Below are 144179 nucleotides of genomic sequence, written 5' to 3' on the forward strand. Positions count from 1 at the left end.
AGCAGGGTGTCCAGCTCCTAGAAATAGAGAACAGTTGAAAGCCTTTTTAGGTTTCTGTGGGTTCTATAGAAAATTCGTCAAGAGGCAAGTTTTTAATAGTCCTCATTTGAACAATCTACTTAAGAAAAATAGTGCTTTTGTGTGGACTGAAGGGTGCATGACAGATTTCGAAAATTTAAAAAGTGAACTTTTGAATGACAATATTTTGCATCATCCCATACTGTCAAAACCTTTCCATATGAGTACTGACAGCAGTGCTTATGGAATTGGTATAGAAGTTTTCCAAGAAATCTGTGAGGGCAAAGAAATCGAACACAGGACTATCGCGTTTGCAAGTAGAACTCTAACAAAATACGAGAGAAACTACACTATATCGGAAAAGGAAGCTTTAGCCATTATATGGGGGCTAAAGAAATTCAGAAATTATCTGTGGGGCCATAAGCTCATCATACATACTGACCACAAAGCTTTAACTTTTCTTAAAGATTGTCGTTTACTTAATGGTAGGCTAACTCGTTGGGCTTTGTACCTGCAACAGTTTGATTACGATATTTGCTATGTTAAGGGTACTGAGAATTGTGTGGCAGATGCTTTATCTCGATTGCCTAATGGAATGAGTGAAGTGCCCAATGAAAATAATGAGAGGGTACTTTTCAGATAAGGTATATGAAAGAGGTTTCAGGAAAAAGGAAAATTGAGCAAATACGTAAAAATATGAGATACCATCAGAATGAGGATCCGACATGGAAGTCTGTAAAGGTAAATTTTGACAGTGTGCAGTATCCTCAAATTAAGAAATATTACAAAATTTTTAAAGGCATTTTATATAGGAGGAAAGATTTAGTCACTGAGGAATGGAGAGTATGTTGGCCACACCAGTTTGATACTGATGTCATAGACTATTTTCATTTAGCATTGGGGCATAGTGGGCCAAAGAAATGTTTGGATAAATTGAATAATGTAGTAGTGATTGCTGGTAGTGTCAGTAAGAAGGTAAAGGAACGAATTAAGTTGTGTGATGTCTGTCAAAAGGCCAAAGTACCGAACAGAACTAGTAGAGGTCCAATGCAAAGTACATTACCTGAAGACACCCTAGAATTATTATCTGTAGATTTGTATGGTCCCCTCCCAAAGACTTCGGGAAATTGTGCATATATTTTAGTAATTTTGGAAGTATTCTCAAAGTTTGTGAAATTATACCCCTTGAAAAAAGCAACAGCAAAAGCTGTATCTAGTAGGATGGTTGAATACTTCAGAACCATTGGGAAACCCATGGCAGTACTGTCTGACAATGGTCCCCAGTTCATATCCAAAATTTGGAAAGAAGGAATGAAGCAAAATGAAGTGGAGGTTAAATATATCGCAGCCTATCATCCTGCTAGCAACCCGGTTGAAAGGTACATGCGAGAAATCGGAAGATTGTGTAGAACGTACTGCAGTCATAACCATAGGGCATGGGGCAAGTTTATATCGGACTTTGAGACTGTCATGAACACATAACATCATGAAACTACTGGATTCCCACCGGAAGAAATTTTGTTAGGCAGCAGAAGTAAAAGTTTAATTGAGGAAAAACTGGAGTTTCCACCTTGTACCAGTTTGGGGTTGAGTCAAAAGAAAGAATTAGTCAGAAAAAGGGCAAAGCAAAAAGCTGAATCTAGATCTAAAAGACATGATAAAAATCTGTAAGTTTCAAAATTTAAAATTGGAGATTATGTTCTTTTAAAAACCTACGAAAAGTCTAGTGAACTGAACCATGAAATTTCCAAATTTAAATATATTTATAATGGACCGTATATAATACAGAACATTCCACACGATAATGCTTACTACCTGATCTACCCAAAATCCAAAAGACCTTTAGGTGTAAGAAATGTTGTGGACCTGAAACTGTATGTTCCTAGGAGTGAGTGACCTAAGTATACCCAGAGAGCAATTTGCAGTAAATGTGCTGTATCTTATGCTGAAACTAATTTATTCCAAATGTAATCAATCTTTGTAAATGTTTGTATACCGTTGACAGTGTGCTAATGTAGTTATGTGAGTTTCAGATTACCAAATGCACTGTAAATGTAAGAATGTGTGCAGAAAAGGACTGAAAAGGAAAGGGTAAATGCCGAAAACCAAAGTGGACAGTATATGAGTCATAATATGAAGGACTGCCAAACACCAATGAGGGCAGATAAATAGTCAACAGAGAATTGTAAGTGTGATACAGGAGATGTGACAATGTGAGGTGAAAAGGACTGCCCAAATCTGCATAATAGGCAGCAAATATGTGTAGTAAATTTTCTGAATATTATTGTGTGTGTGTTTTTTTTTGTCAGTAAGGAAATGGACTGCCATTCAATGCAAGCAGCCACAAATTGTCTTATAGTGTATACAGATATTTGCATTTGCTTTTGTAGTTAAATGTTTGTGTTCCAGATTTTGACATTATTTCTTTGAGAAATTCAGTAAAAATGAGTAATTTGCTATTTTAATAATGTTGTGATGGGAGGTTGGACTGTGCAAAAGGCACTTAAGTAAATGTTCTTGATATGTTAAAAAGTATAGACCTATATAATGTGAGTGAAAGGAAGTATGTGGTATAAAATTTTTTGGGACATTCACATAAAGATTCAGAACCACTGTATAAATGTAAAATTTAGTGTTCCCATTAAATTTATACTTAGTAAAATTTACTGGAAACAGGGACACGTGTAACAACAACTGTACATATAATAATGTTTTCCTCCTGATTTTCGATAAATTAGTGTAAGCAATGTTTTGATTTCTTTTCTTGTTCTTTTCATGTCGTTATGTTAAAGAAACTGTAAGCAACTTTCGATGTGAATGTTAATATTTATGTCAAATTTCAAGCAATGCTATAACAGAATTGAAGTGTAACCCATGTTGAATCTATTGTAACATGTTTAAAATTGAAATTATGCGCCTGGTCCATACGTAGGCAATGTATTAGGATATGTGGAATGTAAAACCTTTGGTGAATACCCTGTCTGTATGGAGGCAGTAAAAGGTGGATGGCAGGCGAGCGCGGGAAAATGCACACGGGCGCGGCACGGCATAACGGGCTCAGCAAGACAGTCGGAGTTGGGCATCGGTCTGAGGAACACGTTCCGGATCGAGGAGGCTATCCTGGAAAAAGTGGTTTCATTGAGCCTCGGATGTGCCGTTTCTGACGACTATACAGCATGGCTATATTCTATAGGCACTGAATAGAAAAGGATTACGACGCTAAGAAGAAGCAAAGTGCCGATACAGCAAGAGCCATAGCTGTGATTGTATGTGTGCTGTGCGCCTCGCCATCTCGCTGCCCGCCAACAGCCGCATCGACACGAACAGGTTGAATCTTTAGAATTGTATTCGTGTGGACCAGTGTTAATTTTGTTCCTGACTGTTCAATAACAACTTAACTTTTACCAGAATTGTCCTATCAATTAATTATCCTAGTCACTAACCTAGACAGGGTCCTTTCCACGTGTTGTGCAATCCGAGTGTCCCGATATGAAGATTTAAAGTTTATGTTAATAAGAATTACCTGCAGACCTATTTATGCTAGAAAGATGTTTAAGGAGCTTTATTGTTAATGAAAATATAAGCAAAGAACAAAGGTCTGACAGAGTTGGAAGATAATTTTGGAATTGGTTTAGTAATGAAGCTTAATTAATTTGAGACAAAGATAATGGTAGTTAAATGAGGAAGTAATAAGACAAAAAGAGTAGTAACTCATATATTGTAAATCTTGAGTGCTTAATACTTCCAATAGTTAACAGTTTCAACACAGCGATCATAACAGTTTCAGGGACCCCCCCTCCACTCTTTTCTTTTCTGTTCATTTAAATTCTGAAGTGTACTGAACTGATTTGACCAGCAAAGTTAAAGTCAATATAAAATCTAAATTTATCAGTGTTTTACCCTTCTTAAAATTGACATTGTATGTGTGTTTCAAAAGTGCTATTTCTAGGGTAACCTATGCCCGATTCCAGCCGGATCAATAGACAAAACGCAGTTTGTAGTAATCATTATAGTGTAATGTTGTGTATTTACAGCTTGTCCAAATTAGTGTAGAAAGGGAAAATATTAGTACAGTAGAATTTTCTGGTTCTAAAATTTACTATACAATGCAGTATTACTACGTGTTGTTATGCTTGTACGTACATCCACTTGTACAAGGAAAAAACTCACTTAATGCCTAATTAGGCTGGCAACCATATTATTAACAATTGGTAGCATCTGCTGTGTATGTTTCTTGCCCGTCCTAACGTGTAGTTGCACTTTAGATTTGCTTGACGTATCATTGTGGTTACTGAGTGGGTGTAAGTCTGATTTTGCCTCCATTCAGGTACACACGGTCAACATATTTACTAAAACCCTCTCTTATAAGGTGAAGCCCGTCAACTTACCATAGTACAGGCTTTAAAGAGTTAACATACGCCCGAGCGAGAACGTTACAAGTCCTAAGTGGAACTGAACGGACCGGAGTCGGTCACGCCACCGAGTCGCTATCCGTCACCGATAAGGATGGGGTATTATCCATATAGGTGGAGTCAGACTCTGTTGGTCCATTGACTGTAGAAGGGGAAGGCTGCACCTCAGGGGGTACCAGGAGGGCCTTGCCCTTGTTTCTATGTTTCTGCATCTTCTCTTGGGAAGGAAGAGAAGGGCAGACTTAAGCGAGGGCAGGCACGGAATTACACCGGGCAATCTTGGCACCCACCGGGCACGGATCACACTGCCGGGAAGAGGAGTCCCGAGAGGGAGCTCCAGTACCGGCGGCCGCCGAAGGAAGAGAGCACTTCTCCAGTAGGGGAGGGGGAGCAGCACCCAAAGGATGGGTATGGGTACTGTGGGGGAGGGGGAGTGGGAGAGGGGGGAGGAGCAGGTGGAAGGCATGGGGCGAATGGGGTGGGGCTGGGAAGAGGACGAGGAATGGATGTAATTGAAGCAAAAGTAGAGGTCACAGACACGGGATGGAGCCGGTCATATTTTTGACGAGCCTCAGTGTAGGTGAGGTGATCTAAGGTATTTTACTCTTGAATCCTTTCTTTCACAAACACCGGGCATGTAGGCAAGCATGGAGAATGCTGTCCATTACAATTTACACACATTGGTGGGGGAACACAGGCACTCCCCTCACGGAGGGGGCGCCCACAGTCACCACAGAGGGGATCAGTGGTGCAGTGGGAAGACGTGTCCAAACCTTAAGCATTTAAAACATCTCATCGGTGGTGGAATATAAGGTTTTACATCACATCGATACACCATTACCTTGACCTTCTCTGGTAGGACATCCCCCTCGAAGGCCAGGATAAAGGTGCCCGTAGCGACGCGACTGTTTGGAGGACCTCGTTGCACACGGTGGATAAAATGAATCCCTCGCCACTCGAGGTTAGCACGGAGCTCCTCGTCAGTTTGCAAAAGAAGATCTCGGTGGAAAACAATGCCCTGTACTGAGTTCGAAGATTGGTGGGGCGTGACAGAGACTGGGACGTCACCTAGATGGTCACAAGCACACAGGGCGTCAGATTGGGCAGCAGAAGATGTCTCGATGAACAAAGCACTGGACCGCATTTTACTCACCAATTCAACTTCGCCATACTTATCTTCAATCATCTCCACGAAAACAAAGGCTCGGTCGTGGCAAAACTACCACCATCCGTCCCGGTACAAACCAGGTACCGAGGGAAAGGTTTCAACCCAAGCCGGCGAGCTTGCTCCTCCTCCCAGGGGAAGGCCAGGGAGGGGAAGGCCAAAGGATCAGAAGGAGTGTCAAGTCTGCTACCACTCTTATAGACAGCCAAAGGAGGCCAGGATGGTGAAACTTTTGTCGCTTCATGCGCAAGGCGTCCACCTAGTACCATCTGCTCCGACCAGGAGCTCACCCCGTGGGCGCCACCCAGCCACAGCAAGGGCCGTCTTGTACGGCGGCCATTGCTGGGAGTTCTGGTGCCCCAAAACAATGAGCATAGACTCCTGGGCATACACGAGGCATTAACAGCTCAGGCACTAGTGGGGTGATCCCTGTGGTTTCAGGGGGCTCAGCCAAGTGGGTAATTAACAGCCCCACCACACGGACTGGCTACCGAGCTGGTGACCAAGCAGGAGGGTGGCCAGGGTGCAATGGGAAAGGAGAGGGGAGGAGGAGAGGAACCTGCACCATGGAAGCTAGGTAGGGAGTTCATCCCCAAATGGCTCACACTGAACAGAAAATTTTGGAAAAGGAGGTCAAACCTCAAGGGGACCAAAAACGACAAAAGGGACACTGAAACAGCAAACTAAACAATAGCACAGACCAAAACAAAGAAAGGAGGATAGTCAGGAAGACATAAAGAAGTCCACTAAGAGGGAAAAGAGGGGGCAGGGACAAAGGAGCAAGGATAGGGAGGGAGAGGAACAGGGATAGTAATGCAGCCTTCAAAGGAAAGGAGACTGCAATAGCTTGGGGCCCACAAAAGGACTGTGCCACACAGGTACCCACAAAAGGACTGTGGGTTCCCTCGGGGGTCAAATTATGTTCCAAAATGTAACATTTCATTATTAATTAAAAATATTCGTATATGGACATACACTGACAGGACTAAAGTCACGGCATAGCAATGTGCCCACATGCAGGTGGCAGTAGTATCGCACACACGAGATATAAAAGGGCAGTGCATTGGCGGAGCTGTCATTTGTACTCAGACAATTCGTGTTAAAATGTTTTCAATGCGACTACAACCACACGACTGGAATTAATAAACTTTCAACGGAGAATGGTAGTTGGGAGCTACCCGTATAGGATATTCCATTTCAGAAATCGTTGTTGTTGTTGTCGTCTTCAGTCCTGAGACTGGTTTGATGCAGCTCTCCATGCTACTCTATCCTGTGCAAGCTGCTTCATCTCCCAGTACCTACTGCAACCTACATCCTTCTGAATCTGCTTAGTGTATTCATCTCTCGGTCTCCCTCTACGATTTTTACCCTCCACGCTGCCCTCCAATACTAAATTTGTGATCCCTTGATGCCTCAAAACATGTCCTACCAACCGATTCCTTCTTCTAGTCAAGTTGTGCCACAAAATTCTCTTCTCCCCAATCCTATTCAATACCTCCTCATTAGTTACGTGATCTACCCACCTTATCTTCAGCATTCTTCTGTAGCACCACATTTTGAAAGCTTCTATTCTCTTCTTGACCAAACTAGTTATCGTCCATGTTTCACTTCCATACATGGCTACACTCCATACAAATACTTTCAGAAACGACTTCCTGACATTTAAATCTATACTCGATGTTAACAAGTTTCTCTTCTTGAGAAACGCTTTCCTTGCCATTGCCAGTCTACATTTTATATCCTCTCTGCTTCGACCATCATCGGTTATTTTACTCCCTAAATAGCAAAACTCGTTTACTACTTTAAGTGTCTCATTTCCTAATCTAATTCCCTCAGCATCCCCCGATTTAATTTGACTACATTCCATTATCCTCGTTTTGCTTTTGTTGATGTTCATCTTATATCCTCCTTTCAAGACACTCTCCATTCCGTTCAACTGCTCTTCCAAGTCCTTTGCTGTCTCTGACAGAATTACAATGTCTTCGGCGAACCTCAAAGTTTTTACATCTTCTCCATGAATTTTAATACCTACTCCGAATTTTTCTTTTGTTTCCTTTACTGCTTGCTCAATATACAGATTGAATAACATCGGGGAGAGGCTACAACCCTGTCTCACTCCTTTCCCAACCACTGCTTCCCTTTCATGACCCTCGACTCATAACTGCCATCTGCTTTCTGTACAAATTGTAAATAGCCTTTTGCTCCTTGTATTTTACCCCTGCCACCTTCAGAATTTGAAAGAGAGTATTCCAGTTAACGTTGTCAAAAGCTTACTCTAAGTCTACAAATGCTAGAAACGTAGGTTTGCCTTTTCTTAATCTTTCTTCTAAGATAAGTCGTAAGGTTAGTATTGCCTCACGTGTTCCAACATTTCTACGGAATCCAAACTGATCTTCCCCGAGGTCCGCTTCTACCAGTTTTTCCATTCGTCTGTAAAGAATTCGCGTTAGTATTTTGCAGCTGTGACTTATTAAACTGATAGTTCGGTAATTTTCACATCTGTCAACACCTGCTTTCTTTGGGATTGGAATTATTATATTCTTCTTGAAGTCTGTGGGTATTTCGCCTGTCTCATACATCTTGCTCACCAGATGGTAGAGTTTTGTCATGACTGGCTCTCCCAAGGCCATCAGTAGTTTTAATGGAATGTTGTCTACTCCCGGGGCCTTGTTTCGACTCAGGTCTTTCAGTGCTCTGTCAAACTCTTCACGCAGTATCTTATCTCCCATTTCGTCTTCATCTACATCCTCTTCCATTTCCATAATATTGTCCTCAAGTACATCGCCCTTGTATAAACCCTCTATATACTCCTTCCACCTTTCTGCTTTCCCTTCTTTGCTTATAACTGGGTTGCCATCTGAGCTCTTGATATTCATACAAGTGGTTCTCTTCTCTACAAAGGTCTCTTTAATTTTCCTGTAGGCAGTATCTATCTTACCCCTAGTGAGACAAGCCTCTACATCCTTACATTTGTCCTCTAGCCAACCCTGCTTAGCCATTTTGCACTTCCTGTCGATCTCATTTTTGAGATGTTTGTATTCCTTTTTGCCTGCTTCATTTACTGCATTTTTATTTTTTCTCCTTTCATCAATTAAATCCAATATTTCTTCTGTTACCCAAGGATTTCTATTAGCCCTCGTCTTTTTACCTACTTGATCGTCTGCTGCCTTCACTACTTCATTCCTCAGAGCTACCCATTCTTCTTCTACTGTATTTATTTCCCCCATTCCTGTCAATTGTTCCCTTATGCTCTCCCTGAAACACTCTACAACCTCTGGTTCTTTCAGTTTATCCAGGTCCCATCTCCTTAAATTCCCACCTTTTTGCAGTTTCTTCAGTTTCAATCTGCAGTTCATAACCAATAGATTGTGGTCAGAATCCACATCTGCCCCTGGAAATGTCTTACAATTTAAAACCTGGTTCCTAAATCTCTGTCTTACCATTATATAGTCTATCTGATACCTTTTAGTACCTCCAGGATTCTTCCAGGTATACAATCTTCTTTTATGATTCTTGAACCAAGTGTTAGCTATGATTAAGTTATGCTCCGTGCAAAATTCTACAAGGCGGCTTCCTCTTTCATTTCTTCCCCCCAATCCATATTCACCCACTATGTTTCCTTCTCTCCCTTTTCCTACTCTCGAATTCCAGTCACCCATTACTATTAAATTTTCGTCTCCCTTCACTACCTGAATAATTTCTTTTATCTCATCATACATTTCATCAATTTCTTCATCATCTGCAGAGCTAGTAAGCATATAAACTTGTACTACTGTAGTAGGCATGGGCTTTGTGTCTATCTTGGCCACAATAATGCGTTCACTATGCTGTTTGTAGTAGCTAACCCGCACTCCTATTTTTTTTATTCATTATTAAACCTACTCCTGCATTACCCCTATTTGATTTTGTGTTTATAACCCTGTAATCACCTGACCAAAAGTCTTGTTCCTCCTGCCACCGAACTTCACTAATTCCCACTATATCTAACTTTAACTTATCCATTTCCCTTTTTAAATTTTCTAACCTACCTGCCCGATTAAGGGATCTGACATTCCACGCTCCGATCCGTAGAACGCCAGTTTTCTTTCTCCTGATAACGATGTCCTCTTGAGTAGTCCCCGCCCGGAGATCCGAATGGGGGACTATTTTACCTCCGGAATATTTTACCCAAGAGGACGCCATCATCAGTTAACCACACAGTAAAGATGCATGCCCTCGGGAAAAATTACGGCTTTAGTTTCCCCTTGCTTTCAGCCGTTCGCAGTACCAGCACAGCAAGGCCGTTTTGGTTAATGTTACAAGGCCAGATCAGTCAAGCATCCAGACTGTTGCCCCTGCAACTACTGAAAAGGCTGCTGCCCCTCTTCAGGAACCACATGTTTGTCTGGCCTCTCAACAGATACCCCTCCATTGTGGTTGCACCTACGGTACGGCCATCTGTATCGCTGAGGCACGCAAGCCTCCCCACCAACGGCAAGGTTCACAGGGGGCAGAAATCGTTAGTGAATTCAATTTTCTGCGATCTGCACTGTCGAGAGTGCCGAGAATACTAAATTTGAGGCATTACATCTCACCACTGACAACACAGTTGCCAATGAGCTTCATTTTATAACTGAGAGCAGCGGCATTCGCGTAGAGTTGTCGGTGCAAACAGACGAGCGACACTGCGTGAAATAACTGCAGAAATTGATGTGGGACGTACGGTGAATGTATCCGTTAGGACAGTGTGATGAAATTTCATGTTAATGGGCCACAGTAGTAGACGACTCACACGAGTATCTCTGTTAGCAGCTCGACATCAGCTGCAGTGCCTCTCCTGGGCCCGTGACTCGATCGGTTGGACCCTAGATGACTGGAAAACGTAGCTCGGTTACGGAAGTCCCAATTTCAATTGGAACGAGTTTACGGTACGGTTCATGTGTGACACAGAACCGACAAAGCCACAGACCCGAGTTGCCAACAACACACACTGCAAGCTGATGGCGGCTCCATAACTGTGTGAGTTGCGTTTACACGGAATGGACTGGGTCCTTAGGCCCAAATGAACTGACCACTGACTGGGAACGGTTATGTCCACTACTTAGAGGTTTTCACGTTCCCAAATGACGAAGGGATTTTTACGGACGACAATGCTCCGAGTCATCCAGCCGCGATTGTTCGTCACGTGTTTGAAGAACATTCTGGACAATTCGAGTGAACGATCTGGCCAACCAGATTGCCCGAGTTGGATCCCGTCGAATACTTACGAGGCACAATTGCGAGGTCTGTGCAGAAACTCCTGCGCTGGCGACACTCAATATATCTGCAAGGGACTTCCAATGACTTCTCGAGTCTGTACCACGTCACACTGTTGCACTACACTGCACAAAAGGACGTCTGACTTATCGGGAGGTTTCAATGGTTTTTGTCATCTCAGAGTATAAACATAGCTTTTAAAGCTCAAAATAATGAGTCACAATATTTTGAAGATCACCAATAATAAAATCCTGAGTACACTCGTACACTGGACTTTGACTAAAATATCCCAAAGTTCGAAGTCATTTTTTTTACTTTCTGTATAGCTATGAAATCTAACGGTGTCAGTGTATTTTGAAATGGTTTCCCGTGAACATAAATCTCGGAGGTGCTGGCTGGAGCACAATGGATGAACTTATCTCGTACCACCACTGAGCACTTGTCACTCGACTGATGAACTGTTATGACTTCCAGTCTTTAGTGAAGTAACATTGTATTATTCTTCACTTTCTGTGCTGCTAAATTCAATGTCAAACTCAGTATCACTATTGTCATCATTTTTTTCAAGGCACTGCATAACATGAGAGAGGGGCTCATAACGTCACGAGTCAATTCCCAATAGTTTTACTACAGTATGCCACTTATACGGGCTTCCGTAGCTCGGAGCCATTGGCGATCGCGTACGTACCTGTGTGATCCTACACGTGACCTATCCGCACCTGCTGTCAGCCGACCGTGGGAATAGATATTGGCGTCACTGCCAGTGACAATATTTCAGCCCCTAAGACTAAATAAACAGAACTAAATATGGTTCAATTTTGTTAGGATTTTTGGAATCACTTTATGTTATTGAAAAGAAGCTGTTAATAGAGTCTCACCTTTCTAGATGGAATACTTTTAAAGATACCAAAAACTATGTAAAACTCACAAAACTGACACTGTCAAGACTAAAATCAGTTAGGTTTCATAGAAATTTGTCTTCTACTATCATTTGAAATTCCTACAGAAGCTTACAATGTGTTAGATTTTTTACACTTAAATAACGTTCAACATTTTTCATTTTCATAATAGAGGCTTCCGTAAGTCAATAGGCATTTAATAATTATTTGTTTTGTTGTGTGAGTAAACAACAGTAAATGAGAGTGTGTATGATGGACTTACAAAAAGTTTCAATATTATATTCCATGTGTAGCATACTGTAATCTTCTCACGGGGAAAGTACTGCAAACTGTATCAACGAAAGCTGTAATTCCCCTTATTTGCTGATGACGTACGTCCAAGAGTACTTGTTTTTGTAAGAAGGCAGCCAGATTACCTGTTTGTAGGATATTGATTTTCTAAAGTTATTTCAAAACTAGTTTTTCTTTCGTTTGGTTTGGTTGAACATTTTGTTAATACTTGCAGCACGAAATGACATAAATGCATCTGCGAATGTTAATTGGAGTAAAACGGTTTCAGTGCGAATATGATCTGGGAAGACTGATGTTATTGGCTGTTCGTTTTGATCAACCAATCAGAGGAAAGTCTTTCCCATGGTCTATCAAGTAGTATAGGCGCTGTCAGGAATGGCATTCAGGGCAGTCGCGGACTAGCTGTCGGACGGGAAGGTCATGTTGTACGTGTCGGAAAAAGTTATGTGTAAAACGGAGAAGATGCTAGTATTTCGCGTTCGGTTTATATTGCCGTAATAGCAGATGCATTTATGAATAGTTTTGTGAAGTATGGAAGATTTTGGAGTGTTTGTTGTAGAGAAAACAGCATGTGAAACTATCGGCCTTTGCGAAGAATTGTGCGTGGCATGTTTCAGTATTCAAGTACTGAACAATATTTATGAGCATCTTCCTGTAAGGAAATGCAGTGAAAAGGACCGAATGTGAAATTCATATTGTAGCTGATCAATGACCGTAAAATCGCGTAAGAACTCGGGTTGGACGTAGCACATTTGTGGCTGTCTTGCGTCTGTACTAAATGGCGGAACTGTGAGAGAGGAGGACAGTGACACTGACTGTTCGATTAAATGTGGGCGGCTGGTACCTGTTTAGTTTTGCCTCTCGAGGCAATAAAGAAAAATTTACCAGATTTAGGCATTTTTGTATAAAGATGAAGCAATTGCCCTCCACCTGAACTTTTGTTATAAGATATTTCAGGATATTTAGCTACCGAGTTTTTGAGGCCTCTACAATCGTAAGTATGGGCGACGGTTTTCTTCGACACTGCTTTTAACGTCGTCTACGTAGTACCTATATTGCAGAGAAGCGGGTTGGTGAACAGACGCTGTGCTGAGGTAGGTGATAAAATTGTCACTGACAGCATGCCGAACACCGACAGATAGTGAACAGTTTAGTTACACGATTCACAACACCTCATTTAACTCCTCCCGTCGCAGGCTGAAAGTACACGTTCTGTTGTCGAGTATCCAAAGCTGCACACCGTAAAGACGATATCTGGCGGCAGCCACCTTGACCGAAACACGACAGCCCAGCTACGTACGTAAGACTGGATGCTCTCTTGTGGCCAGGCACTTAACTATCGTAACTTTTGTTCTTTGGGGTCCACAGTGCAAAATATGTCTTAATGACACGGTTATTAAGAATAATAGCCAGCTGCAGTGCTCTGTAAATTGTTTTTATTTTATATAATTCACAACGCGCCATTTCGGCATCTTGCCGTTGTCAGGTGCTCTGTAAATACATATTAAGACCATCGCTTACTTATGTATTTACAGAGCACCTGATGACGGCAATACGACAAAATGGACTCGTCGTCAATGATATAAAGTAAAAACAATTTACAAGGCAGTGCAGCTGGCTTTTATACGTAATAACTATCAGTTCAGTTTAAAAAAAAAAAGCTCTCTTCTTAAGTTGCCCGCTTATACTCGGGATTTTAAGTTTCTGTCAAAATAATAAAAATGAGATAACTCAGGGTTTTACGTTAAAGGATTAATAAAACATGGGATTTCTGCTTGGACCAAGTGAGATGATATCGTAACTTGAAATGTGTCACTGAAAGCGAGAAATGTACCCACCACAAGTCTATATGGAGGTCAAAAGCATTACCATCAGAAATAATGTGGTTTTGAGGAAAAAATGTAATATAGTTTATTCATTTATCACACAAGACAACCTTTATCAATAGCCTTTAGAACAATTTTACACTTTTGTCTGAACATAAACACGTGCTCCACAAGAGTCCACCACACAACAACACCAGCGGTTGAAGCTCCTCTCGCCTGGCAAACTTCAGGACGCGACTCGGCGAGGCACCTCCGGCCCAGCTCCACGCCCCGGCTGTCAGCCGCTCTGCCCCCCGAGGTACAGGTGGCGGCACACCTGTAACAGACCACACGTGACAGCCGGACCCTGCCCCACTCTGGACGCTCCAGTTCTGTGACGATTCCTCCGCTCTAGGAAAGCACATTTATCACACGTAAGTCCACGCCAAATATGAAGAAAAAATTTGCAGGCAGAGCAATCTACTTTTTATTCAGTTTTTCTCGTTTCCCTTCAGCATCGGTCCCGCTGCAGCAGATCTGCGTCTCACTTACCGCTCGGCCCTACGGGCCTCGTACGACCTCGGCCTCCTCCGTCACCCACCCCCGTTCTTCTCTGTCCACTGCCTTCCTTCCTCAATTCCTTTGAAAACATGCTCCTCGTTTTTGAGCCACCTTTCCCCGGGTCTTTCTCTTCTCCCCCTCTGTATAAGCTCTTCCTTAACACCTCGAGTTTCCGGCCCACCTTATTCTTCCTCGGTCATTTCACTACAGTAGCCGTGTGTCCGAAAAGTGTCTGTAATTCTGCCTTTGTTCTCGTTCTCCGGCCTCCTCCCTCACACACTGTCCCAGATATCTTTCTCACGAACTTCCTTTTCCCGTCTCAATAACCTGCCTTCCTCTTTTGCAGTCGTCACCTGACCTTCTGATCCGTACATTACTATAAGTCATAATACAGTAAAATATATTTTGATTTTTTGATTCCTACTAACATTTTTGGGCTTCGATGTAATCTGAAAGGAATAACTACATCAGGGAATGTATTTGCAGCTGCAAATATGAACCACCATCAGCTGTATATTGGAATGACAGCAACGAAAATTTATGCCGCACCAGGATTCGAACGTGGATTTCCCTCTCTATGCGAGCAGTCGCTTAACCGCTTCGGCTACCTGTGTACGAATCACGACCGGACACAAACTTCCGCGTGTCACGACCTGCACTCGTGCGTTAGTGAGAACCGAGGGTATGATATCTCAGAATAAATACGAAATAGCAGTGCCCCTGTTATCGAGAAGCGCTGTGTGATATTCCTTCAGCCGTGCAAAGGAACACTGCATTGTACTTCTTAATAACGCGGGCACTGCTATTTCATAGTAACATCAGTTTTCACTTGCTATCCTAGTGTGTGTGCGAGTGCATACCCGTCCTTTTTTCCCCCTAAGGTAAGTCTTTCCGCTCCCGGGATTGGAATGACTCCTTACCCTCTCCCTTAAAACCCACATCCTTTCGTCTTTCCCTCTCCTTCCCTCTTTCCTGATGAGGCAACAGTTTGTTGCGAAAGCTTGAATTTTGTGTGTATGTTTGTGTGTCTGTCGACCTGCCAGCACTTTATATAAAACAAAGATGAGGTGACTTACCATGGAATGTTTCCCCCCTCTATATATATATATATATATATATATATATATATATATATATATATATTAAACAAGACCATTATTTATCATAAAAGAAAATATTCACAATTAAATAAATTAAACATTTTCCGGCAACATAATGAAATTACCTTAACTCTTTACTGTGGGCATTGTACTTTTTGCACAAGATAAATTTTATCTCCGACGGTTGATTACATTACAACAAGCAGTAACGAGTTGATGGTTCCCGCACAGTTCTTCACCGCCTTGTAGCTGAACAGGACAACTTTCTGGACTCCGTTGTCACGGGTGACAAAACCTGGGCATACCACTTTACACCTGAGATCAAGCAACAATCGTCCCAGTTCATAACTTTCCGAACAGCACGGTGGCGAGCTAGTATCACACGGGCAGACAAAAACTGCCAGAGCGTCTACAAAAACGCATCGACAGAAATGATGCTTATGTTGAAAAATAGCTAAATGTTCAAGCTGTAAACTGATGTAAGCCATTGTAGAAGGAAACAGGTCTATGTACTTATAAAAAAAAATAGGAGACTTTACTTTTGGGATTACCCTCTTAGTAACTCCGTTTCCAGAGATGGAAATGTTAGATTTAGGAATATAAGAAGAGGAATTATTTTAGTGTAAATGTGATGTAAGATTATTTAACTAATACAAAATTTGTGAAACATTAATTAATAATCTATATACAAATTACAACAACAGTTCACGGAAGACAATAAATTTAACATTAAACTTTGGTCGCAAGTTCCGAGGGTGTGGCCAAACAAAATAACCTTACCGGTCAGGGACACGGATCAGTGCACACAAAGAACTAAAAGGCAAAATTTCGAGAATCGTCTGAAACTGCACGAGAACGTGTGAACATAAAAAATGAAAGGAACTGCAACTGGACAAAGAACAGTGGGGCAGGAGAGGGGGACGAGACCGACGTGGAAACGAAACCGGGACTGACCAGAAGTGGAGGATAGACGAGCGTTCCCGAGAAGTTCCTCTGTCCTCCCGTTCCTTTCGGACCTGCTCCGTCACAAACTACATACTCGTAAAATGAGTACATTTCATTTACAGCCTCCCGCGGCAGTACTCACCTCGGAGACGTGTAGGTCTCCCACCGGGGGTACGGCACCGGGCGCAGGTGCGGCGTTGCGCGTTCCGCGGCCTCGCCCGTCCCCGACAGTCTGCGGGTCAGAGAGGGCGGGCGTCATCGCCAGACCCAGTCCGGGGTAGAAGAAGAATGCGAACAGCGCCAGCCCGACGCACAGGTGCACCGGCAGGGCGACGGCCCAGTAGCGCTGCGGCAGGTAGCTGCGGCAGAGACACTAAATTACGGCACCCCGACTCGACCCGAATACACCGTAGAGGTGTCACGTGCGGTACTTAATTCCCCGATAGAACCTGACCTCGAGAAAATTCTGCCTAGCCCGGCACGTGCAGCGGACTTTGAGTTTTACCCACTTCGGAATCACACTAGCAGTTACACTTCGGCACATTTCGACAGTGGACTAAATACTAGAAAATTAGCTATGAGAAAATGTGAAGCTGTTTTGGTAAGGAGTGAAATTAGAAAGTTCTACCCGACAAAAAAGTGATTAGTGCAGAATTATATAACACATTTACATCTACACGATAACTCTACAATTCACGATTAAGTGCCTGTCAGGGGTTCCATCAAACCACCTTCGAGGGGGGGAAACCGCATTAGAAGGGCCAAAAAAACTGACTTTTTATTGCACAAATTGTTAGCTCAACTCTCCAAGAATATGCTGTCAAAATTTCGAAGCGAAATTTGCGTTCGTTTAGATTTTACGAGCACAGAATTCAGTGCACATTAGGTACAGGCTCGACTCCAGGAGAATGGGGACTCGATTCCGAAACATTCGAAAAACTAAAAAGCTCGGTGGAAAAGGCAAACTCACAGAGTCGTTAGTGAAAATGCTTAGCACTTATTACGGACTACCGATTCGAAGGCATTGTCAAAATGTGCCGAATTGTAACTGTTAGTGTGACTCTGACGTGGGTAAAACTCAAAGTACGCTGCACGTGCCGGGCTAGGCACAATCTTCGAGGTCAGGTCCTACTGGGGAATTAACTGGCGTACACAATACGCAAGTACTGTACGTGACACCTCGATAATGTGCAAGACGTCAAAGAAGCAATTATGACGACATACTATCGTACAATTTCCACGGCTGAAAATCCTCGACACGAGTATTTCCCAGAGGGAGAAGGCAACTAGTGCGAGTTGCAGAAACGAACAGCCCTCGGAATGGAACACGAAGCGCTCCCTACTCCATTGCACCCCGACGTACAGAACGAAATTCTTCCAATATATGATGATTTATCAAGGGATGAGTTACTGGAGAGATGTTTAAGTGGCCACACACAAAATGTGAATGGAAGTTTTAATTTCACTATTTGGCGATTAGCTCATAAACACGTGAACTCCGGAACAAAAGTCATTGAATTGGCACTGTATTTAGCAGTGGGCTTATTCAATGAAGGAAATTCATCCCTTCTGACGGTCACGAACAAGGCAGGAATTGTAGTAGGCACGCAAAGCTTCAATTATGCAGAACAAACGGATGACCAGCACGTGAGCCAACAGAATCGACATAGTTCATTGGAATCGAAGGAAGATCGGAAAGCTCAGAAAGCACTGCTGCAAGCGCAAAACGAAACCTATGAGGAAGAAGGATTACTATACGGTACTGGAATTGCAGATTAATTGGTAAGCATTTTACATTACTGTAAACTTCCTCGAATTTCTAGTTTCCGAGATTTTATTTTTCAAACGCGTTTATCTCTAAATGCCTTTTTTCACATTTGCGTGCACTCTAACTCAAAAAGTATAGAACTGATCATTATGAAAACTTATAATATCATTCTTCATAAAAATTACAAATTATATGTGCCAACTTGTGACATGATATCATGATTTTAAGGGTATTTTTCTTTGAATAATTAGAAAAAAAATCATAAAAATCTAAGTAAATTTTTCCAACACCTACAAAATTTTTAATTTTCATTATTTTCACCTGCATTGAGGTTCATATTCTTAGAAAATAAGTTAATGTAAAATCAAAACCTTTTTGATTTCAGATGAAAATCTGAATGGCTACACAGCACATATTTGAACTATACTCTCAACCTTCAGCAGACAACACAGCGTAATTTCGTTATTTTTGGCTGAAATTATTCAAAAAAATTCACAAAAACTGTTCGAAATATGAACGAAATGATGTCAAAATTTTATTAAAAATCCCAAAAAGTCAGCGTCTAACAGCCTCCCAATGTGGCTTCCCCCCTTAAGCTACTTCTCTACCGTTCCACTCTCAAACAGCGTTCAGGAAAAACAAACACTTAAATCTCTCCTTGCGAGCTCTGGCTTCTCTTACTTTATTACAACAATTACTTCTCCCAAGGTAGGTGAGTGCTAACAAAATATTTTCACATTCTAAGAAGAAGCTCGATGGTTGAAATTTCATGAGAAGGTCCTGCCACAGCAAGAAAGGCCTCTGTTTTAATGACTGTATCCGTGGCAGTCTCTCCCTTACTTCACAAAAAAACAAAACGAGCTGCCCTTCTTTGACTTAGCTAATTTAGTTTTCCCTATAGTCCAATTTTGTGCTCGATACTGTCGTAAAAGCGATAAATGATGTAAGGCAAAGGTACGAAAAAAAGATTTTAAACATAATGGGACAGTCGTGCACCTCCTATGCTGTTTGTGAAACACATTTTGGGTGTTAAATTTGACAAACATTGTGTTTGAGCAACATGAGAAATTGTTGTTAAAGAAACAGCTTAAGTATAAAATTAGTAAGAGAACTGATACGAAGGCTATTAAAAATATGTTACCTCACATAACATTTGCAATAAACACAATTAAGGTACCAAAGCTGATCAGAATAAAATTGTTGTTGCGGATGATAAACTGTTTGGTAGAGAGTTTAATAAGGCCAACAGTTGCGTAATACAAACAGCACACGGTCCCCAATGGAATCCAACCTCCAGTTAATTTTGTTTGTTCATTATTGTTTTAGCTTTGTTTCTTACTTCAAATTTATATAATTCTCCACCTTCATTATTATAAAAATTATTCGATTCTATAATATCCTTACCACAATCGGTATGTCTACATTTTTGTTCTTTGTGATCTACACCGAAAGTCACTTATTCAGTAAAGCAAAACTTTTATTTTGATGTCAAATTCATGTTAGCATTAAAATTCTGGTGTTAGAAGGTCACTATTATGTGCTCATAAATGTGTAATTTGAGTCTTTGTGAGACTACCACTTAAAACGTTAGCTATTAACAATTTGCAAGCCAGTTCGGCTATCATTCGAGCTGTGTCTTTTAGGGTTGATTCTGGAACCTTGATTAGTATGCTTATGTCATCAGCAAACATAGTTTTTGAATTGTCCTCTAATGTCAATAGAAAATCATTTACATAGGTCACAAACACCCCACACATTATGTTCTCCCATTCTGATATTTTTGTGTCTGCGATAAGTGTCTCAATGGGAACACTGCTTTCTGTTATAGAGGTGAGATTCCACCCATGTGTGATGAATGACATTATACGTCAGTTTTATAAGCAGAATTTTGTTACCTACTAAACTGAAGGCTTTGTCAATGTCACAGAACATATGAACAGGATAATTTTTCTTGTTTAGCTCTGCTAGCGCTTCATTTGTGAGGTCTTGCACTGCTTTCTGTGTGGACAATCCTTTATAAAAGCTGAACTCCGAAGTAGTTAATATGTTCTGCACAGTTAAATGAGATGGTATCTTACCACAGGCCACTTTCTGAAACTGTTCTGCAAAGATTGGAACGAGTGATACAGGTCTGCAATTATTTGTCTGTATCTAGTTTCACATACGAGTGGTACTGCAGCATATTTAAGTCTATAGGAAACTTGCTGTGAGTCACTGAATGCTTATAAAGATAACTAACAGCAACATTATCAAGTAAGCACAACATTTTACGAGGGTCACTCCAAAAGAAATGCACACTATTTTTGTAAAAACACAGTTTTGATTCTGCATGTGTGAAAGTTTTACAGTGTGTAGATACATCCTTCCTGCTTGTTTTAAAACTTAGCTAAACCTGTTCCCGTGAGTGGCGCCGTCACAGCATGTCTTCAAGTTGGCTGCTACACTTGACGTTCGTCAGAAACAACGTGCTGTCATAGAACTCCTGTGCTGTGAAAACGAGACTGTGGGAAACATCCACAAGAGGTTGAAAAAGGTGTACGGAGATGCTGCTGTCGATCGCAGTACAGTTAGTCGGTGAGCAAGCAGGTTACATGATGAAAGCGGGCACGGCAATATTTAGGATTGTCCTCGCAGCGGCAGGCTTCGTACTGCACACACTCCAGACAGTGTGCAGAGAGTTAACGAATTGGTGACTGCAGACAGATGCATCATGGTGAACGAATTGTCACGCTATGTTGGGATAGGGGAAGGAAGTGTTTGCAGCAGAATGCTGAAACAGCAGAATGCTGAAACAGCAGAATGTTGAAACAGCAGAATGCTGAAACAGCAGAATGCTGAAAGTGTTGGCGTTAAAAAAGGTTTGTGCCAGGTGGGTTCCCAGGATGTTGACAGTGGCTCACAAAGAAACAAGAAAAATGGTATACAGCGAACTTTTGGAACAGTGCGAGAATGGTGGAGATGAATTTCTTGGAAAAATTGTGACAGGTGATGAAACATGGCTACATCATTTTTCATCACAGACAAAGAGGCAATCAATGGAGCGGCATCATGGAAATTCACCCAAGAAAAAAAAAAAATTCAAAACCACACCTTCTGCTGGAAAAGATATGGCTACGGTGTTATTCAATTCTGAAGGACTCTTGCTTGTGGACATCGTTCCAAGTGGAACCACCATAAATTCTGATGCATATGTGACAACACTGAAGAAACTTCAAGCTGGATTGATTCGTGTTCGACCACGTTGGCAAAAGCAGGATGTTTTGCTGTTGCACGACAATGCAAGGCCACATGTCAGTAAAAAACTGTGGAAGCGATCACAAAACTCGGATGGACAACACTGAAACACCCGCCTTACAGTTCTGACCTGGCTTCGTGTGGCTATCATCTCTTTGGGAAACTGAAAGACTCTTCGTGGAACAAAGTTTGAAGATGATGACTTCCTTGTGCACGCTGCCAAACAGTGGCTCCAACAGGTTGGTCCAGAATTTTACCATGCGGATATACAGGTGCCGGTTCCAAGATGGTGTAAGGCAGTTGAGAGGGATGGAAATTATGTGGAGAAATGAAAATATTGTCCCTAAAGGTGTATCTACACACTAAAACTTTCAAACATGTAGAATAAAAGATGGATTTTTAAAAAAATAGTGTGCATTTCTTTTGGAGTGACCCTGATATATTCTTTTATACATGCAGTCATAACCAGCAGAATTACCACTTTTCAGTGACCTCAGACTTCTTTGTCTAATAAACAGTGTAAATGGTAATTATTACTACCTGGTACGGACAAACACTACATAGGAAAAATTCCTAATACTATAACGCCACCAGAAAAAAAGAAGAATCTATAGTACAGCAAATAAACATAAAATGGAAGGAAAACTACTTTCTCCACTACCAAAAAAATTATTACTATTACTATCCCCTTAATCAAATAGACAACTGCTAATACAACTGTACACATTACTGTTTATATGCATGAGAGAAGTGTACCAACTACATTGGCACACTTCTCTCTCTGTTTGTTTATTAGGGTACGTCCAAACTACACGAGGCTGTCACACTACTGCAGCCGCCATCAAACTATCCCAGTCGAGCTCGGCTCAACCAAAATTACGGCACACCGTACCTGAGACCGAGCGAAGATGCCACGTCCGGCGGCACGTACGCCCACAGCAGGAAGAGTGCGGCTGACGTGACGGATGCCAGGTACAAGACGAACCCGTAGACGGCACGCGCCGGTGTCGGTGCCGGGGTGTGCTCGGGCATGGCTCTCGGCCAAATGCACGCTGGAACAGGCCGCGGCCTACACTGTGCATTTCTGAAGTGTACAGTACTTCGGGCTAGTGAAGAATATACTATCCCTGCATATTTCCCAATAAGACACCCGTCTATTCAGGAATTTGGATTTTTAGTTTGATGTTGAGGAACGGGTAAGCTGTTGTCTGCTAATAAGAGAGTTCTGCTTTATTCTGAAATTCTTTTTCATAATGTTCAACTTAATAGTACGAGGTAATAATATAACACTGAGTCACAATATCACCACCACGACACTGAATGCCACTCGGTAGCTCACAACACGGTGAGCAAAGTACGTAATTGGACCAGATACAAATGGGGAATCATTCTTGTGCAAATGGGAAAACCCACTAACATAACCAACTTTAACAAAGGGCACCTGGGGACTAGTGTTTCTGGAAAGAAAAAGTTGGCAGCTGTTCACGCACTAATTGTGAGCACCTATGAAAAATCACTGAAGAAAGGTGAAACTGTAAGGAAGTGACAAAGGTGTTTGAAACCGTGACTTGTCACAGAATGCAGAGGTCTGAGAATGGGTGTAAAAAAAAAAAGCACAGGCCTACGGATAGAGAGATGCTGACTGAATCACGTTTGGCTGTTAAGAGAGCAACGCATTAAGTCTTCAGCGATTACCGTAGCAGAATACTGTCAAATGAACTTTCACAAAACCCAAATAAATTCTGGCCATATGTAGTATCCGAGCACTTGAAAATGAGACAGGAACTGAAATTGGCGGTAGCAAAAGCTGACATGGTTAACTCCGTTTTCAAAAGTTCCTTTAAAAAAGAAAACCCTGGGAGAAGTGCCCCAGTTAAACGCTTGTAGGTTAAAGCTAGATATAGTGGGACTATTGAAGTTCGGTGGCAGGAGAAACGAGACTTCTGGTCAGGTGAATACAGGGTTATAAATACAAAATCAAAGAACAGTAATGCAGGAGTAGGTTTAATAATGAATTTAAAAATAGGAGTGCAGGTAAGCTACAACGAACAGGATAGGTAACATTATTGTAGTCCAGATAGAGACGAAGCCCACACCTGCCACAGTAGTACAAGTTTATATGCCAATTAGCTCCGCATATGACAGAGATTAAACAAATCTATGAGATAAAAGAAATTATTCAGATAGTGAAGGGAGATGAAAATTTAATAGTCATGGGGGACTGGAATTCAATAGTAGGAAAAGGAAGTCAAAGAAAAGTAGTGGGTGAATATGGAATGGGGCTAAGGAATGAAAGAGGAAGCTGCCTGGTAGTATTTTCCGCAGAGCATAACTTAATCATAGCTAACACTTGGTTTACGAATCATGAAAGAAGGTTGTATACACGGAAAAGGCCTGGAGACACTGGAAGGTTTCAGATATATTATATAATGGTAAGACAAAGATTTAGGAACCAGATTTTAAATTATAAGAAATTTCCAGGGACAGATGTGGACTCTGACAACAATCTATTGGTTATGAACTGTAGAGTAAAACTGAAGAAACTGCAAAAAGGTAGGAATTTCAAGAGATGGGACCTGGACAAACTAAAAGAACCAGAGGTTGTAGAGTGTTTCAGAGACCATTAGGGAACGATTGACAAGAATGGGAGAAAGAAGTACAGTAGAAGAAGAATGGGTAGCTTTGACAGACGAAATAGTGAAGACAGCAGAGGATCAAGTAGGTAAAAAGACGAGGGCTAGTAGAAATCCTTGGATAACGGAAGAGAGATGAATTTAATTGATGAAAGGAGAAAATATAAAAATGCAGTAGATGAAGCAGGCAAAAAGGAATACAAACATCTCAAAAATGAGATCGACTGGGTGTGCAAAATGGCTACGCAGGGATGGCTAGAGGACAAATGTAAGGATGTGGAGGCATATATCACTACGGGTAAGATAGATACTTCCTGAAGGAAAATTAAAGTTACCTCTGGAGAAAAGAGAACCAGTTGTATGAATATCAAGAGGTCAGATGGAAAACCAGTTCTAAGCAAACAGGGAAAGGCAGAAAGATGGAAGGAGTATATGTAGGGTCTATACAAGGGCAATGTACTTGGGAACAATATTATGGAAATGGAAGAAGTTGTAGATGAAAATGAAATGGGAGATACGATACTGCGTGAAGAGTTTGACAGAGCACTGAAAGACCTAAGTCGAAACAAGACCCAGGGAGTAGACAAGTAGACAACATTCCATCAGAACTACTGATAGTATTGGGAGATTCAGCCCTGACAAAACTCTTACCATCTGGTGAGCAAGATGTATGAGACAGGCGAAACACCCTCAGACTTCAAAAATAATATATTAATTCCAATCCCAAAGAAAGCTAGTATTGACAGGTAAGAAAATTACCAAACTATCAGTTTAATAAGCCACGAATGCAAAATACTAATGCAAATTCTTTACAGACGAATGGAAAAACTGGCAGAAGCCGACCTCGGGGACGACCAGTTTGGATCCTGTAGAAATGTTGGAACACATAAGGCAATACTGACCCTACAACTTATCTTAGAAGATAGATTAAGGAAAGGCAAACCTACATTTCTAGTATTTGTAGACGCAGAGAAAGCTTTTGACAATGTTGACTGGAATACTCTCTTTCAAATTCTGAAAGTGGCAGGGGTAAAATACAGGGAGCGAAAGGCTATTTAGAATTTGTACAGAAACAAGATGGCAGTTATAAGAGTCAAGGGGCGTGAAAGGGAAGCAGTGGTTGAGAAGGGAGTGAGACAGGGTTGTAGCCTCTCCCCGATGTTATTCAATCTGACTGCCTTCACACAAATCTTTTAGTAAGTCATGCGAGAAAAGTGAGAGCTGGATTTCACATGACAGATGTTTTTGGAATCCGTGTTGGCTGGCATTGAGGTCATTCTGTTCAAGATACCTCATTGCATCTGAGCTCAGAATACGTTCTAAGATTCTACAACAAATCGAAGTCAAGGATATTAGACGGTAGCTGACACAGTCATCAATTCAGTATGTAATATAACAGGGATTCCATCGCGCCCTCGAGCTTTGCTCAATTTTAATGATTTCAGCTGTTTCTTACCACCACAGACACTAATAATTATTTCCCTCATCTTTCAGTGGTTTGAGAATTAAATTGGGGCAATTCTCCTGGGTTTTCCTTTGCAGAGGAACATTTGAAAATGGAGTTAAGCAGTTCAGCATTTGCTTTGTTACCCACAATTTCAGTTCCTGTCTCATTCGCTAGGGACTGGATACTAACTTTGGTGTCACTAACAGCCTTTACACACGACCAGAATTTCCTTGGATTTTATGAAATGTTAATTGACAATATTCTGTTACAGTATTCACTGAAGGCATCACACATTGCTCTCCCAACAACCAAATGCATTTCATTCAGCATCTCTCCGTCTGTAGCCCTATGCTCTGTTTACTACCACGAGGGTTGACTGGAAGGTAATGCCTCCACATTCGCAACTCTTCAACAGTCGGCTGCATCGGTATGCGGCAGGTATTGGCTCGTTCCGCAGCCTCTCCTCTACAGCTCCTGTCGGAGGGAAACCTTAGCATCGAATGGGTGTGTTGTTACAGTGTTAAGTACGGAACCCTGCACAGACGATCGGCCAATGCGATTAAAGCAATGTGCAGTCATTGAATTCTTCACAGCAGAAGGTGTCACCCCAAAGGAGATTCATCAGAGAATGAAAGCAGTTTACGGTAGTTGTGTCGATGTGAGTACTGTGCGTCGCTGGGCGAATAAGTTTAAAGATGTTGAGGTGGGAACATCTCACCTGCGTGACAAACAAAGAGTTGGACATCCTGTGACAGCAACCACCGAGTTTCACAAGCAAAATGTTGACAGATTGATTCAGGACGATCATCGTATCACTCTGAGAGAAACTGCAGCTCTGAAACGACAGCTAATGAGGTTCTGAAAGGAAAACGTAAATGTTTTCCTGGAGCGTGACAATGTCAAACCACACACTTCGCGTGCCACCACAGCAGAACTTCAGAGACTGAATCTCACCACCGTACGGCATCCTCCGTACAGTCCAGATTCAGCACCGTCTTACTTCCATCTGTTCACGATAATGAAACACGATCTGTGGGGACACCATTACGCTTCTGTTGAAGACGTCAAGAGAACTGCAGGACAGTGGTTGCAGAAACAGAGTGTCGACTTCTTCCGCGACGGCTTCAGAAAACTTTGTCACCGTTGGCAGAAATGTATCCAATTGGCTGGTGATTATGTGGAAAAGTGAATATTGGTAATTAAAGATCACATTCTAAGGATTATTTCCGCATTTAATTTATTAAAATATTCCCATCCAAACCCAATTAACGAAGGTGGGGCATTACTTTTCATTCGACCCTTGTATTGTGCAGCAATCTCTGTTTCTTTAGAAGTTTCTTTACAGTGGCTGTGTACCACAGAGGTTCCCTCCCATTATTAACTGTTCTACTGGGTACATATCTACCCAGTGCATCATCAACTATTGTTTTACACTCGAAACAAAGTTCCTCTACATGCTCCTGACCTGTGCTGAAAGTTTCAAGTTCCCACTGAGACAGGACAATACTGACTTGCTATCTAGTTTACTCAACAAATATATCTTTCTGCTTGTTTTAGTTGTTTTCTACTTTGATGATCACTGTTACCACAACCGTCTCGTGGTCACTGGTACCAATTTTTGTAGTGGATATCCTCAGAGAGGTCAGGTCTATTTGTTGCTATTAGATCCAACATATTTCCATCATGAGCAGGGTTCCTATCTGTTCTACATAGTTTTCACATAAGACATTTAGTAAAGCTTAACAGGATGTCTAATCATGCCCACCACTAACAAGACTGTAATTTTCACAATTAATTGTCGGACGATTAAAGTGTCCACTGATGATTAAAGTATGATTAGGCAAGTTACACAGAAGTGAACTGAGGTTTTCTCTAAAGTTTTTGGTCACATCAGGAGACGCGTCTGGAGGACAATAAAAGATTCCAATTACCACTTTGTGCCCACACCTGATACTGCGCACTATTACAGGAAGTCATACTACATCCTGGCGTCAAACTGTACAGTGCATTACCAAAATGCACAAAGATGATAATGGGAAGAAACAATTTCAAATCATCTGAAAGGATTACTTTGTCAAGCACTACTCCTATACAGTAAGGCAAACCTAGAAAAACAAAAGCTGTAGCAGCAATTAAGAACGTATTTGTGAGGTGTATAGATTAATAAAATATAGTGTAACACTACTTTTTGCTAAAATGCTGTGTGTAAAATTAATTTCAAGAAATGTGTATACGAATTACGAAATCAAGTATCTATCGTACACTGTACAGTCCTAGACTCACAGGCTCAATAAATAAGTAAGATCCTTCAGGTGTGTGGAACAGGCCAAAGTATTCATTTACACAAGACAAAGACATTATAGAAACATAATCTGTATTAATGATCATGCTATCTAAATTTAATTGAGTAAATCATTAAGAAAGCTTGAAGGTGACTAAGTATAATTACTGCCGTTTGCCAGTTACTACCACAACCGTACAGTTTTCCTCAACCCAATGAATTCAGAGCTGTCCCCCACCAAAACAAATAGCTGTGACTCGATTCTCTTCTGCGGCAGTTTCTTCTTTGGTATCTGTTTAGAATTTCTGAAAAATATTTACCAAAGGCATTCAGAGACTTATTGAGCCTACGAGTGAAATGTAAAAATCTGACAACAAAATATAGACAATATTAAGAAAAGGACAGATCGCTACTCACCTTACGGGTAGCACGTCGAGTTGCAGGCAGGCACAGTGGAAAAGACTATTACACATTGAGATTTTAGCTAGAGCCTCCTTCCAAAAGGAAAAGAAAAACGTACACAGGTTCACACAAACTGAACACAACTCGTACACACACAACTGCTACCTTCGGCCGCTCCAGCTAGAATGCGAGTGTAACGTGTCGAGTGGAAGCGGCAGTCCAGAGAGGGGTGGTGAAGTGGGAAAGGGAGGGAAGGCGGGAGAGAGGGAGAGGGAGAGAGAGGAGGGGAGGGGGGGAGGGAGAGAGAGAGAGAGAGAGAGAGAGAGAGAGAGAAGGTAGGTAGGTACAGGGGGGGGGGGGGGGCGTAGTCAGCACCACTCGGTAAAGAGAGCACAGGCCGAGTGGCAGGATGAGGCCGCCACACGCAATGTCGGAAGGCTGTGGGGGAGAGAGGAGGTGGGACAAAACGGGAAATGGAAAAGGAGAACAACAGCAAAGGTGAAAAATTGGGTGGGTGTGTCGGCAGAGAGCAGAGCACGACGTGGTAAGAGGATGCGAAAGAACAGACGGGGCAGAAACTGTCGCGCACAGCTTTTTACATCGGTACGACCTCCGACCGGCCATCCACCGGGTCGAACAGCTGATAGCGAATGTGGCCGATAAAGTACATTGTCCCGTGGCATGACTTGCAGCCGAACAATCTGACGGTTACTTCACGACGTGGGCCACCCGGATCCGCCCTCCGTCTCCAGCTTTTAGGATCAGTGCTCACGGGAGTTATCCTTACGAAACATTCTCCTCTCCTGAAATCGTCCGAGTGTCGACTTGCTGCCTTCATCCGACTTTACACTTCTCTGTCCTATACCACCCAGTTCACATCCCCTCACCCCTATTGTGTGCCACTCTGCTCCTCTCCTTTTCTGTTCTCCATTTCCCCACCCCTCTACCCTCTCCCAGAGCCTCCTGACACTGCATACGGCAGCCCAGACCTGCCACCTAGTTCCCACACACTCCACCAGGCGGCACCGGCTCCTATCCTCCTATCCTGCCCACCCGTTCTCTGCTACTGCCCCCCCCCCCCCCCAACCCACTCCTCACCGCCGCTTCCGCACGACACGGTACAGTTGCATTCTAGCCGGAGATAGCAGTCTTGGGTGCGAGGTAATGCTAATGTACGCACAGTTTGTTTCTCTTTTCCCTTCCGGAGGCGGCTTTGGCCGAAAGCTCGACATGTATGTCTCTTTGTTGTGCCCGTCTGCAACTTAACATGTCATCTTCATAGTGAGTACACATTTAAAAATCGGAAAGTCACGGATGTGAGTAGTTTCAGTGTTATCCTAAGGCACTGAAATTACACATAGAGAATAAAAATGATCTGCAATTTTTTTTTTCTTTTTGTTTATCACCAACTTAGAAAATTTACACTTACAGGTGGTAGTGGCAGAAAGTAGGTTGTCAAGCTGACGACAATTTCCCACTAGTATTGATAAACAGTTCACTGTTACGCTTGTTTCTGGTACAGCAGTCTTTCTATTAAATCTCTAGAAAACCTGAAAACTGCTAAGTGTTTCTAAATTCTTTTGCATAAGATTTTTCTTTTGCGATGCAACCTGTCTCATCCATCACTAAAATTGTTCATCATTTTTATGGTGTTAATCTAGAATTCTGTGTCAGACATTAGTCAAAATTATTAATAGGTTCTCTGACTTATAAGGTAATAAGTAACCCCGATTGTTAAAAATAAATAAATAAATAAAAACAATGTTATAGCTGACTTTATTTAAGTGAAGAAAATGGAGGTCAAGGTGTGATCAAAGAAGTATCATGATCATCTCGATATCAGATGAGGTCAGGTGAAGTGAATATTCAAAAAAGTACACAGAAAGAAAGAAAACAGGAAAAATTATTCAAATGCAGGCTCTGTTACAAAAGAAGAAAGCTTTGAAAGTGAAAAGGGAGAAAGAAAGGCTAAGAAAGCAGAAATGCTGGTCGAAAAACAAAGGAGGAAACTCCACTGGAAATAGTACCTGATCTACTTCAAGTATAGGATACTATAAGATCTGCAAAGCCTGGAGAAGGGTGTAAGAAGGACAGAATCAGGGTTACCAATGAGTCCTTTAAAAAAAAGGTAATTCTGAAAAAGTACTGCACAATCACATGCCACAATTAGAAAACAAACCGAACAGCCAGAGTTTGCACGGTGTCCGCCCTGGTACCACCCACTCCAATCAGGGGCTCTCCCCACGGGCGCAACCCAGCCACAGCGAGGGCCGTCTGACACGGCGGCTATTGCCGGGAGTTCAGATGCTCCAGGATGACGAGCAACCACTCCGAGGCACGCACGAGGTGGTCACGGCCCAGGTATCAGAAGTGTGATCCCCGTGTGTTCAGGGGGCTCAACCAAAAGGGTACATAGCGACCCCACCACACGGGCTGGCTACCGTGCTGGCTATGCACCCTAGCATCAGTCAACGATGTGACAGAAAAGGTGGAAGGAACTAGGAGGGCACATGTCTGAGACACTGGGTGAGGTGCTCTTCCCCAAATGGCTCACACCACAGAATAGAAATTTAGTAATGGAGGTCAAACCCCAGAGGGGGACAAGGAAATGCCAAAAGGATGTGGTGATTACGCAACAAAACCAAATTACAAAACCAGCATAACTGGGAGGATAGCGGGACCGACATAAGCGAGGACACCGAGAGAGGGAGATGAGAGGGCGAAGGGGAAGGAACGAGGAGAGGAAAGGAGGGGAAGGGCAAGAAAATGCAGCCCCGGAAAGAAGGAAGGCTGCAACGGCTCGGAGTCCCGTGCTCGCCACGCACGTATAAACGAAAGGATTGTGAGCCCCCTGGGAGGGAATTTGCTGAAGGACGGACCGATATTTGCGGTGAAGAGCGTAGTGGCTGACTGTGTCTGGTGACACCGAAACGTGCAGAATGCAATTTCGGAACTGTACTGTCAATTCCTGACACTTCACCCGCTGTCGACCGAAATTGACTACCGGCGGCTCAGTTTTCGTAAAGTGTGTGCGAGATAGGTGCCGGGGCAACTGACGACAAAACCACATGTCTGGCCACAGCACTGACATTCCTACAGCGGTAAGCAGAGAAAGGTGACGAGTTTCTCGTCTGTGTCGTCACTGGGGATGAAATGTGGGTACCGTACGTCACACCGGAAACAGAACGACAATCCGCACATTGGCGGCGTAGTGGTTTGCCTGTGAAGATCAAATTCGAACGGACAATCTTTGTCAAAAAGTCGTGTACACAGTCTTCTGGGACTGATGTGATGTCATCCAGTGCTAGTTTTTATCACGAGGGGAGGCAAAAAATGCCGATCGGTATAGACAGACATCGACATCTAAGAATTGCAATCCAGAATGAGAGATCTGGGATGTCGACGGGAGGCATTAAGCTTTTTCATTACAATGCGAGATCTCGTACATCCGATGCCACAAAAAATGTATCGAATCCATTTGGAGGTCTTTGACCATCTACACTACAAGTGACTCATCTCTTCCACTTCGTGATGTTTTTTCTGGTAGGAAAACGTTTGCACGAAGACATTGAGGTGCAGACTGAAGTGACTGTGACTCTTGACATTGGTGGCAGACACCTGTGACACACAACTGACAATGCACCGTTACGATAAATATCTCGGCAATGGCAACTATGTTGAGAAGTAGCCAGTGAACCTACGTAAATATTCCAATATCAAACAAAGGAAAATCCAGGCTGGAATAATGACAATGTTATGAAAAGGATAGACTGCTATTCACCATATAGTGGGGATGCCGAATTACAGACAGGCGCAACAAAAAGACCGCTAAATAAGAAAGCTTTAGGCCAAAGGCCACCTCCTGAAGTAGACAGTACACACGAGCACATTCGTACAAACACAGCTCACACACACGTGACCACTGTCTCTGGCCGCCAGGTCTGGCCTCGGCAGCCACAGACCGTGTCACACGGGTCCAAGTTGCATTAGGGCATGCGGGTGTGGGTGGGTGTTGTCTCTGTCAGATGAACGCCTTTGGCTATAATCTTACTTATTTAGCAGTATTTTTGTTGTGTCTATCTGGACAGTGTCTTGAAAGGAAGGTATAAGATGAACATAAAAAAAAGCAAAACGATGATAATGGAATGTAGTCGAATTAAGTCAGGTGATGCCGAGGGAATTAGATTAGGAAATGAGACACTTAAAGTAGTAAAGGAGTTTTGCTATTTGAGGAGCAAAATAACTGACGATGGTCGAAGTAGAGAGGATATAAAATGTAGACTGGCAGTGGCAAGGAAAGCGTTTCTGAAGAAGAGAAATTTGTTAACATCGAGTATAGAGTTAAGTGTCAGGAAGTTGTTTCTGGAAGTATTTGTATGGAGTGTAGCTGTGTATGGAAGTGAAACTAGGACAATAAATAGTTTGTACAAGAAGAGAATAGAAGCTTTCGACATATGGTGCTACAGAAAAATGCTGAAGATTAGATGGGGAGATCACATAACTAATGAGGAGGTATTGAATAGAATTGGGGAGAAGAGGAGCTTGTGGCACAACTTGACTAGAAGAAGTGATCGGTTGGGAGGATATGTTCTGAGGCATCGAGGGATCACAAATTTAGCATTGGAGGGCAGCGTGGAAGGTAAAAATCATAGAGGGAGACCAAGAGATGAATACACTAAGCAGATTCAGAAGGATGTAGGTTGCAGTAGGTACTGGGAGATGAAGGAGCTTGCACAGGACAGAGCAGCATGGAGAGCTGCATAAAACCAGTCTCAGGACTGAAGACCACAACAACAACAACAACAACAACATCTGCAACTCAACATCTCCACTATATGGTCAATAGCAATCTTTCTTTTTCATAATATTGTAAATATTCCAATATATATTTTTTACTTAGCAACATTTTTGTTTTACTGATTGCTCATTGGAACGAACTTACTAGAGATGCACCTTTAATTATTGTGCAATCAGTAGGAAAACAAGGCACGAAGTCTGTAAATAACTTCAAAACAGGGAAACTCGAGGTTCACCAGAAGATGTATATGTTGCTTCCTGTTAAACAGGCATACGAAGTCTTTAAACAAGAAACAGAAATTGTCATAAAGAAGTCTCTCTTTTACAAGCTTCATCCCATGTGTGTACTGGCTGTTTCAGATAATCCACTTTTTTTTTTGTGTGTGTGTGTGTGTGTGTGTGTGTGTGTGTGTGTGTGTGTGTGTGTGTGTGTGTGTGTGTTTTTCAATATCATGCTAACTTTAATTACCTGCTAGAGGCTGTAAATAGTGTGTGGGTACAATTTCCTAGTAGGGGCTTGCTTCCTCTTGTGTCTTGCAACACAGAAAGTGCCCCAGATGTTAAGACACGGTGATATTTCTGATAACATCCCTGATCTTTATCAGTTCCTCTCAAAAGATGTTGCCAGAAACCAGTCTGTAAAATGGAAGTAGTGGAAGAGGAGAAATAAAAAGATAGTCCTTTTGAAAGAAAATGATCCTCTCCACGAAATGAGTCCTGAAATTAAAGATCAGGTTCCAGTATTCAAGAAACAATCTCTCATAATTTTCAAGATGCATAGTCTGAAAAGAAAAAGCTGAATACCAGTGCAACACAATGTCCTGCAAATGGATTTTACACGAAACTACTCAATGGTTTCCCAGGATGAAATACAGTCAGCACATTATTGTTACAAACAAGTGACTATCTTGAGTGCATGTGCTTGGACTGGAATTAGAGAGCAGTCTTTTGCAGTAGTGACCACCTTACACGTGACAAATATGTGGCAGCACCCAAATTTAAAAATAAATTTATTGTGAGCCCATCATGCTATTCAAGAGACGACTGGTGCAGAGCTCCACTGCTTCCCCCCTCCTCTCTCTCTCTCTATTTCTTTTTGCAACATCCCGCCGAGAAGAATCAACTGATGGAAACGTTAAAAGAAAGGTTCGTAATGAGTGATGTCTCACCAGTACAGTACCTAACCACAGGAATTATTTGATAGTGCAAAAGAAGAATAATAAATACCTCAATTCTTTTAATAAGTACAGAAACAGTACTAAAAAATGAACAAATGCTTTCTAAGCAGTGGCTCAGTGTCAGATGTGCCCAGAACTCAGTCCAGTCACTTTTTCAGATAATATAACTTGAATCATTTACTGGTTGAAAGAAAGGGGGGGAAAAAAATCGGGGGGGGGGGGGGGGGGGGGGGACAAGTGTGTGTAGGACTTGCACACTGAGGGTTCTGTGCAAATTTAATCATATATAGACACTTCAGCCATCTGAGGAATCAACTATGTAAAGTCCTCTATGGTAGTTCATGAGACTACATTCAACATATAAAAGGAAGTGAAGGGATCTGAAGAGACAGAAGATTTAATAAAATATTCTCCATTTACTTACTAAAACACAACTACAGCGTACATACAGCTTACATTTTATGTTTGCATACATTAATACTTTTCTATTATGCTTTTTATGGGTGCTGAATATGCTAGTTCTAATGGCAAAGAGAGAATTTTTACAAGCAATAATTACAATTTAACAATTTTTGGATCTTTTTTTTCCTTCACTTGTACAGTGAAACCTTGCTTCTCGCCAAATTTCATGTTACAAGGTCAAACGGAAGTTCCCTATAGGTTTTGACGAGGAATTCTGCGAGTGTCAAAATATATAAGTCTACCCATTCCTGAGAAAAAGGAGCGTTAACAGAAGGACAAACAGACAGACAAATAAAAAAGACAAAAATATTTTTTCATGTGGTATAATTACTGATTAACAATTTTCAGATTTTCTTCCTAGACTTGTACTGTGAAACCTTGCTTCTTGTCAAATTTTATGATTCTAGGTCAGTGAGAAATGCCCTTTAAGTTTTTACGGAAGAGTCTGCGAGTATCAAAATATGTGTCACAAATGGCCACGTCTACTGATTGCACTGAGTGAGCTTAAATTTTTTACATTATCCAGCATATGTCTTAGTATGTAATGTAGTTTTCAATTTGATACATCTACTCATTCCTGAGAAAAACAGGCCTTAACAGACAGGCAGACGAACAGACAAATAGGTAACAAATGACCTTTTTTGCGATATAACTGCAAATTGCCAATTTTCAAATTTTTATTTTTTTCCTTTACTTGTACCATGAAACCTTGCTTCTTCCTCAACTTCGTGGTTCAATGTCCATGGAACTTCCCAATAGCGAGTTAGATCGTCAAAGTATGTGACACAAATGGCTGTACCTTTGACAGCCCTGACTGACAACATTAAATATTTTACACAGCCAAGGAAGTGCAGGCTTTTGTATGTGACAAATTTGAACCTGACACACCCACCCATTCATGTGAAAAAAAGGGTTCTTAACAGACAGGATGACAACAATGGAAACCTACACAAATGGGTTTCATTTTGGAAATACGGAAGCGTCCAATCCAGCCTGTCTGCTTTGACCCATGACGTCACAAATATGGCAGAAACGACCATAAACCACGATTCCAATATGGCGCATATAAAGTCGTTACGTACACATTATGAGGACAAAAATACATTGAAAAACAAACACACACACTTTCCACAAAAAGCCTAATGACACTAACGGGACAAGTGCGGGAAACGGGGTGTTTTTTGGGTGGGGGCAAAGTAAATATAAACAAATTTAGATACCCACCCCCATACAAAACAAAAGAAAAACAAAAAAGCCATCACAAAACTCCCCAAATACCACTAAACACAGTATCATCTGGAATCGGACACTTCCCTTGACCTATATAGCTCAACAGCAGCTCCCGATCCCATAAATTAGAATCGAACACTTCCCTTGGGTATATAGCTCAAAATATCTCCCGATACCAATACCAACATACACAGCCACACATTGGGATCGAACACTTCCCTTGACCTGCGCACTGTTAATTTTATCAGTCATATCCATTCCTGAACAAAAACAACAACCGATTAATTTTACTAAAATTACCACACGACATACAGCGAACAACACTAAATTAACCTTCACACAAAATCATTAACTCACTGAAACGAATTCCGCTACAAACACACCGACACTCGAACAATTCTGAATAATGAGCAAAAGCAAACTGAGCCCATTACACCCCACAAATGAAAACCCTGAACATACCAACAGAGAGCACAACAAACCACAACTCGACGACCTCTACAAACACGCCACACTCACAAACCAAACTCCGCGCCGTCATGACGTCACACACGACAAGACCCTTATGTCATGGGTCAAAGTCGATGCGTGGGATTGGACGCTTCTGTTGACCCTTCATTTTTACCAATTGAGGTACAGAGCCCTAAAACTGAGTAAGAATATATGAAATTTACTCTTAGGATGAGTCAGACGATTATGCTGTCGCGTTCCTGAGATTCAAATTAGCACTGATACTAATGACTGGTTTACAAGCAGACACAGATGGTGCATCTGGGAAATTAGTTGCTGTGACTTATGTTGTAAAAAAATTATCCTAGTGAAGTGATTAGAGCAGTCAGAGCACAGCATTGCTCTAGGCACGTGTTCTAGGCCAGTGGAAGTGGTGTCAGTAAACAGATTGAACATACTACAGCAAAGATGCTGAAAATAATTTCTTCTCCTGTTGTACAAAACAGTAGGGGGGGAGGTTCAAGTTTGATAACTTTTACAGCAAATTTTGTGCCTCTACGGTGTAATTTAGTTTTTCAGCTGTTTTTAAGACATTACTCTTTCACTGCAGCTTTATTTCTGTTGCTACTGCCACTTTATACAGTTTTAGCCATCTGGAAAGCGTTTAATATAATTTTGGAGGGCCAATCATCAGGCACGTCCTGTCCATCACATTACCTGTCCCGTGCATAACATTTATTGTTTCAGAAATTTAAATTTATAAATGGCCCTACATTAAGATGTGCTATGTACAGTTCTTGAGGTTTCAAGTTCTTGTAGTAGTTACACTAGTTTTAATGTATACATAAATCACACGAATCTTGCCCTTTTTTTTTTTTTTTTTTTTTTTTTGCAGACAATAACAGTGAACTACTAAAATCGCCCAGTAATCTTTTTTACCAACTAATAAAAGTTTGGATTCCAGAAAGGAACCAAGGATTTAAAAATATATATAATGTCCTGCACATCCCTCATGGAAACACTGAACAATTTTCAACTGCTAGCTTTTCCTGCTGACATGAGGTATGCACTTAGGTGACAAGAAACATGTGACAGTAAGTTTCATTTTATAATGCACATATGAAAAATACATCAATGTATGTTTAACAGTGACATACAATAGTCTTGTGTACGTCTTCGAAATTTTTGCTCATAAAAAGGTGAATGTTCACCTCATCTCCTCCAGAAGATAGGTCCAAAGTTTTGCAAGTAAAAGAGCTACACAATATCAAGAAATACAGATTTGCTTTGTCCATATTACACTCAAATGTGAACAACAAAATTTCATATACATTTGTTTAATAATAAAGGAAAGTAATATTCATTCACAACATGTTCATGTTCAAAGCTTAATTAGAATAAAATTATTAATAACTAACTAAAATTGAACAAACCTAAACAAATGCTAGAGAATTTTTTTAAAATTATAAATAGGATATTTGAGGATGTTATTCCCTCTCACCTCTTCAGTGTTAATGTCGTTAACTGTTTTCTTCCCCGAATTCTTCAATTGTCTCAACTACTGAGAGGAGACTCTCGAAAAAATTCGTCATGCACACCCTTAGATTCCTTACTTCTGGCGCCCTCACTTTACTGCAAAATAAAGGCCACAGTATAAACTTCACCGTAAACGAAAAATGGTAATGATTGTCCTGCTAACTTGGAAGAAAGGGAACTCACATAGATAAAACATTTTCGTTGATAGAGAAATTCTTTTTCACTTTGCTTCTGGCAGGCTCTAGATCCACTCTTAGGACCTTGTGTGCTATTTCAGCGTGTCGTTTCGCTAGAAACGGAATATCGACTTGTCTACAGAGCATTATTTAAGGAAAAGGAACTACTTTATCATGGAAATAAATTACATTAATTCGTTCTGTAATTGCTGCACATCATTTGTGAGTTGAATGCCAACATGTAAACAAGGGATTCATTCGGCCCGATTCCGATTACCGAACAACGTAGCGCCACATAATAGCATTGGCAGGTCCAACTTTCAGTACGCGAGTTGATTACACTTCTACAACAGATCTCTATAACTTTAATCAATTAATGAGCCTTCGCTGTTGTTACAAAAGGATACAACTCATATTCATCACCTTCCACCGACATTGCGACGATACAATCACAACTCACATGGCTCACAATTCATTCGATATTCTACCGTATCGATAGTTCTCTTCCGCATTTGTTATCGATAACGTTAGTCGCACAATGCTGGCGGCCTTGACCAATCAGAGGTTTCTTCCTATGCGCAAGCGAAATCTGATTGCGTGACGTCACAGTGAGAATCAACAAGAGAAAGGCTGTGGGAGTGATAGTATTTTTTACTGGGAGAGTGACGTTTAAATGAGATTAAGTGCACCATATGAAGCCTTCATTAGTCACCGCTCGAAGCGTCAAGAAGTCATCGACATTGTTATTATGCTAACGATTCTGTGATGTACAAGCCGTTTTATAGATAGTACAACACCTTTTCGCAGACCTCATGTTTCATGGTCATTTAACTGTAACAAATGGCCTACTTTACACATAGGTTGTGGAAACTGGAGTAAATGGCAATTCCGTGTCCAACAAGTAAAGAAGGTGTTGGAATCGATAGTGCCTGCCAGCTTCATTTATGGTTAATTCATTATCATGTTAGGTTAGAAACTGTAACTTGTTAAATTTACGTAAGTTCATAGTACTTGTTTGATGTATGAGAGATACCAGTCGCCAGTGGCATTGAGTGAAAGTGAGTATTTTTATAACGGTTTACGTGGTTTTTCGTCGACGTACCATATTGCGATGGCAATAGGCTGGTGATTGTTTACCAAGTTCCATTTTTTTGTATAACACTGCGTGATAGAACAATGGGGCTGCTGTTTTCTAAAATTTGGAGCCTGTTCGGAAATGAAGGTAAGGGAAAGAGAGCCATTTGGCACACTGTTTATTTATTTTTATTCTGTGAGTAGTAGTTAGCTACATATCACCAGCTGTTAACTATTGTGGGTTACATTCAGCACTTTTTACGTCATACACTAGTAATTTATAAACATTAGCATAAGTACACGGAATGAAACACCCTTAGTTCTTCGCACAATTTTGTCAGAATGCTGTTCATGTTTTCATGTCATCACAATTGTTTGTTTTATCCATTAAGTTATTTAAATTAATAACTGCCTGAGATTTTTGTTGTCATGTTTGATCTCACAACATTGTTTATGGGATCAAAGCTAGTAGCAAGTTAGGCAATTTTGTATTACCTATTTTGTTATTATTTTATATCCGTATTTGACCAGCATTCTCAGTTTGTCATCTTTCATTTTTTTCTTCTAGTTGTAACATTCTAGATATTTAAATAATTTTTTTTTTTTCGTGCCCGAATAACAGCTGTGGTGGTTGCATGTCAGCTGTTAAATGACAGTGCATTGGGAGATGTTGCGTAAGCTCTCTGATCTTACTCTCATAATTCCTTTGTGAGATGTTAAGAGATGACAGCAAAATTGTTTCACAGTGTGTGTGTTACCTGGATTGAGCCAGTTAAAGGCAGAGGTCCTCTTTCTTCCAAGGTTTCCCATTTATGTTCCCCCAAGCGTTTTTGTTAAAATTGCATAAGGGCTATATTAGCCTGCAACAATTCTGTCAGTGCATGTGTAAATTAGTTTAATGATTTTTTTTTTCGTGTCTACTTTAAGTTATTCCAAACACAACAATAATGTAAAATTTGGTCACACTAGCATCTTGCATGCGTGGTTATCTTTTGAGATGCACTGGAATTTCCCAGAACCCTTCAAACAAACTTATCTTCCCTGAGACTGTTTTTACCTGATTCTCATTTCACACAGCTTCATGATGTTAATCCAAGATACTTTTAAAATGTGATGTGCTCAAGATGTTTCCCACTACTCTTGTAACTGGATTTTATGGGGTTCTTTATCTTTGTTATTTCTCCGTTTTTATTTGAAGGGTGATGGTTTATTTTTGTTTTTGATTTGACATGTTTCATGTTCGTTCCTGTTACAAACAGGTTGATAATATTTATAACACGTGAAGAGATATGAGACCTCTACTGTTAGATTTGTTGCCTTTTCGAGCTTGGAAAAGTTTTCCATGGAGATAGACCGGTCAGTTATCACCTTCCTGTTGTTGACACAATCACAGAAGTACTTACGTCAACTAAACAACAGGAATGTTATGTCACCACTTGCAGCTTATTCTTTGTCCAGCAGTGACCACTGGCTGATCAAAAGTGCTTAAAGTCTCTCTCTCTCTCTCTCTCTCTCTCTCTCTCTCTCTCTCTCTCTCTCTCTCTCTCTCTCACACACACACACACACACACACACACACACACACACACACAAACAAAACAAAAAATCGTTATTGCTCTTCACCCTGGTACACTGAAAAACAATGAAATCAGAGAAGCAGCAGCAGGAATTCTATGGTAAACAGTTCAAGCAATTGGTAGACTATCTTCTTTGAAGTGAGCTGTTATATTACACACATGGTGTTTCTGATGTTTTTGTTTGTATGTTTTAGTTTAGATGTTGCTGTGTGTATTGTTTACAATTGTGAAAATTGTGTGTAATCGAAAGAAAATTATACCGGCCGAATGAGACAGTGCACTTAATATTCAGACGGATGGAATTTGCACTTTTCGACCATATCGATTTGGGTTTTCTGGGGTTTCCCAAAATAATATGACAAATGCTGGCATGCTTCCCCCGAGGTCATTGCCGATCACATGTCATATCCCGTAAATATTTCCTTGTATGTTTTTATGTCTGTGCATTAGAGATGTTTATTTTCATTTTGTTATGATGACAAATATTACACAGAAAGTAAAAGGAGATGTTTTTCAACTTATTGTAGAGTGCATTCGTTTGTAAGTGTTAGACTGCCATATCAAAGGAAACTGAGATTGTGTGGCTTGTAGAACACAAGATTGTGATGGTGGGCCTGGACAATGCGGGCAAGACGACGATCCTGTACCAGTACCTGATGAACGAGGTGGTGCACACGAGTCCCACAATTGGCTCCAACGTCGAGGAGGTGGTCTGGAAGAACATCCATTTTATCATGTGGGACTTGGGTGGCCAGCAGTCCCTGCGCGCTGCCTGGAGCACCTACTATGCCAACACGGAGGTGAGCCTGCCGACCGCACTGTCAGAATACTCATTTCACAGAGACTTTACATTATACAGCTTATAAATAGCTCTAAAAATGTGTGCACCGCCTTCATAACTTATGTAATTTGTTTGTTTTGATTGCAAACAGCTAAAGGTCACTCACAGTGTAAGTGTCTGTCACATTGTGTGCCGATGTTAACTAAACGTCGATGTCGGGCCTAGCCAGTCGGGTGATAATGTACGACAGTCAGTGAAAATTGCTGAATCTAATGATTTCTTCTTGTAGAAGATACAAATTGATTACATTTATTTTCTGTGAGGTGGATGGAAGAATAACTTTCACTAATTTGATTATTTTGAATTTTAAGGTTGGGTATTGAGTACTAATTTTCGTATTTCTTTAGTGACTGGAGAAGGGGGAAAAAGAGAAATCTAGATGAGCTGACAGACTAACCTGTAGCATAGATTAGGATTTAATGTAAAATTTTGGTTGTGAGTTGGCAAAGCCAACAAATCTCAACACAAAAATACTACAGCCATGATAGACTGGTGTGTACTGTAGCCTCAGATATTGGATGTGGTAAAAAAGTAACGAGAATTTTTGTTCTTAAAGAATCGTTATTTATTCGTTGTCATCAACAGCAATCCTTCGCAGATATAATACCCCTGTGCCAGCAATTTTTGCAGTCTTGGAGGTACTTCTGGAACTCAAGTTTCATTATAGCATTCAGCTCCTTCAGTGATACTTTTTTTCTGTCATCAGGGGTGGCAAAATGACATCCTTTCACAGTATTCAGCCTTGGGAATAGAAAAAAGCCGCAGGGGGCGTATCTGGCAAATACGGTGTCTGAGGCAACATAATAGTTTGATTTTTTTGCCAAAAAAATCATGAACAAGCATTGGGTGTAAGCACGAGTGGTTTTGCCACAATTCTAGTAGTTTCCTTTGGATTGCTTCACTCGAGTGGCGCATAACTTCCCTATTGACCACATGACCTTAAGGCAGGATCTCGTAATTCACTATCCTATTGTAATTGGTGAAGAACTTTCAAATGTGATCAGACTTGTCGATTTCTTTTCAGTCTTGGCTCTTCAATTTCATGTCCAAAACTTCGAAAAAAATTGCTAGGCATGAGCCTGAGGTTATGCCAATATCATCAGCACCCTCTCCGACGGTGATTCGGCAATTTTCGTCATGGGTCAAACCAGGCGGATGGAATCAGACGCTTCTGTTAACCCGGTTCCAGGTGTTATACCCTGCAGCTGTTCAACATTGCGGGCCCTCATTTGTGAATAATTGGCAAAAAAAGTTTTCACAATAATTAAAAATGGTTTAAAAAAGAAGTATTTTCATAGTAGTGTAGTAATGGATGTGATAGAAGCTTCAAATACATGAGCTTGTGGGTTCAAATCTCATCAGGTGCTGCGAAATTTTTTATTTTTGCATGTTTATCAAAATAATTTCGATTATTAGTTTTATTCAGATAATTAGTTTAAATGGAATTTTTTTATTTCTGTTTCTTTGTCACATCATTTTAATCACCTTGTTAGGTTCTTCAGTTGCTCTCATTTGTGTCTTCCTACAATTCTTTTTCTACTTGGCGTCTTACTGAATGTGATTTTAATTATGTCCATGCACTAACATTAATTTCTTCTGTTCCATCATTGTATATTTTTGGCCATGTTACTGCATTCATTATTCGATATTACTATTTCTTATTTTGCTCAAATTTTGTTTTACTTATAATCGCTGTTTCCATTTAAATCTTCATCTACATTATTTTGTCCGTAGTGCAAGAGGAATTTATGTTTTAAACGTTTGTATCAGGAATACTGTCCAAGAAGATGTACATTGTGTAGCAAAAATTGCATTTTTGACAAAATTGCACATATAAATAGATTATTTCATCTTTCATTTTTTACCAACTAGATCAACATTTTCTGATTTTTAAATATCGTAGTAGGCAAAGAAAAATAATTATTTACATTCACATGCAATTTTCAGCTGGAAAAGAATGATGGGAAGAAGAAACGAGAGCTATCAAAAAAGTTAATACGGTGATTAAAATGACGTGACAACTGAACAGAAATTAAAACATTTAACTTAAACCCACTGCTAGAATAAAAATAATGACCAAATTATTTTGATAAAAATTAAAAATAAAAACTTACATAATACTTAGTAAGGTTTGAGCCCATATTGTCTTGCTATGAGGTTTGTACTGTAAGCATTACATTGCATAACTGCTCTATATGATATTTTTATATAAAGCTGTAGAGCATTACATTAAATTCCAAATTTTTTTTTCGTTGATTACTTGCGAACAAATGCCCACCACAGTGAATTGTTGTAGGGTGTGGTATCTGGGATTTTAACCTACAGTACTGTACAGATTAATTCAAAAAGTCAGTCCCAAACTGGGGACCTCTCCCTGTCAGACTGCTGTCTGCTTCCTGACAATATCGGTCATAAAAAAAAGAGAATGTTTTAAATTACACTCCACACGATTGCCAAAGGAGATTCTAACCTTCAATTTAGCGAGAATTTATCTGATCACGCTTTCTGCCATCATTTCAGTTGTACTGTATGCTGGCAACAGGTAGTTCTATTTGAGCTGTCAGAAAGTGCGTGTCAGCTACATACCTCGTCTCGCTTTACCGTATTTCTGTTCTCACCTTTGGACAAAAGCAGCGCCATGCCACAACACCGACACGGAAGTGACACCAAAATCTTACAATCGATTAAAGAGACGGACATTAAAATGTATCGTGGTTATACGGCTACAAATCTGTTTACTAAAATTCATGTTCTCAGATGAGGTGAGTATCTCTTCCCTGTGTTACTCTACACCTGTTAGGAAAGTGAGGTCTCGTCAAACATCAGGAGCGACTCGTGGAGTTAATCAAATTGAAATGATGTGGCTGAAGCAATTTATCGATTTAAATAAAGTCAATTAATTGTACCGCAAAGATGATACAAACTTGACCCTACAAAGTCTGAGACAATACCAGCCTTGTCAGTGCTGCTGCCACTGGTCTTTATATATGTTTCAGCAATTGCAGCACGAAAACATACACTGTTTGAATTAGATATTTTTGAAGTTTACAAGTAAAATTTAATTAGTTTTGCAAAACAGGCTACAGAATTGTCAATTCAAATGTGTTGCGATCTTTCTAAAATGATTAATGTGCCAAAATATCAAGAGTGTATTGGTGAAATGACATGAAACACCTTTATAAAATGATGTTGGATGTCATTTCCTTTGTAACTTTGTTAATGCAGATTTGATTTTGATACTAACAGGACCCGTGCAACTTCGATTAACTGAATAATAATTGCTATTAATTTACTGTGCTTGAATTTTGTAAGTACAAGTTTGGACGCTTGTTTTATCCTTATATGCCCAGTTAGTGATTAAATATCATTATATTTCATCTTAATTAAATTTCGGGTACCTCTGTGTCATTCATTGAGTCAGCTAATACCATTACAGTACGTGTTCATTTAATTAAATACCTTCCCATATATACCGGTAGGTGGTGTCGTGAACTTCAGTTGGCCACGAACCGTGCGTGTTCTTCTATCCTGCTACTTTACAAGATTTGGCGAGGATGTTAAATGACGGCAGTGATCTATACGTACAAAGGAATACATCAGATGTTGAAAATATGCTGGTGCTGCTATTGCCACTAATCTGACCTCAAAAGGCTTATACACAAATCCTGGAGAATTCTTTAAAGTTGACAGCATGTCCATTTAATCTAATATTTATCACGAACGCCAGGAATATTGTTGCAGACACTCATTTTACCTCGGACAATATAAAAACTTACAATGAAAGTGTTTGAGAGTTTGCGTTGTTATGGCTCCGTCATTAAACGTTTCAGATTAGCGTTACTTTTACTGTTTTGTTTGTCTACAAATGTCTACGTGTGTTTATTTTTCGGAAATTGCATTATGATCACTGAAAGAAACCCCCCAGGGACTCAGAATTCATTTGCCGAGTACTCGTTTGGAGACTCCGGTGTACCTGCGCCGGGGACCGCTGACTGCCGCGTGTCCTCTGTCACCGTAAGCTCCGGGCACAGCGGTGGAATGTCTAAAAAGCCCTCAATCTTACGGTGCGCAGCGCACTGAAAAGGTGCGTGGCTGACGAGGTGGAACAGTCGAGAGTGGGAACCTCCTAGGGAACTGAGCGTGCATCAGTTGTATGAGGCTTATCCGGGTATGTGGCGCTCTGTCTAGGTGGACTTCTAGTTCCCTAGCTGCTCGTGGGACTAAAATGGATCCTTCGACTTTTAATTTTACACCTGCCAGTAGGATGGGTAGACTGCCGATGGGCACCGAGGCCCGACTTAATAAGAGGGCTCGGGTAATCGGCCCTCCAGATGGAGGAGTAAAGAAGAGCAAAGCAGTAAAGAATAACAGAACATGAGGTGGCAATCTAAACGTGTTTCTATTAATAAAAAGGAAAGAAGGAAGTTTTAAGAGAGTCTCACTTTTATATGTCCATAAGGGCTGAGCAGGAGCTGCCAGGAGTCTAAAATCTGTACAGTTGCAAAATGAGACACTGTCGGTCGAAATGTCCAGTTCTGGAGAAGCTGTTAACCTACAGAAAGGTAAGTGCCCGGGGGAATATGCTACAGACACCGAGCTCCGTAGTTCCTTAAAATTCGGCAGAGGTGTTGTCGTGTGGGGATCTAGTTGAAATTCCTGTAGAAGGATTGAAGAAAGAGTGGGCCCTGGAGGGAATTGTTGATCTTCAGAAAATTATGAAAAGGGTGGACAGGGACTCGGAAAAATCGGTCCTACATTTTTATTTTCAGTACTGACAAAGCCCCAGAGCACACCGAGGTGGTCTTTCTTCACCTAAATGTACAGCTCTAAGTCCCAAACCTGACGGACTGTCTCAAATTCCAGCATTTTGGGCGTACGACCCGAGGCTGTAATGACGTGTGGCGACTGCATCGAGGTCGCCCGTGAAGGAGTCGGTTGCGCATCTCCTGTCAAATGTATAAACTGCTCCGGAACCCACCGTGTTTAGAATAGGGACTGCATAATCTTTCTAGAGGAATGCAAACTTCGAGAAATAAGATCACCGAAGCACATCCCATGTGGTGAGGCTGAAAAGATCTAAAAGCTCGTGCAGCCTCCCGCATTTGCTACATCTTCGGCATCGATCCTCGAGGAGCGTACCTCGAAAGTTGATGCCTCTACACAAATGGAGGTTCGCATGTCAGCAGTAACGCCTGCACCTGTCAGTGCACTTGCAAGGCAGCAAGTGTTTCAGAACCTGTAGCACCCCCCAGAGCAGTACAAAAAGGTGGTGGCCAACGTCGGAGAGTCCCAGGCACCTCCGAGGGCTGAGGTTGTCGAGAAGCCCGGCACGACCATCACCGCCCCTACTCGAACTCCGGCAGAGCCCTCAAAACAGAGAAAAGCTAATGTACAGCAATAACAACAAGTAAAATCGGGTAGTAAGACGTCGGACCGTGTCGACACGCTTCTACCTGGTGCTGCATTTGACTCTTCCCCAGAGCTGTCGGAGTACGGGGAGTATGTGGGGCAGTCGTCTCGCCCACAACTGAACTTTCGCCCGCCGCAGTCCCCCCACTCCGGTGGAGACACGGGGCGATAATCTCGCAGCTTTTCGGATTGCGAGACCAAAATGTTGCCACATTATTTAAGAGAGCGAGAAGAGCTCGTGGCGACAGTTCTGCTGCTTTGGAGACGGTCAGTAGAATTTCTAGGAGAGGAGGGAAGTGCCGCGTGGTTGCCGTAGTGGAGAACGGTACTCTCCAAACCACACAAGACATTGCCTGGACTGTATCGACCTAATTTGCCTGATTTACTGCAATCACCAGTAGAGATCTACACTACTGGCCATTAAAATTGCTACACCAAGAAGAAATGCAGATGATAAACTGGTATTCATTGGACAAATATATTATACTAGAACTGACACGATTACATTTTCACGCAAATCAGTACCCAGAAGAACCACCACTGGCCGTAATAACCGCCTTGATATTCCTGGGCATTGAGTCAAACAGAGCTTGGATGGCGTGTACAGGTACAGCTGGCCATGCAGCTTCAGCACGATACCACAGTTCATCGAGAGTAGTGACTGGCATATTGTGACGAGCCAGTTGCTCGGCCACCATTGCCCAGACGTTTTCAGTGGGTGAGAGATCTGGAGAATGTGCTGGCCAGGGCTGCAGTCGAACATTTTGTGTATCTACACAGGACCTGCAATACGCGGTCGTGCATTATCCTGCCGAAATGTAGCGTTTTGCAGGGATCGAATGAAGGGTAGAGCCACGGGTCGTAACACATCTGAAATGTAATGTCCATTGTTCAAAGTGCTGTCAATGCGAACAAGAGGTGACCGAGACGTGCAGCCAATGACACCCCATATCGTCATGCCGGGTGATACGCCAGTAATGGTCTTTGAGCTGATAGTCCGTGCTGCTGCAAATGTCGTAGAACTGTTCGTGCAGATGGTTGTTGTCTTGCAAAAGTCCCCATCTGTTGACTCAGGGATCGAGACGTGGCTGCACAATCCGTTACAGCCATGGGGATAAGATGTCTGTCATCTCAACTGCTAGTGAAACGAGGCCACACCGCAATAACGATAGGCTACAGTCCCACCTTTATCAAAGTCGGAAACGTGATGGTACCATTTCTCCTCCTTACACGAGGCATCACAACAACGCTTCACCAGGCAACGCCGGTCAACTGCTGTTTGTGTATGAGAAATCGGTTGGAAACTTTCCTCACGTCAGTACGTTGTAGGTGTCGCCACCGGCGCCATCCTTGTGCGAATGCTCTGAAAAGCTAATCATTTGCATATCGCAGCATCTTCTTCCTGTCAGTTTAAATTTCACGTCTTTAGCATGCCATCTTCGTGGTGTAGCAATTTTAATGGCCAGTAGTGTAGTTTTCCAGCACCAAAGGTTGCTTGCTGAGAGGAGCAATTTGGTCTTCCGATCCACCACTGATGAACATTACAGCTGCTCATTTTCCACGTGGGAGCTGGATTCTGCATTGTTTGCGGCTCGTAACACGTCTCCCGGTTAAGACAGAATCCGTTACAGTATGCTGCGGCACCTCACGAGGTGAAACGGAGATAACCACCTCGCACTTTTTAGTGCCATTTTGGTGTCGGGTCACTTTCCCGACTCGTGGCGTGAGGCAATTCCAATTCCTCTTTTAAAACCTAGGAAAGACAGCATGTGCCCGATTAGTTATTGTAGTGTCGTCCTGGCTGGCTTCATAGGAAAGACCTCGGAGGAGATAGTCAACTGCCGTCTTGTCTTGTTCTTAGAAACCGGGCAGCTCCGTGGTGGTTTCAGGAGGTATTGTCCCACTTTCGATAATCTAGCCGCCCTGGAGGTGGCTGTACAACAGGCATCTGGACCGGCATCACTTTCTGGGTATATTTTTTGACATCGAGAAGGCGTACGGTACTACTCGGAGGCGTGTTATTCTCGAGCTGCTTCACGAATGGGGATTTCGTGGATGGCTTCCCATTTTTATTCTGTCCTTTCGTTACAGTACTGTAGATACTGAGCCAGCGATGTCCTGTAGGATTGCTGCGAGTGGGATACTGCTATTCCTCGAGACAGTGTTTTAAGAGCTACTGTCTTTGCCATAGCTAATAATAGCATAGTGTCAGTAGTGAAAATTCCTGTCCGGTTTTCTCTGTTTGTCGACGACATCCTCGTGTTTTGTTGTTCTTCCAGCCTTTCGACGACAGCTCGTCAGCTGTGACTAACTCTTTGACATTTGGACAAATGGTGGAGAAGAGTGGTTTTTAGTTTTCGACCGAGAAGTCCGTGTGTGTTCTTTTTAACTGTTCTCGTTCCGTTTTAAACTTTACTGAATTGAGGCTGTGGAACACTGGTCTTAATTTTAAAGACACAATGATGTTTCTGAGCGTCATATTTGACTGTAAACTCACACGGTTCCCCCATATTGAGGACCTGAAAAAAGTCCCTCTTAAAGCTGTAAGTATTTTAAAATGTCTCAGCCACAGCACACGGGGAGCAGACAGGACTCGTCTGCTTTGGTTTCACAGAGCCTCTGTCGATCTCGGCTAGATTACGGGTGTACGGGTCTGCGAGGCCCTCTCGTTTGAAGATGTCGGGCTCGGTGCACTATGAAGGGATCCGGTCGGCCACTGGGGCGTCCGGAACGGGCCCTGTACCGAACCTCTGTGCAGAGGCTGGTGAACCGCCACTTCACGTCAGGCGACCGCTATGTACGTTGCACTAGGCTTCTAGAATACCGTTCGAATCGTACACATCTGCATACTGTTCCATTGCTCGGCCTTCATCAGAAAGGCTTTTTCGTAACAGGTAACAGTTGATGATGCCGTACGGGATTCGCGCACAGAATTGCCTTTAGGAGGTGAGGTGGTCTTAATGTTTTACAACAGGTTTGGAGCAGATTTCCACATTGGCTCCTACAGAGGCCCAGACTTATTTTAGAGTTAACCAATTTTAAGAAAGATAGTACACTGTATATTCCATTTCACTTCATGTTTTTTAACATTTTTGGTATGCATTACTGTTTCACAGTAATGTACAGTGGTGGCTCCAAACGAGGGATGCCCTCAGCTGCTCTGTAGTGCTCCTCGACCACGTCACTAGGATTCGCCATCGTGACGAGTATAGCGGTTTTTCAGCAGAGCTCTACACCACGGTGAAAAGGAGCAGATGTGACGTATTCGAGGCAAACGGTTCTGTCGTAAGAGGCGACTAAAAGGAGTCCCTCCCCCTCAAGAGGGTAGTTAGCGCCTGCGTCCAGAGACGGACGGTTTCACGACCTCTATTTGCGGTCATTTTGCTTTTTCACTTCTCGTTTCTTCCTTGCTTTGGTTAGTTCCTTTCTTTGCTCTTCTCCACCTCACTGTCTTCCTTACTCTTTCCCTTGCCTTCTTCTCATTGCCTTCTCATTGCCTTCTTCTCCTTGCCTTCTTCTCTTTGCCTTCTCATTGCCTTCTTCTCTTTGCCTTCTCATTGCCTTCTTCTCCTTGCCTTCTCTGGTCTCCGCCTCGGCGTTTGAGACAGTCTGTCCTCTCTCTCCCTCTCTCTCTTCTTTTTCCTCTTCTTCCTTCCTCCCTGTGCGCGCCTGAAGGCCGACCCACGCGTTCGCACGCGTAGCCGGTGACGGGGCAACGCGTAATTCCCCGCCCTGGGTAGACATGTAAGGCACGCACGTACCCCCTGGTAAAGGCCAGGCCCAGGGAGGGGTGATTGCCTGAGCTGATACCTTCTGACCATGCCGATTGGTCCCTCCATCTGTTTCTCGGGAGGTGTGACCTGAGGTGTAAACATTCACCTAAGGCGGGAGTGCCCTCTGAGAGGGTCCCCACAAGGAAGGAGCGCGCTATCGGAGACGCTGGCAATCATGGGGGATTCCTCCGCAATGGATTTCACTCCATCTCTCTCGACTTCTGCCCAAAAACGGAAACTTGACCAGCCACCAGTGACAAAAGTACTACCGCCTGCCCCACAGTTCCTCGTCGTTTCTCGATCTGAGGACGGAAAGGATTTTTCCTCTGTCAACCCTTTCGTTATCCAGAAGGGCATAGATGCCATAGCCGGATCTGTCAAATCTTGTACCAGGTTGCGTAACGGTACCTTATTACTAGAAACTGAGAGCGCCTTTCAGGCACAAAAACTGCTTCGGGCCACACTCCTGTACACGTTCCCTGTCCGGATGGAGGCTCACCGAACTTTGAATTCGTCTCGTGGTGTGGTCTATACTAGATCCCTCGACAGATTGACTGACGAGGAGATTCAATCTTTCCTCGCTGAGCAGGGCGTGACGGCTGTCCATAGGGTCATGAAAAAGGTCAACAATGACCTTGTACCGACCCAGACACTTTTCTTGATCTTTGATAGTGTTAAGCTGCCATCGCGCATCAAGGCGGGCTAAGAGGTTATTTCTGTTCGCCCCTATGTCCCGACACCTACGCGCTGCTACCAGTGTCAGCATTTCAATCACACTCGACAGTCTTGTTCCAATGCGGCTAAATGTGTCACTTGTGGAAGGGATGCCCATGAGGGTGACTGTCCACCTCCGTCTCCTCGTTGTGTGAACTGTCAGGGTGACCATGCCGCATCCTCCCGCGCCTGTCCTGTCTATAAGGAAGAACGCTGTATCCAAGAAATTCGGGTCAAAGAGAAAGTGTCCACCTCGGCTGCTCGCAAGCTATTGGCTAGTAGGAAGCCCACGCTGCTCCCAGCGGGGAAATACAGTACTGTCCTCGCCTCTCCTCGGACTACCAGGGAGGTGGCAACCCAGACATGCGATCTGACCTTCAGCACCACGGTCGTCCGTTCGGCCAGTGCTAAGATCGCGCAGTCGACGTCTCCTCTTCCTCCCATCACCCCACAGACACCAGCCCCTTCGTCAGCTTCTGCTAAGACGAAGACCCAGAAGTCAGATGCACGGGCCTTCAAGAAGGAACCGTCCCGTGCAGACTTCCTACGTACCTCGACCTCCCAGCCTTCGACCGGTACTTCCACCAAACGACCTTCCAAGAAGGCTCATAGGAAGCACAGTTCTCCTTCTCCGCCACGGTGCATTTCTTCTCCTGCGCCACCCAGCGGTTGCCGCCCCAGGCCGTCATCCGTTTCGCCTGGCTGCACCGCTGGTAGCCGAACATCTGGCCGTTCACCGGCGGAGGAAGCTCCCCCTCCTGGCCATCTTACCAAGATGGCCAATGAACCTATAGACCCAATGGACGATGACTGTCCGCCTACTGATAGCGTCGGCAGTGCTCGCTCGAAGCCAGGCCCTCAGCGGCCTTCGAGGTGACCCCTTCTTTCACCTTCCTTTTCTTCTTACGATGGCACTTATTCACTGGAATATTTGCAGCATTCGCTCCAACCGAGAGGACTTGAAGTTGCTGCTCCGCCTGCACCATCCGCTCGTCGTAGCCCTCCAGGAAATGAAGCTACGCCCATGCGATCAAATTGCCTTGGCACACTACACCTCTGTGCGTTTTGACCTACCCGCTGTGGTAGGTATTCCGGCTCATGGAGGGGTTATGTTGCTGGTCCGGGATGATATTTACTATGATCCCATCACATTGCACACCGGCCTGCAGGCAGTCGCCATCCGCATTACTCTCCCCACTTTTACATTTTCCATTTGTACCGTTTACACGCCATCATCATCTGCCGTTACCAGGGCAGACATGATGCAGCTTATTGCTCAGCTACCTGCCCCATTTTTGTTAATTGGAGACTTCAATGCCCACCATCCCCTTTGGGGCTCTCCAGCATCCTGCCCGAGGGGCTCCCTGTTAGCAGACCTTTTCAACCAGCTCAATCTTGTCTGCCTCAATACTGGCGCCCCTACTTTTCTTTCGGACACATCTCACACCTATTCCCATTTAGACCTCTCTATATGTACTACCCAACTTGCACGCCGGTTTGAGTGGTATGCACTTTCTGATACATATTCGAGCGACCACTTCCCGTGTCTTATCCATCTCCTGCAGCATACCCCCTCCCCGTGCTCATCTAGTTGGAACATCTCCAAAGCAGACTGGGGGCTCTTCTCTTCCAGGGCGACCTTTCAGGATCAAACCTTCACAAACTGCGATCGTCAGGTCGCACACCTCACGGAAGTCATTCTCACTGCTGCTGAATATTCCATCCCTCACCCTACTTCTTCTCCACGTCGTGTACCGGTCCCCTGGTGGACCGCAGCATGTAGAGACGGTTTACGTGCTCGTCGACTTGCTTTACGCACCTTTAAATGCCACCCTACAGTGGCGAATTGTATCACTTATAAACGATTACGTGCACAGTGTCGTCGTATTATTAAAGAAAGCAAGAAAGCCAGCTGGGCTGCTTTCACAAGCACCTTCAACAGTTTTACTCCTTCTTCTGTTGTCTGGGGTTGCCTGCGCCGGCTATCTGGCACTAAGGTCCACTCACCAGTTTCTGGCTTGACGGTCGCGAATGACGTCCTTGTGGCCCCGGAGGATGTCTCCAATGCCTTCGGCCGCTTTTTCGCAGAGGTTTCGAGCTCCGCTCATTACCACCCTGCCTTCCTCCCCCGCAAACAGGCAGAGGAGGCTAGGCCACTTAACTTCCGCTCCTCGAATCGTGAAAGTTATAATGCCCCATTCACCATGCGGGAACTCGAAAACGCACTTGCCCGGTCACGGTCCTCCGCTCCAGGGCCTGATTCTATTCATATTCAGATGCTGAAGAACCTTTCTCCTGTGGGTAAAGGTTTTCTTCTTCGTACTTACAATCGCATCTGGACTGAGGGACATGTTCCCGCATGCTGGCACGAGTCTATTGTTGTCCCGATTCCTAAACCGGGGAAGGACAAGCACTTGCCTTCCAGTTATCGACCCATCTCGTTTACCAGCTGTGTCTGTAAAGTGATGGAGCGAATTGTTAACTCTCGTTTGGTTTGGCTGCTCGAGTCTCGACGCCTACTTACCAATGTACAATGTGGATTTCGTAGGCGCCGCTCTGCTGTTGACCATCTGGTTACCTTGTCGACCTTCATTATGAATAACTTCTTGCGGAAGTGCCCGACTGTGGCTGTGTTCTTTGATTTGGAGAAGGCTTACGACACCTGTTGGAGGGCGGGCATTCTCCGCACCATGCATACATGGGGTCTTCACGGTCGCCTCCCTCTTTTTATTCGTTCCTTTTTAATGGATCGACAGTTCAGGGTACGTGTGGGTTCTGTCCTGTCAGACACCTTTCACCAGGAGAATGGGGTGCCACAGGGCTCAGTTTTGAGCGTAGCTCTCTTCGCCATAGCGATCAATCCAATAATGGATTGCCTCCCAGCTAATGTATCAGGCTCCCTTTTCGTGGACGATTTTACCATCTATTGCAGCGCGCAGCGTACACGTGTCCTGGAGCGCTGTCTTCAGCGTTCTCTTGACTGTCTTTACTCCTGGAGTGTCGCCAGTGGCATCCGTTTTTCTGCCGAGAAGACGGTCTGTATTAACTTCTGGCGCTACAAAGAGTTTCTCCCACCGTCCTTACGACTCGGTCCCGTTGCTCTCCCATTCGTGGAGACAACAAAATTTTTAGGTCTTACATTTGACAGGAAACTTAGCTGGTCTCCACATGTGTCATATTTGGCTGCCCGTTGTACCCGTTCTTTACATGTCCTCCGTGTTCTCAGTGGTATGTCGTGGGGAGCGGATCGAACCGTCCTACTTCATCTATATCGGTTGATCGTCCGCTCCAAGCTGGATTATGGGAGCTTCGTATACTCCTCTGCATGGCCATCCATCTTATGCCGCCTCAACTCCATACAACATCGGGGTTTACGACTTGCGATCGGAGCCGTTTTATACTAGTCCCGTAGAGAGTCTTCATGCTGACGCTGGCGAATTGCCACTCACCTACTGGCGCGATATACTGCTTTGTCGGTATGCCTGTCGGCTACTGTCAATGCCCGACCACCCGTCTTATCGTTCCTTTTTTGACGACTCTCTCGACCGTCAATACGGGTTGTATGTCTGTGCCCTGCTACCCCCTGGAGTTCGCTTTCGTTGCCTCCTTCAACACCTTAATTTTTCACTCCCTGCAACCTTTCGAGTGGGCTAGAGCCACACGCCACCTTGGCTCCAGGCTCAGGTTCGTGTTCACCTTGACCTCAGCTCGCTCCCAAAAGAGGTTACCCCCGGTTCGGTCTACCACTCCCGTTTTGTCGAACTTCGTTCGAAGTTCATTAATATGACCTTCATTTATACAGATGGCTCAAAGACCAATGACAAGGTCGGGTGTTCCTTTATTGTCGGGGCACAAAGTTTCAAATACCGGCTCCATGGCCATTGTTCGGTCTTCACAGCTGAGCTCTTTGCCCTCTACCAGGCTGTTCTTTACATCTGCCGCCACCGACATTCTGCTTATGTCATCTGCTCCGATTCCCTGAGCGCCATCCAGAGCCTCAGTGATCCGTACCCGGTTCACCCTTTCGTGCACCGGATCCAACGCTCTCTTCAGCAGCTGGTGGACGTCAGTTCTCCGGTTAGCTTTATGTGGGTTCCTGGCCATGTCGGTATCCCTGGGAACGAAGCTGCAGATGTCGCGGCCAAGGCTGCGGTCCTCCAGCCTCGGACAGCTTCTTGTTGTGTCCCTTCGTCGTATTGTAGCAGGGTAATTTGTCGGCGCATTTTATCGCTGTGGCATGCCGATTGGGCTGCACTTACGGACAACAAGCTTCGGGCCTTGAAACCTCTTCCCTACGACATTCTTGCTGTTTAGCTTATGTTTTAATATTGGCACTATACTTTGTTTCGTGATTCTGTGTAGGCACACATATAGCTTTCCGAATTTTGTTACTTTTAGTTTCCGTGCTGTTTTGTGCTCCTGTTTAGTGTATTTTACTGACAATTGCCTCAAACTGTTTTCGCGTAGGCACTGAAGGTTATACTGTCCTGCGCTCAGTACCAGCGTATACTCCTCCTCCTCCACCACCACCACCCAATACTGAAAGCAAAGTAGGAAGCAGGTGACAATGTCAATGAAGGTCAGACATTAAGTGAATACAGACTTTTTATTTAAACGTGTCATTACGAAACAGAGGTAGAGAGGCAATTACTCCCACCTTTAAGTCAACAAGATGATAATATGGACCAAATCATGTATTAGTGTTATGATTACACTTAACAATACCTCAGTTTCTCCCTGAGTGTTTTATGCATATTGAATTGTGTTGTTGAGTTGTATGAAAATTTAATTCTCTGGTATTCCATTTTGTAATGCTAAAGAAAGCGATCACAAATTTGGAAACAATTGGTAGATTAATCCAGTCACTACAGAACAATTGATGTAGTGACTTTACGAATAGTTTTGTAATAGCTTTTTCCTTGTATTTAGCATTTCTGTTACACTATGCTCTGATGTAAGATATTTGCTGTCAATATTTTTCTGGGTACATTTTGATTATGACAGTGCCTAACCTAAAATTGTGGGGACAGTGCTACAAGTAAACAATTTTCTAGGCTTTATTGACTTATTTACCCATGTGGCAGATCACATACCTAAAAAAAGTGCAACAGTTTATAGAAAAAGTTTCAGATTAAGTACTTTGTTATTTGCAATGCACAACTTTAAACAAACATGTAACATTCAGTAACTCAGAACCACACCTTTCGTGGACTAGCAGTTAAGTGCTATCTACCGTGACCCATTTGTTTGTCCTATTTCCTCCTTGAGCTCTGTTCGTAGGTAAGAATTGTGTGGGAACATGCCTCACTGCAAGGCGTGGGTGTATATCACTACATATTTTATGGAAATATTGTACTGTCAACATGACAGAATAAAAGTGTTGCAGACAGCGTTGTGATAAACCCTGTTAGAATACACCTGGTGAGTGAAATTGGGTTTTTTTGGGTTTTTGTCCCCCCACCCCGTCCAGATTGACAATTACTGTATTTTATGACCTATAAGATGCTATGGACTAAAAGATGCACCTTAATTTTTAAGCAAGTTTTTTTTTTTTTAATAAATAAGCCTTACCATTCTTATTATTAGATTGCAAAGCCACACTAAAAAATATTCTTCTTCTTCCTCCTACTCCTCCTCCTCCTCCTCCTCCTCTTCATTGTCCTCTTTATATATATGACAGTCTTCACTGCCATAGAGAGCATTACTTATGCCACGCTACTTGAAAGATGTAACAATAATGTCTTCTCTCATTCAAGACCATGTACTGTTTTATCCACTGACACACTTCTTAGATCGTAGGTCATTTTACATCTCCCTTTGGTGTGAATTCATGATTGATTTCATCAGTCATCCATTTCTTCCATTCCTCCATCATATACACGCCGTTTAAACGGTTTATTTATTGAGACATCGAGAGGTTGCAGTTCTGAAGTACGTCTTCCCAGAATAACAGCAAACTCTGTACTTGAGTTTTCTGTCTCAGTTTCTCTTTCACAGAATTTTTCAAATGACTTCTAAACTGATCCAACAAAAGAAGAGAACTCTTCTGGAATAAAGTAGCTTTCCTTCTCTCCGACACTTTGTTAATACGTAATTTCATACAGACCTCATCCGTTGAACCCTTGTCGTGTACGCGAACACTGCCACCTGGTTGAATTTCAGAAGATTTTGGCCTCATTTTGAGCTTGAAAATGATCATCGGATTAAGTTTAGTGCTACCAGCACGACATGAAATGACAACAGTGTAGTGCATTTTTTCATGTCCACTTGTTTTTTATAGTTACAGTTTTAGCACCTTTCATGGCAACAGTTCTGTTACTCGGTACAACAGGTGTCAGAAGTTTCATCCGTAATTCGCTGTTTGGCTTACTTCCACAATAGTTTCCTTTCAGTGTTGAATAATAAAGTGATGGAAAGATAATATTTCATCTTCATACTCTTGTGGCAGTTTCTGAGATATTTTGGTTTTGATTCGCGTGCCAAGTTCGTGATGCTTCATAAACCTGTAGCAGTAACCAACTTCACTCTTAACCTCTGTTAAGTTCCACTGTAGCTCTAACTTTAAAGAGTATGTGCTCGAATCATTTTTGTATTAACTCTAATGTCATTTTGACAGTATCCTTGAATCCATTTCAGTAAGTCGATTTGTAGTTTTGGCCATTTTGCATTCAGTCCCCTATTTACACATTTAGTGTTCCTCATTTTTTTCAGTTCTTCTTTACTTGCCTGCCAGTGACGAATTGTTTCAGCTGTTGCTGGAGGGTCAAACTGGCACTCAGCTGCTCTGTTTCCATTTTCCTCTGCATGTGGCATCACTTTCAATTTATAACCCGCATCATACGATCTTTTATTTTTTCCATTACGAAACTAGTTACTAATAAAAATATTGTACTGCCATCGATAACACAAATCACTTTCAATACGAGTTCACTGTCACCGTAGACCGCAATGACACGTCGTAGGCTGGACAGTGTGCAGGGAGGGAGACAGTGTTGGCGAGCTCGTTAATCCTCGCAACTTACGTTTGTTGCATCGCTGCACTACCGCTGCTTCCAGTGGAATCCAATGTTGCCAGATAGAGATTGATTTCCTTCTGCTTTGAATATATGGCCATTTTTAAGACTAGTGGAAATTTCAAATCAAACTATTGGGCATTTTTATATTAATTTAGAGTATGAGAAGCACCCGAATTTTGGAGGCAGTTTTTCGAAGAAATAAATGTCGTACAGTCTGTAAAATATGGTAAATAGTTTAATTTAAATCTGTATGATTAATTTATTCAAAACACTAAGCCATTTATACAAGTTCTTTATTAGTTCCTTGTTTCTTGTCCTGCCAGCACTGCATGCACGGAGAGAATCTTGTCAATTTGCCGGCTTGTTTGGTCGAAATAAAGGAATAATTTAGGAGAAAAAGAACTAAGAAATTAGTGAAGATGTATAAATTTGTGCAGCATTCCAAAAAAGGACTAAATTGTACTTTACAGTCATTACAGTTATACGTAAAGTAAGTTTATTTTCTGGAAGTGTGTTATTCAGCAAGAAAAGTTAAGACAATGTCAGTAAAATAAATTCTTGTGACAGTAAATAGTTGCCTTCAATAAATATGACGGCTCTTTTTAATATTTGTAAGGCTGACTGTGTAACATTTCTATGTTGATCAAGTTTTCATACTTACAGTTTGGCATTTTTATTCGGTCGGCATAAATTACGACCACCCCAGTCACAGCCTGACAGACTAGTGCACTTCCGGTTTCAGTTCGTGATCCTGGTGGTGGACTCGACGGACCGGGAGCGCATCGGCGTGTGCCGGCAGGAACTGTGCCGCATGCTGCAGCACGAGGAGCTGTCGAAGGCGGCGGTGCTGGTGTATGCCAACAAGCAGGACCTGCGCGGCTCCATGTCGGCGGCAGAGATCTCTCGCCTGCTTGACCTCACCTCCATCAAGCACCACCAGTGGCAGATCCAGTCCTGCTGCGCCCTCACCGGAGAAGGGTCAGTTCTCTCCTCTCCTCTTCTCGCACATTCCCGAGTCTAGGACCCCTCCCGTCTGTCGTCCGTAGGTGTCGGTGGCAGTCTCTGCGAGAGGTCGGTGCCGGGTCCCGATTAGCAGAGAGGTACATTTCTCGCCTCCCGATTGACGATTCCTCGGTACTTCGGGACGTGTCCTACTGACTGACCCCTTCCTCCGGTCTTTTCTCTGCAGTTGCATCTCTTAATTAGTTTACTCCATCTACCTGTGTAATGTTTACTGTATTTACTCGAATCTAAGCCGCACTCGAAACTAAGCCGCACCTGAAAAATGAGACTCGAGATCGAGGGAAAAAAAATTTCCCAAATCTAAGCCGCACCTGGAATTTGAGACTCGAAATTCGAGACGAGAGAAAAGTCTTACACTGCACCTCCAAATCGAAACAAAGTTGGTCAATTGTAACATGAGACACAATTTAGGTCGAATGGATGAAGATACAGCTACAGTAGTTTGATTTGAGTCGTAAGCTTAGCAGTTAAGCTTTCCCAGGTAGCCATTGCTATGCGTGAGGCGCTCCGTCCGTATTTATACGGGTACCCTTCCTTTTTCACGTGCTTCGACTGGTTTGAATCGATTGCTTATTATGCTTCGATCTGTTAAGTGCTGTTCTCTTTGTTATAGGTGTTTACGTCACTCTAAGCTGAAAATGCATTATTGTACTGTGTCGTGCATTGTTTGTCGCATTCTGATAATGAGTGTTTACGACCTGTAGCCACTCGCGGGCAGGGCTCGCTTTTGTGCGCGCTACTGCCGCTTACAATAAAAAAAAGAGCGGAATTGTCTCATTAACGAAACAGTGGCAAAAGACTGCTATTTGTTGTAACTTGCACTGCTGCTTTCTTTAATAATGGTCAACAAGAACCAAATAATAGACTGCGTACGATAGATGATGTTCGGAACGAGATTTTAGTGAAAATTTTTCTCCGTTTGAAAATCTTTGCAGACGCCTCTTTAGTACATTACATTCTGCACAAAAATTAGTCATCTCAGATTTAAAAATCTAGTCAGTTGCCGTGCTTTATTTCTGACTATCACTATTCAGCATAAGAATAATACGAATATAAACATGACACGATATGTATATTCTTGTACGTTTGCTGTTGTCTCACTCTAGTTTCATAGTTTATTAGGCAGACAGGATTTAAATGAGATAGCAGCAAACACGAAAGAATACACGGCATTATGTTTACATTCTTCTACCTTTTTTTTTAAATTTATTTGCTGACGCAGAGGATTTGGTGCCAGTATTTATCTTTGTGCCTGCAAAGCGTGCCTGTGTAGCGCTCACATATTCGACAGCAGAAGTTAGTTGTGCCGGCACCTACCAACATTTTTCAGAACTTCCGCTTACTTTGCACTCGATCCTAAGCCACAGGCGGTTTTTTGGATTACAAAAACCGGAAAAAAAGCTGCGGCTTAGATTTGAGTAAATACAGTAGCTTCCTTCTGGAGCACCACGTTTCAGAAGTGTCTTATTTCCTAATGCACTAGTGCACAGAGTGCAGAGATACAAATCAGATGAAAATATACAGTACCGGAGACCTTTTAGAGTCTCGAGCATGTACGGTGTATACGTGCAGACTGAGGGCACGAACGAACATTCGTTCTGAGGCTGGGATTTGTTGGAAGCTGAGGTAGTATTCCGGTACTGTTAGAGCGTCTTTGCAGTGCTGTCGGGGAAGGATACCGAGTGGGTCGAGGTGTGACGGAATTTGGATCGGGCAGGGAGGCGAGCTAGGGTAGTTCTGCAGAGCCACTGTGCCCGGAGGGGGCATCGGTTAGCGCACCTGCCTAGTGGGCAGGAGGCCCCATTTAGACTCCCAGCTTCAGTACAAATTTCCATTCGACACTTTAGTCTGCACAGATATGTTAGTCGTACGAATGTCAATGTGAACAGGTGTTCTGTGGACTATAAAAATGCCTTCGATTGCGTAAGCCGTAAAAGGCAGTGATTTTGAGGTTAACCAGTTTCGAGCAAAACGGTCTACGTATCGGAGTGTGCAATATTGGAATCTGACTGCAGGTGTGAAAACTGGCAGACGAACATCGGAAGCGACTACAATTAGTAAAGTTGTTTGTCAGTTCCGTGTACTACCACCTCTCTTTTATCATTTAGTTTGGAGCAATTCTCAGGAGAGTTTTGGCAGAAGGTAGCAGTGGGATCATCACAAATGGAAACATAATCGACAGTATTAGGTACGCTGGTGACTGTTGTAGTACGAGGTCTGCCTGCAGTCCGACACCTGACAGACAATTTAGTCTGGCAGTGTGGCAAGTTTGACCTGCCCGAGACCTAAGTCGTAGTCTTATCTGGGAGAAGCGTCCGGGCAACCTCGTCAGTACGGGGAAATAAGGTTCGACAGGTATTGTCCTCGAAATGCTCGGGCCCTGAGGTGGCTGAGCAGTGTGACTGCAAGAAAGAGATCGGCTCTAGAATAGAAAAAGCCAGGAGCCAATTTAGTAGCCTGAAGAAACCTTTCGTAAGGTCGGGTCTCGGTCCGCAACTGAACGTGTAAATGATTTGTCACTACTAGTTCTCGATTTTTTTCCGTCGGTGTGAAAACTGGCTTGTCGATTGTATCTGGAGGAAGAAAACGTGACACTTTGGAAATGTATCCGTATTGCTGTTTCTTATGGATGTTCTGGGTGATGAAAATTTCAAATGGAGTAGTCCTTTGTAGGATTAAAAAGCAGAAAGAACTATTGCCCACTGAAAAAAAAAAAAAAAAAAATCAATATTGAGCAGACGTTAGAAGAGCCGAAAGATACCAGCTATTAAGACTCGTAATTGAAGGGAAAATAAGAGGGAAAACATTTGTCGGAAGACGTCTGTGACAGGAGGGAGTGGCTGCCGCATCGTGGTCGAGAAGTGGGACCTAGGCAGTTCCAGATAAGTTTTACAGTCTGACAATCATTTATGGATTTGTAGTTTTAGCTCGACGATGTCCACTACAGACAAACGGTAGTTACTGTTATTCTGAAGAAGGTTGGATTATCCCAACTGAAACCTAGGTAAATTCTAGGTAAACGGTGCAACTGAGGCTGTCGATTATTAAAATAAATATCAATATTATTGATATTGGTCCACCAGGTTACTTGTGAAAACTTTCAAATTTATGATGTTTGTATGGAGAAAACATTGAACTAAGATATCTTTTTTTTCTGATTTTGATTAAATAAAGCCTATATGGTGCCCCGAGCTACCTGTGGAAACACCCGTGAAAATTTATCTTGTAGGTTTGGAGAAGTGTATTTGGGCAAACAGACCCGAGAATTTTACAGATTTATTGTTAGGACAGATATATGACTTTGGCCTATTGAGGACCACATAGAATAACTAATGTTTTGTTTCGTTTCTCCTTTTTTTCTTTCCAGTAGCTGTGTCATACGGATCCTTCCCACCAACACCAGCTTTTCTGTATTGCGCAGGGGGGAACTTTCCCTGCGAGACATCCTACGTTCCTGTAAGCCTCCTGGCCTCGACCTTCCTTAGTCACTGTCCTCACCCATCCGGCCCCCTCCCTGTTCCCATTCCAGCACTACACAGCTGTCATTTCACTGCCACACCCAGTCTTTTAATTTCTTTTTATTTCTCTCCTTTCCACTATGTACCCCCTCCCCCCTTCACCGAGCGAGGTGGCGCAGTGGTTAGCGCACTGGACTCGCATTCTGGAGGACGACGGTTCAATCCCGTCTCCGGCCATCCTGATTTAGGTTTTCCGTGATTTCCCTAAATCGTTTCAGGCAAATGCCGGGATGGTTCCTTTGAAAGGGCACGGCCGATTTCCTTCCCAATCCTTCCCTAACCCGAGCTTGCGCTCCGTCTCTAATGACCTCGTTGTCGACGGGACGTTAAACACTAACCACCACCACCACCCCTCCCCCCTTCGCACCTTCTCTTTCTCTCCTGCCCTCCGTCTAAACTGCAACACTTCACTGTCTGCCACTCCCACCATACTGTCCCTCCCCCTCCCCCTCCCCATGCCCACGCCAGTGCCCTCCTTACCCCCACCCAGTCACGACTCCCATCATGCACTGGTGCTGCTGATCGCAGTGTAGTTTCACCTCTCTGAAACTGCAGACGTGTGTGTGTGTGTGTGTGTGTGTGTGTGTGTGTGTGTGTGTGTACTGTAAAATGGTTATGTATCCACCATGCAGGTAAGATCTCAGTTAATTATCCATCTAATGCCCACAAACTTAACATTTGGAGTCTTATAAATTGAATTCCCTATTAATCAATACTTCTGGTACCTGTTAAGTCATTTTGATACATTTGTAATTGCGTATTAAGGTTTAAGGTGCTGGCCGTGAACCAGCTGTAGGCCTTTTTCATTATTCTGCTAGCTGTCTCCAGTATTGAGATCTTTGGACATTTTATCAGTACAATAATGTCATCAGTAAACATTACAGTTTTTGAAGTCGCGTGTTTCTTATAAATATTTTATGTAGACCAGGAACAGGTGTCAGCTAAATTTAGCAGCACAGCATATTAATATTTTCCCACAGTGAATTTATTCTTATTCCCATTTTATTTACTAGCTTCCATTTTCCGGTGTTAAAATATGACTGTAAGTATGTGGAGAAGACCACTAATGCCATACCACATTACTTTCGCTAGTAGCATTTTATGATCCACACAATCAAAGGCCTTTACAAGATCACAAAAAATGCCTATTAGATTTTTTTCATTTAGTTTTACAACAATATAGCTTATGAGATTATTGCATTCTCAGTAGAAAAGCCTTTACAGAAGCCAAATTGAGCTGTTACAAAGGTTATCCAGGAGACTTATTTACATTGATGGTTGCAGAATGAATAGTGTTACATATACAAATTATGTAACAGTACTAAAATTAGGAGTAATCGGATATTCAAAGAAGAAATGCAATCTAATTTATCACTCGAAGCCCACTGTGTACATCTCACTGAAGCCTTCACTGATCGTAATTACCCTCCCTTCCTCGTACATAAACAAATCTCCCGTGCCTTATCTTTCCAGCTTCCCACCACCTCCCACAGCCCGGCCACTGAGCAGCATTCCCCTCTTAACTCAGTACCGTCCGGTACTGTAACAACTGAATTACATTCTCCGCCAGGGTTTCAATTACCTGTCATCGTGCCCTGAAATGAGAAATGTCCTGCCGACTATCGTTCCCACCCCTCGTACCGTGGTATTCCTCTGTCCACCGAACTTACACAATATACTCGTCCATCCTTACACGACCCCTGCTGCCGATACCCTACCTCGTGGCTCCTACCCCTGTAATAGACCCAGATGCAAGACCTGTCCCATACATCCTCCTACCACCACCTACTCCAGTCTTGACACAAACATTACCTAGCTGTCAAAGGCAGGGCTACCTGTGAAACTAGTCACGTGGTCTACAAGCTAAGCTGCAACCACTGTGCTGCATTCTACGTAGGCACGACAACTGACAAGCTGTCTGTGCTCACGAACAGCCACCGTCAAACTGTGGCCGAGAAACAAGTGGACCACCCTGTTGCAGAACACGCTGCCAAACGTGACATCCCTCATCTCGATGACTGCTTCACAGCCTGTGCTGTACGGATCCTTCCCACCGACAGCAGCTTTTCTGAATTGCACAGGTGGGAACTTTCCCTGCAATACATCCTACGTTCCCGTAACCCTCCTGGCCTCGACCTTCCTTAGTCACGGTCCTCACCCATCCAGCCTCCTCCCTGTTCCCATTCCAGCACTACTCAGCTGTCATTTCACTGCCACACCCAGTCTCTTAATTTCTTTTATTTTTATTTCTCTCCTTTCAGCTACTTACCCCACCCCCCTCCGCCCTTTCTCTCCTGCCCTCCGTCTAACAACACTTCACTGTCCACCACTCCCACCATACTATCTCTCCCCCTCCCCGTCACAGCCTCCTCCTTTCCCCCACCCAGTCGCCACTCCCATCATGCACTGGTGCTGCTGATCCTGGTATGGTGTGTGCGTGTGTGTGTGTGTGTGTGTGTGTGTGTGTGTGTGTGTGTGTGTGTGTGTGTGTGTGTGTGTGTGTACTGCTGACAAAGGCCTTAATAGCCTAAAGCTATGATTGTGTGAATCTTTTTATTGTGCCTATCGCGACTATAATCTCCGTGGTGAGTAGCAACTTTCCTTCTCTCGTATTGTTACATTCCATCCTGGATTTTCCATTGTTTGATTCACCTCATTGTTATTTTTGGATTTATGTTAAAAAAATGATTTTCTTTTTGTTCTGTTTCTTTCTAGCCTTCCTAGATATCCATAGAATACAACTGTTCTCTTCCTCACTGTCTAATATTCATCCTACTGTTTAATTACGTCTTAATTTCCATTTTCCATTGAGCCCAAGATTTTTTCCTTTTCTTCTTTTCTATTTCAACCAAATATTTGGCTGAATTTAAACAACAGGCATTCTAAAGCACAAAGCCATTCTGGTCTAAGGAGTGTTGTAGTGCCAAGTTTAATATTTATGGATAAAGATATCTTGTTGTGCACGTTTTTTGTTAATTGAAAAGCTGCATCCATTTTCCTTGTACTTGCTAAGTTAGCTTCTTTGCCAAAAGCACTCGATTGCATTATTTCACCTATATATTCAAATTCTGTACCCTTTCTTATTCATCTGTAATCAGTGTCCACGTATTTCGGTGTCTCCTTCATGTTTGTCACATACTCTCTCTCTCTCTCTCTCTCTCTCTCTCTCTCTCTCTCTCTCTCTCTCTCTCTCTCTCTCTCTTCCAAAACATGTACTGGGTGGTTGCAATTGGTGAACAGCTACACGTGGAGATACAGTATGGGCTATAGTTATTGTATGGCAGCAAAACTTTGTAGATTTATAATGTATTAGTGCATAACTGACTTATACTGGAAAAACAGTTAGTTCCTGTTTTGGCCACCAGGTCCAAGTTTGGCACTGTACATAGTTTGTATGGGAGGATGACATCCACGCTGTCATGTGACAAGCTGTAATGCTGTCGAAAAGGGAGACCGTGCACAGTTAGTGAAATTGTTTTTGTGTACGGTTGCAATTACAGTGTGACATTCGTATGCAGTGACTCCCTGAGTGGATTGCAGGCACTTGACCAGTGTTTTTCTCGGGACCCTTTGGTGCGCAGTATTCGAGATGCTGTTTCTGCTCTCCCCGAGTGTGGTCGTTCGGCGACATTTGTGTGGACTCCGGGCCACATCGGCATTCCAGGAAACGAACGTATCGATCGGTTGGCCGAGCAGGCCACCACTTCGCAACCCCTGGAGCTCGGTCTCATGGAAACAGACTCTGGTCAGCCCTACATCACAAGGTCCGCAATGTCTGGAGCTCTGAATGGTCTGTCTCGAACACGCCAAATAAGCTCCGCACAGTCAAGTCGTCCACGGCCGTACGGAACTCACCCTTGAGGGGCATGCATAGGGACTCGGTTGTCCTCTGCCGTCTCCGAATTGGACGTGTGCGGTTGACCCACAGCTATCTCCTTCGTCTTGAGAACCCGCCCAAGTGTCACTGTTATGCAGGGCTGACAGTGGTCCATCTTCTGATGGACTGCCCCCTTTAAGCCCCCTTGCAGCAGTCCTTTAATTTACCAGCTGCATTTCCTTTAACTCTAGGTGACGATGCCTATAGCTGACTCAGTTTTACGTTTTATTCGTGCAGCTGGGTTTTATCACTCACTCTAGCGTGGGCGCTCTTGCACGATTTCTCAGGCTACACCCACTCCAGTGACTTTTAATTGTGACGTGGATACCAAAATAGTGTCTTTTCTGGTAACAAGTTGTGTTGGTACCTCTATCGACACTTTCCAGCTGGAGGTTCTTCTTCTGTAGTTGAGTGGTTGACCTTTTACCTGATCCATCGACGACTGTAGTCTGTTTTACTCAAGTCAACTATTTGCTCTGCTCCTTTTTAAGTGTTCTCTATTTTGTATTACTGCGGTGTTGATTTTAGCTCTGTACCCCTTGGTGTTCCCTCCCTCTGGGTGCAGAGGTTACGCTTCTACTGTATAGGCCTTTTACAAGTGCGTCTGTTTGGAACAGGGGACTGATGACCTCGATGTTTAGCCCCCATCAAACCCCAAAACCAACCAACAGTGTGACATTGAGAGACTGTCACCAACTGACATGTCTGAGGAAAAGCCAGATCTCAGTAAATGGTTTAAAGACGACGGTAATGAAATTAAAAAACACGAGTGAGCTCAATTCGTCACTCGGAAGAGGAGGGCACGCTATCCCGGTGGAAGTTATTGGTGATGTTGCTGTCGCTTTAACTGACTGTGCAGCACGTGCTCTGGATAGTACTAGTTCGTACCGAGTGTCACGAGAATTGTACGTCCTGTTACTGACAGTACGGAAAGGGTTGTTGTCTGTTTTACACTGGCTATAGTTGTCGTATCTGAAGGCCAATATACGGGAACACCTCCCTTGTATTCCACCGGACACGTTGCGAGCGACGAGATCCGGACAGGTTATCATCAGAAACCTCACGATCTGCAGCAACGTGTTGCATTTGCTCTTCGGTTTCTGTCAAGCGTCAAAGTTGACAGTCTGTGTCCAGGAAATATTCTGTGGGGTGACGAGGCACATTTCTCGCTACAGGGTGCAGTGAGACACAGAACTGCCAAATCGGGGATATTGTTGAAATGCATATTGTGCGCAAAGAAACATTGCACTCACAGTGTGGGGTGTATCGACGAGCGCCTTCATTCTGGGGCCATTCCTCGTTGAAGAGAATAAACCAGAGGGCCTGACAAGTGTACAGTGAAATTTGAATGTTATCATCCACCTCGTACCGCACGCGATTCCCGCTTTCGAAGAGCGCAACTGTGTGGAAACCTTTGTTTTCGTGAAAGGTGGGGCAACCCCTCGTGTCACTCGCCCAGTAATAGATCTGCTTCGTGCAGCCTTCCACAAATCTGTTATTTCCGTAGGTTTTCCAGATGTGTGGCCTGCTAGATGACCTGATCTGAATTTGTGTGACTTTTGGCTCTGGGGATATCTAAAAGGACATGTTTACTGGAGACATATTCGGTCTGTACCAGATCTGAAGGCCAATATACAGGAACACGTCACTTATATTCCACCGGAATCGTTGCGAGCAACTGTCGAATGTGTCATTTCGCGGATGCGCCGTCTCCTAGGCTACTTCGGTGCTCGTATTGAACAAATTGTGTACGCGGCACTTAATTATAAAATCAGTGTTGTGCCTTTCTCACGTGTTTGTCCTTTTCTGCCCACATCCTGTTCCCGTACGGAAACTTTTCCATATGTCTTTCTTGCATTCACAGCACCAGATTTGCACACGGTGGCCAAAATTGGAATATCGACCAAGTTTCACTGCCGTGAGATAATTACATGCCACACTGGTCCTCTGTGAGTAGCTGCACGTTAATTGTAACTGCCTGTTACATCGACCTGCCTAACCTGTTTCTTGTAGACTTATCTACATTGTTGCATTTTCTATAGTTTCAGCTGAGATGGAAAGATCTGCAAAAGGGCCAGTCTGTGGATTCAAAATATTCTAAATTCCTTCTTCTTCTGTCCTCTTTTTCCATTCCCTGAATACTTTTTCTGGTACACAGCTTGATAGCAGTAGGGACAGTCCATCACCTTGTCTTAGACCAGTTTTTATCTCAAAAACCTTGAAGGTTTCACCTAAAACTTTAATTTTTCATTTTGTATTTTTCGTGTGTATTTTATGGTTGCCAATGATTTGTTGCGAGCACCAAATTCTTTTAAGGAGTTGAACAATATTTCACTGTCTGTTGACTCATGATTTTTTGAAGACTACACATGTAATATTTTGGCTCTCATTCTTATATACCTCATAATAAATTTCATATCTGAAATTCGTTCTACATAGGGTACCCTCCTCGGTACTGTCCTAATTACCAATCTAGTTGGCTTTCCAGCAAGTTTTGTAATGTTTTTGACAGAATTTTGTAAATCGCTGGAAGAATGGAAATTTCTCTGCAGTTGTCGGTGTCAGTTTTACCTCCTTTTTATAGACTGGGGAAATTAATGCTGCCTCCCAATACTCTGATATAGCTACTGTTTCCCTGACTTTCTGGAAGACTCCATGTAGCTTCTTGACTGTTCCAGCATTTCCAATTTTCCACATTTCAGCAGTTGTTGTTGTATTTGGATGTAGTCAACTCAGGACCAGCAGATGGTTCATGACATTAATTTTTCCATCTCAACATTTCTTCATTCTTGCTTTCTATTGTTTTCTTCTTTTTTCTGTCTATGTCCCTCCTCACTTCTTTTGTTCTCTTCTGGAAACCCTTGACTTTTTGCACCTTTTTCCTCCAATTAACGTATGTTTTATGTCTTTGCCAGTTATTCCCAACTCCCGCATATCTTTCTTAACTTCTACAAACCATGAAATTTGTTTGCTTTTATTGTTGTCACAGAAGGTGAAATTTCTTTGTAAGCTTCTTGTTATCCATACTGTTTACATAGCCATAAAATAGGATCTTCCACTTTCTCATTGTTTGGCTGTGTTTATGCAAGGCATTGACAAATAGGACACCCAGTTTTAATCATCACATTGTAATGTCTCAATTTTGTATTCAGAGTTAAAGATTTTTTTATTGGTAAGTGTGATGTCATTTCCAAATTTGTGGCTCTATTTACACTACTGGCCATTAAAATTGCTACACCACGAAGATGAAGTGCTACAGACGCGAAATTTAACCGACAGGAGGAAGATGTGATATGCAAATCATTAGCTTTTCAGAGCATTCACACAAAGTTGGCACCGGTGACGACAGCTACAACGTGATGACATGTGGAAAGTTTCCAACCGATTTCTCATACACAAACAGCAGTTGACCAGTGTTGCCTTGTGATACTTTGTTGTGATGCCTCGTGTAAGGAGGAGAAATGCGTACCATCACGTTTCCAGCTTTGATAAAGGTCAGATTGTAGCCTATCGTGATTGCGGTTTATCGCATCGCGACATTGCCGCTCGCGTCGGTCGATATCCAATGACTGTTAGCAAAATATGGAATCGGTGGGTTCAGGAGGGTAATACGGAACGCCGTGCTGAATCCCGACGGCCTCGTGTCACTAGCAGTCGAGATGACAGGCATCTTATCCGCACGGCTGTAACGGATTGTGCAGCCACGTCTCGATCCCTCAGTCAACAGATGGGGACATTTGCAAGACGACAACCATCTGCACGAAGAGTTCGACAATGTTTGCAGCAGCACGGACTATCAGCTCGGAGTCCGTGGCTGCGGTTGCCCTTGACGCTGCATTACAGACAGGAGCGCCTGCGATGGTGTACTCGACGACGAACCTGTGTGCACAAATGGCAAAACGTCATTTTTTAGGATGAATCCAGGTTCTGTTTACAGCATGACGATGGTCGCATGCGTGTTTGGCGACATCGCAATGAACGCACATTGGAATCAGGCATTCGCCATCGCCATACTGGTGTATCACCCGGCGTGATGGTTTGGAGTGCCATTGGTTACACCTCTCGGTCACCTCTTGTTCGCATTGATGGCACTTTGAACAGTGGACTTTACATTTCAGATGTGTTACAACCTGTGGCTCTACCCTTTATTCGATCCCTGCGAAACCCATTTCAGCAGGATAATGCACGACCGCATGTTGCAGGTCCTGTGCAGGCATTTCTGGATACAGAAAATGTTTGACTGCTGCCCTGGCCAGCACATTATCCAGATCTCTCACCAATTGAAAAGGTCTGGTCAACGGTGGCCGAGCAACTGGCTCGTCACAATACGCCAGTCACTACTCTCGATGAACTGAGGTCTCGTGTTGAAGCTGCATGGGCAGCTGTATCCATACACGCCATCCGAGCTGTGTTTGACTCAATGCCCAGGCGTATCGAGGCCATTATTATAGCCAGTGGTGGTTGTTCTGGGCACTGATTTCTCAGAATCTATGCACCCAAATTGCGTGAAAATGAAATAACATGTCAGTTCTAGTATAATATATTTGTCCAATGAATAACTGTTTATCATCTGCGTTTCTTCATGGTGTAGCAATTTTAATGGCCAGTAGTGTATGTTGGTGGGAAACTCTTCTTTATTTATTCTTTCCATATTGTTGTTATTGTATCTTGAACTTTCTATTTCTTGTTTTTCAGTTTCTTGGTTATATCTATTTTGTTTTGCAGATCATACCGCATCCTCTCTAATTTCCTCGATCCATCGTACTTGTTGTTTCAGGTTGCACAATTTCTGTACAATACTTCTTGTTCTACAGCTACATAGATACTCTGCAAGACATTGTACAGTGTGTTGCGGAGGGTACTACTGCTACTATTAATTTCCTTTTCTGTTCCACTTGCAAATAGAACAAGGGAAAAACGACGGACTATATGCCTCCGTATAAGCCCTAATTTCTCTTAAGTTTGTGGTCCTTACGTGCAATATACGTTGCCAGCAGTAGAATCGTTGGGCAGTCAGCTTCAAATGCCGGTTCTCCAAATTTTCTCAATAATGTTTCTCGAGAAGAACATCACCTTCCGATTTGAGTTCCGGAAGCAACTTTGTAAAACTTGTGTGTTGTTCGAACCTGTCGGTAACAAATCTAGTAGCCCACCTCTGAAGTACTTCGATGTCTTTCTTTGATCTGACATGATACGGGTCCCAAATGTGCGAGCAGTACTGAAGAATAGGTTGCACCGGCATTGTATGTGCAGTCTCCATTACTGGTGAACCGTTCTTTCCCAAAATTCTCCCAATAGACCGAAGTAGACCATTCGCCTTCCCTCTACAGTTCTCACACGCTCTTTCCACCTCGTATCGCCTTGCAGTGGTGCACTCAGATATTTAAATGACTTGACTGTGCCACACAGGACACCAATAATACTATCTGAAAATCACAGGTTTGATCTTCCTACTCATCTGCATTAACTTATATTTTTCCACATTTAAGGCAAGCTGCCATTAATCACACCGACTGGAAATTTTGTCTAAGTTGTCTTATATCTTCCTATAATCACTCAATTTCAACATCTTACCGTACACCACAGCGTCATCAGCAAATGGCAGAAGATTGCTGCCCACCCTCTCAGCCAAATCATTTATGTATGTAGAGGACAACAGTGGTCCTATCACACTTCCCTGGGACACTCTTGACAACACCCTCATCTCTGATGAACATTCACTGTTAACAACGTGCCGGGCTCTACAACCTAAGAAATCTTTGACCACTCGCACATCTGTGAACCTATTCCGAATGCTTGTACCTTTGTTAACAACCTGCAATGGGGCACCGTGTCAAATGGTTTCCGAAATTCTAGAAATATGGAATGTTCGCAGTATATGTGACAAAAGGGCAAGCTGTTTCGCATGAGTGATGCTTTCTAAAGCCGTGCTGATTCGTGGACATAAGCTTCTCAGTCTCGAGAAAGTTTATTATATTCAAACTGAGAGTATGTTCAAGGATTCTGCAGCAAACCAGTCAGGAGTACCGGCACATAATTTTACGAGTCTGTTCTTTTACCCTTTTGACATACTGGAGTCACCTGGGCTTTGTACTGGGTGAGAGATTCACAATAAATGCAAGCTAGATAAGGGGCCAATGCCGTAGAGTACTCTTTGTAAATTTCGAACTGGGATTCTGTTCTGACCTATTGATGTATTTGCTTTCAAATCTTTCAGTTGTTTCTTTACGCTGTGTACACTTATTACTTATCGTCTATACAGGAGTCTGTCCGATGGACAAATGATGGTACTTTTGCACACTCCTCCTGTGTGAACGATTTCTTGATGTGAAATTTCAGTGTTGGACTTTCGTATTGCTATCTTCAACTGCCAGACCAGACTGGTCGACAAGGGACAGAATGGAAGCCTTAGATCTGCTTAGCAATTTCATGTAAGATGAGAATTTTCTCAGTTTCTCTGCCAGATCTTTTGCTAAGGTGTGATGGTGGTAGTTAATTTATGCTTCGTGCATAGATCTTTTCATAGACACTCTCTTCTCTGCTAACCGTCATTTGTGTGTTCCCTTTTCCACTGAGAGTGCAACAGCCTCTGCTTCCTCGGCATCTTCCATATTTTGTTATTACACCACAGCGTTCTTTTCCGTCATTTATCCACTCACTGGGCACATAATTCTCCAGACCACGATTTACAATCTGCTTAAACTTTGCTCGTAATTCCTCTACATCCATCTTACTGGAACTAAGTGATGCCAATTCACTGTCTAAGTGAGATGATGATAATTGCTTATCTGCTCTTGCTAGCAGAAAGACTCTCCTAGCCATCTTGACTGTTTTATAAACAGGGCACATTTTCGAGAGCTCCTGCAGTTCGACGAAGTTTATAACATGCATCTCATGAATGAAAATGTTTCGTATATGGTGCTACAGTGTAAAAATATTACGGCAGAGATCTTTTACCTCTGTATACTGTGGTAGAGGATTCCATGGCAAATAAATACCTGTGACAAGCAAGATTATGAAGATGACTGCTGCTAGTTACATTCCCAGTAATTTAAGTTGTGCTCTTAGATTCCTGTTTAACCGTATACTTGGAAATCGCTACATATTCAGAAAAAATGGTGAATTATTTCTGACAAGAAAAAATATCAAGGTCACTGTCGGTTGTTTCACTCTCAGCAATTTCATCTCCAACAATTTAATTTTTCGTATTTTAAACACACAGAAATCACGAAATCATTACTGAGTAAGTGCGCTCTTACATGTAAGTAATAACGAATATTGCAGAAAAATCTTAACTTACGAATAACAATGTCTCAGAATGTGTTGCATACATGAAGAAGAACAACATTTTTTTTTTCATCCCCCCATGCGATTCCCGTGCGCTAACCACTCCGCCACGCCAAGCAACAGACATGTAGTGTTGATTTGTTGTAGTATTGTGTAGAGGAACGTAGGCTGACTTCGTTGCCAAACGGTGCTGTGTAAGTCATAAATGCGTGATAGTTTGGAAGGTTTCCAATATCAGGCTTCACATAATTGCTTTCCATTGGTACATGAAAGTTGTAAAAACGTTTCGATAATTACTAACTAACCTATTTGTGGGAAAAAGTACACAAAGGCACTAGTAACACCAGTTCACATCGTGTAATATATGTAAGCAGAGCCGATGTCGTGATATTTAATGATGTTTAAACTCTTATTTGCATACAAATAACACGTATTTTGAGAGAATATTGACAGATTTGTGTGTGTGTGTGTGTGTGTGTGTGTGTAATCATTCACAGTAACAACCTAACCTAGCCATATTTCTAACAAAGGAAAATCGTCTATTACGAACTCACTTTCCAATTGGATGCGTCCTCTGGTGATTCTTTAGTAACGCAATCACTAAATTCAAAGCTAAAACTGCTAAATATGTTTAAAATAACAAATTATAGGTGTACATAAACCACAGCTCACTGATCGACAGGGCCAGACAGAAATCCAAAACCTCTCGGTACAATTTTCGTTAAATTGGTGGGAGGACCGTTTGGTAACAAGTCTCAGAGGCTTACTGAATAGGATATGTCGATAAAGAACCAAAAATGATGTCACTACCGAGACTAACCTACTACACTGATTGCCCATGAATGATAGAGTATAGGCCCCCGGCTCTCAGTTCCAAAAATAATTTGAGCGTTATAACTTTCCTGGAGGGCAGTAAATTTGGGAACTTTATAGTGAATACTTTGACAGCTTACCGATAAAATTTTGACAGTCGAAGTGTCTTAATTCTGGATGCCATTCGACTTCCCTCGCCGCATATCGACTGTCGAGTGTTCGACAGAACACTTTGAACTGCTGCCTAACCTTAAAACCATCGTGTTCACTCCACAAGTAGTCTCCTGTCAGAGTAGCTGCTTCGTTTGTGTCGTGCACCCCTGACCTATCTAGGAGAATTCTACAAATCCCTGCACGGTAACTTGTTAATATGGTTTCTAGTGTCCTCATTGTGTGGTCGGAGAGAGAAATCCTCTTCCTGTGTACAGTATCCGTAATAGGCTCCAGCTCCCTATGCAGCACTATCCTCCTTTGTCCTTTTTTATACACTACTGGCCATTAAAATTACTACACCAAGAAGAAATGCAGATGATAAACGGGTATTCGTTGGACAGATGTATTGTACTACAACTGACTTGTCATTGCATTTTCACGCAATTTGGGTACATAGATCCTGAGGAATCAGTACCCAGAACAACCTCCTGTGGCCGTAATAACGGCCTCGATACGCCTGGGCATTGAGTCAAGCCGAGCTTGGATGGCATGTACAGGTACAGCTGCCCATGCAGCTTCAACACAATACCACAGTTCATCGAGAGTAGTGACTGGCATATTGTGATGAACCAGTTGTTCGGCCACCATTGACCAGATGTTTTCAGTTGGTGAGAGATGTGGAGAATGTGCTGGCCAGGGCAGCAGTCGAACATTTTCTGTATTCAGAAAGGCCCGTACAGGACCTGCAACATGCGGTCGTGCGTTATCCTGCTGAAATGTAGGATTTCGCAGGGATCGAATGAAGGGTAGAGCCACAGGTTGTGACACCATCTGTTCAAAGTGCCGTCAATGCGAACAAGAGGTGACCGCGACGTGTACCCAATGGCACCCCATACCATCACGCCGGGTGACACACCAGTATGGCGGTGGCGAATACGCGCTTCCAATGTGCGTTCACCGCGATGTCGCCAAACACGGATGCCACCATCGTGATGCTGTAAACAGAACCTGGATTCATCCGGAAAAATGACGTTTTTCCATTCCTGCACCCAGGTTTGTCATAGAGTACACCATTGCAGGCGCTCCTGTCTGTGATGCAGCGTCAAGGGTAACTGCAGCCACGGTCTCTGAGATGATAGTCTGTGCTGCTGCGAACGTCGTCGAACTGTTTGTGCAAATGGTTGTTGTCTTGCAAACGTCCCCATCTGTTGACTCAGAGATCGAGACGTGGCTGCAAGATCCGTTGCAGCCGTGTGGATCAGAATTCCTGTCGTCTCGACTGCTAGTGATAAGAGGCCGTCGGAATCCAGCACGGCGTTCCGTATTACACTCTTGAACCCACCGATTCCATATTCTGCTAACATTCATTGGATCTCGACCGACGCGAGCAGCAATGTTGCGATACTATAAACAGCAATCGCGATAGGCTACGATCTGACCTTTATCGAAGTCGGAAACGTGATGGTACGCATTTCTCCTCCTTACACGAGGCATCACAGCAGCGTTTCACCAGGCAACGCCGGTCAACTGCTGTTTGTGTATGAGAAATCAGTTGGAAATTTTCCTCGTGTCAGCACGTTGTAGGTGTCGCCACCGGCGCCAACCTTGTGTGAATCCTCTGAAAAGCTAATCATTTGCATATCACAGCATCTTCTTCCTCTCTGTTAAATTTCGCGTCTGTAGCACATCTTCATGGTGTAGCAATTTTAGTGGCCAGTAGTGTACATCTAGCTGTTCTTCACTCTTCTTTTATGATTTTTTGATAGTTTTTGTGAGTGACTCTTAAGAGAGTTTCACTTGTGTACATTTTTGTCGCCGAACCACTGCCTCGTAGTATATTAATTTTGTTTTGATCGATACACTTTTTATTATGTGTGGACCGTGTGTGTTTTTGAGACTTTACCATTTTGCTAGTTATTTCTTGCCAAGCAGGTCTTTCATTTAACGGGCATTTTACAATTTCTCTTAGGTATTAAGATTGCTTCACTATTTTTACTGTTGTCATTTACTGTTATGTGGTTTATTAGTAGCGGGTCTTTTAACATAATCTCAATGTTTCCGAAGGATATCTGGAGTCCTGTTTCTCGTGCTATGTTTTGTTGGCTTATTATTTGATTTCTGTATTATTTTTTGGTAGATATTTGATAATATACATTAAAAGCAAACTCGTTAATATTTACCCGACGTGCTAAGGCTGATTGACGTCCGTGTTACAGAGAATATTCTGTAACACTACAAGATGTTACGAGTAACGAATTCTTAGTAACGGGTATGTCATTAGTCGGTAGCAGATATGTACTGTACAAAATGTAATAATTAATTTTCCAGCCGTTCCTGGAAGAGCACGACGTGTAGGCGAACGCCGTGTTGCAGGTTGTACCAGGGCCTGGAGTGGATATGCAGCCAGCTGAAGAAGAAGTGACGGCCGATGGGGGCGTAGCGCGGGCGCGGCTCCCCCTGCCGGCGGGCCCGCAGGCGGGGCGGGGCGGAGGGGAGGCGGCGGCGGCGGAGGCGGAGTCTGCCAGCCACCCGAAACATCACAGTGACTAGGGGGCCGACTGGGCAGCGTTGCGCATCCGCCTGTGCGTATTGCCGTGCGGGTGTGTGGACTGGACAAACAGGGACAGAAAGTGACTGAAATATGTGATAATTTTTCGTTTAGATTGCATTTTAATTTCTTCGGAGGAATAAATCTGAAGTCGTTCAGTGTAAGGACATCACTGTTATTGCTATTACTGTATTATAATGATTATTATCTTTTCTTTCATAAGTTCAGTATAATTAGGGTAGAACTTTAAGTCTGCCACTTAGCCCCCCCTCCCTTCCCCCACCTTCCCCAGGCCATATCATTTTGCCACAACTCGTCCTCTTCCATATTTTAAGTGAATAAAAAGGAAGTTATTCAGTTAAAAAATGAAATAAGTGCTAGCATTTTTTGTCAAGTTACGAGCAGTATTGTGATCTTTGTGCGCTGTTTGTGTTACCTTATCGTGTTTGTGTCCTCAATTTTTGTACGCGGGCTCCGTTTGGACGGGGTACGCAGAAAGTGGCAATTGCAGTCGTGTCTCCCACAGATTTGTGAGGGCTGTGATAGATTTTTATGAAATAACTGTTCCATTCCCAATAATGTGACTTCTCGTCGTGTGGAGACGTTTTACTCACTGTGAACACCAGAACTCTAAAAAATGAACACTCGGCTGCAGTATGCGGCAGGTTTTCTGCCTTGTCCAGTAAATAAGCTACAGGTCTAAATCGCATTTCAGTAACTGTAGAAATAAACAATTACTTGCAGATTTACTAGTGTCATTTGTTTTAATATTCCCAGTTACTTTGTGTGCCGAAACATTTTTTTGAAGAACGCACAATCTTACGCAGTGCGTCGCGGTAGTTTGTTCCAGTCAAGTTTTATACAATATTTCACTTGTGCAACAACTGTGTGGTACCAGTTTATTAAGAAGTATTAATTGCACGGGAAGGAATCTGCATCTCCCTTAAGTAATGCCCGTGTATACTATTTGATGTAAGGTAAAGTTAGACTACATTGGCAATGCATGTAAAGGGCTGCCTTGTTACCAGTTAAACTCATTTAGATATACTAATTTTACGGACCCATTCTCATTTTTCACAAACTGTGGCTTTCCGTGTTTACAAAATGAGAGGAACTGAAATGTCATAAATTAGTTATCACTCCTCGGGACTTCCTCGGATACCGTCTTTTCCGTTATATCGAATGGCGTCATTGTGCGTCGTGGAAATAATGAAACTCTGCCAACTCAGAGTCGGTATCATCTTCCAGCCTAACCACCGACACTGGGCCGTGCTGCATGTTAGTCTGTCACTGTAATGTACATTTCAAAAAATAATATTAATGTAAAATAAATATTTTCAGTGATTGGCTACCTTTCAGTCACTACGTCGTTAATTTGTGGGACGAAACTGAATTGCGGTATCGGTAGGTTAAATTTACTCCACTTTTATCATTTGTATTCACAGATAAGTAAATAAGTACATTTTTTTCTCCTTTCTGTATTTTGTTTTTGTGAAATACTTTTATTTATTCAAATAGACAAATGTAATGATTTGGAACCTGCTGTTCTGTCACGAGCGAGAGCCAGACTCCTTCTGACCGGTACCGACTGTCAGCTGCTACACTCGGTACTTCTGTGTCACTCATCTTCGGCATCAGTGGAAGGACTACGGAACAGAGCACTCGGGAGTTCCTCTCGGACTCTGTACAGAACCTGCTGTGATGTCAGGGTTTTGCTGACTGACACCGTCTGCCGCGCACTGCCAGGGGAGTAACTGAAACAAAAACTCTCCGTCTGCTAGAGACGAGGTCGCTGTGTTCCGTGGTGTAAGCGGGCCCGTTGCCACCTCGTACTGCTATCTGTGCCGAGAAACCGCATTCCGCCTGCTACCTGAATACTGGTTTTCCCACGCGGTCCGACTTTTCTGTATCGAATATTCCCGGAGCATTCCACGAATTGTCAGCGATGCTCGTGAGCGGATGTGCCAGTCGCTTTGAAATACTCGTCATCCGATATTAAGAAAACTATTCTGTGAAAAAAATTGATTCTTTCACATCTTACAGCCCGATATCTTTACTCGATAAAGGAATGAATTTCTTTCAGTTATTTGTCTCGGTTACTGTGTGGAAAATTTTGTGAACTACTGCTCACAATTTTAAGAGTTTTGTGGAGGTAAGAATGCATTGCGTAGATTTTATATCTGCCGGAGGGTTGCGTGCAGTGCACCCAGTGTTCTGTTTGTGCTTAATGTGAATTGTGCTTTCGTAGAAACCTCTTTTATTTCGTAAATGGCTCTAGATATGAAAAAGAAGTTTTTTGGAAATGATAGCGTGCAGACAGGTGTGTACTTCATGGTACAATTAATACTCGAAACTTTATCTGTCGAAATACTGAAGTATCTATAGTTTTTTGATGGAATGGTGTACTTCTTTTAACTGTTTTTAATATCTCTTCAAAAAAAAATTCTGTAGAAATGCACACATTAACATTTACGATATTCTGTATGGGATGCTCAGCTTTGAGACCTGTTTGCTACCTTACAAGATGCAGTCACCAAGTAACTGCACATTTTAGTTATTTCAGTTTCAGAGAGAGCTTTTGTTTATTTATAGCTAGAGGCCAGATTATTTGCAATATAAATAGCTTAAAAATGCTTTAAATATGCACAAAAAGTGTCGAAACATGCAAGATTCAATAATAAAATACGTAGTAGTTACTGCACGTGATATATCTCAAAGTTGGACCTGTTCGTATCCATTGCGAAGGAGAGCACTGGGCACCTGAAAAATAGGAACATTTGGAATGCCTTCACGATCTCTGTACTTTGTGGTAGAGATTAGGCAGGGTTATTTCTGAGATAAATTTTTAAAAATTGCAAAAAGAAATGCACATTGTGTTTCAAATAGTATTCCTTCTTTGTACTGTTGGCAGTAACGAGTGAATGCAATGCGAGTTAGTCCCCACAAAACAGTAGATATGCACATATCCGACTTAGAGGTATATTGCACACGGAAGGACACGCACGAGAATTCGCTGATATTTTATTTTGAAAATGACACAACATACAATCAGGAATTTTTTGATCAACATTAACATTAAATTAGTATTATCAGACTGACGTATTATTTACAAATTATTTTGCATTTTGTTACTATTGTAAACATAAACGATCAAGTACGGTTTCAAATGTTCGGTAGTACGATCGTGTCCTTGATCACTCAAATATCTTTTATATGTAGAAAGGACAGTTCTACACCAACTGTGGCAACTGGGCAGTAATTTGAATTTGGGTGCAATGTTGGCACTCACTGTTTCTGGCAAAGACTTTTCCTCCCGTCTGGTAAGTCTCCCCAGACCTGGGGTTCTGGCTGACTTTTCCGAACTCTACCCGTTTTCCTAAACCTCGCTAGTCCTTTTCCATCCTCTTCGACCCTTCTGCTGCGAGGGGGAGCCACAGGCTACAAAAGCTTACATACGTGCAAAACCTGTTTTGTACATGTGTTCTCCTACTGCTGCACGGTGAGTAAATTTTTTTATGTATCCAATTACATTGCATTGTCAAACATTGGTTATTTTCATTGTCGTACATAAATTTGACAGATGGCACGTGCAGCAATCTGGCCATTTGCTGACGATGCTGTGACGTACAGGAAGGTGACAAACTCGAGTGACTGTCGGGGGGATACGAGATGACTCTGACAGAATTTCTATTTGGCGTGACGAGTGGCGTCTCGGTCTAAATGTAGAAAAATGTAAGTTAATACAGACGAGTAGAAAAAAATGAGCCTGTAATGTTCGAATACAGCACTGATAGTGTGCCGCTCGACACTGTCAGACCGATTAAATGTCTCGGTGTAATGGTGGAAAATGATACAAAATTAAACGAACTCGCAAGGGTTGTAATAGGTGAGGCGAATTGTAGACTTGGCTTTATTGGGAGAATTTTGGGAAGTGTGGCTCATCTGTAAAAGAGAGAGTGTACAGAACACTAATGCGACCCATTCTCGAGTACTTCTAGGGAGTTTGGGATCACTACCACATCTGGTAAAGTGAGACATCTAAGGAATTCGTAGGTGGGCTACTAGATTTGTTGCCGGTAGATTCAGAAAACGTACAACTATTATGGTGATGTTTAAAAAATGAGACTGGAATTCCTAGAGGGAAGGTGAAGGTCTTTTCGAGGAAGACTATTGAGTAAATTTAGAAAACCGCAATTTTGAAGGTACTCTCAGCCTCACAGCATACGGCAGTTTGTGGCATGTGTACGTGTATGTAGATGTAGATGAAATAAGGAAATCCACTGATGATGTAGTATCTCTGTCAAATAATAGATTGTTACGCTTCAGCACTTAAGAACAAGCATCTCGTAAATGGCAGAGCCAGTGCCTTGTCCACGTGCTACTGTCGTCAGCCCCTACGGAAAGGAGTCGAAGCACTGCGAAACTTCGAGTAGGCGACGAGGTGTCGGACGTCCGCGTCTCGTCACAGAACGTGGACGTGTGAGGTTTGCTCACCCTGTGAAGGCACAGCCACACAGGATACGGCCTTTAGGGCAGACGGCAGATGCGTGCCGCATTTGACAGCGAGCGAGACGTCGCTGAGGTTATGAGAATCGAATCTGCTGTAGTCTCTCACATAGTTTTTCAAGAATTTTTGTTTATGCCAAACACAACTTTAGCTGTAAATCTTTTATTTGTAGGCACAAAAGGTTTCTTAGCATTTCGAGGGCATCGAGTGCAGTCCGTGCAAACTGGTAGACAAACCTCATGTACGGTAGCAAGAAAACACAGATAAAATGGAAAAAGTGTGTACGGGATGAGCATACTCACAAAATCGAGTCACGTTTGTACTGAAAAAAGAGAACTGGATGAGCCAGTGTTTATAATCGACAAATTTTCGCTAAGTAGTGGATGTCGAAACTAAAATAACGTAGAATGCTCCTGTGATACTTAGAAAAGAGGAAAACTAATTAAAAGAAATTCCTAGTAAGGGATTAAGAAGTAGAGAAAATACTAATAAATTCCACTCACCACGAGGAATAGTATCTGATAAGTCAGCAAAATCCCCGTACGTTGATAGGGTTATCAAAACAGACCACATATAAGCATGTTCGGAATAATATAAAAACTGAACAGCTAATGGCCTCCCAGTTACCTAAAATGGATTAAAAAACACATTGGTAAATAATGGTAAAAAAAATATCCAGCATGAAGCTGTTTTAAAAGTTAGCACACAATTGAGATGCAGTAAACAGTGGAACTGAATATCATCCAGTACCTCAAATCTTTTTATAAATTATGTTAATGGTTGAGAACTGTTAGGTAGTTGCTATATTGAATTCATTTTGCAGCCATTTAATATACTGCTTTTACACGGTCTACCTTTTATAATACTGGCATTCAGGAGGACGAAGGTTCAAACCCGTATCCGACTATCCTGATTTAGTTTTTCTGTGATTTCTGTAAATCGCTTCAGGCAAATGCCAGCACGGTTCCTTCGAAAGGGCACAGCCGATTTCCTTCCCTAATCCGAGCTTTACTCCGTCACTAACGACCTCCTCCACCGTACTGGCATTAAGAATAGTTTTTACAAATTTACATTTTTAAATATATTGTTTAGGATTTGTTTTGAAATGTAGATTAAAACTCAAGAATTTGCAAAAGTGTAAGACATTGCAGAAACAGGACCTGGATAAGTTGAAAGAATTAGATATTGTTGATCATTTTGGAGGGAGAATTAGGAAACATTTAACTGAACAGTGGAAAAGAATACAATAGAAGAGTAATGGGTAGCTTTAAGTGGTGAAATAAGGCAGCAGAGGATCCAACAGGTAAAGAGGATATCCTCGAATAACAGAAAATAGCACGAGTAAAATACGGGGAGTGAAAGGTTATGTACAATGTGTACAGAAACCGGACGACAATTAAGAGAGTGAGTGACACGAAACGGAAGCACTTTCTTGAAGATGAACATCAGCAAAAGCAAAACGAGGATAATGGGATGCAGTTGATTTGTAAATTGTGTGATGCAGAGGGAACTGGACTAGGAAACAACACACACACAAAGTAGTAGCTGAGTGTTGCTATTTGGGCAGCAAAGTAACAGATGATCACCAAAGTAGAGAGGGTATAAAATGTAGAGTGACAGTGGCAAGAAAAGTGTTTCTGAAGAAGAGAAAATTGTTAACACGGAATTTAGATTTAAGTGTTAAGAATTCTTTTCTGAAAGCATTTGTACGGATTGTGGCCACGTACAGAAGTGAAACGTGGACAATAAACAGTTAAGATGAGAAGAGAATAGAAGCTTTTGAAATGGGGTACTACAGAAGAGTGCTGAATATTATATGGATATATGAGGAGGTGGTATTGAATTGAATTTTGGAAGACAAGAAATTTGTATCACAACCAGACTAGAAGAAGGGATCACAAATTTATTATTGGGGGGAAGTGTGGGTGGTAAAAAACGTAAAGGGAGACCTAGATGTGAATACAGTAAGCAGATTCAGAAGGGTGTAGGTTGCAGTAGTTATTGGGAGATGAAGAGGCTTGCAGAGGGTAGAGTAGCATAGGGAGTTGCATCAAACCAGTCTTAAGACTGGAGACAACTACTACTTTGTAAGGAACTACCCAGCTATCATTGTAGTCGTCTAGTTACTCGCAGCACTCGACACGACTCTGCTCTGCCCGTGTCGGTGTCTGTCACTTGTGCCCCAACACGCTGCCTGTTCGGCACGCGGTCCCGTGTCTGCACTTGGCCTCTTGCCACCTGGCCTCGCAGTGCGTCACTTTTCATCAGTTGAGCTGTTTAGGTACGGGATGATACTCAGTTCCTTTATTTACTGCATCCCAGTTACGTGCTAAGCTTTAAAATAGCTTTATGCTGGATATTTTTGAGAAGACTCAGCATACTTTTAGCTTGAATAACAAGGTCTTAAGCAATATGGTTTTTAATCCATTTTACGCAATTGGTGACCGTTAGCTGCTCAATGTTTACATTATTCTGTAGACGATCATATGCGGGATGTGCTTCTAGCACCATTACAACATTCGGTGATTCCGCAAGCTCACCACGTACTGTTACTTATGGTGATTGGAATTTGTTAATATTTTACCTACCTCATAGTCTCCGACAAGCAATTTCTTTCTATTAATTTTCCTATATAAAACTTGATTTTTTGACTGTTCATCCTGTGTATACACTATGTGATCAGAAGTATCCGGATACCTGGCTGAAAATGACTTAAAAGTTCACGGTGCCATCCTTCGATAATGCCGGAATTCGATACGGTGTTGGCCCACCCGTAGCCTTGATGACAACTTCCATTCTCGCAGGCATACATTCGATAGAGCGCTGGAAGGTTTCTTGGGGAATGGCACCCCATTCTTCACACAGTGCTGCACTGAGGAGAAGTATTGATGTCAGTCAGTGAGGCCTGGCACCGAGTCGGCGTTCCAAAACGTCCCAAAGCTGTTCTATAGGATTCAGGTCAGGACTCTGTGCACACTAGTCCATTACAGGGATGTTATTGTCGTGTAACCACTCCGCCACAGGCCTTGCATTATGAACAGGTGATCGATCGTGTTAAAAGATGCAATCGCTGTCCCCGACTTGCTCTTCGACACTGGGAAGCGAGAAGGTGCTTAAAATAACAATGTAGACCTGTGCTGTGACAGTGCCGTGCAAAACAAGGCGTGCAAGCCCCTCCATGAAAAACACGATTACATCGTAACACCACTGCTTCCGAATTTTGCTGTTGGAACTAAGCACACTGGCAGATGACGGTCACCTGGCATTCGCCATACCCACACCCTGCCATCAGATTGCCACATTGTGTACCGTGATCATCACTCCGCATAACGTTTTTCCAATGTTCAATCATCCAATGTTTACGCTCCTTACACCGAGCGTGGCATCGTTTGGCATTTACTGGTGTGATGTATGGCTTATGAGCAGCTGCTCGACCACGAAATCCAAGTTTTCTCACCTCCCGCCTAACTGTTACAGTACTTGCAGTGAATCCTGATGCAGTTTGGAATAACTGTATGATGGTCTGGATAGATCTCTGCCTATTACACTTTACGACCGTCTTCAACTGTCGGCGGTCTCTCTGTCAACAGATGAGGTCAGCCTGTACGCTTCTGTGCTGTACGTGTCTCTTCACGTTTCCACTTCACTATCACATCAATATAATAGAAGGAAACATTCCACGTGGGAAAAATTATATATAAAAACAAAGATGAGGTGACTTACCCGAAAGCGCTGGCAGGTCGATAGACACACAAACAAACACAAACATACACACAAAATTCAAGCTTTCGCAACAAACTGTTGCCTCATCAGGAAAGAGGGAAGGAGAGGGGAAGACGAAAGGAAGTGGGTTTTAAGGGAGAGGGTAAGGAGTCATTCCAATCCCGGGAGCGGAAAGACTTACCTTAGGGGGAAAAAAGGACAGGTATTCACTCGCACACACGCACATATCCATCCACACATACAGACACAAGCAGACATATTTAAAGACCAAATATGTCTGCTTGTGTCTGTATGTGTGGATGGATATGTGCGAGTGTATACCTGTCCTTTTTTCCCCCCTAAGGTAAGTCTTTCCGCTCCTGGGATTGGAATGACTCCTTACCCTCTCCCTTAAAACCCACATCCTTTCATTTTTCCCTCTCCTTCCCTCTTTCCTGATGAGGCAAGTTTCTTGCGAAAGCTTGAATTTTGTGTGTATGTTTGTGTTTGTTTGTGTGTCTATCGACCTGCCAGCGCTTTCGTTCGGTAAGTCACCTCATCTTTGTTTTTATATATAATTTTTCTCACTATCACATCAGAAACATTGGACCTAGGGATGTTTAGGAGTGTGGAAATCTTGCATACAGACATATGACACAAGTGACACCCAATCACCTGGCCACGTTCGAAGTCCGTGAGTTCCACAGAGTGCCCCATTCTGCTCCCTCACAGTGTCTAATGATTACTGAGGTCACTGATATGGAGTACCTGGCAGTAGGTGGCGGCACAATGTACCTTTGATCTCTTAATGTATTTTTAAATTTTAGTTGTGTTTTCTTACTACCTTACATGAGTCTCTGTCTCCCACTTTGTAAAGATTGCACCTGAAGATGGGACTAAAATGCTGTGAAACCACTGTAACCTGTAAATAAAGGACTTGCAGCTAAAATGGTCTTATCTTTTCAAAATTTTTGTATATGAATGTTTTGCGAATATCGTGTTGTTGTGGCATACTACTGTTACCAATCAGATATAAACTTGTGTGTCACTGTATAGTTCTGCAGTACTCGGTACTCATCCAGTGGTATTTATATAAATCATTCCTGCCTTTCCAAATACTTGGCAGCTACAGACACAAGCAGGACTGTCACATTCTTTCCAAGTAGAATATTCTTCCATTTGCGACACAGCAAAGCAAATGTTGACTGAAATTTGGAATGTTTTGCAAAACTATATATGAAATTATATGAGCCGCGTAAACACCAGACTAGCTGAGCCTATTGTCGGTCTGGTGTCTCGTGACACAATTAAGTGTCTGACGAGCTGAGTCACATTGTCAGTAAGGGACTGCTTTGTAAGCTCCTAGCGACATCACATTTGAACAATTGAACACCTCTAAATGATAGAGAACCAAGTGACACCCTTGTTAAACTATATCGAAGATCTAATTTTTCTTTCATCTGGACATATTTCGGTAGGTTATCTCTTCAGTGGCAACGGCCTTGCTGCAGTGGCTACACCGGTTCCCGTGAGATCACCGAAGTTAAGCGCTGTCGGGCGTGGCCGGCACTCGGATGGGTGACCGTCCAGGCTGCCATGCGCTGTTGCCATTTTTCGGGGTGCACTCAGCCTCGTGATGACAACTGAGGAGCTACTCGACGGAATAGTAGCGGCTCCGGTCAAAGACGACCGTCGTAACGACCGGGAGAGCGGAATGCTGACCACACGCCCCTCCTATCTGCATCCTCACGTGACGATGACACGGCGGTCGGATGGTCCCGATGGGCCACTTGTGGCCTATAGACGGAGTGCTTTTATCTCTTCAGTGACAGAAAATGTTAAAAATACAATAAATTTTTGGAGCACTAGCAAAATTATGCCAAAGATATTTCTTACGAGATTAGAAATATTTCCTTGTACTACTGTGGAGCTGTCACACGGAATAACATCGGCTGTTAGTGTTACGAGTGATCGTGTAAGTAATTCATTTTGACATCAGAAAAACCGTATGGGGCTAGACAATTTTTGCTTCGATGAGACATATACTGTAATTGCATTACATAAAGTCTGATACTAACAAAAGTGGAGTTTCCTTCCATTTGATTTTCATTATGTTTTGTTTCCATTTTGTGTGTCTGCAGGTGGAAATAAAAACTGCATATCTTACAGGAGTACCAAGAATTTAAAAGGACTGAGGAATGGTTCAGATTCATACAGATTGTAATGAATGGTGAATCACAAAATGAAAGTATTCACGTGGTGGCCACGGGCACGATGACATCCTACCAGTTGCAGCTGCGTGCACTGGTGTTCTCCCCCGTGAAGTGGTACAGATCACTCGAGTTCATCTTTGCCTTAGCGTGGGTACCTACTTCACGAAGTGATCTGTCGCCCCGATTCTTTTCGCAGTATCGTGTACCTCGAGTATTTTCTTAAGGTCGTCTTTGCGCCAAATCTCAGTGCGGTGGTCCTGCTGTGCATTGTCACTAACTGTGCCGTAAGACTCGATTTCCAGATGTGGTGACTCGAGTACTGTAAGATGGAGCTCGTATTCTCTAGCAACTAGCTACGAAACTGTAACGAGGTTTTAAAGAACTTTTGTACAACTGACGTTTCTCGTAAACCAAAATAATGTAGTTAACGGATCTCTCGTTTACAGTCTAGATGAAGGCTAAGTCATCAAATGGCAGAAAATGTAAGAAATTACGTAATTTAGTTTCATTTGTTCTGGGGATAGACCACTGTTGCCAGACTACTTCCTGTCTGGAATCCACAGCATCCACAAACTGTGACTGCAGAATTTAAACGACGTGTCTGTCACGAGGAGTGGTATGTGCTCGTCGTCGTGTCTCGTGGATGCACTGTGCTCTCATTTCGCCTTTCTGGTAAGTGCATAAATCCAAAAATGCGTGCACGGTGTGCAGGTCTTCCTATATGACTGATTACATTCACGTTTCTCCACGAACATCTTTCTGTCATTATAGCAGGAAGAAGTAACAGAGTGTACCGGTACACCTCGCGGCAGCAAAAGTACTGTCGGGCACCCTTGCACGGTGTTGCCTGGTGGCCATTCTGCCTCTGGTACAAGGAACTCCAGAGTCCCAGACAAATGTAGCAAATGAAAAGTTACGTATGTACTTGCATTAAGCTATGTTGTTGTGTGCACTAATTAATTTCCAACACTTAATACTACACTATACGCCAATGTGTGTTGTGCAGTATACTGTGTGTGTGAAAGCAAAAATGGTTACCATTATGATCCAGTTCAGCACCTCTATCCCTCCACCTTTTGGCCTCTTTCATAATGTTCTCACGATCTGCATCACCTGTATCATGTCCGCCCCAGTAGCTGAGTGGTCAGCGTGACAGACTGTCAATCCTAAGGGTCCGGGTTCGATTCCTGGCTGGGTCGGAGATTTTCTCCACTCAGGGACTGGGTGTTGTGTTGTCCTAATCATCATAATTTCATCCCCATCGATGCGCAGGTCGCCGAAGTGGCGTCAAATCAAAAGACCTGCACCAGGCGAACGGTCTACCTGACGGGAGGCCCTAGCCACACGACATTTCCATTTTACCTGTATCATATCTCTATCTCTATCTCTATCTCTCTCTCTCTCTCTCTCTCTCTCTCTCTCTCTCTCTCTCTCTCTCTCTCTCTCGACTTCCCAAACGAAAGTGCTGGCAGGTCGATAGACACACAAACATACACACAAAATTCAAGCTTTCGCGACCAACGGTTGCTTCGTCAAGAAAGAGGGAAGGAGAGAGAAAGATGAAAGGATGTGGGTTTTAAGGGAGAGGGTAAGGAGTCATTCCAATCCCGGGAGTGGAAAGACTTACCTTAGGGGGGAAAAAGGGACAGGTATAAACTCTCCCCCCCCCCCCCTCCCTCCCCCCCCCCCCCCACACACACACACACACACACCCGTCCGCACATACGTGTGTTTGTGTGTCTATCAACCTGCCAGCACTTTCGTTTGGTAAGTCACATCATCTTTGTTTCCATTCCAGCTCACTGATACGGTGAATACATCTCCTGTTGCTACTGCTTGAGCTGTCAATGTGACACCACCGTTAAATGCACCTTCAGGTGAAAACAACTGCCGAAGCAACAGATCTACAGAGGTTGGGACAACTGACTGGTTTTAATAACCGATTGGCCAGTCAGGGTGTTTCCTCCGTCAGTTTTTCAGTCGAATGAAACGAGTGTCTGTGGGCATGTCAGCTATATGAGTTTTTCCCTCCCTCTTTGGGTTTGAACAGTTTCACTCAGTGTGAGACCACTGACTGACAAAAGTCTGACGGTTATGTCTGTTACACAATACAAACTGATATTTTTAGAAAACATACTTTTTATTCACTTCTACTCGAAATAAGATACATTATTTGTCTCTAAAAATAGTCTGAGGCCCTAGTTGCAGTTCACGCGTTAACTGAAAACGCTCAAACCCAGATACTGTTGAAAACATTCATACGAGAGTGTGCCAAAAAGTAATGTCTCCGAATTTTTTATTCTATCATTTATCAATTCTCACACATATTACTTGGTTGACTTTCCCATTTTGCTTCTACTGCCAGAGGGGTCCGAATTGTAGCATGTAATGTGCCGGCGTGTGAGAAATGGTGTGCTGTAATCTAGAGTCTAACCACAGAATAATTCGTGTACACGTGCAGCATACACTGTTTTGGTACGACAGTGTCGGACCGCACGCGAGCACTGCGACAGTCGGATGCCTCGGGCTCCCTGTTACCGATCCTCCTCCGTACAGTTCTGTCTCGGGGCCCCCTCTGATTTTCGTCTGTTCCCAAAGTTTAAATAACGCCTTTGAGTACTTCACTTTGTTTGTGATGAAGCAGTGCAAGCATTGGTGAGGTTGTGGCTCTGTCAAAGAAAAACATCCTATACTGACAGTATAAACACAAACTGGCCTTGTTGAGAAAATGTGTATGCCATCCCAGTGCTGAGAAATAAATACAAAGACACGAAGAATAAACAGGTAGAATGTTAATAAAGTTGGTTTGATTTAAAAAGCTGTAATAGTTTTCACACAAAAATTTATACTTCTGTGGCACTATCTTATGTCAATCTATTCGTGGTCTATCTATAGGAATCCTTCCTAACTACTCACAATCACGAACTTCTCACCTGCTTCAGGTTCACTGATGACATCCTCGTGATCTGGACTTAAGGTGGGGACACCCTATCCACATTCGTCCAGAATTTCGACACCTCTCCCCCTTCACTTCACACGATCTCCCGGTTCCACACTCCTCGATGTCGACTTTCGTCTCAAAGACGGCTACATAAGTACCTCCGTGCGCGTCAAACCGATCGATCACCACGAATATGTCCAGTTCGACAGTGACCACCCTTTCCGTACTGAGGAGTTCCTTCCGTACAGCCTAGCTACCTGCGATTGTCACATCTTTAGTAACGAGCTATTCTTGTAAAAATTTACCGAGGGTCTCACTGAGGCAGTCACAGACCAAAATTATCCTCCCGTCCTCGTCCAGAAACAGATCCGTGCCTTGTCTCCCCAGTTACCTTCCACGTCCCACACATCCAATCCCCCGGTAATTCGGCACCACCGTGGACTGGAACAACTGAACCACATTCTCTGCCAGGATTTAGACTACCGCTCATTGTGCCCTAAAATGAGGATTGTCGTACCCACTATTCTCTCCACTGGTATTCTGCCACCCACTGAACCTACACAGTATGCTAGTCCGTCCATACTCTGACCCTGCTCCCAACCATTTGCCCTGGCCCATACCCCTGTATTAGACCTAGATGCGAGACCTGTACCGTACATTCTCCCACCACCACCACCACCACCACCACCTACTGCAGTCCGGTCACTAACATCACCTACCCCATCGAAGGCAGGACTACTTGTGAAACCAGTCGTGTGATCTACAAGCTAAGTTGCAACCACTGTGCTACATTCTGTGTAGGCACGACAAGCAACAAGTTGTCTGCCACCAACTAACTGTGCCTGACAGAGCTGGACCGTCCGGTCGGTGAGAGTGCTGCCCGACACAACACGCTTCACGTCAGTGACTGCTTCACAGCTGGCGCCATCTGTATTCTTCCTACCGACACTAGGTTTTGTGAATTTTGCAGGTGGGAAATCTCCCTGCAATATATCATACATTTCCTGGCCTCAGCCTTCGCTAGTCCCTATCTCATCCCCCTTCCCTGCTCCCGCTCCAGCAGTACACAGCCTTCTGTTTCACGAACGCACCCGAATCTTTTTTCCCTCCTCTACTTCTGTCCTTTACATTCCCCCTCCCCCCATATCCCAACTGTACCTAACTGCCTCCCATGTCTGCAGAACTCCCTGCATGCTCCCATAAGCATTACACTTACCCTCACACCTACCCTGCTATCCTTCCCCACACCCTTCTCACATCGTGCCCCCTTCTTATCCCCCATTGCTGCTACCATAAGGCACAGCTGCCGGCTGCAGTCTGGCCAAAGTGGCCAGAGACACTGGCTTTGTGTGTGTATGTGTGTGTGTGTGTGTTTGATTTTCCTATTTTGGAACAAGGCCTTTTGGCCAAAGCTCACGTCATCTCCAATGTCTTGTAAGTAGCAGTTTGTTCTTCACACAATATTGTTAACAAATATTCCAGTAATAATGGAGCAATTTATGAAGGACCTTGGCAGAACGGATTATTTAAAATTTTAAAGAAACTGTGGATTTGAGTTATTTACTAAACTATTATAAGAAATGAAAATATTCTTTTGGGCTCCATAATCCATTGTTTCACAGTTGAGTGATGCTTATTTGCTTTGTCATTGTATTGTAATAGACTGCATATAATGGTGCAACCTACTCTTGAGTACTGCTAGACTTTTGGAATCCATACCAGGTTGGATTGAAGGAAGACATCAAAGCAAATCGAGAGACGGGCTGCTATATTTGTAAGGTTCAGACAACACAGATATGCTTCAGGAATTCAAATGGGAATCCCTGGAGTGGAGGCTACGTTCTTTTCGAGGGATGCTATTGAGAAAATTTAAGAGAACCGCTGTTCGAGGTTGACCGCCAAACGATTCTACTGCCACTAACAACGTTGTGCGTAAGGACCACGAGGATAAGATATGAGAAATTAAGGCCCATACAGAGGCATATGGACAGTCATTTTTTCCTCACTCTGTCTCTGAGTGGAACAGGAAAGGAAGCGACTACTGATGGTACTGGGTACCCTCCACCACGCACCTTATGATAGCTTGCGGAGTATCTGTGAAGGTGTAGGTGGAGATGTAATTGTTTGTTTATAAAAATGTATACTGTAATGTATTATTCATACAGATTGTGGCTGTATTCCATGTTAGTGACAGCTCAGTTCTACAGAGGGGTCCAAAAAAAAGTGTCCACTGTTTAAAAGTCCATAACTTGCAAACTAATTGACGGAGTTGTCTCATTTTTGGTGAAAGTGTAGCTTAAAGTCCAACTTAAAGATATCACTGTAGGTGTTCGAAATGGTCACCATTAACATCCACACACAAACGATGCCGCCGAACTGCAGCACGAATTACTGACTGCAACGTGTTCAGTTGGCTATTTGCACACGAATGTACGACAAATTCTCGAAGTTCGTCCAATGTGCGTGGCTTTGTTGATAAACGACGTCCTTTTGTGTTCCCCACAAGTAAAAGTTCAGAGGAGTTAGGTCGGGGGAACGTGGTGGATACTCCACAACACCTCTACGGCCTATCCATCTTCCTGGTAGATTTTCGTCGAGATATGCCCTAACATGATTTTGGTAGTGGGCTGGGGCACCATATTGTTGAAGGTAAACTCTTCCATCTCCATACAAGTCTCGGATTGCAGGTAAAATGTATGTCTGATGCTTCTGAAGGTACACCTCACTGGTAACTGTGCCGTCAAAGAAGAATGGCCCAATCGAGCCCTGGTAAGACAACCCACACCGCACACTTACTCCTGGCAAATTCACGGCTTTGTCTACACGGACGTTTGGATTTTCGGCGGCCCAGTAGGTGCAATTGTGGCGATTTACTGTACCATTGAGTTTGAACTGCGCCTCATCAGACCACACAATCATCTCTGCAAACTCCTCATCGTTGCGCACCTTGTTAGTAAACCACTCGCAGTACTCCATTCTATGATCTGGGTCATCCTCGTTCATTGCTTGTAGCAGTCATGGGATGTAGCACTTCCACTTTTCTGTCTTCAAAATTCGCCGACCACTTCAGTGACTCACTCCAGTTTCACAGGCACACTGTATCACAGACTTCTGTGGCGAGCGAGTGAATTGCAACACATGACGGCAGTTAGCTGGACTCATTACTGTTACAGATCGTTGTCTGTGTACATCTTTAACACAGCCTTTGGCTTCAAATGTGTCTCAAATGTGACAAATCGTTAAATGTGTCGGTGGCTCTGTTTGATACTCATTTTGCCATTGCCGTTGAACCTCATTAATGATTTGATACTTAAAATACCCCTTCGAAACTGACTTCCTTTCATCGAATGTAAGCCTTGCGCCAGCCATGTTTACTCGCGTAACTAGGTGCAACTAAGAACAAAACACTGACTATATGGCGACTGTCACCCGACAAAACAAAACAACGCAATACAATGCTTGTGTGGCGATTACCAGAACTACAAACTATTACACTACCAAAGATGAGACAATTCCATCAATTAGTTTGCCAGTTATGGACTTTTAAACAGTGGAACATTTTTTTGAACCCCTCTGTATTATTTTACTCTATTTTGTATGAACGAAGACACACTGTCTGTATCGTGTGTGCTGTTTACTGTATTCAGTTACTACGAAGTGAATACGGTACATAAGAGTTTTAGTGAGATCAACTGTCGGCAATTTCTTGTAAGCTAACAATGTACGGTTTGTGGCAGTCAACTGGTATCGTAAGAAATTTCACACAGGAGTAAGAAGAATGAATGAGGTCTTTTACAAAGACTTTCACGTTCAGTTGTCGTACTTATTTTTAGTAATGATGTAAAATTAAATTGAGCCCATTTGACTCATATACAGGGTACTCCGTTGATAGTGATCGGGCCAAATATCTCACGGAATAAGCATCAAACGAAAAATCTACAAACAACGAAACTTGTCTAACTTGAAGGGGGAAACCAGACAGCGCTATGGTTGGCCCACTAGATGGTGCTGCCATAGGTCAAACGGATATCAACTGCATTTTTAAAAATAGGAACCCCCATTTTTTATTACAGATTCGTGTAGTACGTAAAAAAATATGAATTTTTTAGTTGGACCCTTTTTTTCACTTTGTGATAGATAGTGCTGTAATAGTCACAAACGTATAAGTACGTGGTATCACGTAATATTCTGCCAGTGCAGATGGTATTTGCTTCGTGATACATTACCCGTACTAAAACGGACTATTTACCAATAGCGGAAAAGGTCGATATCGTGTTGATGTATGGCTATTGTGATCAAAATGCCCAACCAGCGTGTGCTATGTATGCTGTTCGGTATCCTGGACGACATCATCCAAGTGTCCAGACCGTTCGCCACATAGTTACGTTATTTGAGGAAACAGTAAGTGTTCGGCCACATGTGAAACGTCAACCACGACCTGCAACAAATGATGATGCCCAAGTAGGTGTCTTAGCTGCTGTCGCGGCTAATCTGCACATCAGTAGCAGACAAATTGCACGAGAATCGGGAATCTCAAAAATGTCGGTGTCGAGAATGCTACATCAACATCGATTGCACCCGTACCATATTTTTATGCACCAGTAATTGCATGGCGACGACTTTGAACGTCATGTACAGTTCTGCCACTGGGCACAAGAGAAATTACGGGACGATGACAGATTTTTTGCGCGTGTTCTATTTAGCGACAAAGCGTCATTCACCAACAGCGGTAATGTAAACCGGCATAATATGCACTGTTGGGCAATGGAAAATCCACGATGGCTGTGACAAGTGGAACATCAGCAACCTTGGCGGGTTAATGTATGGTGCGGCATTATGCGAGGAAGGATAATTCGCTCCCATTTTATCGATGGTAATCTAAATGGTGCAATGTATACTGATTTCCTACGTAATGTTCTACCTATGTTACTACCAGATGTTTCACTGAGTGGCAGAATGGCGATGTACTTCTAACATGATGGATGTCCGGCACATAGCTCGTGTGTGGTAGAAGCGGTATTGAATAGCATTTTTCGTGACAGGTAGATTGGTCATCGAAGCACCGTACCGTGACTCGTACGTTCACCAGATCTGATGTTCCCGGATTTCTTTCTGTGTGGAAAGGTGAAGGACATTTATCATCGTGATCCACCGACAATGCCTGAAACATGTGTCAGCGCATTGTCAATGCATGTGCGAACATTAAGGAAGGTAAACTACTCACTGTTGAGAGGAATGTCGTTACATGTATTGCCAAATGCATTGAGGTTGACAGACATCATTTTGAGCATTTATTGCATTAATGTGCTATTTACAGGTAATCACGCTGTAACAGCATGCGTTCTCAAAAATGATAAGTTTACAAAGAAACAACCGAAATAAAATGTTCAAACGTACCTACGTTCTGTATTGTAATTTAAAAAACCTACCTGTTACCAACTGTTGGTCTATAATTGTGAGCCATACGTTTGTGACTATTACAGTGCCATCTATCAGAAAGCGAAAAAAGTGGTCCAATTAAAACACTCCTATTTCTTTACGTACTACACGAATTTGTAATAAAAAATGGGGTTCCTGTTTGAAAAATGCTGTTGATATCCGTTTAACCTATGGCAGCACCATCTAGCAGGCCAACCGTAGTGCCATCTGGTTTCCACCTTCAAGCTAGACAAGTTTTGTTCTTTGTAGTTTTTTTGTTTGACGCTTATTTCGTGAGATATTTGGCCCGGTCACTGTGAATGGACCACCCTGTATACCATTTAATCATAAAGATTGTCCGTGGCAGAAAGAGGCACGATGTCTGTTGACACCTACTGAGCAGAACCTTCTCAAAGTCAACGGCTGCACACTTGCACTCCCAGGTCTACGAATTCTGCATTCCGCTCGTCCTGACTGCACAGCCGTTTGAGCAACTGGAGAAATGAGGGTTGCCTTGGTGCAGTCCTAAGATGTTAAAAGCGGATTCTGCTGGCCAGTCTGAGCACGGTTATGAGAGGTTTCCACATTCCTCTACTAGTGTTAGACCTGGGCTGCACTTTATCTCACCAACCTAAAAGAAATGCCGCTTTCAGGACACATTTTGTTCAACTTCAGTTATGGGAGTCGACATTAAATGATATAAACCACGACAGTGAAGTGTTACAATCAGCATCAAAGTTGCGTAAACATTTTTAAAAAGTTCATCTCTCATTTCTCCACCTTGAGGACCATTTATGTGGCATTTTCGTTAATATCTATCAGGATTTTTTTTCAGTCATTCTTTCTTTTTTTTCCTGTTTTGCATCATTAATTTTCAGTTTAGCCTAGTACCACAGCCAGTACGAATACTCCTAGATTATTTTTGCAAACATTTTCTCGCTTCATTTTCTCGCTTCATTTCGTAACTCATTGTCTATCCTGGATTTAATCATACGAGTATGTAATTCTGATTGTTGAATCAAAATGGTGGTAGCTACATTTGTATTTACAACATAAATAGGTGTTCTCTGCATATCCATTGAAGTATGCACCAAAATAACTTACCTTAAAAGTACTGCGTGGGTAATGTAGTCTGATCGTATGTAGTCTTTTTGCACTTACTGTCAGATTTTTGTTTCGGCATGCGACATGTTTTCAAACCCTTCGAATCAGTTGTAGTTAACGAAAACTGGCAAGTTTTGAAAGTGGCCCTTTTGAAGAAAAATCTGCAGCTTCCATTACTGTAAATGCCAACGGCGTTTTGGCAGTGGTAACACCGGTTTCCCACAGGTCACAGTAGTTAAGGGCTGTCGAGCCGGCCTAGCACTCGAATGGGTGGCTGTCCGGGTCTACTGGGCACTGTTGCCGAGCTGGGTGCAATGCCTCCGTAACCGTTCAGAGGCAAAAAATAAATATTAGTCACGAAACGGCGTCGTGTTGCAAAAGCCACAATTCAGAAAACCGTGAACCTCTGTGTGCCGCCTCCTTTTATACCCACAAAGCCACGATTCTGCAAGATATTTTGTGTTCGTTAATGTTGTAGTTCGACATAAACTGTCGTATTCTCATCGCCACTGTACAGTCTTGTTCCGTAGGAGCCAATGGAGAGAATGTTGCTTGCTGGCCGGTATCCTCTTTCTCCGACACAACTGCATACACGTATTCACAGGATTCTTTATTCACTTAAACAGAAAGCTACTTAACTTTAAGTCCATGTGTTGTGGTACAAGCTCTTCACTGATAGTCCACGTTAGCCTCACTGCTGGTGAAGTACGAGTCCCCCTAAGCGACGAATGATGGGCAACAAACTTGGGTGCGAGTTAGTGCTCCAGTGATTGTGCTAGTGACTCAGCGACTGCACTGGTGACTGAGACTGAGGCCCTTCGGCCAGCGGCAACGGTGTAAATACCTGCGGTCGAGATGGCGTTGTCGGTGTGTTGCTAGTGAGTCTGCCTTTGGCCTCCCTCCAGATAGGCACGCTCGATCCAGCACCTACTGTCGATCTTCTCGCTGCCTCTTTGTCGACCGGTGTGCCGGTGACAGCTTACACCGGCACATAAATGTTGCGGCAACGTAAACACTGTGGATCTGTGAAAAACTGAGATTCACTATGAAATTTAATATTTTGTGTATGCAGGCTTAATTTGATTTTGTATTGCGTAAGTCATTAAAACCTTGGGTATAGAGTGGTTGTAGTGAACTGTGTTGAAACCTTTGAATTTATATCCTCTTCGTGGCTTTGGAGAATATTCTAAAAAGGTAATGATAAAAAAAAATTGTGGAGTAATACTTACTTAACTGTGTACTAGTGGTACTAGTACAATGTGTGTTGATGTTAATGATAGAAATTACAAGGAATTGAAATGAGTTATATCAATTGCTTTGTTGTTCTTGTTGTTGTCGTGGTCTTCAGTCCTGAGACTGGTTTGATGCAGCTCTCCGTGCTACTCTATCCTGTGCAAGCTTCTTCATCTTCCAGTTCGTACTGCAGCCTACATACTTCTGATCTGCTTAGTGTTTTCATCTCTTGGTCTCCCTCTTCGATTTTTACCCTCCACACTGCCCTCCAATGCTAAATTTGTCATCCCTCGATGCCTCAGAACATGTCCTACCAAACAAACTCTTCTTCTAGTCAAGTTGTGCCACATATTTCTCTTCTCTCCAATTCTATTCAATACCTCCTCATTAGTTATGTGATCTACCCATCTAATCTTCAGCATTCTTCTGTAGCACCACATTTCGAAAACTTCTATTCTCTTCTTGTCCAAACTAGTTATCGTCCATGTTTCAATTCCATACATGGCTACACTCCATACAAATACTTTCAGAAACGACTTCCTGACACTTAAATCAATACTCGATGTTAACAAATTTCTCTTCTTAAGAAACACTTTCCTTGCTGTTGCCAGTCTACATTTTATATCCTCTCTACTTCGACCATCATCAGTTATTTTGCTCCCCAAATAGCAAAACTCGTTTACTACTTTAAGTGTCTCATTTCCTAATCTAATTCCCTCAGCATCACCCCACTTAATTCGACTACATTCCATTATCCTCATTTTGCTTTTGTTGATGTTCATCTTACATCCTCCTTTCAAGACACAGTCCATTCCGTTCAACTGCTCTTCCAAGTCCCTTGCTGTCTCTGACAGAATTACAATGTCATTGGCGAACCTCAACGTTTTTATTTCTTCTCCATGGACTTTAATACCTACTCCGAACTTTTCTTTTGTTTCCTTTGCTGCTTGCTCAGTATACAGATTGAATAACATTGGGGACAGGCTACAACGCTGTCTCACTCCCTTCCCAACTGCTGCTTCCCTATCATGCCCCTCGACTCTTATAGCTGCCATCTGGTTTCTGTACAAATTGTATATAGCCCTTTGCTCCCTGTATTTTACCCCTGCACCTTTGGAATTTCAAAGAGAGTATTCCAATCAACATTGTCAAAAGCTTTCTCTAAGTCCACAAATGCTAGAAATGTAGGTTTGCCTTTCCTTAATCTATTTTCTAAGATAAGTCGTAGGGTAAGTATTGCCTCACGTGTTCCAACATTTCTGCAGAATCCAAACTGATCTTTCCCGAGGTCAGCTTCTACCAGTTTTTCCATTCATCTGTAAAGAATTCGCGTTAGTATTTTGCAGCTGCGACTTATTAAACTGATAGTTCAGTAATTTTCACATATGTCAACACCTGCTTTCTTTGGGATTTGTATTATTATATTCTTCTTGAAGTCTGAGGGTATTTCGCCTGTCTCATACATCTTGCTCACCAGATGGTAGAGTTTTGTCAGGACTGGCTCTCCCAAGGCCGTCAGTAGTTCTAATGGAATGTTGTCTACTCCCGGGGCCCTGCCCCGACTCAGGTCTTTCAGTGCTCTGTCAAACTCTTCACGCAGTATCATATCTCCCATTTCATCTTCATCTACATCCTCTTCCATTTCCAGAATATTGTCCTCAAGTACATCACCCTTGTATAGACCCTCTATATACTCCTTCCACCTTCCTGCTTTCCCTTCTTTGCTTAGAACTGGGTTTCCATCTAACCTCTTGATATTCATACAAGTGGCTCTCTTTTCTCCAAAGGTCTCTTTAATTTTCCTGTGGGCAGTATCTATCTTATCCCTAGTGGGATAAACCTCTACATCCTTACATTTGTCCTCTAGCCATCCCTGCTTAGCCATTTTGCACTTCCTGTCGATCTCATTTTTGAGACGTTTGTATTCCGTTTTGCCTGCTTCATTTACTGAATTTTTATATTTTCTCCTTTCATCAATTAAATTCAATATTTCTTCTGTTAGCCAAGGATTTGTACTAACCCTCGTCTTTTTACCTACTTGATCCTCTGCTGCCTTCACTACTTCATCCCTCAGAGCTACCCATTCTTCTACTACTGTATTTCTTTACCCCATTCCTGTCAATTGTTCCCTTATGCTCTCCCTGAAACTCTGTACAACCTTTGGTTTTGTCAGTTTATCCAGGTCCCATCTCCTTAAATTCCCACCTTTTTGCAGTTTCTTCAGTTTTAATCTACAGTTCATAACCAATAGATTGTGGTCAGAGTCCACATCTGCCCCTGGAAATGTCTTACAAATTTAAAACCTGGTTCCTAAATCTTTGTCTTACCATTATATAGTCTATCTGATACCTTCTAGTATCTCCAGGCTTCTTCCATGTATGCAACCTTCTTTCATGATTCTTGAACCAAGTGTTAGCTATGATTAAGTTATGCTCTGTGCAAAATTCTACCAGACGACTTCCTCTTTCATTTCTCTCCCCCAATCCATATTCACCCACTATGTTTCCTTGTCTCCCTTTTCCTACTCTCGAATTCCAGTCACCCATTACTATTAAATTTTCGTCTCCCTTCACTACCTGAATAATTTCTTTTATCTCATCATACATTTCATCAATTTCTTCATCATCTGCAGAGCTAGTTGGCATATAAACTTGTACTACTGTAGTAGGCATGGGCTTTGTGTCTATCTTGGCCACAATAATGCGTTCACTATGCTGTTTGTAGTAGCTTACCTGCACTTCTATTTTTTTATTCATTATTAAACCTACTCCTGCTCTACCGTATCTTCCTTCGCCGTCGGCGTTGTCGTTGTTACCGTGAGACACCGTTATACCAAGAGGAAAGGCGCGTCGATCTTAGAGCATGAGATATGATGACCTTAAGCCATTGACAACGGTCACGGTAGCACCTGATTCCAGAATAGCTGCAGTAGTTAAGATCTACGAACTATCCCCTGTTGACCAGGTCCCCAAAACTTAACTCGTAACGAGATCCCTTCAAAGCAAATTGTCGTAACGATCGTGTATAAAGGCTTCGTACAACGGGAATAAATGTTACGGTTTATGGAATAATAACAGATACGACCAAACTGTCTTGTCTCTTCTGCTTTATTTAACATAACTTCGTTCACAGTTTCATTTCGCATTCACCACTCATTCACCGAAACCCTTTGATGAACAGTTTTGGTTGCTTAACACCAACAGTCAATGATAATGATACAGCTTTTCTCCTTTTTATAAAATGAAGCCCGCTCTCCGTGATATAATAAAAAAAAAACGGTCTCAATACCGCGTCCCTCGTGAGATGCGAATAGACTTATCCTGGAATTGACCGCCCTGTAGGTGTACTCAATTTAATGACCATACTTCACTGTCCGCTATTTCGCGTAACTGAATGTCCATTTGTTAGTCTGATTATACACTGTAGCTATTTAAAATTCGTCCCTATATTTTTCACAACGCACAATTAGCACTTCGTTACTGCCCCCCCCCCCCCCCCCCCCCTAAGAGTAAATGGAAAGAAAAAGACGCCGTATCATCGGCTTAGTCGATATAAAGCAAAACACCTTAATATGCCCAATTTTACCTCTTCTTATAGGATCGGCTACCTTACTCATTAATTTATTACATATTATTTCCAATAATGCTAAACAGGTATCGCCGTTATATTTTAATTGTATTCAAAAGCATGTTACTACTATTATGACCGACCAAATCATAACAAATTGCGCGGCGTACGTTTTTAACGATAACTTTACGCTATTCAAGTTCCGTTACAGCTGTCTTGACTCGTAATGTTACACGGCCCCCCAGACTGTGATGTCTTGAAGAGGGTTCCAGACAGAACAGGCTTATTTTTTTTTTTTTGTGTACTGTGACAGGAGAGGGTATTTGTTTCGGCGAATACACTCACTCTCAGATTCACTCAACAAGTCAGTACATACATTCTACAATATTTAAGTTGAGTTAATGGGCCTAGACAAAATGCCCTTAACTAAAGTCCACATTTGTTTATAGGTTGTCTTAGAAGCACTTCGCACTAATCACTTCATATTCACACCACATTTTTTTTTCTTGGATGAAGCCCTCATTTCTTCAACCGACTGTGCAAGGCAGGGATCACAGCCGGGTTCGACGATTGGCATCCTAGGCCAAAACCCTTATTAGGCCACTTGTTTAACCAGAGAGTATTTGGTCCTTTTCTTTTCCTCTTAATTCCACTTTTAAATCATCCATCCTCGCTGTTCGGTGAGAGGATAAATCGTATTTCAGCGTCGTCATTGTTGCTGACACCAAGAAGGTATCTCATGGAAATCGTCGGTACATTCTTTAATTTTCTTTGTAAGTTAGTATAAGTACGTATTTATCCATTGGTGCTTTTATTTAGTCCACTGAGTGTAGTCTTGGTATCATTCAGTGTTTCTTGAATCTATATTTTGCTCATTATTGATAATACTTCTTCAGGTCTATGTGAGGGAACAAGCCTTTAATTGCATCAGTATCACAATCTGCCAGGAGGTAGCTCCCTTCATGAGGTATTTTTCATTATTTTATATGGACTTGTATATAAATATTGCCATTTCTTATTCAGTCTTTTCCTGGTTGATGCTTTTGGGTGATTTCTCAACAAAATTTCTTCCCCTACATCATATGTGACTACTTTCTTCACATTTTTATCAAAACGGGTTTTTCTCAATTGTGCTTGATGCTTCAGGTTTTCGTAGACCTTCTTCACCATATCTTCTTTCTTGGTAATCTTTTGTTCTATTGCAGGTAATTTCTTCATCCATTCTGGCACAATACTTTCACCAAATACTATTTGGTTAGGTGAATAACCTGTCGATAAGTGTGTTAAGTCATTATACACTTTCTCAAATTCATAAATCCAATCGATCCATTTATAATGTTGTTTGGGTATGTACGTCCGTAAAAATCGGTTCAACTCTCGGAAGATTCTTTCAACCGGATTCCCACAAGGGTAAAATCTTGAGATGTAAATGTGCTGGATTCCTTGTTCTTTCATAGTGTCTCTCCATACTTTGCTTGTATAATAAGCAGCGTTGTCTGTCAAGATCATTATAGGTTTGCCAAGCTCAGTTATATAGTTGTTGACAAATTTGCGTAACATGGGTCGAACGTGGAGATTTTTCAAAGGATATAATTTCACATATTTTGAAAAGAGATCATAGAAAGCCAATACATATTTGAACCGTCCACGTGTCAAGGGACATGGCCCACAGACGTCACATGACACCAACATTAAAGGTTGTTGTGGGATGATAGGATGTAATTCTATCTTCCGACAATAGTTTATGGTTTTCGCCTTCTGACATATTTTGCACTTCTTAATAATATTTGTAGCTATATGTCCCAAATTTGGATGATAGCAGTATTGTGCTATTTTGGCTGTACATTTAGCGGCACCAAAATGACCCCAATTCAAGTGAGTGTACCATACTAGTGATTCTAAATATTTATTTGGAACACAAACTTTCCAAACATCTTCTTCATCCTTCCTCCGATACAGTATTCCGGATTTTAATTGATACTGTTCTTGAGAGTGACTTAGCGTTTTGCTTTCAACAGCATGCCTAATGGCTTTCCACAACTTATCATCTTCTTGCAGTTGCGGAAGACTTCGACATAGCTGTGAAATCTGCCTCTCACAATATTGCCTTGATAAATTCATGACTTTAAAGTCAATAGTCCATTCTTCACACTCGTCAGCATTCTTTCTTTTCGGTAATCTTGAAAGAGCATCGACTATGATGTTGTCTTTCCCTCTGATGTATTTGAGCATAATATCATATTCTTGCAGTAGCAAGGCCCACCGGGTTAAACGTGAATGGAACATCCTTCCTGTTAAAATAAAAGATAAAGCTTTGTGGTCGCAGAATACAATGATCTTCTTTCCATATACAAAATAGCGAAACTTTCTAAGTGACCAGACCACGGCCAGTACTTCCAATTCAGTAGTACAATATGCACGTTCACAGCTAGAGAGTGTTCTGCTGGCAAACCCAATTATCTTGATGGTACTGATATCTTCTGGATTGCCCATCTGGAAAAGAGTGGCACCCAATCCTGTTTCAGAAGCATCCGCAGCAATATAAAAATCTTGATCAAGTCTCGGATGATGTAACAGTGGAGCATTAGTCAAAGCATTGTGGATGTTATCAAAAGCTTGCGTGCATTCGGAATTCCACTCCCAAATGACATTTTTTCTTAACAGCCGTAACAAACAGTCTTGGCTTCCTAACTGATTGGGTAAAAATCGTCGAAAAAATGAAACTAAGCCGATAAATGACTTTAATTCCGTTCTATTCTTTGGATAAGCACATCTGTTAATCGCATCCATCTTTTTAGGATTTGGTTTTATCCCTTCAGGAGTGATTATATGTCCAAGAAATTTCAATTGGTTATGAGCAAACTTGGATTTGCTCAAATTTACAGTAACTCCGTATTCCAAAAATTTCGCAAAAACTCTTCTTAATAAGTCCAAATGTTCCTCCCAAGTTTCAGAAGCAATTAGCAAATCATCCACATATAAAGTAACTTCATTCAAAAGATCTCTGCCCAGTACGGTATCTAATGCCGATATGAAAACACCACCGCTTATTTTCAACCCAAATGGCATGACAGTAAACTGGTAACTTCGGCCCAGAAAAACGAATGCAGTATATTTTCTAGATTCTTTCGATATTCTAGTTTGCCAATATGAACTACGCATATCCAAAGAAGTTAAGAAGCGGGCACCATAAAACTTTTGTACTAACTCTTCTAGGTTCTCCGGTCGCGTTTGTACAGGTATAATGATCTTATTGATCTCTCGGGCATCCAACACCAATCTGATGTCACCATTGGGTTTAATTACCGCCACAAGAGGGTTACAATATTCAGAATCTGAGGGTTCAATAATACCCCATTCTAACATTTTATTGATTTCCTTTCTGACTACTTCTTTCTTTGTCCATGGGATAGAATAGGAAGTATGACAAAAGGGTTTATGTGCATACGTCTTTATATGGCATTCAAAGTCTTATTATACCCGGACGTTTACTAAAAATTGACTGATATGCTTCCAACAAGTAGTACAGTTCATCCCTTTGGATAACAGATAAATATTCTTATTCTAACACCTTTTCCTGCAATGACATTTTATCCATCATTTCTTCAGAACATTCAATAAGGCATATATCATACACATTTTCATCATCAATACTGACATATTTTACCATTAGATTCATACACAATTGATTTGGAATTACTCGGCCCTTTCTCAGGGTGGTTGTCAAAACATTACCATTGGAATTAAATATACATTCACCTTTCTCTAAATTAATGATTGCACCGGTCTCACATAAAAAATCCAAACCCCAGATGCATGGTACTGTCATTTTAGGAACAACCAGGAATGTACTTTCTATTTGAGCCCCCCGTATTGTAACGTCGACACGTACCTGTTTCACAACTTTTTGCATTTTTGCGCTGAACGCGCCAGACACAGAACATCCTGTGATAGGAAAAGTGGGCATTTTTACCCCTCGGCTTATCTGTTTTAAACAGTCTAATGTCATGACACTAATAGTTGCTCCAGTATCAATTAATATTTCAACATCAACATTATTTATACTTGTTGGAATTATTGCCTGTAAAATTTGTCCACATTTATTAGAAACTTCAGGTTTTTCTTCAGTTAATTCATTCCTTATATCCTGATCATTATTGTACCTTAATACTCTCACTTCAAATTGATGCCTGCCTTCCTTCTCCTTTCCAGTCATCCTAGGAAGGCATTTGGTGACTGGTATTAGTTTAATCTATCTCGTTGAGTCATCGGTGGGGGTTCATGAACTTCCACAATCCGTACAGTATGATCCGAGTTGTGGGATTCACCCCGTCGCACATTGGATTCACCCCGTCGCACATTGGAGGCTCCTTCGCCCATTGGTGTAACTCCTTGTGCTGGATGAGGACTCGAGGCATTTGTTTCATCCTGCCGATGAACATTATGCTTCGAATTATCTTCCCAAGGTCGAATGCAATTGGGTTCATCACTTGGGTACCTGTTACTCTTATTAATATCACTACTATGCACATTCGCGTCACCACATCGAGGTTTACCTCTCGTACAGTAAGTATCTCTTCTATATTTATTATAATCATTGTTTCTATTGCAACCATAGGATGAAGATTGTCCACACTCCTGTGATGCGGGTTTGACCTGGTTTTCGGTATTATTATTATCATACGTTAAATTATTATTATAATTATTCGTATTACTATGAGTGTGAGTCGACATTTGATTACTACTTATTTGTTTCGCATCTTCCATAATCATATCTATAGAGTCAATCACCGACAAGAATTGTTCTACGTCGTGCTCAGGAACATTTATTAACTTTTCACGTATATTTATGGGCAACCTTCCCTTCAAAATTCTGATCACTTCCTTGTGAGAAATTGGATCACTCCAATAACGTGTCTTATTTATGTACTTTTCAAAATATTGCCTTAAAGTACTCCTTTTACTGTTAAAATACTCAGGTTGGTAAACCTCTTTTCTTAATTTCTCTTGTTTACTAGACGACCAGTATTTAGTCAAAAAAAAGTTGTTCAAACTCAGCGCAAGTATGGCAACTTTCACTTACTTCGGCGGCTCATAATGCGGCTTCTCCGGTAATTTTGGATACTATAAATTGAAGTCGGTCGTGTTCTGACCAGCTACGCGGAAATATTCTTTTGAAATTATTGATAAAGATTTTCGGATGCAGGTTGTTCTTTTCAGTGGAGAATGTTGGGAATTGTCTACTTTTAAAAATGCTGTTCTCCACCTTTAAAGAAGACAAATATCCTCGCTGACCAAAAGAATCATCATCTTTACCAACCGAATCATCAACTTCCCAATGCAAATTTTCACAATTGTACTTCGTATTATCACATGTTCGGTTGTTTTTCGACCTATTCTCCGAACGTTCGTCCTCTGTCAACAAATTTTGTGATGACTTTCGTTCTAACTCCGCCAATTTATGATTGGTTTCCTTTTGCCATTTAGGTAACTCATCAACTATTTTGTCTTTTATTTTCTGAAATTCGCTAGTGAAGAGCTTAATTAATTCATCATTTCTACTTAGGTGCTCATTGATATTTTCATTTGGCTGGGATCCAATAGTAGTCTTAACCTTGTCTACAATTTCATTTCCTTTTATTTCTATCCATTCAGATAGATCTTCGTCAAGTCTTTTAGTTTGATCTACTAAATACTTGTCAATCCCCTTACGAGCATCAGACTCAAACTCGACTATTTGTTTTGAAAGCTCTTCTATCTGTGCGCTAGCATTGAAACAGCTGCTTTCACACTTAACCATCCTATTGGACAGGCCATCATAACTCTTCGAAACTACCTCATATTTCTTTTCTACGTCATGAAGTTTTCCCATTAAATTATTATATTGCCTTTCTAAGGTGTTAGAAAACTCTACATCTAGTTCTCCAAATTTCGCATTTAATTGAGTCTCCCAGTCCGCCTTTAATTCTTTCTTAGTATTTTCCAGTTTATAATCAAAGGTGTTCAGTTTGCTTTCCAAAGAATCCATTTTAACTTCTAATGAACCAAATTTGGCCTCAAATTTTTCATTTAACTTTTGATTGTCCTCTTTTAATTGCTTATTATCTTTTTCTAGTGAACCAAGTCTTCCATTCATTACACCCATTTGAGTATTTATTGATACCAGCATATCAAACATTTTTTGATTAATATTTCCATTTTGAGGATCAACTTGCTGATCTACATCCGAAACCTCAAGATCTTTATGTTCTCCCACGCTGCTTACCTTACTTATCATTGTATTTGAATCTCCTAACGGCTCTAAATCAATAACTGTATTATTATCTGTACATGTCTCCTGTCCCACATTGAGCTCATGGGATGCATAATCCCTTTCCTCTTCACTTTCCTCTCTCTCTCTACTCATTACTCTACTCAACTGCACATTATCATGTATTCTTTTCGTTCGTTTTGACATGATTATTCACTACCAAGACATACACTTATTTTCACTATGTATTTATATATATTTATCTATCGAAATCACAAGTCTCAAATTCCCTTTTTTTTATAATTTTGCAGTTATTTTAATCATACCTGGTAGTATCGCTCACTTTTAGCGATTACTGAAGAATACCTCTTTCATTGGACAGACTCACAGGCTGCTACAATATTTTCCAACTCTAGGGTTCGTGAATCCGGATGACACTCGACTCGATTTAGCAATCCTCCTCGATCGAGCCGCACGTTGTGGCACCACTTCTACCGTATCTTCCTTCACCGTCGGCGTTGTCGTTGTTACCGTGAGACACCGTTATACCAAGAGGAAAGGCGCGTCGATCTTAGAGCATGAGATATGATGACCTTAAGCCATTGACAACGGTCACGGTAGCACCTGATTCCAGAATAGCTGCAGTAGTTAAGATCTACGAACTATCCCCTGTTGACCAGGTCCCCAAAACTTAACTCGTAACGAGATCCCTTCAAAGCAAATTGTCGTAACGATCGTCTATAAAGGCTTCGTACAACGGGAATAAATGTTACGGTTTATGGAATAATAACAGATACGACCAAACTGTCTTGTCTCTTCTGCTTTATTTAACATAACTTCGTTCACAGTTTCATTTCGCATTCACCACTCATTCACCGAAACCCTTTGATGAACAGTTTTGGTTGCTTAACACCAACAGTCAATGATAATGATACAGCTTTTCTCCATTTTATAAAATGAAACCCGCTCTCCGTGATATAATAAAAAAAAAACGGTCTCAATACCGCGTCCCTCGTGAGATGCGAATAGACTTACCCTGGAATTGACCGCCCTGTAGGTGTACTCAATTTAATGACCACACTTCACTGTCCGCTATTTCGCGTAACTGAATGTCCATTTGTTAGTCTGATTATACACTGTAGCTATTTAAAATTCGTCCCTATATTTTTCACAACGCACAATTAGCACTTCGTTACTGTTCCCCGCCCCCCCCCCCCCCCCCAAGAGTAAATGGAAAGAAAAAGACGCCGTATCATCGGCTTAGTCGATATAAAGCAAAACACCTTAATATGCCCAATTTTACCTCTTCTTATAGGATCGGCTACCTTACTCATTAATTTATTACATATTATTTCCAATAACGCTAAACAGGTATTGCCGTTATATTTTAATTGTATTCAAAAGCATGTTACTACTATTATGACCGACCAAATCATAACAAATTGCGCGGCGTGCGTTTTTAACGATAACTTTACGCTATTCAAGTTCCGTTACAGCTGTCTTGACTCGTAATGTTACACTGCGTTACCCCTATTTGATTTTGTATTTATAACCCTGTATTCACCTGACCAAAAGTCTTGTTCCTCCTGCCACCGATCTTCACTAATTCCCACTACATCTACCTTCAACCTATCCATGTCTCTTTTTAAAGTTTCTAACCTACCTGCCCGATTAAGGGATCTGACATTCCACACTCCGATCCGTAGATCGCCAGTTTTCTTTCTCCTGATAACGATGTCCTCTTGAGTAGTCCCCGCCCGGAGATCCGAATGGGGGAATATTTTACCTCCGGAATATTTTACCCAAGAGGACTCCATCATCATTCAACCATACAGTAAAGCTGCATGCCCTCGGGAAAAATTATGGCTGTAGTTTCCCCTAGCTTTCAGCCGTTCGCAGTACCAGCACAGCAAGGCTGTTTTGGTTAAAGTTGCAAGGCCAGATCAGTCAATCATCCAGACTGTTGCGCCTGCAACTACTGAAAAGGCTGCTGCCCCTCTTCAGGAACCACACGTTTGTCTGGCCTCTCAACAGATACCCCTCCGTTGTTGTTGCACCTACGGTACGACTATCTGTATCGCTGAGGCACGCAAGCCTCCCCACCAACGGCAAGGTCCATGGTTCATGGGGGTAGGATCAATTCCTTACTTATCACAATTAAAACCATACAGACAGAAGGAAGAAAACACTGAGAAACACACTTATAAGAACAACGAGAAAATAATTCAAAGCAATTTAATAATCTCATTGAGTATGTGCATATTTCACTAATCCCATCTTCTGACAGTCTGTTGAACTGAACACTAACAGTTGCTTTTGTTAAAATATCTGCCACTTGTTCCTCAGAGCTAATGTATTGAATGTTCAGGTGCCCCTTGTTATAAAGCTGACATATGAAATTGTACTTAGTGTATTCCCACTTTTGTAACATTAGACATATGCATGACAGATCATCTTCATAAACTGTTGGAACTTTCACAGATATTTTAAATTCTTCAAGAAGATTGAACTTAAGCCACAGGATGTCAGTTTGTTGCAGCTTTTGCCAAAGCAATATAATTCTGCTTCTGTTGAAGATGGTGAAATAAATGGCTCTCTTCTTTTAGCCCAACAGACATTATTTTGAAAACCCTGGAGTATGTATCCTTTTGTAGCCTATGTCTTCTTCACTTCCCAAGTCAGAATCAACAAGCAGGGATGAGCATTTGAATTCCCTTTTTGTAATGCAAACCAGTTTCAAGTGTTCTTTTAATATACTGAAGAATTCATTCCAAACCTTTCCACTAAAATTCTGTTCATTTATTTTGATGACTACTAAAATAGTTAACTGACAAACTTGTCTGGTCTTGTAGCTGTCACTACATTCATCAGACAACTTATTAACTCTCTGTAGGGTTTATTTTCAACCGTCACCACACGTATCTTCACTGGGTTTGGTTTCCGTTGCTGTTTTATATGGTTTACAGTCTTTCGTGTCTATTCTTTTCAATGAATTTTCACACTGAACACACTGACTAAGAAACATTTTGCCATTGGTCCTCTTTAAGTTTATTCCGAGGAATAATTTTGATTCTCCTAGTTCTCAAATTTGATATATTAATTTTAATTTTTTTATAATATCAGTGATTCTCCTACTACAATTCCCAGCAATTAGAACATCACCTACATGCAGTATCAAGTAAATATTTCAATCATCAGTGCTTTTGACATAGATACATCTATTAACTCAGGATTGTTGACACCCAATTTCCTTCGTAAAATTGTCAAATGTAGAGTTACAAATTCTTGGTACCTATTCCAGTTCATGTAAAGCCATATTGAGTTTGCATACGAGCACTTCCCTAATTTTTACACCTTGAGGAACTTTCCTATAAATTTTATTAGTCAGTTCACTAAGATGCATGTTGCACATACATTTGTTCCATAAAAAAATCATGCTCATTAACCAAACTAAGAAAAATTCTCAGTGTTATGGATCAAGCAACTGGACCATATGTCTCCTCATAGTCATATCCCTTTACCTGAGCACAACCTATAACAACTAAATGTGGCTTATAGGTTACCTTTCAGTATTTCAAGATGCATCTCTTTTTACTTTGAAAATGGCTCTTTTATTTGCTGCAAGGGTTGCACAAGTCGAAGTTCCACTCAGTGACAGAAAGTCCACGTTTTCCTTTATTGTTTTTGACCATTCTTCATTGTACCCTTTCACATCTTCAAAATTCTGTGGTAATTTTTCCACAAATGCTTCTGCATTCAAGGCTACCATTGCACACTCCTCCAAGTATCTAGGTTTTCTTGTTCTTTTATTGCTTTTCCATAGAGGTTCTGCTGCTTTCACTTTTGAAGTCACAGGCTCCGAGTTATCGTCAACAGTTTGATCAGTTTCCTCAAAGTTAGTTTCATTCTGATGTCCTCAACTTCTGTTACGTTCTGTGTTACATTGCTCATCTGAACATTCTGTTCCAAGATCCAGTTATCAAATTTGGCTTCCTTCTACACCACAGCATTGCTAAAATTTCTCCCTGTAAAGCTGATGGATTACAATTAATGCTAAAAACAGCTGCCAGTGAAAGTTACATATTGCACCTCCCTTGCATTTTTCAATATGAAACAAACGTAAACTTTAGGCTTTGCTATCAGTCTATTTATTACCACAACCAGATTCTCTGCTTCACGTTCATTGGCTTCACCAACTCGTAACCAAACTATCACCTTCCAACCTTATCTAGACCTCAGTCTGCACTACAGTTTTGTCATAACCAGGGTTGGGGAGGAGTGGGCAGGAGGACCCTGCTTCTGACCAAAATTGTTTTCCAAGCTTGCATCCGAGAATCATACAACGAACCTTTATAATGATTGAACAGTTTAGTAATTCAGCCACTTCATTCTGCTGAGAGCTGTATCTTATGGTAAACTAGAACTGTACTGACGTTTCTTCAAAGAATCTCGTCATTTCATCTGAAATATATTCACAACTATTGTCACATCTAAATCTGCTGATTTTCATGTCCAGATGAGCAGTAGCCATTCCATAGTACACTTTAAAATAATGAAACACTTCATACTTTGATTTAAGAGTGTAAACTTCCGTAAAGTGAGTATAATCATCGGTGAAAGTTGTTATACATTTCTTTCCCTCAAAAGAAACAAGCTTATGCGACCAAGCACATTACTGTGTATCAGTTTTGGTGGTTGTTCGGCTCAAACACAAGACTGAATATATGGTAATTGTGTTTGTTTGCCATCTGTGAAGCCCAAAAATTTATTTACAGGTTTATAAAACTTCCTTTTGTCTATTCTCTCTGCTAGATAATGAAGTTTCTTCATATTTTGTGAGATTCAAATGTCCTACACCGTATTTGTTTGGTTGTCACTTGATACTTCCTTTGTCCTTGCTGAGAGGCAAATGCTGCCGAGAAAGGCAAATCATTTAATAAACTTTGATTACCTTAAGAATTATTACATTTTGTGTTTTTGTCTAATAGTCTATCTTTTACAAAACTCAGTTTCAATTTCTCACTTGACTAGGTTTCGAGAGCAGCAACTACAACTTCGTATTGTGGAGGCATTGTTAGTAACAAACTTCACACAGCTATCAGATTATTCAATATTAGTATACAATGCTTTCAAATCGTGTATTAACTTACCTTAGTTAAAAAATTATTTTCAATAGCATTATTGTTTGCATTAAACTTCATTGTCAACAGAGTCTTTCTTAAGAAAAGTTGATGAGCCCTTCCTTTCCACTCAAAAATTTGAGTTAACAAATTCCACATATCGTAGACAGTTTCCATTTTCTTGGCATACTCGGAGTAAATGCCTGAAATTTTGAAATTTTTTGGATTATTTGTGACTCACACTTCCCATTTTTGCTAAGTTCCCCTAGAAGAGCTTTCTTTTGCACATGCTGTTCAGTTGTGTCATCCTGTACACATTTCTGTGTAGGACTTTTCCACAAAACTCAATAATTCGGAATTTCTAGTTGTTAAAGTTCATGTCATCAGACAGTGGTGTCCTGTACACCTCCATCTCCTGTGCCATGACTGTGGATCATGTATTGAATTCAATGGCTAGCTCTGCCACCTTTATTTGTTGTGTTGTAGAACCTGACACCTGGGCCCATAACCTGTTGGTAATGTTAGAAATGTAGGTTTATTGCTTGTCACAACCACAGTACAACCATGAAGGCAAGATACTGACAGAAGCAAAAAAGCAATATAAAAAAAGAGAAAATAAGTCTAAAGCACAATTATGAAAGTATTGTTACTTCAACTTGTGTGCTACCTATTTACTGTTGAAAGGTGTTTTACATCTCTCAAAACAAATAAATGAACAACTAACATTCGTCCCATATGAAGGTGCATTGTTTACCAGGTGTACCGGTATGAAATGAGTGTTTGTTTATGAAAATGAAACACTAATTTTGAATTGAAAAGTAAAAACATTTTATTCAAAGTACTGACCATTGCTTTCTATACATTTTGACCACCTTTCTGGCAATTTGTGGACACCACACCAATAGAAATGTTCGTCTTTTGAAGCAAACCAATCAGACACCCAATTTTCGACTTCTTCGTAAGAATCGAAGTGTTCCTCAGCCTGTGTGTGTCCCATTGATGAAAATAAATGGTAGTCGGAAGGGGCCAAGTCTGGTGAATATGGCGGGTGGGGTAGCAGCTCCCAGCCAAGTGTTTTGATTGTATCCTGAACCAGTTTTGCTTTGTGTGCAGGTGCATTGTTGTGTAAAAAAATTACTTTGCCACGTCTTCTGGCCCATTCTGGTCTTTTTTCCATCAATGCATAGTTCATATTGATCATTTCTTGTCTGTAGCGATTAGTATTCACAGTTTCACCAGGTTTTAGAACCTCATGGTACACCACACCTTTCTGATCCCAGCAAACAGAGCACTGTCTTCTTGCCGAATTGATCCAGTTTTGCAGTCGATGTTGATGGTTGTCCCGGATTAACCCGTGATTTTTCCCGTTTAGGATTCTTAAAATAAATCCATTTTTCATCGCCAGTAACAAGTCGATGCAAAATTGATTTTCTTTCATGTCTTTGAAGTAAAATTTGACAAATGATTTTTCAGTTTTCCATCTGCCTTTCATTTAATTCATGTGGCACCCATTTTCCACACTTTTGGATCTTTCCCATAGCTTTCAAACGGTCAGAAATTAATTGTTGTGCAATATTTAGTATTGCTGCCATTTGATTCTGACTCAAAGTATCATCTTCATCCAATATTGCTCACAATTCGGTGTCTTCGAACTGTTTTGGTAGTCTTCCATGTTCTTCATTTCTTGCATCAAAATCATTATTTCTGAAGCATTGAAACCATCTTTTGCACGTTGCTTCTGATAGAGCACGATCACCATATGCCTCGACAAGCATTCGATGCGACTCTGCAGCACTTTTTTTCAAATGAAAACAAAAAATTAATGCTTTCCGCAAATCATCACTTTGCGGTACAAAATTTGACATTGTTAACATGATGAAAACATATGATGTTGTTTGTTCCATGACATGATGTATACTAAATATCTTTGACAGATGTCATAAAATAAAAAAAAAAGGCCGCTCGTTCACAACAAATGTTCCCTATCGACACATTTGTATCTTAACGCTCATTTCATACTGGTACACCTGGTACTGAAGGCATGACATCAGCAACACTTGAATATTTTTATGTACTTCTCACACAGCAATATATTTATAAAGATTTTATGTAGCACTTTGGGCAACAGTGGAGCTACTTATGTAGTTATGTGTTTCCTTGATAAAGTTGTGGGCTTTCACCATAGCAGTACCTATCACTGGTATACCCAGTGTTACAGTTGAGTCATCTGTAGTGCTCTTGCTGTTTTATAACTCTGTTCACTAGCAGAATCTCTAGCATTGGCTATAGAGCAAAAAACTTCTCACAGCCTGTGATCTTGTTCCTGCTTTTGGCACACAAAGCGGATAGCTTCATGTTTCAATTTAAGTGTGCAAATGTAAATACTTAGAACCTTCATGCTACAAAAGCATCTATAGCTCAAAAACTTGACATCAGATCTTTTTTTTATGGATACCTATGCACCACGAATCCGTTATCTATACATGAGTAATTGCATATCTTTAGTTTGAGATTCCAGTAATATGTAATTGGTTTCACATTGCCCTAGATAAATTGAAGTTTAATGGGATCGATGGTCTGGTCAACCGATGCATAATCTCGTATCTAACTAAAAGAATGCAGAAAGTTGTACTTAGTAATTCAACCGATATAGTCTGGGGACATAATTACAACTGGGGAGAAATCATGTATGGGGTTTCCCAACACTGAATCTTACATCCTCTATTGCCCCTTATATGTGTAAATGATGATCTGTCTAATGTACAACAAACAGACTTAGTTCTTTTTGCACATGACACTAGTATTGTGATCAGCTCAAGCATATGTACAGCAACAGAAGAAATGGTAGACAGAATATTTAAAAGTATCTGTAACTAGTTTTCTGCGAATGGTCTCGCCACCAATTTTAAAAAGGCATAACATATTCAGTTCTGCACATCTAGTAGTACTTCACCACCGATATGTGTAATACGTGGTGAGGAAATAGTAAATACAGTGGAAACATCAAAATTCTTAGGAAAGAAAGATATAGGTGTTTTTTTTTCTGCACACTGTTTGAGAGTGGAATAACAGAAAATTATTGTGAAGGTATGTCAATGAACCCTCTGCTAGGCACATGAATGTGATCTGCAGAGTATCCCTGCAGATGTAGATGTGTCCATACTGATGAGAATTTTAATTGGAAGAAACACATTTTGGAACTCATAAAACAACTCAGTTGAGCCACATTTGCCCTTAGTACGATTGCAAATCTTGGGGAGAGACACATTAGTAAGTTATTTTGAATATTTTCATTCAATAACGTCATACAGAACAATGTTCAGGTTACCTCATCTTTAAGAGACAAAGTCTTCATCGTGCAAAAATGTGCAGCAGGAATAGTATGTGGTGCTGACCTATACTAATATTGTAGGCATCTTTTTAAGGAGTTGGGCATTCTGACTACTGCTTCACAGTATATTTATTCCCTCGTTAAGCCGGCCGTGGTGGCCGAGCAGTTCTAGGCACTTCAGTCTGGAACCGTGCGACCGCTAAGGTCGCAGGTTCGAATCCTGCCTCAGGCGTGGATGCCCTTAGGTTAGTTAGGTTTAAGTAGTTCTAAGCTCTAGGGGACTGATGACATCAAATGTTAAGTCCCATAGTGCTCAGAGCCATTTTCACTCGTTAAGTTTGTTGTGAATAATCCAATACAGTTAAAAAGGGACAATCATGATCACAGTTACAATACCAGAAGTAAAAATTATTTTCATTACTCCACATTAAGGTTGTCTTTTGCACAAAAAGGTGTTTACAATGCTGCAACACAAAATTTTGATCATTTACATAGTGATATAAAATGTCTGACAGACAGCGAAGTAAAATTTGAAAATAAACTGAAAATGTTTCTCCTTGTGAACTACTCCTATTCCATAGTGTAATGTGTAAAAAGATGGTGTTTAGGAAATACTAACTCACATCTCTATATCACTTTTATCAAGATCTGCAAAACATACACCTAACTTACTGACATTTAGATTACAGAATAAGAACTAACCATCATCACACGTGGGTGGAAGAATAAGCAACCAGTAGAAACTCAAGGTTGTGATACCAACAATATAAGGAAAAGAATAAAGTGCTACTCATCATAAAGATGACACTTTGCAGACAGGCACAACAAAAAGACTCTTGTACATCTAGCTTTTGGCCAAAACCTTCTTCATAAAAGGAAATGCACACACAGTCATTCGCACAAGCAAGCACACTTCGCCTGCTGCCAGAGGTGGCATTCGTACGTGTTTGAGGTGTGCTGCTTGTGCAAATGACTGCACAAACGTTTATTTTTCTGAAGAGGGCTTTGGCCGAAACATAAAAGTGTAACAGTCTTTTTGCTGTGCCTGCCTGCAATTCAATGTGTCACCTTTATGGTGAGCAGCAATCTATGCTTTTGCTTGCATTATTGGTGGACAAATAAGGACTTGTTGATGGCAAGTGTAGTTAGAGGGGACACACACATTATGTTTGCTTTCAGATACTGCAGTTCAGTAGAAGTAAGGCACCACTCGATAGCAGATTCATTTGTAGGACAAAGGTGCTCGTGGAATCGAACCTGGTGAAGAGTGACAGGTGTCAAAAGATGTATAAGACCTGCACGATTTTATGCAGTTGTACATTATCAGCAATTCGCTATTGTGTTTGGTTGATCCCATGTGGCTCCAGTTGAAAGATCATTTAATGTGTAGTTTTTTTGTCAGTTGAAATAAAAAGCTTGCTAATCACAGACCACATATTATACCAAAGGCAGAAATTGATGACACGCAGTTTTACGGCAGCTGAAGATCGTTCTGTTTAAACATTGCTTTAGAAGCAAGAGTGAACCTCTACCAGATGCCATTAGCCTGATGTGTGTTGGCTTGCTCTAGACATAGCTGGTACAAAAGTCTGCCTCGGGATAATAATCTCCCATAGTAGTATAACCCCCCCACGAACCGTGGACCTTGCCATCGGTGGGGAAGCTTGCATGTTTCAGCGATACAGATAGCCGTACTGTAGGTGCAACCACAACGGGGGGTATCTGTTGAGAGGCCAGACAAACGTGTGGTTCCTGAAGAGGGGCAGCAGGCTCGATGATTGACTGATCTGGCCTTGCAACACTAACCAAAACAGACTTGCTGTGCTGGTACTGTGAACGGCTGAAAGCGAGGGGAAACTACAGCCGTAATTATTCCCGAGGGCATGCAGCTTTACTGTATGGTTAAATGATGATAGCGTCCTCTTGGGTAAAATATACCGGAGGTAAAATATTCCCCCATTCTGACCTCCAGGCAGGGACTACTCAAGAGGATGTCATTATCGGGAGAAAGAAAATTGGCAATTGGAGCGTGGAATGTCAGATCCCTTAATGGGGCAGGTAGGTTAGAAAATTTAAAAAGGGAAATGGATAGGTTAAAGTTAGATATAGTGGGAATTAGTGAACTTCGGTGGTAGGAGGAGCAAGACTTCTGGTCAGGTGAATACAGGGTTATAAATAGAAAATCAAATAGGAGTAATGCAGGAATAGGTTTAGTAATGAATAAAAAAATAGGAGTGCGGGTAAGCTACTACAAACAGCATAGTGAATGCATTATTGTGGCCAAGATAGATACGAAGCCCACGCCTACCACAGTAGTACAAGTTTATATGCCAACTAACTCTGCAGATGACAAAGAGGTTGATGAAATGTATGATGAGATAAAAGAAATTATTCAAGTAGTGAAGGGAGACGAAAATTTAATAGTCATGGGTGACTGGAATTCGAGAGTAGGAAAAGGGAGAGAAGGAAACATAGTAGGTGAATATGGATTGGGTGGAAGAAATAAAAGAGGAAGCCGCCTGGTAGAATTTTGCACAGAGCATAACTTAATCCTAGCTAACACTTGGTTCAAGAATCATGAAAGAGGGTTGTATACATGGAAGAAGCCTGGAGATACTAGAAGCTATCAGATAGATTATATAATGAGGAGACAGAGATTCAGGGACCAGGTTTTAAATTGTAGGACATTTCCACGGGCAGATATGGCCTCTGACCACAATCTATTGGTTATGAACTGTAGATTAAAACTGAAGAAACGGCAAAAAGGTGGGAATTTGAGATGGGACCTGGATAAACTGAAAGAACCGGAGGTTTAGAGAGCTTCAGGGAGAGCATTAGGGAATGACTGACAAGAATGGGGGAAAGAAATACAGCAGAAGAAGAATGGGTAGCTTTGAGAGACGAAATAGTGAAGGTAGCAGAGGATCAAGTAGGTAAAAAGATGAGGGCTAGTAGAAATCCTTAGGTAACAGAAAAGATATTGAATTTAATTGATGAAAGGAGAAAATATAAAAATGCAGTAAGTGAAGCAGGCAAAAAGGAATACAAACATCTCAAAAATGAGAGCAACAGGAAGTGCAAAATGGCTAAACAGGGATGACTAGAGGACAAATGTAAGGATGTAGAGAGACATATCACTAGGGGTAGGATAGATACTGCCTACAGGAAAATTAAAGAGACCTTTTGAGAAAAGAGAACTACTTGTATGAATATTAAGAGCTCAGATGGAAACCCAGTTCTAAGCAAATAAGGGAAAGCAGAAAGGTGGAAGGAGTATATAGAGGGTCTATACAAGGGCAATGACCTTGAGGACAATATTATAGAAATGGAAGAGGATGTAGATGAAGATGAAATAGGAGATATGATACTGCTTGAAGAGTTTGACAGAGCAGTGAAAGACCTGAGTCGAAACAAGGCCCCCGGAGTAGACAACATTCCATTAGAACTACTGACAGCCTTGGGAGAGCCAGGCCTAACAAAACTCTACCATCTGGTGAGCAAGATGTATGAGACAGGTGAAATACCCTCAGACTTCAATAATAATTCCAATCCTAAAGAAAGCAGGTGCTGACAGATGTGAAAATTATCGAACTATCAGTTTAATAAGCCACGGCTGCAAAATACTAATACGAATTCTTTACAGACAAATGGATAAACTGGTAGAAGCCGACCTCGGGGAAGATCGGTTTGGATTCTGTAGAAATGTTGGAACTCGTGAGGCAATACTGACCTTATGACTTATCTTAGAAGAAAATTTAAGGAAAGGCAAACCTACATTTCTAGCATTTGAAGACTTAGAGAAAGGTTTTGACAATGTTGACTGGAATACTCTCTTTCAAATTCTGAAGGTGGCAGGGGTACAATACAGGGAGCGAAAGGCTATTCACAAATTGTACAGAAACCAGATGACAGTTGTAAGAGTCGAGGGGCATGAAAGGGAAGCGGTGGTTAGGAAGGGAGTGAGACAGGCTTGTAGCTTATCCCTGATGTTATTCAATCTGCATATTGAGCGAGCAGTAAAGGAAACAAAAGAAAAATTCGTAGTAGGAATTAAAATCTGTGAAGAAGAAATAAAAACTTTGAGGTTCGCCGATGACATTGTAATTCTGTCAGTGACAGCAAAGGACCTGGAAGAGCAGCTGAACAGAATGGACAGTGTCTTAAAAGGTAGATACAAGACGAACATCAACAAAAGCAAAACGAGGATAATGGAATGTAGTCGAATTAAATCAGGTGATGCTGCGGGAATTATATGAGGAAATGAGATGCTTGTAGTAGTAAACGAGTTTTGCTATTTGGGGAGCAAAATAAGTGATGATGGTCGAAGTAGAGAGGATATAAAAAGTTGACTGGCAATGGCAAGGAAAGCAGTTCTGAAGAGGAGAAATTTGTTAACATCGAGTATAGATTTAAGTGTCAGGAAGTCGTTTCTGAAAGTATTTGTGTGGAGTGTAGCCATGTATGGAAGTGAAACGTGGACAATAAACAGTTTAGACAAGAAGAGAATAGAAGTTTTCGAAATGTGGTGCTACAGAAGAATGCTGAAGATTAGATGGGTAGATCACATAACTAATGAGGAGGTATTGAATAGAATTGGAGAGAAGAGAAATATATGGCACAACTTGACTAGAAGAAGAGTTTGTTTGGTAGGACATGTTCTGAGGCATCGAGGGATGACAAATTTAGCATTGGAGGGCAGTGTGGAGGGTAAAAATCGAAGAGGGAGACCAAGAGATGAAAACACTAAGCAGATCAGAAGTATGTAGGCTGCAGTACGAACTGGAAGATGAAGAAGCTTGCACAGGATAGAGTAGCATGGAGAGCTGCATCAAACCAGTCTCAGGACTGAAGAAGACAACAACAACAGTAGTATAAAATAAGTCTTCTCTTCCTCTCTTTGTATTAAGCTCCTGACTGAGTGACCAAAATTGATGACTACCAATGACAACACAATATGATCTACTGTTCTATGAAACATCTTGAAAGGAATGATTTAATATATTTCATGGTATTGTACATGCAAATGTGTGCTTAGAACATTTGTTCTGGTAGCACCGAAGTGTGTTACATGTGCAGTTCAACAAATTTTATGAAATATTGCCTTTGTTACCAAGATACAAAAGAAGATATCAATTTCATGCAGGTTTTTGCAAACATTTATTATTCCTCAGTGCACTGAAACCATCGTAACAGAAAAGGAGCAGCAGAAAAATATCTCATATGAAAGATATACTAAATATGCCATAGTTATTCTTTAAGAAATTGGCTGATTTGTGCCAATGTGAGTAAATGATTCCTCAGTTCTGAAAAGAGTGTTATATACAATCAATTTTTCAAAACTACATAAAGCTTATGTTTTGGTATTCATTTGTACAGGCAGTGCAATGAATAGAATTTAATTTTGATATGTCATACTTACGTACTTCTCTATGGCAGTAATATAGTTTCACATTAATAATTGTGAACTCTGCTGTTTAATGTGCAAATAAATTGCAATGTCAGGTTACACATATACTGAGGAGTGGTAGAATCATACTCTTAAATCATATACGCACATTCGTGCACAATTCCACATTTGTAACCTCCCATTATCCCCATTCATTGTTTAGTGAAACTTTAATTTGCCCAGGAGGGGGCAGCATAATGTTGCACGGGTTTGCTGTCCCCAAACCTTTGAACACAGCAGATTCACCAGTCAACATCACTGTGACACTTTACTCCATCCCAACTTTTCTTTTCTTCTAGGTGTCTATTTGGCCACCACTTCGTTTTTACGGATGAGAATGCACGAGTGCACCAAACATTACAGGTGCAGGAGCTTTCAGAATGAGAGAATATTTGGCAAATGGCCTCACCTGCCCATTCCCTCGCCTCAAATTACATTGTGCACGTGTCGGGTACAATCTCTCAAACAATAACATGCTCTGTGTACTGACCTATTGCCACAGTTTCAGTGATTCAGCAGTTCTGAAACATTCTCTATATGCAACATTCACTAAACAATTTATTTAATACTTCACGTTTCCCCCATCCTAAACAACTACGTAACCATACTTGTGGACATTATATCACTGTTGGTTTCGTGCATGGGTAGGTTCCTGAGTAAAAAGGACATAAGGGGCAGGATATACTGTTAGGTTGCTGTTAATATTTTGTGTGTTTTAAAAGTATTTGCCACACGAACGATTTCTACTCACTCCACTTTGAATTGGGATTGTCCTTTTCTGGGTTACAAATACTATATTTGCCATTGGTCGATTTCCCCAACACATTAGGCTATATAACAACAATGAATGAAAGTAGCCAAAATAAGCAGCCTTCATTCCATCAGTATTTGCAGTCACTGCTATAATATGTAGAGCATAAGTTGTTGAACTAAGTCTTTTTCTCAAGTCCAGAATATGACACAACAAAATTAATTTATTATCTTCGCTGCCAAGTAACATAGCTCAATCAAACTCTGAATGTACATAAAAATTACTACAGTGCAATACGAAAGGCAACTGAAAGAAACAGACGACGAGATGAACTGACACGATATTTTCATTCGAAGACAATAATTATGCCAAAGTCACCGTGATTTATGAAGGTCACCTGGATGCTACAAAAGTGAGAACCCGTTTTTAATAACGGGTGTGATCACTACAGGTGTCAACGCATGCTCTGCGACACGCTCCCACGTCGGTCACAGGACTGGTGAGGAATTCTGTTGTGGTAGGGCGCTCTATTCCTCCACCGATGCAGTTTACAACAGCCGTCGGCACTTGTGGACAGACTGTAATACATCTCCCCACCGTACCCGACACGTGCACAATGTAATTTGAGGTGAAGGAATGGGTAGGTGAGGCCATTTGCCAAATATTCTCTCATTCTGAAAGCTCCTGCACCTGTAATGTTTGGTGCACTCGTGCATTCTCATCCGTAAAAATGAAGTGGTGGCCAAATAGACACCTAGAAGAAAAGAAAAGTTGGGAAGGAGTAAAGTGTCACAGTGATGTTGACTGGTGAATCTGCTGTGTTCAAAGGTTTGGGGACAGCAAACCCGTGCAACATTATGCTGCCCCCTCCTGCCAATCCTTATCACCTGACCCACCAAAATGGTCACATTCGACAATGTTCTCGGGTGCATTGCATATCCCTACTTCCTGCCATACGAGGCCACACGTAATGCAGCCAGGGACATTGTCGATCCTAGTGTTACGGTGTGGGGAGAAATAATGTTGCACGCGTGCACTACCTCCAAATTTTTGAGAACGTTAAACTCTCCAGTCGACATCATCGTGACATTCTACTCCTTCTCGACATTTGTCTTTTCGGGAGAACAGGTGGAACTTCATCGACCGGCACAGGCACACTAGTTATGAGAACGGCTGTGACACACCTTGTGAAAGAAGGTATTTGGTGAACGGGTCAGCTTGCCCACTCGCCTGCCTTAACCCTACCGAGACCGAGGCATTTTCCGTAATGTGCATAGTTGAGAAGATGGGTGGGGGGATACCTTTATATGCCACACTTTAAAAAAATAAAAATTCGTTAATTGTTGTTGAATTATATTAACAACATACTTTTTAAAAAGGTACTGATACGTAAGTAGGGTCCAGAACCTGAGAATACCTTTTAGCATACACTTAATAATATCAATGTATTTCCACCAACTATGAAAAAAAAAAAAAAAAAAAAAAAAATTAAATTCCTTTCACTGTTGTCGACTTTTATTCTCAACGTACTATTTAGAGAGACACTGATGCGTAAACGAGGCTCTGAACCGAAATATGTTGAGTTCAGTATTCACTGGGAAAGTATCATAGCTATACTGGGATTTAAATTTTTTGGTTAAGTTTAACTGAAAAATTTAAAACATACATGAAATCTGGTAGAAGAATTCAACAATAAATATTCTTTTCAAAATTTTAAAATATAATGTATACTGTAATTGACTAGATCACAATATTTTCAAAAGGTGGGTATAACAGTCTTAAGGTGGCCAGTATGTTCTCCAGACATAAACCCTATTGAGCATGTCTGGGATAGATTGAAAAGGTCTGTTTACGGATGACATGACCCACCAACCACTCTGAGGGATCTACCGTGAATCACCATTGAGGAGTGGGACAATCTGGACCGACAGAGACTTGATGAACTTCTGGATAGTATGCCATGACAGAGACAGGCGTGCATCAATGCAAGAGGACGTCCTATCGGGTATTAGAGGTACCGACGAGTACAGCAGTCTGGACCACCAACTCTGAAGTTCTCGCTGTATGGTGATACGACGTGCAATGTGTGGTTTTTGTGAGCATTAAAAAGGGCGGAAGTGGTGTTTATGTTGATCTCTATTCCAATTTTCTGTACAGGTTTCAGAACTCTCAGAACCGAGGTGATGCTAAACTCTTTTTGATGTGTGTGTGTGTGTGTGTGTGTGTGTGTGTGTGTGTGTGTGTGTGTGTGTGTGCAGCACATAGATCTGTAGCATAGCCTGATGTCGAAGTTCCCTACCGACAAAGAACAAACCAATACAAATACAACAAAACACGCTGTAAATATGTTTCCTTACTTGCCGTGAACACCTATTCGAGTTTTGTTACCATTTCTTTCCCGGGCACGTTTTTGAGATGCGACCTCACTTCCTGCCATTACGAGCATGTTGAGATTTGCACACTGAATGACCCTTAATAAAGAACCAAGATGTGTGGTACTTTTCACAAAGTAAAACAACAATATTCGCATGATATGAATGACATGCGAAAGTAGTACATTGTTGCCCTACACACACACACACACACACACACACACACACACACACAAAACATTACAGTACATCAAATTATATTCAATACTTACATCAAACTATATTCCGTACTTTCCTTACCTGTCCTGTGGACCTGCGTGTTTCCATGTGTGTGTCGAGAACACCCACAAATTTGTGACAAATGCGAGATTATTTTTTTGCTGGCTTGATGTTGCCGTGGAGAACGCACATATGTTTCTACAAGTATGCCTGTGGACAAAACTTATCCGGAAACATAGCAGAACTCTATACGTATGATCGACACCTGTGTAACAGTTCCTATTTGATAATAGAGTGTTCTCAGTGGCGGACTGCAATATGAAGCAAAAATCTTTGGAATGGAATGTATTTTTGGTCAGGGAAATAAGCATTCGTCAGGATGAGGTCGTCTTCACTCAAATTGCAAGTGCGAGACTTTGCACTTCCAAAAAAAAAAAAAAAAAAAAAAAAAAAAAAACCAACTGGTTCAAATGGCTCTGTATGCAACTTAACTTCTGAGGTCATCAGTCGCCTAGAACTTAGAACTAATTGAAGCTAACTAACCTAAGGACATAACACACATCCGTGCCCGAGGCAGGATTCGAACCTGCGACTGTAGCGGTCGCTCGGTTCCAGACTGTAGCACCTAGAACCGCACGGCCACTCCGGCTGGCTTTGCACTTCCACTTCCACTTACTGCCACTGTCTACACTGCAAAGTGCAAAACAGCTCTCTTTGTGTTTCACAAGTTAAACCATACTGATACAGCTTAACTGTTGAGTACATTACGGGACAAATGTGCCTTCCAAAAATTGGTTATAAGTTCTGGCAACGACGAACGGGTCGTTTTCTCCTGCTGTTCCGCTGCCGCTACGGCGACTGAATAAGAATTTAGAATTAAGTGTTTTACACAAATAGGTATGCGTGTCCTCTTCCACAGTCATATTACAGTACATGTTGTATTTTTTTTCATTTATTGTAATTTCATTCCCCTGCTCCATATGGGCAGGGGAGGGCTGGCAGTGGCACAGTCCACCATGCTTCAGCCAAATGGCTTTAACAAAAATACAAGATGAACTCTTACATAAAAAAACGGAGGTAAAAAGGGGGACATAAAAATACAGTAAATGGAGATGTTGGGAGTTAAAATATACACTAATTTGGGGACATTGGCGGACAATTAAAAAGTTGACATAAAGATAAAAGAAACACTGCTGGCAATTAGTTGTGCACTTAAAGTCACTGGAGTCAAACACAAGTTAAAAGTGGCTACAGTAGAGAAATCACACAGCATGAGACACTTAGAAAACAAAACCACTAGAAATGATGGAACACTGACAAAGAATAAGAACTGTCAGTAGAGAGCGGCCGAAGGACTAGAAGTCAGAGAGGACGAAAAAAGAGGGGAGGGGGTGGGAGGAAGAGAAAAAAGGGGGGACAGGGGGCACACCAAGAGGCAGGAGATGGGTAGGGCAGGAGATGAAGAGGGAAAACAAGGCAGGAGGGAGTGCAGAGACACTGAAGGGAAGCACAGAAGAAGGAGGGGGAAGCCACTCAGGAGGTGGGAGGGGGAGGAGAGGGAGCACTGAGGAGGAGGCAGGAGGAAGGTGGGGTTAGAGTTGGTAGGAAGGGGAGATGTCAGGGCGAAGCTCATCATCCGGGAGGGTTAGATGGTGGAAGTTGCGTCAGGAAAGGAGACGAAGGGTGTGGAGATGGAGAGAGGGTGGGACACAACGGTACAGGCGCGGCAATGGGCTGCGGGTAGAGAGGAAGGGAGATACCAGGGGGTGAGGGGGATCGAGATGGCAACAATATACGGGGTGCGGATGTGTTAGAGGAAAAGGAGAATGTGGAGGAAGGGGATGAGGTCGTAGAGGACACGCGAGGGGGACGGAAGGCGGATGCGGAAGACGAGGCGGAGTTCGTGGCGTTTGAGGATTTGGAGGGCTTTATAGAACCTGGGAGGGGCAGAAATGCAAGCAACGCTGGCATGACAAAGAATGGGGTGGATCGAGGATTTGTAGGTGTGAAGGATGGTGGAAGGATGCAGATCCCGTGTCCAGCCGGACAGGAGTTTCAGGAGGTGAAGTCTGTTGTGAGCTTTGTGTTTGATGGTAAGGAGATGGGGAGTCCAGGTGAGGTGGCAGCGGAGGGTGAGGCCGAGGTATTTGAGGGTAGGAGTGAGGTGGATAGGACGGCCATAAATTGTGAGGTAGAAATCGTGGAGAAAGAGCGGGTGGTGCGGCCTATGACGATCGCCTGGGTCTTGCAGGGGTGGATACGGAGGAACCAGTGGTTGCACCAAGTGGTGAACTGGTCAGGGTGGGTTTGGAGTGTACATTGGGACCGTTGAAGGGTAGGATATAGGGCTAGCAGGGCGGTGCCATCAGCAAATTGGACGAGATGAACAGGTGGGAGAGGTTTGGGCATATCAGCAGTGTACAGGAGATAGAGGAGAGGGGAAAGGTCAGAGCCATGGGGCACGCCAGCAGAGGGATAGAAAGTACGGGAGTTGGAATTGTGGATAGTCACATAGGAGGGACGATGGGAGAGGAAGGAAGCAACGAGACGGACAAAGTTGATGGGCAGAGCATAGGTCTGGAGTTCGAAGAGGAGCCCGGGAGGCCAGACACGGTCATAGGCGTTCTGGAGGTCAAGGGAAACAAAGATAGCGGAGTGACGGGAGTTAAGTTGGAGGGAAAGAAGATCGGTAAGGTTAAGGAGCTGGTCGTCGGTGGAGAAGGAAGGCCAAAAGCCACATCGGGTAAGGAGAAGGAGATTACGGCTGGTTAAGGTGGTGGTGAATACGGTGAGAGAGGATGGCCTCAAAGACCTTACTGAACTCGGAGGTAAGGCAAATGGGATGACAGGAAGAGATATCAGAGGAGTGTTTGTTGGGTTTAGGGAACAGCAGGACACGGGAAGTCTTCCACAGGTCGGGGTAAAATCCAGTGGAGAGGAGGACATTGTACAGGGTAGCAAGGACAGACAGTAAGGACAGGGAGTTCCTCGAAGTGGCAGTAGGTGACGCCATCATGACCAGGGGTGGAGGACAAGTGTGATGTCGTGTGCGGTGATGGGAGTGTTGATGTCTGAGGGGGCTGATTGATCCAGGTACTGGAAGCCGGGGGCGAGCGGGGGGACAGAGTTGTCAGTGTGGTCGAGGATAGTGGGGAAGAGGGAGTAATCAAAGTGGGACTGTCAGGAAAGGAGAAGACCTCGGAGAGGTGGGGAGCAAAATGGTTAGCCTTATTTAGGTTGTCAGGGAAGGGGAAATTGTCGTGGAGAATAGTGTAATGCAGTGTACGATAGGTATCAGTAAGGCGGTAGAAGGCTGAGCAGTACTTGGACGAGTTGACAGGAGGCTTGATGTCCGACGCCAGTTCCAGTGTTTCTTTGCAGTGAGGAGCTTCCGGATGTATTGCTGTAATTGCCGGCGGCGGACGAGTGTACCCCGGTCACGAGTGCGGAGGAAGGAGCGGTGGAGCCTGCGGGATTTACGGAGCAGAAGGATGGCCTGTGGAGGAAGCGTAGGGTGGTGAGGGTGGATGAGTTTGCTAGGGACATGGGCCTCAACATGTTGTAGTAATAGTAAATGAAATAAGGGAAATATTACAATTATTGGACTCTTGCAGGATGAAGTGAAAAAACTGCACGTGAAATACAAAATACATCCGTGTAAGTTGGAAACCTGATAATTTCGTATTGTGCAAGCAGAAAATTTAGTCGTCTCTAACAGTACCGGTAATTCTGAACAGTCCGCGCGGCAATGGCGAGGTAAGACAGTGTGCAAAGATGTGAAAACCGGTGCTTCCTCAATACCGGTGCACGTGAACAAATTTGCCGATCTATCTAATAACTGTGTCCAAAATGGCAAACAGACTCACTGTGCAAATAACCAAATTTCTCCCGAGCCAAATGCACTTTCTCATTTAAGAAACTAAAGTGAAGTGTCTAGTGCAATTAGTGACTGTAAGTTAAATAAAGTGACCAGGAGGAAAATAGAAATCTTTGGTGAAAGCCACAGTAAGGGACTAGCCCAAGAAATACTGAAAATAAATCCAACACACAACATAATGGGCATTGTAAAACCTGGTGCACATTTGAAGGACACGTTACTGGACCTGTCGTAAGTAAGAAACACGTTGGAAATGATTCGGTTCTGATTAATGCTGTATCTAATGACATATACTGCAATAATGCAGTCACAATGTTAAAGAATTATCTAAGACTATACTTCTTCTAATCAGCACAAATGTTATTGTAATTAACTACAGCAAGAGCCACAAAGTTCTCTAATGTTAAATCAGTTGATGTAAGCATGTTTGATAGGTCATGTTTTACAACCCACAGTATTCACATGAACAAAATGGGGAGATCCAAATTAGCACACCAAGTAAATGAAGAAATTAGCCCTCAGGCTCACACCCCAGCCAAAGAACTAGTATGGAAGAGAATGAATAATGTGCCTGTTAGTGAAGACAAGGTTTTTCCCGAGAGCCAAGCAGGTCTGAGCAATATAGTAGTGTAGCAGATAGGAAACAAGCCCTGAAACTAATGAACATAAATATTCACTAACTCAGAAATAAACTAGGCATTTTACAAGTTTGTGATAGAACATGCCCCCCATGTCATTGTGATTACTAAACATGGCCTTAAAGCTGAGGAATTAAAAATTTGTACATTAGAGGGTTATATTCTCGCTAACAGCTACTTTAGACAGCTACATAAAGGTGGTGGGGTGGCTATTTTTGTCCAAGGAACACTAATTACTACCAAAAGGTCATTCCTGGATAAACACAGTAGTGAGAGAAATCTAGAAATTGCTGGAATTACTCTTAAACTGATGGGAGGGGGTAGTAATTATACAAATACAAAGTAATAGGAATTTATCACCCACCAAATGCAGACGTGTCTCACTTCTTTAATAGTTTCAGATCAGTAATTACTTTAAGTGGCCCTAGTAATCTTGCTATACTTGGGGATTTGAATATTAATGCAAACTCTCATGACATGCCTAGCTGCAGGCTGACAGGCTGAATTCATATAACCTTGTAAACATAATAGACACTGATACAAGAGTGACAAACTACACCTCCAGCAGGATAGATTATGTGATAATCAATAAACTTGCTGCTGACAGTGTTAGTCACAGAAATATAGAATTTCACTACTCAGACCACTGTTGTCAGTCTGTTGAGTAAACACAGCAGAAGCAACAAATGCCACTGAACAGAAAAGGAATTGAACGATGCTTATAAGGTAAAAGGCTCAAACAAGAAATGGGATCAATTCTGTGAAACAATTTTGAGACATTTTAATCATTGTTGCCCAGTTAAAGATGTAAAAAGGACTCTAATACACATAGGCAGAAACCAAAGTTGAAACTACCAAGTAGTTTGATTAAACTCAAGCAGAATGTTCATGACCTCTTCTTTGTTTATAAATCAAGAGGATATCATCCTTAAGAAAAAGTATTGTAAAACAAAGTTAATATTTTAGGCAGAGCTTTCGAATTTCAGGAAAGAGGTGCACAGTGATGCAGTCATTAAATCTGACAATCTGAGTAAAGGATCTTGGAAGCTCATCAGTCAATACCGGAAAGCACCATCAAATGTGAATACAAAAGAAATAAGCATTTTGCAGGAGGGAAAATTAATAGAAGATCCGAGAACAATCTGTGACATTTTTCATCACTCCACGTAGCATTCCAACTCAACCTATTGACCAATACAGCAAGATAAACATTTGCTCAACCCAATGTATAAACTTTGAATTCAGAACTGTGAGTAAACATGAAATAAGTCGAATAATCTGCACATTAAAGACATAAAGACCGAGCACTCAGCTGGATGGGATGAGATATCTAGTGCCCTAGTTAAAAAGTGCCACAAAGAATTAGTTAAGCCTATTATCCATCTCATTAACTGCTGCATTAGGGAAAACACCTACCCAGAGTCATTAAAAATGAGTGTAGTAAAACCAATACATAAGAAGGGATCTAAAAAAACAGGTTGAAAACTTTAGGCCAGTATCATTAATCCCCAAATTTACCAAAATCTTTGAATATGTTTTCATTTCACAACTTGGTGACTACTTCACAACAAATAACCCAGTCACTGAAACACAACATGGCTTCAGGAAAAACCACACCAATCTCTGAATTTTTACATAATCTACATAGTGCACTAGATGAAGGAAATTTGGCAACTGCCATATTCCTTGATCTTACCAAGGCATTTAATAATAAAACTTCAGGCATATGGTTTAAAAGATTCAGCAATACTACTGCTAACCAACTACTTGACAAACCGGAAGCAGTGCACAAAGCTAACATACCAAATTAATGACCGAGTTACAATCACCCAGTCTTCTAATGAAACTGTTAAACAAGGAGTCTCCCAGGGATCTATTCTTGGGCCCTTTATTTTTTTAGTCTATGTGAATGTCGCCCAGCCACAAAACTCCATAATGGAGAGCTATGCAAATGACACATCTACGTTGTTTTTTTGACAAAAATACCTATAAACTTACAACTTCTGCAGCAGATGGAATAATAACTATAATTATTTTCAAGAACAAGAGCTAAAGGTCAAGGTTAATAAATCTCAATTATCATTAAAGACTGTTAACTCTCATCATACCTCTAAAAATAATACACTACTGCCCATTAAAATTGTTACACCACGAAGAAGATGTGCTACAGACGTGAAATTTAACCGACAGGAAGAAGATGCTGTGATATGCAAATGATTAGCTTTTCAGAGCATTCATTCTGGAAACATTCACACAAGGTTGGCGCCGGTGGTGACACCTGCAACATGCTGGGATGAGGAAAGTTTCCAACTAATTTTTCATACACAAACAGCAGTTGACCGGCGTTGCCCAGTGAAACGTGATGCCTTGTGTAAGGAGGAGAAATGTGTACCATCATGTTTAGACTTTGATAAAGGTCGGATTGTAGCCTATTGCGATTGTGGTTTATCGTATTGCGAAACTGCTGCTCGCGTTGGTCGAGATCCAATGACTGTTAGCAGAATATGGAATTGGTGGGTTCAGGAGGGTAATACAGAACGCCATGCTGGATCCCAAAGGCCTCATATCACTAGCAGTCGAAATGACAGGCATCTTATTCGCATGGCTGTAACAGATCGTGCAGCCATGTTTTGATCCCCGAGTCAACAGATGGGGACGTTTGCAAGACAACAACCATCTGCACGAACAGTTTGACTACGTTTGCAGCAGCACAGACAATCAGCTCTGAGACCATGGCAGCGGTTACCCTTGACGCTGCATCACAGACAGGAGTGCGTGCAATGGTGTACTTGACGATGAACCTGGGTGCACGAATAGCAAAACGTCATTGTTTTGGATGAATCCAGGTTCTGTTTACAGCATCACAATGGTCGCATCCGTGTTTGGCGACGTCGCGGTGAACGCACATTGGAAGCGTGTATTCGTCATTTCCATACTGGCATATCACCAGGCGTGACGGTATGGGGTGCCATTAGTTACACGTCTCGGTCACCTCTTGTTCACATTGATGGCACTTTGAACAGTGGACGTTACATTTCAGACGTGTTACGACCTGTGGCTCTACCATCCATTCGATCCCTGTGAAACCCTACATTTCAGCAGGATAATGAATGACCGCGTGTTGCAGGTCCTGTACGGGCCTTTCTAGATACAGAAAATGTTTGACTGCTGCCCTGACCTGCACATTCTCCAGATCTCTCACCAATTGAAAACGTCTGGTCAATGGTGGCCAAGCAACTGGCTCGTCACAATACACCAGTCACTACTCTCAATGAACTGTGGTATCGTGTTGAAGCTGCATGGGCAGCTGTAGCTGTATACACCCTCCAAGCTGTTTGACTCAATGGCCAGGCGTATCAAGGCCGTTATTACGGCCAAAGGTGGTTGTTTTGGGTACTGATTTCTCAGATTCTATGCACCCAAATTGTAATCACATGTCAGTTCTAATATAATATATTTGTCGAATGAATACCCGTTTATCATCTGCATTTCTTCTTGGTGTAGCAATTTTAATGACCAGTAGTGTGTATACGAAATTGAGGCAGCAGTCACTAATAGATGCAAATTCTTGGGCCTATACTTAGATGAAAACTTGCGGTGGTCAAAGCATATTAACTTTGTGTGTGGAAAGATTAGTAGTGGATTATATCTACTCAGTCATCTTGCAAAAATAGTTACAAACCCTACTATTCAAACTGTTTACCATGGAACAATATATCCTGTACTAAATTATGGCATTGAACTTTGAGGCTCTGCTGCTGATACACACCTCAGTAGATTAATGTTGTTGCAGAAGAAGGCAATTAGAATAATGCATGATCTGGGTTATAGTGATTCTGTTAGAAAGATATTTGTGTAACATAAGTACCTTACAGTGAATTCCCTGTATTTATGTACCGTAATTTTATTTTTTGTAAATCATCAAAAAGATTCAAGAAGATGCAATCACATACACAACCACAACACTACAAATAAAAATAGTTACTTTAGGCAAAGAACAAAGTTAAAAATAACAGATCACAGCCCATACATCAGTGGTCAAATTAGGTTTAACAAATTGGAAAAAAAGACTTATGTGCCTATGATGGAAATATCTTTAAAATGAAACTCAAATTATTCCTGGCAAAGAAATGTTTGTACTCTCTGTCCGAATTCCAAGTTGAAAACACGTGATCTTATAATTTGTATTAGAAATATTTTAGTTGTATACCTAGTTCTGTGACACTGCATTCGCTCTGTGTGCATGTATTATAGTCTCGCTAATTTATATAAACTATTTGTTTTGTTTATATTTTAAGAACATTTTCATAATTATGTAAACAACACTGACATTTGCAATAGTCATTATTTTTGCTGACTCTATGCAAAAAATAAATGAATAAATTTAACCGTGCACAACTATATACTTGTTTCAATGTTCTGAAAAACACAGCAATGGATAGGAATCTGCTGGATATCGCTACAGCGACGATAGCAATCGCTGCACTGGAAGAGGAAAAGAAGGATAGAAGAGGCAGAAAAAGAGGTGGTTGGGCTCGAGAATCAGCTGCAGAGACGTGAAGAAGGGAGGGGTATTTACAGCATGCTGATGAACGAACTGGAATCAGAGGACCCAAATGAATTCCGCAATTTTGTACGCATGGGTAAGTCATGTTACGATAAACTTCTGTCGTTCATCAATGATAACATTCGTCTCAAAGACACTGTCATGAGGAAATCAATTTCTCCTAGTCGAAGGTATATATACTGCAATATGCCTAATTTTAGGATCACAATTTTTGTGTGTGTACTGCTTGTATTTACTTTGTACTGATTGCTTCGAGAACATTGTTGGTATTCTCAGACTCTAAATGACAAATAACTTGCAAACTCTTGTTCATCAATAGGGTAAAATCAGTGGCACTGTAAACATGACTGGAAAAGCGTATTTGAATGCATACCAGTTGCAGATATTAACTTTTGTATAACATTTAATAAGACCAATTGGAATGTTTATGTGCCCTTCCTAATACATCGTTAAGCCACTGAAGAGCAGTTTTATGTTACAATATTTATTGTTTACATAGAAAAATTACAGTAATCTAGCACTGTTAGTATTTGCATTTTGGCCCACTAGTTTGTAATTCAAATGCATTACATCCTGCATGTGCTGCAGCAGTTATGTTTTCCAGATATCACCCCATTCATGCAACTTTGCACATTTATGTATACAGTGGGCTTTGAGTGATAAATTAGACTGCATTTCTGCTTTGAATATCTGATTACTTCTAATTGTAGTACTGTTACATAATTTGCACATATAGTCCACCCCCGGTAGCTGAGTGGTCAGCACGACAGAATGTCAATCCTAAGGGCCCGGGTTCGATTCCCAGTTGGGTCAGAGGTTTTCCCCGCTCAAGGACTGGGTGTTGTGTTGTCCTAATCATCATCATTTTGCCAAAGTGGCGTCAAATCGAAAGACCTGCACCCGGCAAACTGTCTGCCTGACGGGAGACCCTAGTCACACGACATTTACATTTTATTTTTACATACTTTACACTATTCATTCTGCAACCATCAATGTAAATAAGTCTTCTAGATAACCTGGTAACAGCTCAATTTGGCTTCTGTAAAGGCTTTTTTACTGAGAATGCAATAATCTCATAAACTAAATTGTTGTAAAACTAAATGGAAAAAATCTAATAGGCATTTTTTGTGATCTTGTAAAGGCCTTTGATTGTGTAGATCATAAAATGTTGCTAGCGAAAGTAATGTGGTATCGCATTAGTGGTCTTCTTCACATACTTACAGTCATATCTTAACACCGGAAAATGGAAGCTAGTAAATAAAATGGGAATAAGAATAAATTCACAGTGAGAAAATATTAATACGCTGTGCTGCTAAGTTTAGTGCTTAGCTGACACCTGTTCCTGGTCTACATAAAATATTTATAAGAAACATGTGACTTCAAAACTGTAATGTTTGCTAATGGCATTACTGAACTGATAAAATGTTCAAACATATTGATACTGTAGACAGCCAGCAGAATAATGAAAAAGGCCTACAGCTGGTTCACAGCCGGCACCTTAAACCTAAATATGCAATTATAAATGTATCAAAATGACTTAACAGGTACTAGAAGTAGTGATTAATAGGGAATTCAATTTATAAGGCTCCAAATGTTAAGTCTGTGGGCATTAGATGGGTAACTAACTGAGATGTCACCAACATGGTGGATACATAACCATTTTACAGAAGTGTGCAGTAACAGTGTATTAGAAAATTGCTAACTGAACATCTTGTGAAGTTTCAAGGACCTAGGGATTCTTACATGCCAGTAATAATAATAATAATAATAATAATAATAATAATAATAATGCCAAATAGTATTCATTTTGAACTTAGTAATTCACAGCCACAATACTAAAAGTTACAATTTACATATAAACTGCACACCTCTCTAGTGTTGAGAGTGGAGTTTTACACTCTGATGTAGTAGCATCTAACAAGTTACCAGTGGACATGCAGCAGGAAACTGAAAATTCAGTAGATTTAAACACTAAGTTAATGAATGTCACATTAGCCACTCTAAGATACTTGAATACTGGGACCTAAGAATGTAACTTCTGCACGACAGTAATGTTTGTATTAGGCGCAACCTTATTTAGCCTGTATATAGTCAGTGTGTACTGGTTTGTGTGAGGTATTATTATACAGCAGCAGCTGAGTAATGAAGCAGTTGACTTTCTCAAAGAAGGTATTTTATTGTAACATACATATGTAATCTGAAGTATTTACCATAACTAAGTAGATTGATGCTGGTCATTTTGTTGCTAGTATAGAATATAGAAGCAGCCAGCACATATTGCTTCTGCCTCTTGTACATGACTTGACTAATTCAGGATGGGATCTACAGCACTTGATGTGTGAATGAAGGGATTTTTTTTAAGCTTGCTGTTACTCTCAGGGGGAAAGTTACAAGAGTTTGGCATTCTTGCACAGAATATCTGTGCTGAGTATTTAACACATTATCGTGCAAGTATGCACAGCAATTTGGGATGTACTGAAAGATAAATATTTGAAGGTAAGTGTGTTCTTTAAAGCTGTAGTTAAAGTATCATCCCACCAAAACCACTATCCTCAATCTGTCTTACTGCTGTCATCATTTCGTAGGCTCCAACAACGGAAAGAGTGACAGGTGATTGCCGACATGTTTGACAAACTTGGGCACAGTTCCCAAATTGGTTAGATATGTTACTTAATCGAGGAATTTGCATTTTGTGTAGTTTATGATAACTGTCTCCAAATAAAGTCTGTTTAAATGAAATTGACAAATCACCTCTGTTGCTAAGATCTTTGTTTTATTTACAGGTGCAATGGGTGGGAAATATGTCGTGTTTGTTGCACTGAGCTTACTTTATTATAATTACAAAAAATTTAATAGCATTGTATTACTAGCAGTCATTGATGCTAAGTATCGGTTTTCTCTGACTGACATTGGATGCAGTGGGTGAGTAAGTGATGGAAGAGTCCTTCGGCAAAGTAAAATAAGCTCTGCACTAAGGGAAATTGATTGCAAGTTCCACAAGAAAAGGTGCTAAAAAAGCAGCAACATATCTGTTCAATATGTTGTTGTGGCAGATGATGCTTTCAGACTCCAGTCATACGTCACGAAGTCCTATAAAGACTGTAAAAATGGTTTTCAATTACAGATTATAATGGGCAAGATGAGTTGTTGAAAATGCCTTTGATATTCTGGGCAACCATTTATAAATATTACTGACAACTATTAAACTTGCCATAGATAAAGTGTAATTAATTACAGAAACACTTCGCATTTTACATAATTTTTTGATCGACGAAGCAGACAGCACATACTTGTCAACCAGAGACGTGGAAAATACGGAGTCCTGTACGATGGGGAAAGGATCGTGGCATGATGGTGCTCTGTGGGGTTGCATACACCAACAGAATGGAAACAGAACTGCAAGGGAAGCAAAGGAAGTCTGGGACAGATACTGAGAATATTTTAATATGAGTGGTTTTGCCCCTTGGCAGTCGGAATCAATTAAGAACTTCAATTTTTGAATGTTAATGTATTTTCACATTAATAAACACTAAAAGCATACAATTCAACAATCATCATCATCATCCATTATTTGCACTTCCATTATAATTTTCAGCATTTTATGTTTTGTGTCCCTCACAATCGTCGGATTTCTTATTCTGGCCAACTCTTCCACAATGAAGTGTCCCAAAGCATCATGCGGAGATGGGACTGGTGCCTTTTCGGTTAATTTTGAGCTCAAGTTCTCCAGGACTGTATTTAATAAAGGACTACTATCACTCTTTCTCTTCCTCCAAATTTTTGGTGTCGGCGAATATGCACTGGAAGCCACTGGAGTACTAAGCACTTCAAATTCAGCACTATCGTTTACTACCACCACATCCAGATTCTGTAATGAAACATGCCATTAGTGTTCAAGAGGGCTGTTTAAGTTAGTTTAATTTCATTAATGGCTACTTTTATCGATAAAAGTAATGCTGGGAGGTTAAGATTTAATCTCGGTATTTGCAAGTTGAAATAAACTTATTTGTGTAGAAGGTTATGAACATTACCTCAAGTGAGTCTTTTAGTTACATCAGTTGTGATATCTGGGCCTTCACTGTTCGATGTACATGGCGGGCTATCAACCTAAGGGAAAAAAAAGTTTTAGTACATCAATTAGTACTTACTGTACAATAAAAAGTAAAAATGTGATTGACCTGACTTACATTACTACTCTCATAATAAAAGTTTATGATCTCAGTCCTGTTCACTTCTAGCAGAGTGTTGTCAGGCACCTTTCCAGTCCTGACAATTTCTTTAACAGTTGTGAGGCACCTCAAAATTTTCCTCATTTTAGTTGCACATTATACATCAGGTTGCTTTGAGCATGGCTGCAGAGGATAAACCAGTAACTATATGACACACTGTTGTGTATAATATTTTATCAACATATAACTGAAATTGTTCCCTGCAGGTCTAATAATCTGATGTTTAATGATATGTGACTGATGACTTACAAGGATGCTAATAAACTGAACTGGCTACACAAATACTGAAGTGCTTTATTCTACGGTGTTTTCATTAAATGTTTTATTATAGCAACTAGAATTCATTTCAACATTAAATGGATCACAAGTACACATATTTCAAAAGAGAATTTCCAGACTGATGATCTTTATTGAAAACGTATTTGGGTACTATGCGTTGACAATATTATATATCATTATCCATCTCAACAACCACTTTTATCACAAATGTCACCCAAAACTTTACTGAAATCAAGTTTTCATGCCATGTACAATTACTCAACATAGTTCTGCTCTAGTTTTCTATTATTCACAGTGATTGATATTAAGCTGCTGTCTGGTCTCGTTACATGTCAATGAAGGTGTGTTACTAAGCAAAGGTGATCAAGAATAAGCTGTTTTTGTAAGCAGGCAACACGAATATTATACTGCCCGATCCACTGAACTGTGGGCTTTCTCTACACAATTTACAGCTAAGACATATCAAATTACTTCAGAACAATGAAAAATGAAATGCACATCAATGTTTAGTGTCCAGTGGTAAGTAAACAGTAATTGTAGGGGTGTCATCTTGTTATTGAAGCAATTTTTTTAAAACATAAGTAATGAGTGAAATAAAGCCCAGAAGTAACAAAAATAATTGTGCAACTATAAGGAAATAAATTTCATTTAAGCTGGAGACCAATTAAGTGGTTAAAAGTAATATGTAACTGGCCAGTGATGGGTCAAACTGCCTATCCAGTAAAAGAACCTCAACAAAAACTCAACACCATTGACCATCAGTGTGTGTTAATAGTTACAGGTAGCAGAAATGGTATATACGATTGAGTACTTTTTTGATTACTCTGGTCTTGCACTGGGAGAGAGCATTCATAATTTTGACAAGACTTGGTACACAACATTCACTATACCTTAATCAGCACAGTTTGCTTGAACAATGAAATATAAAAAGTACAGGGAGAGTTGCTAATGATGTTACCAACTTTGATAGATGATGGAGGGAGGAACAGGTATCAGTTTGAGGTAAGAGGCCCTAGTCGAGAAACAGCAAAGCTGTAAGTCATAAACGAAAATTGTTCTCATACCTCTGACAGAGCATCTCTTGTATTGTAATCTCTTTGCTTTCTGTATTTCTGGGACAACGTAGTACAGACCAAATAAATTAAAAAAAAAAAATGCAGTAAACATGGGCTCGGAAGTGCACACCTTAAGAGCTATAAACACTTGTTCTTGTTTGCTACATGAAACATCTCTTCTACCGATTAAGTGATCATGGTATGTGCTTTAGGACCCATATTTACCAGACATTTTTTTTTTTCCTTGCCTTTGTCCATACTACTTCCTCCCAAAATATGGTAGGCAAAAACCTTGCAGTGGAAAATGCCATTTTCAAAGACATCAGAGTGATTTCCACTTATAACTTCTGACTGTCATTTCTGGAAAAGGATCCCTTACTCCAAATAGATACATCTTCATCATCACAGAAACAACTGGAATATACTGTTAAGTATTTCCCTCCCAAAGAAGAAGATCTAGGAGTATTTACACATTCAGTGTTAAGTGATGCTGACATCGATGTTGGTGGCATCGAGTAATCCAAAACGGCTAACACTGTAGAAGACCCTGTGGATTCCTCGTCAGATTATAAGTGGGCTTTGCGGCTGAGAGACATCCGCACACTATTTAACCGTTAACATACCAGAATACTTTCTTCCGATTGCCACCAACCCAAACAGGGAACTGCCTAGTTGCTGGAAGAAAGCACAGGGTACGATGTGTACATACTATCCCATGGAGTAAAATACATGATCGACAACTTGTTTTATTCGCTTTAACCTCACCACACGATATTTAACACTGAGCAGGTATATTGAATACATATGTAGTCGTGTATCTGACTCCTGTAGCCTTCAAGTATTCTCACTTGTTTGTTATGGTCCTGGTATTACTTTAACATGTTGCAGATTAAAAAGAAAGGCATATGTAGTTGAATTAGGTGTTGGGCTACACTGCAAACCAATCTCTAACCACACATTTTGCCTGCATTCACCAGTGTCAGCTCCATGAACTTGCAATGAAATTGTTGTTGTTGTTGTTGTGGTCTTCAGTTCTGAGACTGGTTTGCTGCAGCTCTCCATGCTACTCTATCCCATGCAAGCTTCTTCATCTCCCAGTACCTACTGCAGCCTACATCCTTCTGAATCTGCTTAGTGTATTCATCTCTTGGTCTCCCTCTACGATTTTTACCCTCCACTCTGCCCTCAATACTAAATTGGTGATCCCTTGATGCCTCAGAACATGTCCTACCAACCGATCCCTTCTTCTAGTCAAGTTGTGCCACAAACTCCTCTTCTCCCCAATTCTATTCAACACCTCCTCATTAGTTATGTGATCTACCCACCTAATCTTCAGCATTCTTCTGTAGCACCACATTTCGAAAGCTTCTACTCTCTTCTTGTCTAAGCTATTTATCGTCCACGTTTCACTTCCATACAGGGCTACACTCCATAAAAATACTTTCAGAAACGACTTCCTGCCACTTAAATCAATACTCGATGTTAACAAATTTCTCTTCTTAAGAAACGGTTTCCTTGCCGTTGCCAGTCTACATTTTATATCCTCTCTACTTCGACCATCATCGGGTTATTTTGCTCCCCAAATAGCAAAACTCGTTTACTACTTTAAGTGTATCATTTCCTAATCTAATTCCCTCAGCATCCCCCGACTGCATTCCATTATCCTCATTTTGCTTTTGTTGATGTTCATCTTATATCCTCCTTTCAAGACACTGTCCGTTCCATTCAACTGCTCATCCAAGTCCTTTGCTGTCTCTGACAGAATTACAATGTCATCGGCGAACCTCAAAGTTTTTATTTCTTCTCCATGGATTTTAATACCTACTCCGAACTTTTCTTTTGTTTCCTTTATTGCTTTCTCAATATACAGATTTAATAACATCCGGGATAGGCTACAACCCTGTCTCACTCCCATCCCAACCACTGCTTCCCTTTCATACCCCTCGACTCTTATAACTGCCATTTGCTTTCTGTACAAATTGTAAATAGCCGTTCGCTCTTTGTATTTTACCCCTGCCACCTTCAGAATTTGAAAGAGAGTATTCCAATCAACATTGTCAAAAGCTTTCTCTAAGTCCACAAATGCTAGAAATGTAGGTTTGCCTTTCCTTAATCTTTCTTCTAAGATAAGTCGTAGGGTAAGTATTGCCTCACGTGTTCCAACATTTCTGCAGAATCCAAACTGATCTTTCCCGAGGTCAGCTTCTACCAGTTTTTCCATTCATCTGTAAAGAATTCGCGTTAGTATTTTGCAGCTGCGACTTATTAAACTGATAGTTCAGTAATTTTCACATATGTCAACACCTGCTTTCTTTGGGATTGGTATTATTATATTCTTCGTGAAGTCTGAGGGTATTTCGCCTGTCTCATACATCTTGCTCACCAGATGGTAGAGTTTTGTCAGGACTGGCTCTCCCAAGGCCGTCAGTAGTTCTAATGGAATGTTGTCTACTCCCGGGGCCCTGCCCCGACTCAGGTCTTTCAGTGCTCTGTCAAACTCTTCACGCAGTATCATATCTCCCATTTCATCTTCATCTACATCCTCTTCCATTTCCAGAATATTGTCCTCAAGTACATCGCCCTTGTATAGACCCTCTATATACTCCTTCCACCTTCCTGCTTTCCCTTCTTTGCTTAGAACTGGGTTTCCATCTAACCTCTTGATATTCATACAAGTGGCTCTCTTTTCTCCAAAGGTCTCTTTAATTTTCCTGTGGGCAGTATCTATCTTATCCCTAGTGGGATAAGCCTCTACATCCTTACATTTGTCCTCTAGCCATCCCTGCTTAGCCATTTTGCACTTCCTGTCGATCTCATTTTTGAGACGTTTGTATTCCGTTTTGCCTGCTTCATTTACTGAATTTTTATATTTTCTCCTTTCATCAATTAAATTCAATATTTCTTCTGTTAGCCAAGGATTTGTACTAACCCTCGTCTTTTTACCTACTTGATCCTCTGCTGCCTTCACTACTTCATCCCTCAGAGCTACCCATTCTTCTACTACTGTATTTCTTTACCCCATTCCTGTCAATTGTTCCCTTATGCTCTCCCTGAAACTCTCTACAACCTTTGGTTTTGTCAGTTTATCCAGGTCCCATCTCCTTAAATTCCTACCTTTTTGCAGTTTCTTCAGCTTTAATCTACAGTTCATAACCAATAGATTGTGGTCAGAGTCCACATCTGCCCCTGGAAATGTCTTACAAATTTAAAACCTGGTTCCTAAATCTTTGTCTTACCATTATATAGTCTATCTGATACCTTCTAGTATCTCCAGGCTTCTTCCATGTATGCAACCTTCTTTCATGATTCTTGAACCAAGTGTTAGCTATGATTAAGTTATGCTCTGTGCAAAATTCTACCAGACGACTTCCTCTTTCATTTCTCTCCCCCAATCCATATTCACCCACTATGTTTCCTTGTCTCCCTTTTCCTACTCTCGAATTCCAGTCACCCATGACTATTAAATTTTCGTCTCCCTTCACTACCTGAATAATTTCTTTTATCTCATCATACATTTCATCAATTTCTTCATCATCTGCAGAGCTAGTTGGCATATAGACTTGTACTACTGTAGTAGGCATGGGCTTTGTGTCTATCTTGGCCACAATAATGCGTTCACTATGCTGTTTGTAGTAGCTTACCTGCACTCCAATTTTTTTTAAATTCATTATTAAACCGACTCCTGCATTACCCCTAATTGATTTTGTATTTA

At 41.7% G+C, this 144179-nt stretch overlaps 2 protein-coding genes, 1 non-coding gene and 1 pseudogene across 4 annotated transcripts; 3 read left to right on the forward strand and 1 right to left on the reverse strand.

Moving 5' to 3' along the window:
- Positions 1 to 13906: 13906 nt before the first annotated feature.
- On the reverse strand, positions 13907 to 37945 carry LOC124719961 (phosphatidylinositol N-acetylglucosaminyltransferase subunit P). 2 transcript variants are annotated; one of them, XM_047245174.1, is made up of 4 exons: positions 37815 to 37945; positions 22326 to 22485; positions 16574 to 16790; positions 13907 to 14162 (listed from the first exon to the last, which is right to left on the reverse strand). In XM_047245174.1, exons 2-4 carry the CDS (start codon positions 22463 to 22465, stop codon positions 14124 to 14126), a joined length of 396 nt encoding a protein of 131 aa, XP_047101130.1. In that variant the 5' UTR covers positions 22466 to 22485; positions 37815 to 37945; the 3' UTR covers positions 13907 to 14123. The 2 variants fall into 2 exon arrangements, with proteins under 2 accessions (XP_047101130.1, XP_047101131.1); XM_047245175.1 differs by lacking the exon at positions 16574 to 16790.
- Positions 37946 to 38605: 660 nt separating this feature from the next.
- Positions 38606 to 78391, forward strand: LOC124719960 (ADP-ribosylation factor-like protein 5B). Its single transcript, XM_047245173.1, has 4 exons — positions 38606 to 39247; positions 41268 to 41476; positions 59172 to 59407; positions 77474 to 78391. The coding sequence occupies exons 1-4, from the start codon at positions 39202 to 39204 to the stop codon at positions 77520 to 77522; spliced, it is 540 nt and encodes a 179-aa protein (XP_047101129.1). The 5' UTR covers positions 38606 to 39201; the 3' UTR covers positions 77523 to 78391.
- Trnaa-cgc lies at positions 63075 to 63147 on the forward strand. Its single transcript has one exon. It is a non-coding gene; the product is annotated as a tRNA-Ala (tRNA).
- An 8958-nt stretch (positions 78392 to 87349) lies between the features above and the next one.
- Positions 87350 to 87467, forward strand: LOC124720673 (annotated as a pseudogene).
- Positions 87468 to 144179: the final 56712 nt, after the last annotated feature.

Source organism: Schistocerca piceifrons, chromosome 11 (assembly GCF_021461385.2).
Source record: "Schistocerca piceifrons isolate TAMUIC-IGC-003096 chromosome 11, iqSchPice1.1, whole genome shotgun sequence".
Taxonomy (NCBI): Eukaryota; Metazoa; Arthropoda; class Insecta; order Orthoptera; family Acrididae; genus Schistocerca; species Schistocerca piceifrons.

Excerpts from the sequence above, each read along its gene's own strand:
- LOC124719960 (XM_047245173.1), top strand. The coding sequence starts at position 39,202 with ATGGGGCTGCTGTTTTCTAAAATTTGGAGCCTGTTCGGAAATGAAG. Across the intron at positions 41,477-59,171 it reads CCTACTATGCCAACACGGAG|TTCGTGATCCTGGTGGTGGA; the intron begins GTGAGCCTGCCG and ends TTCCGGTTTCAG. Across the intron at positions 59,408-77,473 it reads TGCGCCCTCACCGGAGAAGG|GTTGTACCAGGGCCTGGAGT; the intron begins GTCAGTTCTCTC and ends GCCGTGTTGCAG.
- LOC124719961 (XM_047245174.1), bottom strand. The coding sequence starts at position 22,465 with ATGCCCGAGCACACCCCGGCACCGACACCGGCGCGTGCCGTCTACGGG. Across the intron at positions 16,791-22,325 it reads GCATCTTCGCTCGGTCTCAG|CTACCTGCCGCAGCGCTACT; the intron begins GTACGGTGTGCC and ends TCTCTGCCGCAG. Across the intron at positions 14,163-16,573 it reads GAGACCTACACGTCTCCGAG|GTGTGCCGCCACCTGTACCT; the intron begins GTGAGTACTGCC and ends GGTCTGTTACAG.